The sequence below is a fragment of the Podarcis vaucheri genome, assembly GCF_965113315.1.
Source record: "Podarcis vaucheri genome assembly, chromosome: 16".
NCBI lineage: Eukaryota > Metazoa > Chordata > Lepidosauria > Squamata > Lacertidae > Podarcis > Podarcis vaucheri.
The window spans coordinates 32,527,095-32,636,626 of record NC_138754.1 but is presented as its reverse complement, the minus strand read 5'-3'; the positions used below and the strand labels follow the sequence as shown (position 1 = coordinate 32,636,626).

Here is a 109,532-nt window from a genome sequence, read left to right as displayed (position 1 = left end):
ACAGAAGTTGTAAACTTTGAATTGAAGCAAAATGATTGTATTTGCTTTTGCTATGCCCAAACTTGTGAGTTGTTTTAGGCTTCAATTTGGGGTTAGTTTTGTTTTTGCCTCTGAAATGCATCTCTGGCTCGAAGCAGTCTTCTAACTTGAAGAAAGGTCCTCTGGAAAACAGGGGTGGGGTTTGTAGCCTCCCCCTGCTCCTGGACACCACACTTCAAATATTTCCATTCCTACAGCAGGAAATATAAAATCAAAACTACTTTTAAATCGTGAGTCATAGGAAAAGAGGAAGCTGCCTTATACTCAAGTCAGATTACTGGTTCATCTACCTCAGTGTTACGTAAACTGACTGGAAGCAGCTCTCCAGGATTTCAGAAACATAAAAATACAAACTGAGAACTCAAAATACAGTGATACCTCGGATTAAGAATTTAATTCGTTCTGGAGGTCCGTTCTTAACCTGAAACTGTTCTTAATCTGAGGTACCACTTTAGCTAATGGGGCCTGTAACCTGAAGCGTCTGTAATCTCTTTTTCTTTGGGGGTGTCCTTCGCAGTTAAGCATTGATCTGAAGCAAACACATATGCAGAAATTTCTTAATCCCATTGCACATCTGCGTACACCATGGCTCCTCACTCCACAAATAATAATGGGAACTGTAGTTTACCCCTCACAGAGCTTCAATTCTCAGCAACCTCAAAGAACCAGTACTCAAAACTGGAACATTTGCAGCTATCACAGTGGAAACAGAAAACGCAGACACTGGAAGTCTCTGAAAAACTAAAGACAAAGCATTAGCTGGAAAAGGATAAAAGGATAACTTTGACAGGACATCATTTTTTATTGCACACACAACGGATTATCATTCACAGTTGCACCCACCAACCTCACTTGCACCTGACAACTTTGGGACAATGTTTTCTACAAGGACCCTGTGTTTAGAGGGTATGGAGTGGGAAGTGCTGGATGGGGAGGGGGGGTAGTTATTATTTAGAAAAATCAATAAAAGATATTTAAAAAGAACAACACAAAGCAATGCATGACCACTGAATAGGGGAATCCAGGCGCTCCAGCACATTTAAGCAGCTGCACAGAAAAGCGAATTGCTGCCCTTCCAACCGCACCTTCTGAAATTCCCTTTTGTACGCCACTGCTAAAAGCCCTGTCCTCTTATGCATCTGGCTCCCTAAACACTGAATCGCTCCTATTCCGCGATTCCCCCACCCGTGCCAAAAAACAAAACAAAACAAAAAGTTTTAGACCAGTTATTTGGCACCAGGCGGGGTAGCAGAAAGTCAAACGTCACAAAACCACCCAGAGCAACTTCCCTCCCGGCAGGTCCGACCACATAAACCGTCCGCCGCCGTGTGCGTAGCGGTAGCGGGGAAACACCGATTCCCTTTCCTGGTTCCGCCCTCGGGACGGCCCCACCCTTGTTTTGACTCCTAACCTTCCCACCCCCACCCCCGTCTTTTCCTCCGAGCTTTGGCGCACTGTGACGGGGGCGGGATCCGGGAGGTGCTTTTTTTTGCCGGCGGAAGGGGAGATAACCACACACCTAGCCCCGCGCCGACGGTTCTCGGCCCAACAACCCGGGCGGTTGTTTCCGGGGGGACGGGAAAAAACGTCGCGCCGCTTTGGCTGGGCTGGAGATGCTGTAGCAGCGCCACGTCTCGGGCAGGAGGGAGGGAGAGAAAACATGGGAGTCCAGCTCGGGCAGGTCAGTGGGGAGGGAATGGGGCCTGGCTCGGGGTGGGTGGGTGGAGGGAGGGGGGATTGGCTTGACTCCCGCCCCTCCACAGCAGCTTGGGTGTCTCGGGGCTGGTGGGTGCTGCCAGGGGGGAGGGCAGTGGTGGCTGGAGGTGGCAGGCAGATGTTTGTTTTGAGGAGGAGGGTGGAGGAGATCAGCTGAGCTGGAGAGGGAGGGGAGCCTCTGTGTCTTTCTCTCTGTGTGTGTATGTGTGTGTGAGAGGGAACATATTAGTGCATATAATGTATTTTGGGAAATATTTGGAATGGTCTGTGTTTAGAATTCCAGGGCTGACCAATCCTATTTTTGTGTGTGTTTCTATGTGCATTACATATGAAAGAGAGGATGCAATAGTGTTGTGCATTTTAAGGAAACATTCGAATGCTCAGTGGCATAAATATGTTTAAAGATCTAAGATATTGATTCCCAAGCTTATGCATGCTTAGACAGAAATAAGCCCTACTTAATTCAGTGAGACTTAACCCTCAGGAAGGTAGGCATAGGATTGCAGCCTAAGAGCTATGTATCCTGAAATGAAAATAATAATAATAATAGTAATAGTAATATGCTTTGAAGTTCTTCTTAGATCTCTACACAAAAACAATCTAATGTAGTGTGTGTTCTGTGTGTGAGAGAGAGGCATCCAGCTGTGTAAAAGGAAGAGGATGGAGACTTGAGCAATGGAGCTGTATTTATGCCCTTATATGTGATTTTTCCTGCCTTCTGAATAGGAGTTCAGGGCACTGTACATGGCCCCTCCCTTTTTTTATATGCACTGCAACCCTGAGAGGTTGAAACAGAGTGACTGGCCCAAGGCTGCTCCATGAGAAGATTTTGGCCGAGTTCTGCGCCTGGCTGGAACAAATTATTAACTTTTAGGATGGAAAGGAACTCGGTGTTTGGAAGTCTGAGTGTATAGGAGCTGAATGTATGTTGTTGGTTTTTCATTGCATTTCTACCTCAAGTATCTTCATTCATGAACCCTGAGGCAATGTTCATCAGGGTTCTTGGGCAATCCAGGAAAAATGATCTTTTTCCAACAGATCCAAACTTGTTGAGATTCAGACCATACCCTTAGGTCTGAGTGAATTATTGGGAGTCAGCAGCTGAGTAAAATGCTAAATTTAGATCACCCTAGAGCACCAGAAAACATTTTGATGCAAGTTACTCTATGAAAATTACCTTAAATTCCTGAAAACCTACTTTAGTTTAATGATACAAAGCCTGTGTTTTTCTGCTTTGTTTAGTACCCTCACCTCAATTGTATGTGTGTATATCTTAGTAGGCAACAGTAACTGCTTTAGTCCCAAAGACTTAAAATATTTGTAAATGGCAGTGATCTTTTAATTCTTGGTGAAAAGTATGAGTATGCAAGGCTTTTGATCACACAAACCATATCTAAACAACAAAGCAACATAATAGTGTTCTATTATTTTCAACAGGGATTGCTATTTTCGGTGCATTATCTATCTACTCATTCAATTTGATCTCTCTAAAACAGAGTTGGAGAACATGTGGTCTGCCAACTGTTGTTCTCATTGGCCTCAGCCAGCATGGCCAGTGTTCAGGGATGCTGGGAATTGTAGTCCAACAACAGCGGGAGGGCCACAGGTTCTTTGGTATCCCAGAGGTTCCTTAGAGGACTAGTTGATGAGGAAAGGCTCCCTTTAAAGTAGGATGCTTAAACTCTGCTGGTCTAAAGGTTGCATTTGATTTCCGTGGTTCTTCTTTCCTCTCCAATGCAACTTTTGCTGTCATGTCTCTCTTTTCAATCTGACCATCCTTGCACGGCAGTGAACCCTCCTCACAGCCCACTCTTGTCCTAATTCATTCGTCTGCAATATGATATGTGTGTTGGTTGCTCTGCCAGATGTACAAGACTTCAATAAACAAGTGCTTAGTCCTGCAAGTGAAACTGTCTGGGCACGGAAAGATAAAATAGTCTAGCTGTCAGTGGGAATGGTGAAAATAAAAGGCAACTGGTGGTACAAATTGCAAATGAAAATAGTTTATGCCTATTGCAAGGGGCAGCCTCATCATTGCTCCGATCCAGCTAGTGCCGTCAGTGTACAGATATGTTTCATGCACAGTAACCTCATAATTCTTGTGTGGGTGGGTTACTTGGGACTTGCACCTGTCTGGTGCTTTGTTTCTTGCATCTTCATTTCACCATCTACACTCCAGATACAGCTCTGTGCTGCCGTTTCCAATCTGGTTGTTTAGTGCAGTCCTATGATAGCTGCACATTTGACACTCTGGTTGTGCTTTAAAGAGCTACTGGAGGCACCTTATGTTGGCTGCTTCTGTACCTTGTTTGTTCATTCTTGGTATGCGTTTAGTTTTAGGTGCTTCATATATGTTACCATGTAAACCTCACAATAACCTTGTAATGCAAGTAACTATTATTTCCTTATTGCATCTAAGGAACGGAGAGCAGGGAAGCTGAGTTTGTGAGGAAGTGGGTCATATCAAGCCACCTGGTCACTTAGAATGATTTTGTTTATTTCTCTAGCTGTTTCTTTACATAGTGTAATGCTGGTATGCTCTGAATACTACACGTGGGCTAAGCAAACCTTGCTTTCTAGGGAGTGCCCTTTTATCAGAAGCTTATTTGTTTAAGTATTGGGAGTGTTGTGCTACTACGCAAGCTGAGCGGTTATAAACACCTGCAAAAATCAGAGCTGGTTCTGTTTCCTCCTGGGCAACTGTAGCTCAGTGGTAGTGCCTACCTGTTTGGCATGCAGAACATCCCAAGTTTGATCCCTGCCATCTCTACTTTAAAAGGTCAGGTGGCATATAATAGGCAAGATTTCACCCGGAAGCGCCACTACCAGTCAAGCTAGACCAGTGTTTCCCAAACCTTTTCCACCGTGGACCTCTTGAAGGTTGCGCAAACCCTTAAAATGTTTCTTCTGCCTGCTTCAGCAATTGTAATGTGCTGTGCCAGAAGCTGTACATTTGCAAATTGCATTTTTATTGCTTCTTTCATTTTCTGTATTGTATTATTTTATATTGCATTTTGAATGCTGTATAGTACAATATAAAATACAATACAATAATAAACCATAAAACATAATACAGTGGTGCCTCGCAAGACGAAAAGAATCCGTTCTGTGATTCTCTTCGTCTAGCGGTTTTTTTGTCTTGCGAAGCAAGCCCATTGACGGATTAGAGGATTAGCGCTATTAGCGGCTTTTAGCAGCTTTTAGCGGCTTATCAGCTTATCGGATCAGCTGATAAGCGGCTTAGCGGCTTAGAAAAAGGGGGGGAGGGGAAAAACCCGCAGGAACTCGCAAGACATTTTCGTCTTGCGAAGCAAGCCCATAGGAGATTCGTTTTGCAAAGCACCTCCAAAACGGAAAACTCTTTCGTCTAGCGAGTTTTCCGTCTTGCGAGGCATTCGTCTTGCGGAGCACCACTGTAGAAGAAAAAGAGAGAGCAATAAGAATACAATTTAAAATCTGATATTTAATGCACTGTGCTCACCTTCCACAATTGCTGCTCCCACTGTTCTTCACAGACCCAGAACTGTCTGAATGAAGCTTGCCATGGACCACCGTTTGAGATCCCCTGATTGAGTTCTGTGGTACCAGTTTCAGTTGATGGTGCCTAAGACTGTGGACACAACACTTGTAGCTATTTGCTGTATCCTGTGTCCTCCCAGTTCTTCCCCATCATTCAGGTTAGGCAGGTGGGTCAAGCGAGTGGTAGATGCATTATTACTCCAGCCACCCTTAAAGAGGAGGTTGTGCGACAACATCTCAAGAAGCTAGAGGTCTATGATAATGATCACCCAGTCATTAATACCATTCTTGGGCTGGGATAGTCTAAGCTGTTGTGACTCACGCTTAGGAACCTTGAGGGTAACCTCACAACTGGATTCCTGTGATGTGCTCTGTGAAGAGCTACCCTTGAGATTGGCTCAGAAGCTGCAGCTAGGTTGCTCAGTGGGGCATCTGCTGCACAACCCCTGTACTGCCAATTAGCCACCGAGTCAAGTTCAAGGAGGGTGTTTTGTTATTGTTGATTCTGGCTGCTGCAGTTGCTGCAACTATGTTCTATGATTATCTGGGTTGTTTGCTTATTTTAATGATTTTTGTTTGGATGGTGCAGCACTTTGAGATTTTGGAATTGGAAAATTTGTATGTGTATGTATAAGTAGATAGAGAGATATATATGAAATAAACAGATAAACAAATAGTCAGCCATAGGATCCCTGTCTATGATGGACCTGCCATCCAGAAGAGAGGGCAGATTTCCCCTTTAAGTTCAGTGCTTTTTTTTACTCTTTCTCCATAGGAGTGAATTCACACCAACAAGCTGATGGCCACCCACTTGGATGGCTTTAAAAGAGTAGACAAATTCATGGAGGCTAAGCTCTGCTTCTTGCCTCTGAATACCAGTTAATGGGATCACCACTGGGGAGAGGTGCTGCTGAGCTTTGTTTCTGCTAGTGGGCTTCCTGTAGGCATCTTGGTGGCCGCCTACATATCTTGTGGCAGTGGATCCCATGTAAGGCATTTCCTGCCCCTTCATCTGCATGTAGTTCTGCCAAGGGTTCTGTGTCTGGGACATGCTAGAGCGCAACAAGAATGTTTGGATCTGGGTTTTCGATGGACACAAGTGCGATCTAGAACAGAATGTGTGGAGTTGCAGCTAGCCAGCCATAACCTTTCCCAAGATAAAGTGTTACCTCGGTTTAAGAAAGCCCTGTTTATGTACTATTCGGCTTACGAACTCCGCAAAACCGGAAGTAGTGTCCCAGTATGCGAACTTTACCTCAGTCTAAGAACGGAAGCCAAACGGTGGAAGGGCACCGGCAGCGGGAGGCCTCATTAGGGAAAGCGTGCCTCGGTTAAATAACGGTTTCGGTTTAAGAACGGACTTCCAGAACAGATTAAGTTTGTAAACCGAGGTACCACTGTACTCCATTCCATTCTCCTTCCCTTTCTCCATTTTCTGTTCTCCCTCCCAACACAAACACCAACCCCTCCCCAACATGTTATGGGGCTGCTGAGTATGTGCATTCCCTCACTAGACTGTTTTGGGGTTCCCTCTTCCCCATGGTCCCCCCTCCCCCCAAAAATTCTTCCTACTTCCAGAAACCTTTGGGTTCTGTCAAACCAGCTATTATTTCCCTCTTGTGTATGGATGATGCCTTTTTCCCTATATAGAGAGTCCAAATAAAGAGAATCAGTTAGCTATTGGTTTAAATACTGCATGTGATTGTTCCCCTGTAACAGAATGGGTTGGGTTTTTGTGTGTGTTTTTTTTACAAAAAATAAAATGCCCTTTTGTCTCTAGAGCAGGCTTCCTCAACCTCGACCCTCCAGATATTTTGAGACTACAATTCCCATCATCCCTGATCACTGGTCCTGCTAGCTAGGGATCATGGGAGTTGTAGGCCAAAAACATCTGGAGGGTCGAGACTGAGGAAGCCTGCTTTAGAGAGTGACGCAACTTAGTAATTGCTTTCACCCCCTTCAGGCTACAGTAATGATCTCGTGGAAATCCTGAGCTGCCTGCTGACCGGACTTGGACTGAGTTGAGTTGCCTGCTGTAAAACTACAGATGAGAAGCTTGGTATTGTGTCCTCTTGCGCAGCCTCCTTGCTGGCAGTTCTTCTGATGGATAGAACCAGGACTCGGCAGTTCTCTTGAAAAGCGAGTTTTGTTCAGCTGGGGAAATATTTCCCCTGCATCTTAATAGCATCTGCCATGGACTCTTCGGTGATCCTGCTGGAGAAGCAAGCCAGCAACGGGGGGCCCTACAGCTCTGAGCAGCCTGTGGAGATGGAGGCCAAATTGGAGCGGCCAGCAGAAGGAGATGGCCTTCATGGTAAGCTGTTTCTGCAGATCAGATTTGTGTTGCTGTGAGGAATGTGTTTCTGAAGGTAGCGCAGTCAGGCTAAGGACATAAGGGGGGCAGTGGACAACCTGAGGAAGTGCCACCCCACTTTGGGCCTGCCAAGAGACACAGGTGATGTCCACTCTTTCCAGGATCTCTCCTCGTTTTGAGATTTTAGTGCAGTGGTTCCCAAAGGGCATGGCGTGCCACACTGGTGTGACAGGAGAGGATGACGAGGGTGGCAGGAAGATAAAAGGACCATAAAAAAACATTCAAATGTTTCAGTGTAGTATAGTATACTATAGTATCCGTTTTTTATATTCAAAATGAGAGCAAGAGCATCAAGTGATAAATTTGATGCCTTGCGAGCAAATTTTCATTCTGAAAGGGTGGCACAGAGAAAAAAGTTTGAGAACCACTGCTGTGGTTGGTGAGCTGAGAGTTGGTTTAGACCCTGGGTGAGAATCCAGAGGCTGAGGGTAGTGGTGTGTCAGAAGGAAACTGAATATATATTTAATTTTTAATGTACATTTTTTGTAGCTGTGTATTTTTGTAATATTTTGTTTAAGTTGCCCGTTGTTGCTTTAGTTTTTTGTACATCGCTGAGAGATATTTTTAATATATTAAGTGGTGTAGAAATTAAATAACCCAATCGAATCAAATAAGGTGAGCCCTGCTGGATAGGACCAGATGGCCATCTGCGTTAGGCCCCTGTGCCTGAATTCCCCCATCCTTGTCGTAGCAGGTCTGGTTGAAGGGTCAGGAGCAGGCAATTTGACAGAGCTCTGCTTGAGGACCCAGAGAGCTGCAGCCAGTCAGGGTAGATAATGCCCAGATTTCATATAATGCAGCTTCCTGTGTTCCCAGTGCTTTTCTTCTGAACAGCCAAAGGTTCCGGGCTAGTCAAACCAGGTGGGCCTTTGCCAAGGTATTTCTTATAGCAGGGATGCTTTAAAGACCTAGGATATCCTCTCTTTATAGGAAGGGGAAACAGACTGGAGACCCATCCTTCCACCCCTAAGTTTGTAAGGGATGTGAACCTAGTGCAACCCAATATTCTGCTCTTTTCCAGTGACTAGTGTAAATGACAGCAAAGCACCAGCTGAAGGGGAATGCCTGGTTCCAAACAGCAGCGAGGTGCCATGTGTGAATGGACCAGCATCTCGCTACCCTGTCTCTTCTGACCCCAACGGCAGCCCACGTGGGGAAGTTCCAGCTCCAGGTGTGCCCGGTTTCCATGACAACCTAAAGTCGTCTCAGGGAGCTAGTGCTGAGGGCATAGTGCTTAGGAAGGAAGCGTTGCAGTCCCTCAAACTAAGCCTTCCCATGCAAGAAACCAAATTGTGTAAGCATCTGTTTATGGCAGAGCCCCCTGTTTTTTTCTCTTGCTCCAAGACAAAAAAAAAAGCTCCCTCCCCCCACTTTCCATTACTCTCCTGGCCTCTGCAGACTCTTTCTCCAAATATCACTTCAAAAAAGCTTGATCTGATACTGTAATTTTGCTCTGTGGCAATTGGTGCTTGTGACTCTGTGTTTAACACACTTACTTTACTTAACATTGTTGGGCTGAATAAATGTTGCCATTAAAACACTGTTAAAAACAAAGGACCCTTATTGCTTTCCTTTTTTTTTCTTTTTGCATTCCAGTTAGACAAGTGCAAATTCAGAATAATTATATTGTATAAAGCCAGGCTTGTATTTTAACAGCTTGCCATGGGTGACCAGGAAATCCATGCAGGTGAATAAAAGTGCTGGCAGAGGAGAGATGAATTGCCTACTTGGTAGAAAGCTATATTTTTTTCTACTGGAATCTTCTCCTTGGCCAGCATGAGAACATAGACTACATATATTAGTACATATATATGTTTTTGCAGGCTGATAACTGTTTGTTGCACTTACTTACAAGCCTGTAACCCTGCACAACATCACCTGTTTAGATAAAAGCCCAAAACACCTGAGGTTTAGCTAGTTACTTATTTGTGGGCATTTATATCTCACCTTTTAAAATGGTCCATAATATTAAAAGTTAATGTAATGAAACAAATATGAAACAAGCAGCATTTTTTAAAAAATCAATTGGCAGGGAAGAAAAGCACATAATTAAAATACTTGGGGGTGAAACTTTTGCTAAGGTCAGACAAACCTTCCTTGTGGAGAGCTTTCTACAAGTGGGATGTCACCACTGAGAGTGACTGTAATAATCCGTTTTCAAATCTAACCGCGAGACCACAGTTCAGTCAACTTGTCCTGTGGCTACCCACCCCTTCCCTCAACCCAATAAAAACATGGCAATTAGGGTTCCGCAACAGGCAGTATTCTTAATCTGGAGGGAGCTGTGAACAAGTTGCTTGAAGAGCTGTGGATCCTAAACTGTGCACTCTTAATACCAGTGCTTACACAAGGCGTTGGGGTTTGGGGCACTTTTTTCAGCTGCACGCTCACCTGGCTAAAACCGCATGCTTTGCTTATCTGCATGAATATTGCAGTAAGTCTTGAGATAGGGGTAGTCAACATAATGCCCTCCCCCAGATGTTGCAGGATTCCCAACACCCATCATCCTGACTGTTGGCCACAATGGCTGGGGCTGATGGGAATTGGAATCCAGCAACATCTGGAGGCCACCATGTTGGTTAGCCCTTGAGTTACGGAAACAAGTTTGGCATCGCCCAGCTCAGTCCTTCCACGCAATTCACATATAAGCGGGACTGAAGCCAGCTTTTTATGAACAACTTATATCGGGAGATGATGCATTTCAGTGGATAGCCAGTTGGAGGAGAAGCCTGGGAATCTGGATCCAAGCCTCTGCTCAGCTCACAGTGACCTGAGGTTGTCACAGTGCCTCAGTTCCTCCTTTGTAAGAGGAGACTCTACTGACCTGACCCTTGTGGGGATGTAAAAATGGAGGATTCTGAATTTGCTTTGCGTCCAATTTGCTTTGCTTTGCGTCCAATTTAAAGCAAGCGGAATCTTCAGATGTAACCAAATTATACATTGAGGTGGGTCTTGCTGACTAGTCAAACCCAAGAGCTGGAATTGATGTCTTTGTTCCCTTGAGCTGCATCTTCTCCATGACCAATTGTTAACAATCTCATGGTGCATCCCAAAATGTCTTTGTTTGTTGGTGTCTTTGAGGTACTGGGTCCCATTCTGGGCAGGGTACAGAATGGGTACTGTTAAGCCGTGGTAGATAGAAGCCTCATTGGATGCTCACTAAATTAACTTCATTTCCCCCCCAAAAGCATGTAACCTTTCAGTCTAGTAATTGAAATGAAAGAACTGTCACTTTTCTGTCTCTCTTGCTGTTTTTACTTCTTCCCTAATTTTTGCTAAGAAACATACATTTCTACCCAGCCTAGTAATAGACACACACACATCTAATTACATAAAACCTGTCTTTCATCCTGTAGGTTCAGCTGATTCTTCTCTCCCTTTAGAGAAGGAAGAACAAATCAGACTTCAGGCAAGAAGGCGCCTTGAAGAACAGCTCAAACAGTATCGTGTAAAAAGGCACCAGGAGAGAGTAAGAGCCTAGCAAGGGGTTTCTCTGGTGTTTGTGAATTCTAATGACTTGGGAAATCCTGTAAACTGCTCCTTGGTGCTGCAAAGCTGTGGGATGGACTCCATTTGTGGAGGGGGTCATTGCAGCAGTGTGATCCACATATCTCCATTCAGCCCTTTTAAAGGCCAAGAGCCGTAGCAGCTTTCACAGACAACGGGCCCCATTCAGAAGTAACAGATAGCCATGTCATGTTCTCTTGCTATATGAACAAGCTGTGGTGATCATTGGGCTTATGCACCCATCACTCCCCTATCTTCTTCAGAAGCTCTTGCCTATGGTTTTACACAAACCACAGTTCCTTGTGACATCTAAATCTGAGGAACTGTTGTTTGTTTAAAGCCTTTCTTGGTCATTAAGCCAGGATCCGATACCTTGGAAGCTGAACGCCTTGCAAGTCAAACATTTTGGCTCCTGAATGCCGCAAACCCGGAAGTGAGTGTTCCGGTTTGCGAACGTTCTTTGGAAGCCGAACGTCCGACGCAGCTTCCGTGGCTTCCAGTTGCGTGCAGGAAGCTCCTGCAGCCAATCGGAAGCTGTACCTTGGTTGTCGAACGTTTTGGAAGTCGAACAGATTCTGTTTGGCTTCCAAGGTACGAGTATACTATGGTTTGATCCTGGCTTGTTTTCACTAATTCTAGTTATAATTAACTGCAGTACCCTGAGTTTGGAAGTGCTGTGGCTAGCCCCAGCCATAACTCTGTGTTGGGTGGCAGATGACACTACCATATCACATGGACATGCCAGTAGTGTGCTAAGTAGTGAGCATGCATTCACCCTCTTTATTCTCTGAGCATATACAGTGTGCATGCCCTAGAAGGTTACTTTCCCCTCCCATCTATATTAAAAGCTAGCAGACAATTTGCCATTGAGGCTGATGCTTTTTTGACTTTCACTCTGGTGTGCCAATAGAGAACCTGTTGCTGGACTCTCAAGCCCTGCCGTCGTTGATCATTTGCCATGCTGGCTGGAGCTGATGGGAGTTGCAGTCCAGCAACATCTCAAGGGCCACAGGCTCCCTATTTCCGTTACATACAATCACAGATAACTGAAAACAACAGTATTTGTCTCATCAATGACCTGGTTCCATGGCTTAACTTGAATGGGTGGCCTCCTTGTGTGTCCACCTGCTGCACTCAACCAAGCCATTGTTTGGTGTAGCATGTTGTTCAAACAACACACCAAGTCATGCCATGGCTCATCTCAGCTCAGTGCAGCTCATAGCAGAATGACTGAGGAGGAGCAGAGTAGCTGAGATTCACCCTCTCAGAGCCCACGTTCTTAGCTATGGTTTGACTTCGTGTGATGTGCAAACCAGACTGATGTCCACCCATGGATCTTTCACAAAACCGATGGGCCTGACACTTGATTGTTCAGGTAGAGCCATTTTGATGTGTTAACCATGCTGATGTGACGGGGGTGTTTGCCATCCCTAAATCTGGTGGTGAAGGAAGAATAAGCTGGTACTTTAAATATTAAATTTAAATATAAACTTGAAGTATTACATTTAAAGTTCTCGCACTGAAAGGAGGAGACCGACTCTTGCATTCAGGAACCTCAAAAAGAAACCTTGGTTGCCGTTCTATGATGATTTCCATTTGTTTACATGGCGGGCAGTTGATTGGTTTAAAATAAAAGACTTTGGTGATCAGAAATTGCATTCCATTTATACTGCTGCTTGTCATCTTCTTTTTCTTGTCCAAGCAGTCTACAGCTAAAAGCCGTCCCTCCAGTACCCTCGATCCTGAGCTGATGTTACATCCAGAGACTTTGCCAAGGGCCAGCACTGTGTCTATGACAAAAGAATACTCATTCTTGCGAACCAGCGTCCCGCGGGGACCAAAACTGGGAAGCCTGGGGCTTCCGACACAATCAAAAGAAAGGAAAAGTTCTAAATCTAACAGGTCAAGTAGAATCCGGTCTCTGGCAGACTATAGAACTGAAGATGCAGAAGGGCATGTTCCGCTTGATTCACCAAGTGGCTCCCTGAAGCAGAATCGAAGCAGCCTGACATCCGTTGTGTCTGAGATCAGGCTAACTCCTGATCCAGATGACCGGCTGGAGAATTCCTCCCTGGCCGGAGATAGCATCTCTGATATTGACGGAAGTGAAGTAGGATTGAGGCTGGACGGCAATGAGAGTGACAGTTCTACATACAGTAGTTTATCGGGAAGGGGGCCCTATGGCGCTTTGCTCAATTCCGAAAGCAGGCAGGGCACTTCGCTGACTGTCAATGGCCAGGAGGTCCCTTTGGATGCAGTCGGACAGTTTCCTTCCATCAGGGAAGTGTTGCAGGCTGCTGCTGCGACAGAGCACCATCCCGACGATCAGGAAGTCAATGGGGAAGTGAGAAGCAGGAGGGACAGTATTTCCAGCAGGTAAGTGCATTGCAATGGCTTTCAAACTTTTGAACCTCCAGGGAATATTTTTCTGCCTTGACTTGTCTGCAAAGGAATACCTCTGTCTCTGCTGTGAAAGGTGCTGTGGCGTCTTCTGCAGTGTGCAGTCAGCTTGTGAAGAGCATTAGCTTGGACTGTTATATGAAGGCGCTTTGTGCTGACTTGGTTGGCAAGTCCATCAAGCTCAGTGCTGCCCACTCCAGGGGTGGGGAGCTTGTTGCCCTCCAAATGTTGTTGGACTACAGCTTCCATCACACTTGACCACTGGCCATGCTGGTTGGGGCTGGTGGAAGTTGGTGTCCAGCAACATCAGGACGGCCTCTGATCTCCCCATCCCTGGCCTACCTTGACTCACAGCAGCTCTCAAGAAGTGTCCGGATAGGTCCGACCAAAAGGCCCCTCTAGTCCCCACAGCAGCCAGCCAGGTGCCTCCTGGGGAGTCCACAACCTGGGCATGATCACAGCTACCATTCCCCAGAGACTGGTATTCAGAGGCATATGCTGCCTTTGATTCCTGGAGCCAGCGTTGAGCCATCATGGCTAGTAGGCAGCAGCTTGGGTGGGAGACTCCCTGGCAAGGTAGGAAGCAGCCTTATACCAAGTCAGACCATTGGCCCTCGTTCATCCTGCATTGTCTGCTTTGACCAGCATCATCTCTCCAGGGTTTCAGGCAGGAGCTTTTCCCTGCCCTACCTGGGAACACCAGGAGTTGAACCTGCGACCTTCATCGTGCAAGGTGTTACACTCTGCTACTGAGCTTGCAGTTCTTCCCAAAGCTACAGATCCCTAGTGTACGCTGCCATGAGATCCATCATGAAACAAAGGTGGGATATGCATGGAGTAAGTGTAGTTGCAGTGCATTGGGGAAGGGCAATAGCTTAGTGGCAGAATGACCGCTTTGCCATGCGGAAGGTTGCCAGTTCAATCCCCAGTATCTCCAGGTAGGACTGGGAGAGCCTTCTTTTCTGAAACCTGGGAGAGCTGCTGCCAATCAGTGTAGATAAGCCAGAATGACCAATGATGTGACTCAGTATGAAGCTACTCTGAGTGCCTTTTTGCCTAAAGGGCTGGCTATAAATGCCTCAAGTAATAAGTGAACAATATGCACCCAGACTGCCCCTGTGGGTTGACCTCTTTCTGTGTCAGGTGGTTGACTGAATCGCATTCAGCATTTTGTCATAGAAGAGGACCTTCAGTGTGTCCCCCTGTTTATGAACCTTACAGCATCCTTCTCACACAACCCATTAAGTATTTAATCCATGCACAGATCTTTCCAGCTTTTAGCACTTAACGAGACGCAAGGGTTCCTGCCCTAGATGCACTTATCCACTTTAGCCCTTTTAAGAATGGGATTACTTGTTGGTTCTCAGAAGCTTAATCACCCATGATACTATAATGAGTTTCTCAGTGCCCATCTCTTTCAGGTCAAGTATAGAATTAGCAAGTGGTCAATATTGCAGTGTCGATTGTGGTTGCTGTTCTTTCCCTTCCATCTTTCTTATAAATGGATGGCCAGTTTTTAGGTATCCTTTTTGGCTCCAAAGTTATCTGAATGAAATAAAAATATTAAACACCCCATAGTTTTTTTTAAATGTCCATTTGCAGGGCTCAGAAAATCTACTCTCCATCATGCTCAAAAGGAACTAATTTTTTCTGAGCAAGTGTAGGTTGGCTGTAAAGAGTTCCCAAGGGCATGTAGCAATGGCCCACATTGCATCGTTGTCATCATCCTGTGCCATCATCCCGCTTCAGGCTCATGATGCAGTGTCACTTTGATGTTTTCAAATGGCGGCCGCACTCATGGGGTGTGGTGGCAGCAGCAGCAGCAGCGGCATGTCAGCAAGAAGGGTTGGAATACAATCAGATTGCCTTAGTATCTCATGGAGATTCTCTATGGAGAATCTATTGGGAAACAAAGCCCATCCATTCAGCTCTGCTGAAAAACCAGCTCCATCATGTTGCTCCTGCCTTTGTACTCTTTCGATCCTGGTGGTATTTCAGTAAGGGGCAATCACTTAATTTAAGAATTGGTCCCTGCTTTTGCTTTTTCTCCCCTCTCCCGTCCTCCTTTTCCTTTTGTGTCAAATCTTTTCGATTGTAAACCAGTGGGCAGGGACTGTTTTGTTTTAATTCATTGTATGTAAGCCACTCTGGGAGCCTTTTTGTTGTTGTTGAAAGAACAGCCAGGTACAGATGCTCCAAATAAGAAAATAACAGGGACGATATCATGAGCTGCGAAATAACCATGTATGCCAGTGGCACAACGTGTACATTGATAAAGTGTGCGCACGCTTTTGTCTCTCCCCAGTATATCGATGGAGAGTTCTATCGCAGGCACGCATGACGAAATGTTGCAGGTCCTCAAAGAGAAGATGCGTCTCGAAGGGCAGCTTGAAGCGCTGTCATTGGAAGCCAATGAGGTACAAATGACGTCACCCCTTCTGTACAGGATGTTACTGAGGCTACTTAAAGCAGGAATGGGCACCCTTCATATGAAACTGCTGGGAGAGGATGTCCAGAGTTTTGGGGTTCGGTGCCACCAATATGCTGATGACACCAATCTGTCTCTTTTTCATCTACATGTGAGAATGCTATTTCAGGGCTTAAATCAGTGTCTGGTGTCAGTAACGGGCTGGCTGAGGGTGAACAAATTGAAGTTTAAGCGAGAAAGAGGTGCTCCTAGTTGGTGGAAAGGCAGATCAGAGAATTGGGATTCAACCTGTATTGGGTGGGTTGACATTCCTCTGACAACTCAGGTTCGCAGCTTGGATGTACTCCTAGATTCAACCCTGAGTGTAGATGCCCAGGTTTTGGCAGCAGCTGGAAGTCTGCTTGCATATTTAATACCCATGCACAATGCACCCGTTCCTGGAGATGTCGGATCTGGGAACAGGGACACATGCCTTAGTCACAAGGCAGCCCTGTATAGGGAAGTTTTTAATGCTTGATGTTTTACTGTGCTTAATGTTTTAATTTGTTGGAAGCCGCCCAAAGTGGCTGGGGCAACCCAGTCAGATGGGTGGCATATAAATTAATTATTATTGTTATGGTTGTTGTTGTTGCTGTTGTGGTTGTTATTTGGTACAGTGGTGCCTCGCAAGACGAAAAGAATCCGTTCTGTGATTCTCTTCGTCTAGCGGTTTTTTCGTCTTGCGAAGCAAGCCCATTGACAGATTAGCGGATTAGCACTATTAGCGGCTTTTAGTGGCTTAATCTGCTGATCGGATCAGCTGATAAGCGGCTTAGCGGCTTAGAAAAGGGGGGGAGGGGAAAAACCAGCAGGAACTCGCAAGACATTGTCGTCTTGCGAAGCAAGCCCTTAGGAAATTCGTTTTGCGAAGCACCTCCAAAACGGAAAACTCTTTCGTCTAGCGAGTTTCCGTCTTGCAAGGCATTTGTCTTGCGGGGCACCACTGTATACTCTAAAACACTATGTGTGTGTCTGCCTTTGGAAAGTGTTCAGGAACTTCAGTGGTCCAAGATGCTGCAGGCAGATTATTGCAGAACCTTACTGCAGTACCTTATTGCAACATCTCCACTGGCTGCATGTCTGTGTCTGGGCACAATTCAGAATGCTGGTTATTCCCTACAAAGGCTTATACAGCTTGATTCCAGGCTGTCTGAAGGACAGCATCTCCCTCTGTGAGCCTGTCGGCTTTTGAGATCTTCAAGAGAGGCCTTTTTCTCAGTTCCGCCAGCTTCATAGGCACATTTAGGAGGACATGAGAGTTGGCCTTTTCCATCGCTGCTCCCAGATTGTGACACTCCCTTCCACCGGAGGCTCCTCTGGCCTCCTCTTTGTTTTCCTTTTGCCATCAGGCAAATACTGTTTTGTTCCCACAGGCCTTTGGCCACTAACTGGCTTTTGCGGCAGGGTCTTCTAAGGGTGAAGGGACGCGGGTGGCGCTGTGGGTTAAAACACAGAGCCTAGGACTTGCCGATCAGAAGGTCGGTGGTTCGAATCCCCGCGATGGGGTGAGCTCGGTCCCTGCTCCTGCCAACCTAGCAGTTTGAAAGCACGTCAAAGTGCAAGTAGATAAATAGGTACCGCTCTGGCGGGAAGGTAAACAGCGTTTCCGTGTGCTGCTCTGATTCACCAGAAGCGGCTTCGTCATGCTGGCCACATGACCCGGAAGTTGTACGCTGGCTCCCTCGGCCAATAAAGCAAGATGAGTGCCTCAACCCCAGAGTCCGCCGCAACTGGACCTAATGGTCAGGGGTCCCTTTACCTTTTACTTCTAAGGGTGGGTGGCGTAAATGGTTCTAAGTTGTTTTGATTTGGTGTTGGTTTTTTTATATGATAGCTTATTTAATTGTTCTTCAATATTTATAACGGATTGGTGTGCAATTCTGTGGCATCTTGTGAGCCACCTTAGGTTCCGTACTGGGAGAAAGGCAGGCTATAAATAAAATAAATAGTTTGTGGGGTTGCAAGCTGTAGTTTTACACTGAGGAGAAAAGAGATTGTAGAGGAGTTAGGGTGGGGTGGGGTTTTCTTTTTCAGTTGGGGGTGACATTTGTAGAAGATTATGCAAAAGCTGGATTTTAAGGAGGTACTGAAGAATCCTATGAACCTCATTTGATTTTCCAGTTCCTTGTGAAACCATCATTTTAAAATTATTATTTTTTAATCATTGTTTTTTGTTCAGGCTCTCAAAGAAAAGACGGAACTGCAAACCCAGCTTGCTGCGTTGAACATGAAGCTTCAGTCCCAGATGGAGCACAGTCAGAACAGCCAGCAGAAGCAAGACTCGCTGAACTCGGAGGTGGCCACTCTGAAGCAGTCTTGTTGGGACCTGGAAAGAGCCATGGCGGAACTTCAGACTGCCTTGGAGGCCAAGAATGCCAGCCTGGCTGCCTCCAACAATGACCTGCAGGTGGCAGAAGAGCAGTACCAAAGACTGATGGGGAAGGTGGAAGACATGCAGAAAAGTGTCCTCAGCAGGGATAGCACAGGTGAGTAGGTGCTGCTCTCTTTATTCTTAACAGTCATTATTTATCGAGCAGCACTTTGTAAATTTATTTAAAATATTTATTAAATGGCTTGATCTGAAAGGCCTCCCAGCAGTGTAGTAATAAAATGGCAGAGAAAACAAAGCTAAAATCTACAAATGTATGATAGATAGATAGATAGATAGATAGATAGATAGATAGATAGATGGACCCCTGACCATTAGGTCCAGTCGTGACCGACTCTGGGGTTGCAGCGCTCATCTCGCTTTATTGGCTGAGGGAGCTGGCGTACAGCTTCCGGGTCATGTGGCCAGCATGACTAAGCCGCTTCTGGTGAACCAGAGCAGCGCACGGAAACGCCGTTTACCTTCCTGCTGGAGTAGTACCTATTTATCTAATTGCACTTTGACGTGCTTTCGAACTACTAGGTTGGCAGGAGCAGGGACTGAGCAACGGGAGCTCACCCCGTCGCAGGGATTTGAACCGCTGACCTTCTGATCGGCAAGTCCTAGGCTCTGTGGTTTAACCCACAGCGCCACCTGTGTCCCTCAGATAGATAGATGCAAATAAATCTATAAAACCATCATCATTAAAGCAAAGGTAAGACCGATGAGGAGCTTTAAAAAATAAATATACAAACAGAAAAAATATTTTCAGCAGGTGCCTGAATCACTTTAGCGATCATAGATTTGTGTTGCCCTTTTCTGCAGCTTCTGCAGCTCTCCTGTAATCAGAGAGAGGCCTATATTGCAGTTGACTTAACTGCAACAAAGCATAAAACATGTAATCGAAAAACAGTAATTAAAAAAAGCGCCGCAACCCCAGAGTCGTTCACGACTAGACCTAACTGTCAGGGGTCCTTTACCTTTTAAGAACTACAGTAATTGTTTTTAAAGGTGGGGTGGAAATGTCTATAAAATTAGATGCTTGTTGCTTGATCGTTGCTGCTGATCGACCTTCATAACCTTTCAAATGATTTCCCTTGGCTTCTTAGTTCATGATCTCCGACAGCAGCTTTCCTCGTTGCAAAGTCAGCTCCAGCAAGTGCAACTGGACCGCACCACGTTGACCAATAAGCTGAAGTCGTCTCAAACAGAGATTGCGTCCCTGCAGAAAGTGCGGCACTGGTACCAGCAGCAGCTGGTTGTGGCCCAGGAGGCGAGGGTCAGGCTGCAGAGTGAGATGGCAAACATACAGGTAAGGGGGACTCTCCCTCGTTAGGCTCTGTGGCACTTCTCGGTGCACTTCAAGTTAGAAGAAGGGAGATTCTGACTAAACACACGGAAAAAACTTCTGGCAGTAAGAACTGTTCAGCAGTGGAACAGTCTCCCTCGGGAGGTTGTGGGCTCTCCTTCCTTGGAGGTTTTTAAGCGGAGGTTGGATGGCCATCTGTCACGGATGCTTTAGTTGAGATTCCTGCATTCATGGCCATCTTACCCATAGGCGCTAGGGGTGCGGGGCACCCGGGCGCCAGGCTCTCAGGAGCACCAGGCTGAGAGTCCGAGGCCCGAAGAATGGCAGATGAAGGTGATGGACTACATGGAATTGGCAGAAATGACTGGCAGAATCCGAGACCAGGGAGAAGAGTCGGTGAAAGAAGACTGGAAGAAATTCAAAGACTATTTGCAGAAATATTGTAAAATTAATGAATGTTAGAATGATGTTGGATAGAAATTAAGTGGTTTCCAGCAGCAATGCTTTAAGAGACATGAAGAAAAGGTTTATAAATGGGTAAAAGCTTAATGGCAAGGATTTGCTGAACTAACAAATTGAAGTGGAATACAAAAAAGGGAGGTATAGGAGGTCCGGGGAAATAAGTGTAAGAAAAATATGCAACGGAAAATTAAGGTGTTTTTAACTGTTTTTGTTTTGTATTTTTTCTTGTATTTTTTCATTTTTAGTGTAATATCTTAAAATTTTTAATAAATATCTTATATATAAAAAAAGAGAGAGTCCGAGTCTGAGGCGGCAGGCTCTTCTGCTGCGGCGGGCTCTTTGCCATGAGTTTGGGAGCGACCGGGCCAGCAAGACGCTGAGGTGGTCAGCTGGCTCCACCCTCCTGCGTGCCTGGGACTGGGCATCCTGGCAAGGGGGGGGCACCGTGCGGATCTTTGCACCCCGGTGCTTCATATGCTTAAGAGAGCCCTGCCTGCATTGCAGGGGATTGGGCCAGTTGACACTCAAGGTCCCTTCCAACTCTACAATTCTGTGATTCTATTTATTTGACACTTGGGGCCAAATTAGGCCACTGTGGAATTAGACAATTGGAGCCTTGCCGTCTAGAAACCTAAGATGTGGTGCAACCCTAGTTGGACACCCTGAAGATTATTTAATTAAGATGAGAGCCCCTTTACTCCTTCCTTTGTCAGGAGCCATGATTAGACAGGGAAGCCTCTGATTATCCATAGTTACCTGTTTTGTGTGGCCCAGCTTTGGAACAAGTTGGGCATTAAAATCATCACTAACCCATGGTTTAATATTGTGGCTTCTTCCGAAGCTGGTAACACATTTCCAAGATTGGACAAAATGAGGAACTATAGGCTTCATGGTTTAATCATGGCTTTAGGTGAAGAGAGGAGCAGAGAAGCTGTGCTGGCAGGGAAAAGATTCATGCATATCCGAGCTTCTTAAGAAGGTGAGAGATGGTTGTCCAGATTCAGTCAATTGGGAGCGGTGGTATCTGGCATTGGTCCTGATGTCATTCAAACATTTGGCAGCTAAAATCATGTGTTGAAAGGCCCACTGGAAAGGAATGTCTTCAGTTTCTGGCAGAAGACACTCAGAGAGGGAGCCTTGATCATGATGTTATTCCAAGTCCATGGAACCACCACAAAGAAAGCCCTGTCCATTGTTCCCGTCTCTCAAATATCGTGAGATGGCTCTGAGAGCAGGGCCTCTGAAGCACGTCCAATGAAATGAAATATTTGTATATTTCTTTGGAACAGAGGACATGAATCCTAACCCGACTGGTTCAGTTCCCTTCCCCTTTGAACTGCTGTTAACCAACATCTAGTATGGCTTTTTTTCTTTCCCCTTACTGTCTTCCACAGGCTGGTCAAATGACCCAGGTGGGCATGTTGGAACATCTCAAGTTGGAGAACGTAACACTCTCCCATCAGTTAACAGAGACTCAGCACAGGTCCATCAAAGAGAAGGAGCGTATAGCTACGCAGTTGCAAAATATTGAGGTAAACTTCATAGGAATTTTCTTTCAACTCTGTTAGTACTTCCTGGAATATGGGGATTACCGAAACTTCTGAATTGTAATAGCTTAAAATACGACAGTCAGCTTAGAATACTGCAGGAATGCTGCAGTCAGAAGCAGTGTCTGGGTGGAAATTGCTAAAATGTCCATTTTTTTGATGATTTTCCTTAAAAATAGCTGGGGGGCGGCGTGGTTGTTAAAACTCAACTTTGTCCAAAAAAGTTCAACAACTTTTATGTCTGGATTTTCACTTTTTGAAATACGGCAACCCTATCATAGCTACCTAAATATTTGTACCTATAATCTGAAAATTTCCTTTACTTGGAAGAAAGATATGCTTTAACCTTTTATTTTATTTTTAAAAAAAGTGCATTAGCCTAAAACACAAGCACGTAACAAGTGCTTGTTTGCATTCATTATAAGAGGCTGTACAGTTATGTATCAGTTGATGACATTTTGCATCTAAGGATGTCATTAGGGGGCTCTGAATACGAGTTGTGCTGGGAATTGCAAGTGGAGAGAGCGCTGTTGCATTCAGGCATTTGGTTGGCCGCTGTTGCAACAGAATCCTGGACTAGATGGGCCTTTGGCCTGATCCAACAGAATTCTTCTTATATCCTTATGGATTGCTGTGTCTTTGGGGCTCAAATCCGGGTCTGCCAGCAGCTGCTGTGGTGGTGCTGGGAGCCAAGTGCTAGTGCAGCTCACCAACTATATGGTGAAGGCACCTCAGTAACTCCTGCATGAAACCAAGTGGGCAGTTTTCCTGAGAAGATGCTGTCATTTCTTTGTGCTGAACTGCATACGGAAATTGCAAGTGTGTCTGGGAATATTAGAAGCAACACCAAATCAAACCATTTATTACGTTCATAGACCAGCATAAGTAGGGTGGGGAACAATCCTCTAAAATCTGTAAAACGTTTTGGAAAGCTAAATTGATTAAAACAGAAGGTATATATAAAAGACTATAAGAATCTAAAAGAAGCTAAAAGAATCTAAAAGAAGGGTTAGGAGCATTAAACGGACGTGGAAGAGCATAAAAGGATAGTATATAAAAGGCAATGGCTGTCAATTTACAAAGCGCTCTGATATGGGTGTTCATTAAATCTAGTTTGTGGCGCAAGTCATCATCCGACGAATTTTGAATGCTGCTACACAGAACCTGGCAACATTGTATGTTGTAGCAGGGTTGGTATCTGAAAGCAGCAGGGAGGTATAGAATTGTTCTGTGTGTCCTGGGTACTTATGGAGTACAGTGGTACCTTGGTTTAAGAACAGCTTAGTTTATGAACAACTTGGATTAAGAACGCTGCAAACCCGGAAGCAGGTGTTTTGGTTTGTGAACTTTGCCTTGGAAGCAGAACATGTTCCACTTTCTGTTGAGTGTGTTCCATTTGTAAATTGAGTCCTGTGCTGCTATGGGAAAGCATGCCTTGGTTTAAGAATGTTTTGGTTTAAGAACGGATTTCCGGAATGGATTAAGTTCATAGTGAGGAGCTGAGGCTAATACAAATGTCTCTGTAATATAGGCACTGGAGAAGCACATGCTCTATTGTTTCTATTTGTCCAGAATCGGAGGGGTCTTGTCTCACTGAGTAAGCAATCTTCCTGTATCGACCTTCAATGACAGACTAGGGGAGGGCATGACATCGTGCCAGGGTAAAGGCCCTCTGGTGCTTAGGGACTTCGAGATTAGTTAGATACGCCACACGGGAGGCAGAGTACCTGATGGATTCATTGGCCATAAAAGTTGGGGTCCTGGCTAGATCCAGTTGGCACTCTGTGTCTGCTACACATTGCTTAATGAGTGCTTTGGCTTGATCGTATCCCATACAGCCATGGATCACTGCCCTGTCGTGGCGAAGGGGCTTGAATAACTCAGAGAAGCTATGAGCTATGCTCTGCAGGGCCACCCAAGACAGACAGGTCATAGCCGAGAGTTTAGACTAAATGCGATCCACCTGGAGAAGGAACTGGCAGTCCACTCCAGTATTTTGCCAAGAAAACTCCATGGACATAAAAAAGGAGCAGCTTTGGGAAGAAAGTGAGAGTTTCCAAGGCATGCTCTGGTTCATGGGGTCACAGAGAGTCGAAGACGACTAAACAAAACAACAAAAATCCCTTACAGAGTAGAAGACTTGGAGAGAAGTCAGGTCTCTGAGATTTCAGTTGCCACTGCCTGCTTCTGTGTGGTTTGAAAATCATCATTCATAGTTAGTGGGGCAAGGCCAAGGGGAAATAAAGAAGCAACACCATTTTTCTGCCTCCCTGGGGCATTTGCAGTCTCAGTTTGCAGTACAGCATGTGGTGCAGTACAACACGTGGTTGTTCAGTTGCTAGCTTGCCCTCTGGTCTGAATATTTGTTAAATGAATAATAGGACAACCTTTTTGTAAAATACTTCCCCTGCCCCCCTGTACCACCCAAAAGAAATCAGAATGCACATTATTTATTGAATTTGGAGGGGGTAATGTGGTAAGTGAGTGATTTTTTTTGGAGCAGGTTCTGGATCATCTGAGTGGGAAATTAATTTGGGGTAACTTGGGGTTTAGTAATTGGACTGATTTGGGGTATCTGGGGTGGGGTTTAATTTAATGTTAAAAATATTTGGGGTGATGAATAAGTGGAAGATCAACCATATGTATAGCCTAACATCAACACTGGCCTGAAGAGTCATTTCTTCAGATCTCAGCAATCTTGATTAAGGTTACATAACTTATTAAGAGAATGACGGACTGGATTGTTTGATTCCCAAAACTCCTGCCTGTATTGTGTTGGCCACTTCCTCTTTCACTCATTAGATTTGTCTGCTTCTTCCTGACAGGCTGACATGTTAGACCAGGAAGCAGCCTTCTTGCAGATCCAAGAGGCTAAGACCATGGTGGAAGAGGACTTGCAGAGAAAACTGGAGGAGTTTGAGGATGAGAAGGAGCAGCTTCAGAAAATGGCGGATTCTGCAGCAATATTGGAGCAGGAGCTAGAGCAGGTATATGCAGCTGGTAGAGCAGAGCTTTTCACAGAAAGCTTAGCAAAAGCCTATTCCTAGTTTGCATCTTACGACTGGAGAGACACAAAACTGGAAGCAGGAGATGCAATCCAGCAAACAGGAGTTCTTTTTAAAGTGCTTTTGAAAATTCTGTTGAAAGGCAAATGCTGATCATGACGAGCCAGCTGTGAGGATAAGGTAGCTGCCTCCACCCGTCAACCAGCCATTTGGTAGTAGCAACAAAGGGCATTTTTATTTGAATACAGTTCTTCTCTCACTTTCCAATTCCCACCACTGCTGCTTCCTAGAGTCCCCCATCTATTAAAAGGTAAAGGACCCCTGACAGTTAAGTCCAGTTGTAGACACCTCTGGGGTTGCGGCGCTCATCTCGCTTTACTGGCTGAGGGAGCCAGCGTTTGTCTGCAGACAGTTTTTCCAGGTCATGTGGCCAGCATGACTAAGTCGCTTCTGGCGCAACAGAACACTGAAACCAGAGCAGCGCACGGAAACGCTGTTTACCTTCCTGCCGGAGTGGTACCTATTTATCTACTGGCACTTTTTTTTGTGTGGCGTGCTTTTGAACTGCAAGGTTGGCAGGAGCTGAGACCAAGAAATGGGAGCTCACCCCGTCACAGAGATTTGAACCGCCGACCTTCTGATCAGCAAGCCCAAGAGGCTCAGTGGTTTAGACCACAGCGCCACCTGTGTCCCCACAGCACCACCTGTGTCCCCCATCTATTACATGTCTACATTCCACATCATCCTTGTTTGCCTACCACACTGGTTTCAAATTCCAACCCCCTACTCCAAGCCGCATGAAAATTGCTGCAGATCTTGGGGGACCACTTATTTTTTTTGGGTCTGTTGTAGCAATTGCAATGCACTGTGCTAGATGCTGTAGGATTTTTAACTGTATTTTTTGTTACTTCTTTTGTTTCTTATATACAGTAACGTATTACACCTTATTTATTTATTTATGTATTGAATGTATATACCATCCTATACCCAGGGGTCTCAGGGCAGTTCACAGAATAAAATCAAGATATAAAACCACAAAATACATAATAAAAATAAAAACAACCCAATAGCGCCCCCCCCAAAAAAAACACATTTTGAACTGGCATAGGATGTAAACCAGATCAACCAAAGGTCTGGTTAAAAAGGAACATTTTTGCCTGGCGCCTAAAGGTGTATAATGAAGGCGCCAGGCAGATTTCCCTGGGAAGAGCATTTCACAGATGGGGAGCCACTGCAAAGAAGGCCTGTTCTTGTGTTGCCACCCTCCAGATCTCTCAAAGAGGAGGCACACGAAGGAGGGCCTCAGAAGATGATGTCAGGGTCCGGGTAGGTTCATATGGAAAGAGGTGGTCCTTGACGTATTTTGGTCCTGAGCCATTTAAGGCTCTATAGGCCCAGAAACTAATTGGTAGCCAGTGCAGTCGGACCAGGATCAGTGTAATATGCTCAAACTATTTTGCTCTGGTGAGTATCCTGGCCGCTGAATTCTATACCTTGACTTCCATAGAATGCAACACCAGGAAATGCTCTTTTCCTTCCTGCCGCTGACCTAATTCCTTGGATTGGGATAGCTAACTTGTTGGGAAACTGCCAGGGAGATATAGTCCATCATGGCCCCAAGCCGGCTGCTGGACGTCCATCGATCTCCCGTAGACAGGCAGATCCAGCAGTTAGCGACACGAAGCCTCAGAAATAGATTGCCACATTCCAGGCTTGTGCACACTGTTTATCAGCAGAAACACAGGCAGAAAGCTGCACCGCAGAAGAGCATATTTAGCATATTTACAGACTTTATTTAGCGTAGAACAGAACAAAGAAAAACATGACCGTTCTGAGTCAGTGTCTCCGACCGATTGCGAAAACGAAAGGAATAGCAAACATAAACATCCTGTGAACAGGACATGCGCAGACTCTGTGACTCACAAAGCCTGCTCCCTTTTAAGGTGGAACGGAAATATCCTAACAGTTCCCTCCAGATGGTTTTGGGTTACAACTCGCACCAGCCCTTGTCAGCATGGCCAGTAGCCATAGATGATGGGAGTTGTAGTCCAACAACGTCTCGGGGTACCATGCTAGCTACCTTTGCCATAGGTGATAGTACTCTAGGCTCAGGGATGAGGAACCTGTGCCTGCCTGGATGTTGTTGGTCTCCAGTTCCGTTCAGCCCCAGCCAGCATGGCAAACAGTCAAGGATGATGGGAGCTGTAGTCAGGCAACATCCAGAGGGTTCATGGGTTCCTCACTCCCACTCTATAGACCTTAAGTGCTGGGTATGTGATGTGTGCATTCGTAATGGGAGAAGACCCTAACACATTTTCCCTTCTATTCAGCTGAAATTGACGTTGCATCAACGAGATCTTCAGGTCGCGGCTTTGCAGCAGGAGCAGCTGGACCTCATGAAGCAGCTGACCGCCACCCAGGAGACTCTGCAGACCCGAGAGCAGTCACTGGGTGACCTCCAGGCACGTTACGATGAGCTGGAGGCCAGGCTGACGGAGTTGCAGGGGGAAGCCACCTCAAAAGACGACACTATCCAGTATTTGCAGAACGAGAAGATTGTCCTAGAGGTGGCTTTGCAGGTAGCAAAAGCCGGCAAAGAAGGACTCAAGGAAGGAGTCCAACATTTAGGAGAGAGCACTGAGGCGGCATCAGATGTCCTGGAGCAGCTGAGACAAGAAATAGTTGTAAAGTCAAGCCAGGTAATACACACTTCTTAATTGCGTTTCTGCTCTTTTATGCACTTATAATCATCAACACACCTGTAAGCCAGGGCAACGTGCACAGCAAGTGTTCACAAACCTTTTATATATATATTAAATATTTTTACTGGTTTTTAACATACAAAATTATAAAACATACCACACAATTTATCACAAATACATTCTTATTGGACTTCCATCAGCACCTCTGATAATCCTCCGTCTTAATCACTTCTTACGCATTTCCTAACTTAATATTGCCTTTACATCTCTTAACATACCATGTCTCCTTCTCCATTTTTGCAATATTTCTAATATCATTCCTCACAGAGCTTCTTGCAAAATTCACAAACCTTTTATAACAGGCATGGCCGATGTGGTGCCCTGCAGGTGTTATTGGACCACAATTCCCATTATAAAAAAACCTATTAATTAATTTATATGCCACTTATGTTCCAGAGTGGCTTTTAAGGAACTTTTCCCTTCTTTTCCCTGTTCTGGCTGTTGCTATTAAACAGCAGGTGCACTTTGGGATCATGTGCTGTAGAAATTACACCTGGGAAAATTCTTACTCTGGATGCCACAAAACTAGTTCACTTCTCTAGTCCTCGTCCAGAGCCCAAGTAATATTGCTATTATTATTCCACCCCGATAGGTAGAAAATCTCCAGCTTGAGAGTGCCAGTCTCAAGAAGCAAACCCAGAAGGTCAAGGAGCAGTTCCTTCAGCAAAAGGTGTGTGTCTATATAAGTGTTTTAAAATACCATATTTTTCTGTGTATATTTCCCATCTATTTTTGGGAACTCAATTTTAATAAAATGGGGGGAGATTGCACAGGGTTGTTCAGCTTTTTTTAGGGGGGATTGCCGAAAATCACTCGCACGCAATGCAAAATCCGCCTATCGCCTGTCCCCTCACCAGCAAAAGCTGCCAATCCCCCACCCAATTGCCGGAGCGTCAGCCAATCCACACCAGCCCTTGACGCAACAACCAATAACATGCCCAATAGCCACTGACAGACATGGCAGCAACCAATCAAACGTTCACCCTATTCACTACCCATGTATAAGACAACCCCCACTTTTAAGCATGATTTTAAAAGAAAATAACGTAGCCTTATACATGGAAAAGTATGGTAATAAAAATAAATAAATGACTCATAAGGATGTCAGCTTATGACTGGGGAACTTGGGGGTCGAAATATCACCCTCCAGGCCTTTCTGTCTGGCTCTCAGAACTCTTCACAGACCATACACCTCACCAACCTTACTTCTTTGCCTCCTTGAGTGCTTGAATATGTCCTTGAATCTGGATGGAGAATAGAGGTTTGTGTGTATGTGTGTGTCGAAACTTGCCTCCTTTACAAAGGCAAAAATTTCCAGTGGTTGCTCCACCCACTTTTGCCTGTGGCCACACCCACCAGTGGCATGCGGCCTTTGGAATATTGGCGAGAAGGGAATGTGGCTCTTGAGCTGAAAAGGGGTCAACACTCCTGCTGCAGTTTTATATAGTGGTACCTCGGGTTACATACACTTCAGGTTACACACTCCACTAAGCCAGAAATAGTGCTTCAGGTTAAGAGCTTTGCTTCAGGATAAGAACAGAAATCGGGCTCCGGCGGCGCGGCGGCAGCAGGAGGCCCCATTAGCTAAAGTGGTGCTTCAGGTTATGAACAGTTTCAGGTTAAGTACGGACCTCTGGAATGAATTAAGTACTTAACCCGAGGTACCACTGTATAGTGTAATTGCCAGAGTGGTGTAGTGGTTAAGAGCAATAGACTTGTAATCTGGGGAACCAGGTTCGCGTCTCCGCTCCTCCACATGCAGCTGCTGGGTGACCTTGGGCCAGTCACACTTCTCTGAAGTCTCTCAGCCCCACTCACCTCACAGAGTGTTTGTTGTGGGTGAGGAAGGGAAAGGAGATTGTTAGTCACTTTGAGACTCCTTTGGGTAGTGATAAAGCGGGATATCAAATCCAAACTATTCTTCTTCTAAAATGAGGACGCCCGTCTCTTAGTCCTGCCATCCTTACGTGCTCGCTTGGTAGGAACTTGGGAGAGGGCCTTTTCGGTGTCTGCTCCCACATGCAGGCAACTCCCTCCCGAGAGAATCTAGACTGGCTCCCTCCTTCACCGGCAGGTGAACACTTTCTTGTTCCAACAGGCTTTTGGTAACTGACTGCTTTTAACGAAAGGGTTGGTGCCGTGCTGTCTCTATTGTAATTATTGGTTTGGTTTTAATATGTTTTGTATACATATATTTTATCAATTTTTAAAAATGGTTTCCCCCCGTGTTTTTTAGTGGGTCTTATTTTTAACTGTAAGCCTCCTTGAGTCCCATCAGGGGAAAAGGCGGGGTGTAAATAAATATGTGGGGGATGCGGGTGGCGCTGTGGTTTAAACCACAGAGCCTAGGGCTTGCCTATCAGAAGGTCAGCAGTTCGAATCCCTGCGACGGGGTGAGCTCCCGTTGTTCAGTCCCTGCTCCTGCCAACCTAGCAGTTCGAAAGCACGTCAAAGTGCAAGTAGATAAATAGGTACCACTCCAGCGGGAAGATAAATGGCATTTCCGTGCGCTGCTCTGGTTCGCCAGAAGCGGCTTAGTCATGCTGGCCACATGACCTGGAAGCTGTACTCCCTCAGCCAGTAAAGCGAGATGAGCGTCGCAACCCCAGAGTCGGCCACGACTGGACCTAATGGTCAGGGGTCCCTTTACCTTTAAATAAATATGTAATGATATATAATGATAATGATAATAATAAAGCTAAGCATATCAATTTTTTCCCCAGGTGATGGTGGAAGCTTACCGGAGAGATGCAAATTCAAAGGATCAGCTGATCAGTGAACTGAAGTCCACCAAGAAAAGGCTGGACTCTGAAGTGAAAGAGTTAAGACGGGAGCTGCTCCAGCTTCAGGGTGAAAAGAAATCCGTGGAGGTTGAGAACTCGAGGCTGGGCAAGGAAGTGTCTCGAGTTCAGCAGCAGATGGAGGAATTGGAAAGCCAGTTGCAAGCAGTCCAAAGAGAGCGAGATGACATGGAGAGAGAGTTGCAGGTGCAGATGAAGCCTTTGTTGTCCTTCTTAACGTCCGTAATAATGATTTGGATCAGCCTGTTGGACAGTAGCTATGCTGTGGACATTTGTTTGGAGGGCAACAAGCCCTCCATCCCTGGTAAACTGTGATGGGAATGAGCCTAGTCTTTCCCAAAGCTCTCATGATCTCCTGCTTCTCCCTTCAGCATGGCCACAATGGGGATATCATAAGCTTTTACTTCCTTTACAATCATTGTTTAGTGTACTATTTGAAACCTGTTTTATGAGCGATGGTGAACTCTCCTTCCTTGGAGGTCTTTAAGCAGTGGTTGGGGGTCCATCTGTCATATATGATTTCGTTGAGATTGCTGGATTGCAGGGGGTTGGCCTAGATGTCCCTCGGGGTTCCTTCCAACTCTACAAATCTATGATTAATATATTCAACAATGTATTATTTGAAGTCAGCCAAATGTGGCTTGAAGTTGCCTTGTTTCAGGATAAACCATTGTTAAATTTAACCACGGTTCAGCTGGCAAAACAAGCCGTGGTTCATTAAAAAACCACAAGTGAGACCTTCCTAATTCCTCGTGCCTGCAATGGAGTAGGATGGAGGGGAAGGACAGAACTATGAGACTAGGGGAAAGCAAGGCTCATTCCCATCATGATAAACTATGGTTTATAATGACAGTGCTGCCAGAACATTAACCTGCATAGATGTTGGAGTGATCTAGAAAGGCAGTTCATAAATTACCATCCCAGAGTACAGTGGTGCCCCGCAAGACGAATGCCTCGCAAGACGGAAAACTCGCTAGACGAAAGAGTTTTCCGTTTTGGAGGTGCTTCGCAAAATGAATCTCCTATGGGCTTGCTTCGCAAGACGAAAATGTCTTGCGAGTTCCTGCGTTCCCCCCCCCTTACCCCCCTTTTTCTAAGCCGCTAAGCCGCTTATCAGCTGATCCGATAAGCCGCTAATAGCGCTAATCCGCTAATCCATCAGTGGGCTTGCTTCGCAAGACGAAGAAACCGCTAGACTAAGAGAATCACAGAACAGATTCTTTTCGTCTTGCGAGGCACCACTGTAAATTGGATTGTTTGTGGGGCATAAAAGGTCCACGATATAGTTTTGTTTGAGTTCACCCACTGAATGTGTTGCCTTTCCAAGTATATAAAATTAAGACTTTTTTATTAGAGAAGAGCATGTAGCTTATAGTTCTCCTGTCCTGCCTTTCAGACTTTGCAGTTTGACAGAGAACAGATGTCTGCTCTAGCTGAAATGAATGAAGTATTAAAACGGCAGGTTGACGAAATGCAGCAGGAAACCAAAATGTGAGTATGACAGATTATGCCTTGCCTAGAATAGCCACAGCAACTAGTACTCATTGATTTTGTTCATCAAGTGCCTATGGGGGGGAAGGGGGGGTCTACAATCTATTAATGGGGGCATAGTCTTCTTTTTGCCTTTTATCTGGATTTCTGATTCCTATAGCATTGATGTCATTTGTCACTTAATGGTAATCTAAGAACAATGCAGCACAAAATTAGTTTTTGACATGTTGGGATCACAAACATGCACTATTTATATGGGAGTTTCTCTTTTAATTAAAGGTAAATGAGTAGTTTGAAGTAGCTTCAATTGCCTTTAAAATAAGATAAGTTTTTCTTGCCCAGTGAGACTAAATATGTATGTAAGGCAGATTAAAAAGCATTAAAGCCGAAAGAGTGGCTTTGATTCTTACAATATGCCTTTGTCTAATTGTGTGGTATGATTAATTTGCTTGCCTGTGTTAATGCGGTGCATGTTTGTGATCCCATTTGCTACTTAATCCTCTTTAGTACCAAACTACAGTGGAATTATTGTTGGGAACATTGCCAACGTTCTGCTTTTAATGCTGTTTGTTCTTTAGCATATGCTGTGTACCACTGATGTCATATCGGTCTTCTGGGTCAGATTCAGGTTGGATTAAATTTAGAGTGATAGCCAATGTCTTAAGTAGACTCCCCCCCCCCCCGCCCCCCCAGCGGGGGACCAGCTCTGTTGCAACATCCTTGATGCAAAATGTGACAGGCTTTGGATAGTCCTTAAGCTAGCAGTTCGGAATACAGACTGATCTGACTTAAGGGATATAGCCCATTGGAAAGTTCTCCTGTGGGGCTTAATGCAGTCCCGCTTTCAATGAGGCTTGGGCATGAGCTTGTGTAGTAGAGTGGCTAGACTAGGCCCTAGGAGGCCATGGTTCAATTCAACCCTTGGCCATGAAGCTCACTGGGTGACCTTGGGCAAATCACTGCTTCTTGCCCTAACCGTACATCATAGGGTAGTTGTGCGGATTAAATGAAGAGGGACTTTGAGAGAGTAATTCCTATCATTTCCCTAGTTATTGTGCTGTTGGGTTTATTTCAGAGTTTCCTGCCTATTTCCCACTTTGCCCATTTCACTTAATTAACAGTTGAAAGAGAACATGATGCTAGTGAACAATGACTAAGACTGGTAATTTTTGTCTGCCTTCTGTCTCCAACTTATCCCACCGTTATAATAAATAATAATAATAATAATAATAATAATAATAATAATAATAATAATAATAATAATAATTTTGATGGCACTCATTCAGGTGTTAAGTAGATTTTAAGGGTAGCTAGATTTATGCCTGCTGACCTTTATGCAAGGCATGAGAATCTCAGGATGTTTCTAAATGCTCTCCAGGTTACATTTTTTGAGATCAGACTGGTACCAGGGCCAGGAAAGTTTGTAATGGCGGGTCCCCTGTTTATTATGTCAACTTTTTATAAACCATAGAATAAGTTGAGATTGAAACGTGCTTATTTGCATCATGGAAGAGTGTATAGCTGGCTGGAACCTTTAAATGTCCAGAAAGCGAGGTCCTACTTGTTCATCTTAATGTGGAGTTTTTGAGGTAGTTTTTTGATATAACTTTCAAAAAAAATTACTTTCAGGGCCTTTACTGAACAGAAGCAAAAAATGAAAAGACTGGGCTCAGATTTGAGCACAGCACAGAAGGAGATGAAAGCAAAACACAAAGCTTACGAGAATGCAGTTGGGATCCTCAGTCGCCGTCTACAGGAAGCCCTCTCGGCAAAAGAATCGTCTGAAGCAGAACTGGCCAAGTTGAAGGCACAAATCTCTGACAGTGAAAACAGCCAGGCTGGCCTAGTAAGCAAAATTCCTGAGCAGGCCTAACTTCACTCACTTAAAACAGGAATGGGGAACTGGATCTGGCCCAGTGAGTCAGTTGTCTATCCCCTTCCCTCACTGGAGACCACTGGTGGGTGAGGGCACCCACCTGACGTCTGGAAGACATCAGGTGACCCATGGGGGGGGCTGCACAGTTTGAAATCAAACAGTTTGGGCAGATGTGCAGCCCGCAAATGTCTTGAAGCTGTTTGCAAGACCCAGTAATCATTGAGTTTTAGAGAGCTCTTTCAGAGTGCCTTTCCAAGTGCTCTGCAAGTTCTGAGGATCAGCTCATTGCTGGATTTTGCAGAGTGATTTGTGATGGACTCTGCACAACCCAACGATCAACTTATGGTAAGCCTCTGCTGAGTGCTTTGCACAGGGCCTGCAAAACCCCTTTTGGCTGAGCCATATATATCATATATATGATGGCAAGGGGTGTGGCACCGCCGAAATGGCCTTGTGGGGCCTAATGTTGCTTGTGGGGCCAATGTTCCACACCCAAACTTTAAGCAATTGAATTCCTACCCCAACTGAGATGCCTAACTAGACTTACTTTGTCTTTTCGCCTTCAGGAAAGGATTCAGGCTCTGGAGACAGAACTGGAGGTTCTCGGCCACAGTAAGATGGTTCTAGAAAAGGAACTGCAAGAAGTGATCTCGCTCACCAGCCAGGAACTGGAGGAGTACAGAGAGAAAGTCCTTGAACTTGAGGACGAGGTAATTGTGTTGGCTTCTTGTTATCATATATCTCCTTGATGTGGTGCTGCTTCTGTAGGCTGGATGCCTGTAACTAGTTCCTGAGGATCAGCAATGGCCTAGATCTGTCTGGCAGATCTGGCAGACTGGTGCAGAAACTGACCTATGAACTACAGCAGTTATGTGGAATATATCTCAGCCAAAGGGCCACATTCCTTTCTGGGCAACCTTCTGGGCCCTGCATGCCCGTGGTGGGCAGGGCCAGAGGCAAAAGTGGGTGGAGCCATGAATGTACATGTTAGCGTTTGTACAGAAGGCAAATAACAAAAACAACAACAACAACACTATTATTATTTGTACCCCACCCATCGGACTGGGTTGCCCCAGCCACTCGGGGAGGCTTCCAATATATACAGTCATACCTCAGGTTACAGACGCTTCAGGTTGTGGTTTTTTTTTGGGTTACGGACGCACCGAAACCCAGAAGCACCGGAATGAGTTACTTCCGGGTTTCGGCGGTCGCGCATACCCAGAAGCGCTAAATTGCGCTTTGCTCATGCGCAGAAGCGCTGACTGACAACCTGCGCATGCGCAGATGCGGGAGCTGCAGATTGCGAACGTGCCCCTCGCACGGATCACGTTCGCAACCCGAGCGTCCACTGTATATAAAAATAATGAAACATTCAATATGAAAAAACTTCCGTATACAGTATATGCCCCTCTCTATCTAGGCAAAAATGAGGCATTATCAGATTTTAAGGATACCTTCCAGCCAGAAACACTCAAGGCCAGGCCAGTAAGGTGTGTGGCCTTGGGAAAGTACTGAGGGTCAGATGGAGAGACTTGGAAGGCTGCATTTGGTTCCTCTGCCTGAGGTTCTCAACCCCAGAACTATGGAGCTCTGGTTCAAATTTCACCTCTGCCATGAGCTCACTCTGCCATTGCTGGCACAGAAGGTCAACAGCGTTGGGCACCTGCTAAGGCCCATGCAGGGGTGGACTTTGGTAATCTTTTGTAATATGGCGCCCCGTGCGAGGCCAAAATTTGGTGCCCCCAAATGGATCTTCTCAGTTATGGGTTTTCTCAATTTTGCTCCCCCTCGGCTTGGTGCCCTGTGCCACCCACTGCCCATGTTCCACCAGGGCCCTACTGCCGTTTCCCAGCAGCCTCCTTGCTCTTCTGCCACTGCTATTCTTCTTTGCCCGCTATGCACCTGCTCTCTCCAAATGAATATAACCTCTGTGTGCTTTTCCCTGCCCTATCTCTCCCCTGGGAGGCGAGTGCCTGTTCAGGCCAAGAGGAGGAGGAAGGTAAATATGCAGCAGTAACAGCAACCAGCAGGAGGGCCCCCCTGCTAAGAGAGTCTCTTGCCCAAGGGAACTTGCACTGCCTTTGGCAAATCTATGCTTTACAAGTCCCTTCTGCAGTATGGGGGCAATCCTGCTCTGCCTTCCAGCATTGTTACATTACAATAACGTCGTATATGTCAAGCATCTTGAACACTGAAAAAAGCTGTACAAATGCTTGTTGTTGTAATGCCATATGGGTTCAAGGCCTCACAGATTCCTTAGCCCTCTGGTTAATGCACGATAGCCAGTGCAACATGAGGCACTACAATGCTCTAGACTGGGCATTGATTTGTGAGTTTTGCCGTGCGGGAAGCTCAGCTGTGCAGCATAGGACAACATCAAAATGAATGCAGATGATGTAAGGACATCCTCCTTCAGGTCCAGACAGAACCAGATTTGCGGGTGTATCAGCTGAAGTAAACCTGATGCAACAGCTGTACCTTAAATTGTTTTGACCAGGATGCCTCCAGGGTCTGCAGCTACACACAACACTTCTCAACTCTGCAGTTACACAAATATGCTCATTATCTTGCTTTCCTCCTCCAGGGAGAGGTGATTTTCTTATAACGCGTGATAATTTTTGAGTTGAAAACACTGGAAATTTCTACAGCCCATTTAAAAAGTAGGAACTCCACAGCGGACTGTCCCAAACCATCTATTAGATTTGTATTTAAACAACCTGAAAAGCTTGGTTGAAAAAACCAATTAATTCCTCCATGCTGTGCAAGTATGTGGGCAAGTAAGGTGATAGTATTCTAAATGGATACAAGTCTGGAATACAGTTTGATTGTTTTACTTCACTAGCTATATTTCTGTACCACCCTTTAGCCAAAAAAAAGATATCTGGGCAATGCACAGACAAAAGGTGGAACCAAGAAGTGAAGCAAACAAATGAACAAACAAACATAGTCATACCTCAGTTGGTTGGAGCCTGGTGCTGATAACACCAGGGTTACAGGGTTGATTCCCATAAGGGACAACTGCATATTCCTGCATTGCAGAGGTTTGGGCTAGATCAGGCATCCCCAAACTCAGCCCTCCAGATGTTTTGGGACTACAATTCCCATCATCCCTGACCACTGGTCCTGTTGGCTAGGGATGATGGGAGTTGTAGTCCCAAAACATATGGAGGGCCAAGTTTGGGGATGCCTGGGCTAGATAATCCTCTGGGTCCCTTCCAACTCTATGATTCTAGTGTTGTATCCAACTTAGTCCTACTCAGAAAAGACCCATTGACATTACTGGATGTAAGTCATGCCCATTACTTTCAGTGGGTCTCCTGTGAGTAAAGAGCCTGCTGGATCAGACCAATTGCCCATCCAGTCCGGCATCCTGTTTTCCCAGTGGCCTTCCAGATGCCCTTGGGAAGACTGCAAGCAGGACCTGGGTGCAACACCACTCTCTCCTCCTGTGGTTCCTATCAGCTGGTGTTCAGAAGCATCCTGCCTCCAACTATAGTGGTAGCGTTGGGTATAAAACAGCATCTGAATAAAGCCAGCAACAGAAATAAAGCAAAGAACTTTAAAAGCACAAAAAAATGAATGCAGAAAGGTTTTAATCTGTACTAGATCATAGAATCATAGAATCATAGAGTTGGAAGAGACCACAAGGGCCATCGAGTCCAACCCCCTGCCAAGCAGGAAACACCATCAGAGCACTCCTGACATATGGTTGTCAAGCCTCTGCTTAAAGACCTCCAAAAAAGGAGACTCCACCACACTCCTTGGCAGCAAATTCCACTGTTGAACAGCTCTTACTGTCAGGAAGTTCTTCCTAATGTTTAGGTGGAATCTTCTTTCTTGTAGTTTGGATCCATTGCTCCGTGTCCGCTTCTCTGGAGCAGCAGAAAACAACCTTTCTCCCTCCTCTATGTGACATCCTTTTATATATTTGAACATGGCTATCATATCACCCCTTAACCTCCTCTTCTCCAGGCTAAACATGCCCAGCTCCCTTAGCCGTTCCTCATAAGGCATCGTTTCCAGGCCTTTGACCATTTTGGTTGCCCTCCTCTGGACACGTTCCAGTTTGTCAGTGTCCTTCTTGAATTGTGGTGCCCAGAACTGGACACAGTACTCCAGGTGAGGTCTGACCAGAGCAGAATACAGTGGCACTATTACTTCCCTTGATCTAGATGCTATACTCCTATTGATGCAGCCCAGATGAGCCTCTCTGGACAGCACATTCCAAAACTAGGTGCCACTACTGAAAAGACCCTCTCCCTAGAAGCCATCTGACAGGTATTTGAGCAGAAGGGCCTCTGAAGATGACTTTAGGGTCTGGGAACTTCATCGGTTTATAGTGTTTCTTCATTGTTTGCTACTCAGTGACATTCAGTGAGCCTGCAAAGTGATTCCTTGTGGTGGCTGCAGTAATTGTTCCTATTGTTCATTTAGCTTCAGGAAGCCAGGGGCTTCCGGAGAAAGATAAAGCGACTGGAAGAGATGAACAAGAAGCTCTCCCTTGAGCTGGAGCACGAACGCGGGAAGCTCACTGGCCTCGGCCAGTCCAACGCAGCTCTGCGGGAACACAACCGAATCCTCGAAGCAGCGCTGGCAAAGAGAGAGGCGGACCTGGTGCAGCTGAATCTTCAGGTACTCTGAGACGTTTCTGCCTGGGCTGGTGCTGTAAATCGGTTCCAGTTCCTTAGGCTCTCATTCATTTTGGTCTGCAGTCTGTGAATATTACATAGGAGGGATGTATCATATTGGAGGGACACGGGAAAGGGCCTTCTTGGTGGCTGCTCCCAGGCTCTGGAACTCCCTCCCTGGAGAAGTTAGACTGGCTCCCTCCTTGTTGTTCTTCCGCTGACCAGTGAAGACCTTCTTGTTCCAACTTGGGAACTGACTGCTTTCAATGAAGGGCTGGTGCTGTGCTGTTTTTATTGTAATTATTTGTCTGTTTAAAGCAGATTGTATATAGTTTTAATAATTTCAATGTTTAATTCCGTTTTTCTAGTGGTTCTTGTTTTTATCTGTATGCTGCCTTGAGTCCCGTCAGGGAAAAAACAGGGGATAAACACACAAAAACACACATTTGTACACCATTTAATCACTGTCAGCTCTAAGTGGTGCACAAGAGGCTCAATACACCAAGACTAAAAATGAGCTAAAACTCATTATAAAATCAGAGTTTGATTAAAAAGCCTGCTGGAAAGGACTTGAAATCAACCTCAACAGGAAGAGAGTTTCACAAAACTGGTCCCACAGTCCTGAATGCACAGCTCCTTGTCACTATGAACTGTACATCTGAACCATGGGGAATGTAGTTTGTTAAGGTTTCCAAGAGTTGTTCAGAGACCCCTGTTCCCTTCACCGAGCTACAATTCCCAGAGTGGTTTAACAGCCAATCCCTCTTCCCAGGGTGCTGTGGGAACTGTAGCTCTGTGAGGGGAATGGGAGTCTCAGAACAACTCTCGGAAACCTTAACAAACCACACTTCCCATGATTCTTTGGGAGAATCATTGACTTTTCCAAGTGGTATGTTGACTTTTCCAAGGATGATGCTGCTTTGAAGAGCATGTGGTGCCTCAGTTAAGCACACGTGATTTCAGAAATCATCAGCCAATGCAGTGAGCAAGCCCAAGGACACCAGCTTTAAGTCCTTTGTATCGGGAGGGTTCACCTTGTGGGTTTTGTTGATGGCCCAGGTCCAGGCAGTTCTGAAGCGCAAAGAGGAGGAAGACCAGCAAATGAAGCAACTAATCCAAGCCTTGAAGACGGCCTTGGAAAAGGAGAAGACAAAGGTCAACAGCCTTAAAGAACAGGTAACAACTGGTGTGTGGGTGTGGGTGTTACTTTTCACCATGAGCATTTTAAGACTTGCCTGCGCACAGTGGCGTAGCGTGGGGGGTGCAGGGGGGCTGGCCGCACTGGGCACAACATCTGGGGGTTAGGGTTAGGGTGTGCAAATCCACGGGTTAGGGGGCGCAAATCCACAGGTTAGGGGGCGCAAATTACTTGCCTTGCCCCGGGTGCTGACAACCCACGCTACGTCACTGCCTGCAAACTGGGCAGAGGGCCCTGTGTGTGGTATGCATATAAATGAGCAGCAGCCATTAAGGACTGTTGCATGATTATGGTTCAATGGCAATGAGCTGTGAAGCCCTCCATTTCAGATCTTGGCTGAAGCCACAGGCTCAGTGGGTGGCCTCTGATACGCTAAGACCTCCCTAGTCCCTATTTCTATCTGCAGCAGGAGGATGCCAAAATTGTCACATGACAGGTTTTTGCTATGATTGCCATGGTAGTGCATGTAAGTTTTTGGACTACAATTCCCATCAGCCCCAGCCAGTTGTCTGGGATGGGGGGAGTTGTAGTCCAGCAACATCTGGAGGGCCAAAGGCTCCCCAGCCTGGGAGGGGAGAGAGAGAAACCGCAGGTGCCCAGTAATAAAGATGGAGAAGGGGCAATCTTTAGTTGTAGGCTTGTGGTCCTTAAACAGAGATGTAGCACACATGGACGAAAGGGTGAGGGAAATGGATGGGGTAGGATGGCGGAGATAGAATGATCGATACACTGATGCTCTTTGCTGCTATAGGTTGCAACAGTCAAAGTTGAGGCAGCGCATAATCGCCGTCATTATAAAGCAGCTGCCCTTGAACTTGGCGAGGTGAAACGAGAGCTGCAGGCCAAAGAAGTCCTCATCCGGGCCCTTCAGGCTGAAGTGGACAAACTGCAGTGAGTATCACAAGGAAACTGAAACTATATTTCTATTAAAAATATATATAGTTTGTTTTTTTTGGACTATATATATATATATATATATATATATATATGCAGGTTTTGGTGTCTTCGGGTGTCTTCCCGTGTAAGAGTCGGGGTGTCTGTGCGACGTTTCGACGAGGTCTCACTCGTCATCTTCAGGCTGGTGCTTTCGGCTTCTTGTTCCAGTAACAAGAAGCCGAAAGCACCAGCCTGAAGATGACGAGTGAGACCTCGTCGAAACGTCGCACAGACACCCCGACTCTTACACGGGAAGACACCCGAAGACACCAAAACCTGCATTCCTGTACCCGTGAAAATCTACGAAAGCATATATATATATATATATATATATATATATATATATGGAGGAATTGCAAGGCCTCCTCATGGGTTAACCATGAATGAAGGACAAACAGATGAATACAGTGGTACCTCAGGTTACATACGCTTCAGGTTACAGACTCCGCTAACCCAGAAATATTACCTCAGGTTAAGAACTTTGCTTCAGGATGAGAACAGAAATCGTGCTCTGGCGGTGCGGCAGCAGCAGGAGGCCCCATAAGCTAAAGTGGTGCTTCAGGTTAAGAACAGTTTCAGGTTAAGAACGGACCTCCAGAATGAATAAAGTACTTAACCTGAGATACCACTGTAACGGGAGTTGGGGCCAACCCACTGGGCCTGCCCCCCAACATCTCACCTAGTTCTACCCCACCGATTTCCACACATTTGGGAGCCTTTATTATGCGGGGAGGAGCCTGCACAAGTGCAGAAGAACTTCAGAACTTTGCCCAAGAAGTGGAGGTCAAGGGATGGAGTCAGGTGGCCGAGCTGTGTTGGAAGCCAGAATGGAGAGCTGGTAACTGAAGCTGCATGGATGCATCTATCTGCCTTATCCCCAGGAAGCAGCTCTGAAAGAGTTCTATCCGCTGATTGCTCTGTGCCTCCTACTGCAAGAAACTCGGCAGTTCTCCTACTTTGTGGTCCTTTGTTTGCCTGCCTTTGGTGGTTACAGTCCCCCATTTTCATTCTATAATAATTGCAACCTTGGTTGATAATGTATTGAACTAACTTTAACGTGTACAGTTTATTTTATTTCCCCTCAGTGTTCTTGCCGTGACTCTGCAGTCTGAGAGCTGTGTTCTCCTCACAGTGATGTGAATCTGTCTTTTTCTTCTAGAGTTGAAGATGGGAAGCATTCAGCAGAAGTATCCCAGTTCCAGGAAGAGCTGGCAGAAGCTCGTTCCCAGCTTCAGCTCCTCCAGAAGCAGCTGGATGAGCAACTTAGCAAGCAGCCTGCAGAAAACCAAGAGGTGAAGCATCAATATTGCTCATTCACTGCTTCCAGGGGCATTGTTAGTGGTGTGACATTTGACATTATCTTTTTCTGAGTGGGCAATGATTTGATGGGTGAATCTAGGTTATTAAACAGGGCACCAATTGGGTGAAATACGTTTAATTTAAAATTACTTTATCCAGAGATTATGGCGGGGGTGGGGGAATGAATAGGATCAACTGAGGGCAAACTGAATTTATTTGGGAAATTAATTGAGAGTAAATGAATTTTAAAATGACTGATTTGGAGTTGGGAGCAAAATAATTGAAGAATTTACCTGGGGTGGGAATTTGCCGGCCTTCCTCCTGTGGCATTTTAGGTTCTAGGTTTTGCATCAATATGTATAAATTAGCAAATGCACATTTTATGCAAAATTGTGAGCTTTGCAGAGGCATCTGGTTGGGCACAGTGAGAGTAGAGTGCTGGGTTAAATAGACCATTTAGTCTGACCCAACTGGGCTCCTCTTTTGTTTTTATTAAATCTCACTGAACTTCAATGTGATTTAATTGACCTGCAGTATTACAGCTTCTTATGTAATTATATTTTGAAATACTACCCCCCAACCCCCCCCCCCACATTTCTTAGGTTGAAGATCTCAAGTGGGAAGTGGAGCAGAAGGAGCGAGAAATCCAAGCTCTGAAGCAGCAGTTGGACTTGACTGAGCAACGCAACCAGAAGGAGTTGGAAGGCGTACAAGCCGTTTTACAGGTATTTCATTGGACTGTCAGCCAGTTGTCATGGAAGATCTGTTACGAGACATAATAAGATGCTAATGAAAAAAAAGGTTTATGAGTGTTCCAAGCCTCCACCAGAGTTCAGATTATATAAGACTTGTAAGACTACGGCTGCAATCCTATAACTCTATATGGGAGTTACGCACATTGAACTCAGTGGGATTTGCTTCTGAGTAGATAGGTAGAGGCTTGCCATCTAAAAGAAGTGACCTCTTTCCTTTTTTTGGAATGATCTTTGGTTAACGCAGAAGGTCAATGTTTCCAACAATCCTTCTTCATTCTAGAATATCAAGACAGAGTTGGAGATGGTTCGGGATGATTTGTCCTTAACTCAAAAAGATAAAATCACGCTTCAGGCAAAAGTGACTGAACTCAAGAATAGCATGAAGACTCTACTGCAGCAGAACCAGCAACTGAAGCTGGACTTGAAGCATGGAAAGATGAAAAAGGTACTTAAGAAACACAATCCTCATCTGTATTTCATGCTTTTCCTAGAGAACACAATAATCTTAGTTTTATCATAATTAATTTGTAATGGTTCCTTTTTTGCAATAACTCCCCAAGGCTCTTAGCAATCGCCTCAAGCCCACTTTTAGTCAGAGACAAAAATACTACATCTTCTGCATATAATAGAATTGGCAGGGGTTTGTTTGACAGACTAGGATAGTGAGTATGTTCCACTGGTAAGCTTCCTGCCAAATAATTTACCGTATTTTTTGCTCTATAAGACTCACTTTTTCCCTCCTAAAAAGTAAGGGGAAATGTGTGTGCGTCTTACGGTGCGAATGCAGGCTGCACAGCTATCCCAGAAGCCAGAACAGCTGCAGCAGCGATCCCTCTTGTTGTTCTGGCTTCTGAGATTCAGAATATTTTTTTCTTGTTTTCCTCCTCCAAAAACTAGGTGCGTGTTATGGTCTGGTGCATCTTATAGAGCGAAAAATACAGTATATGAAAAGAGTAGGGGCAAAGATGCATCCCTGTTTCATTCCTTTGAGAGCAAGGATGGAGTGGGATAGATAACCGTTGCTATTACTGCCCAAAATAAAAGGGTAAATACATGTAACCTTCCAAATTGTCCTCCAGTAACCATCTCAGAAATTAAGAGTCTTGTCTCTAAGCTCAAAAGAGGCAAGGCCCCAGGAACTGATGGTACTTGAGAAACAACAGCAGAACAAAATGGTCAAAGGCCTGGAAACGATGCCTTATGAGGAACGGCTAAGGGAGCTGGGCATGTTTAGCCTGGAGAAGAGGAGGTTAAGGGGTGATATGATAGCCATGTTCAAATATATAAAAGGATGTCACATAGAGGAGGGAGAAAGGTTGTTTTCTGCTGCTCCAGAGAAGCGGACACGGAGCAATGGATCCAAACTACAAGAAAGAAGATTCATTAGGAAGAACTTCCTGACAGTAAGAGCTGTTCGAGAGTGGAATTTGCTGCCAAGGAGTGTGGTGGAGTCTCCTACTTTGGAGGTCTTTAAGCAGAGGCTTGACAACCATATGTCAGGAGTGCTCTGATGGTGTTTCCTGCTTGGCAGGGGGTTGGATTCGATGGCCCTTGTGGTCTCTTCCAACTCTATGATTCTATGATTCTATGAAAAGGGCTTTTCCCTGAGAACAGTTGAGCTGTAAGAGCAAGACCATTGGTTGTATCTCATCCTAGACCTACTGAAATTAATGGACCTAAGTGAGCAATGTCTATTAATTTCAATGGCTGCTTTTTATTTGAAACAAATACACGGTGGCATTTATGGCTGTTAACTGAAGCTTAAATGCCTGGTGAAGTGTTAGAAGCAGCTGTTGTCTTTTCGGTAAAGAAGAAACAACGTAAATTGAGACGTGCTTCATTTTAGACTGGTCACAGAATCCAGCTTTTATTGGTTCGTAATTGTCGTATATTGAGTGAAGTGGGATTGTGCACACAGGGTAGGAGGCACAGAGAGAGAGTGTGCCCCCCCTGCCCCCCAGTACAAATGCATTGCATTATGAGCTGCTTTGAACCATCTGTCTTGGCTTATTGAACTTTCACAAGCTGCAATTAAAATAGGAAGCTTCTAATGAACTGAAAAACAGTTGTTACCAGCTTCGGAACAAGCCAGGATGTTAAGCTAACTCCCAAACCGTGGATTTATCATTGTGGCTTATTTCAAAGCTGACAGCCCTAAGTTGGAGGAAATGGAAAATGGATAATAAAATAATCTAAACTGCCATTTATACAGTGGCATTCATGGCGGATTAAATGTCTTGACCGTACTTGGGGGTCTAGTGAGAGCGTAGTCATTTAAAAAAATAAATTATTAAAAATATAACACACAATAATTACACAATTACGGAAAATGAAAAATAAAACAACAAACACTGAGAATTGTCTTTGAATGCACCAACAAACTTTTGTCAAAGTGTATATGCTAAAACCATTATAATTTTCACAAGCAGCAAAAATGTAGTGTATCGGCAGCAGTTATGGTCTATAGCAGTTTATATAAAGGCAAGAGGAAAAGAGAAAAATAATTAAAATATGTGCTTCATACATGCCAAACTGTCCTGTAGACCATAGGTCCTGTCCCACAGTATGCCTCACCGTGTAACTACACAAAGGAAACATGACAATTTTTATGCAGTCTGGGGCGACTTTATTAAAGAGCACAGTCAATTGAACAGGATTCCAGCCCTATTTAATTCCAAAATATTTTCTTCTTGTTCTTTTTTATCTATCTATCTATCTATCTATCTATCTATCTATCTATCTATCATCTATCTATCTATCCTCTATCTGTTATTTAATAAAATTTATTTACCACTTGATTGTAAGAAACCTCAAACAGCTTACAAAAAAAGACAGTAATATTATTGGCAAAAACAATTATAACTAATTAAGGTGTTCAAAATTTAAAACCAGCAATAAACTAAATCTGCATTCTAGATATCTGGGTTGGCTTGTCTAAACAGGTGCCGAAAAGAGTACAGTAAATCACTAAGCAGGAGTTCCAGTGCATTAGTTGCTGCCATGGTAAAAGATTGAGTTCTTACAAATGACCTTTTTCTGCTGGTGGAAAGCATGTCTTAAGAACTGTGCTTCAGGTATTCACAATAGAGAGAGCTGCTGCTTATTGCATGTGGAATGATTTGTTTCTTCTTTCAAAAAGAGGAAAACACTGAAGGGAGAGTCAAATCCTTCAAACCCGGTGACTCCAGTGAAGATTCCTGACTGCCCGGTCCCGGCAGCTTTGCTGGAAGAGCTGCTGAAACCTTCAGCAGCTGTGAATAAAGAGCCTTTGAAAAACCTCAACAGCTGCCTCCAGCAACTCAAGTGAGTAAAATCCTGCTGTCTCTCTGGTATTTTTATTTAAACCTGCATATTACTACTTATAAGTATTTTAGCAGCTTCATGAACAGTGACATGGACAGATGGTGTTTGCTTTTTTTGTCTGAAATGCTCAGGTCTTCTGTGTAGGAAATATGTCAATAATTATGTTCTGCTTTTAGGGGTTTTTTCTTTTTCTTTCTTTTTCTTTTAAGATATATTATTATCAAATGACAACTAGTAGGATATTGGGTTAGAGACCAAGGCTGCCATCCTACTCACACTTGCTTTGGAGTTCAGAATTACTTTTCTTGTTTTGTATTTTTTCCCCCAGAGACACAACTATCTTTAATGAGCACATAACTAGTCTCTATTCACTCCCATTTAGTATACAGTTGCTCCTCTAGCAGCGCAATCCTATGCATGCTTGCTCAGAGTTGTAAGTCCTAGAGTGTTCAATGAGGCTTACTTACTCGCAAGAAAGCGCTCCTAGAACTGCAATCCCAGACATATGTACAAAGGGGTAAGTCCCACAATGGGATCCACTTCTGCAGACATGTTTGGTTCAGAATTACTTTTGAGTAGACATGGTTAGGATTGCAGGCTAAGTGCTCCATCTCTGTGATTCTAAATGTAGAAGTCTCTATCTGTACAATTTACAGTGGTGCCTCGCAAGACGAAATTAATTCGTTCCGCAAGTCTCTTCGTCTTGCGAGTTTTTCGTCTTGCGATGCACGGTTTCCCATAGGAATGCATTGAAAATCAATTAATGCGTTCCTAGGGAAACCGCCTTCAGACCAGGTCCGGGGACAGTCTGTCCCCGGACCTCTTCTGAAGGCTGGGGGGGGGAACAAGGGCTTTTCTTCCCACCCCCAGCATTTTAAAAAACCCCGGGACAGCGGAGGACTTCTCCGCTGTCCGGGCGATCTTAAAATGCTGGCGGGTGGCATTTTAAAATCGCCCCGGGACAGAGGAGGACTTCTCCGCTGTCTGGGGCGATTTAAAAGCCCCTGGGAAGGCAGGCAGGGGGGACAAAGACTTTCGCCCCCCGCCCGCCTTCAGAAGGTGTTCCCGCCCCGCCGCCCGGCTTTGGAGCAGCGTTCCGAAGCCCGGCGGCGGCGGGAGGAGGCATTCCCGCCCCACCGCCCGGCTTCGGAGCAGCGTTCCGAAGCCCGGCGGCGGCGGGAGGAGGCGTTCCCGCCCCACCGCCCGGCTTCGGAAGAGGTCCGAGGACAGTGGGGAAGACGCGCTGCGCTTCCCCGTTATTTCCCTATGGGCTGTCGTCTTGCGAAGCAAGCCCATAGGGAAATTCGTCTTGCGAAGCGCCTCCAAAACGGAAAACCCTTTCGTCTAGCGGGTTTTCCGTCTTGCGAGGTACCACTGTAATTGTTTTCCTTGCCATGTACATTGCCCTCTGTCACTATTCAGTTCTACCTCCTTACCTAACACTTTGTTTTCCTCCCAGTTCTGCTTTTTTGATACTGTTCTTTTCGCTTGCTAAATACCAACAAGGCAGGTGCCAAAGGAGTCATCCTGTCCAATCCAAAATAGACAACATGGCAGGGCAAGGGGCATCTTTGCCCTCCAGATGTTGCTAGACTCCAGCTCCCATCATCCCAAACCTTTGGTCACGCTGGCTGGGGTTGATAGGAGCTGGAGTCCAAGAACGCCTGGAGGGCCACAGGTTTATCCCTGCAACACAGTGTCTGTCTTGTATTTATTACATTCCCCATATTTTTCGCTCTATAAGACGCACCAGACCACAAGAGGCACCTAGTTTTTGGAGGAGGAAAACAAGAAAAAAAATATTCTGAATCTCAGAAGCCAGAACAGCAAGAGGGATCACTGCGCAGTGAAAGCAGCGATTCCTCTTGCTGTTCTGGCTTCTGGGATAGCTGTGCAGCCTGCATTCGCTCCATAAGATGCACACACATTTCCCCATACTTTTTAGGAGGGAAAAAGTGAGTCTTATAGAGCAAAAAATACGTTATATCCCACTTTCCTTGCCAAAGAATTCAAGGCAGTGTACCTGGTTCTCTTCAGTTCTTCACCTTTGACCTTGCAACAAATCTGTGAAGTGCATTTGGCTGGCCCAAGCTCACCCAGAGAGCTTCATGACTGAGTAGTCCTAGTTCAGCACTGACCACTACCCCACACTACACCTCTAAAGTTGGTTTCCTGCCCCCTTGTTAACACTACCATTAAAGTGATATAGACTCTTGTACGTTACCATTGTGAAAATGGAAAACCTGTATTTTTTCTTATAATATAGATGTTAATATAGGAGACATGTTTTCTGGCCATCGCAGTGCAGACCTAAGAGAGGTTATAGATGATAAAGATCTGTAATCTCTCTCAAGTCTGCATTATGACAGCCAGAAATGTGTCTTCCTGAAGTCTTGTGAATCCTGTGATATAAACCCATCCCCTTGTGGAAATACTGCTAGCTGCCACTCAGCCTTCAAGTCAGTCTTGCCTTCTGACTTCATTATTTCATCCAATGAAAACTGACTGACACTAGGTTCAAGGGCAACCAAATAACAACCTTCACATAACTTAATTTCTGGAATTTTCTACCGTAAGCATGGCAATGGCCACCAGCTTAGATTGTCTTCTCCTCGTTTTAAACCCAAGTCATGGAAAATAAGTCTGCCGATGCTGATGACTAGAGAGACCTGTAACCAAACGTTGTGGCCTAGGGCTAGAGTACTCCAATGCGCCTGCTAGCCAGCCATAACCTCTCCTGGGGTACTCCATTTCTTTTCCCTCTGTCTCCCCACCCAAACAAGTTAGCCTTCTTAGTAATCATTGGATAGTTTTGGTTCCTCCCCTTCCCCAAGAGGCTTTGTGTTTCCACAAGCCTTAGTGTTCCATGAAGGCTGCTGATACTTCTCTTGTGTGGGTGGTATCATTTTTGCTATGTAAAGAACAGTGGCACTTAGGAGAATTGCAAATGCTATAGATCAGGGGTGGCCAACTCTCAAGAGACTGCGATCTACTTTCAGAATTAAAAACTGGCAGTGATCTACCCCCGTTTTTTAAGGGTTCAGCTCCAAATTGTTGAGCTTTTTTTTAGGGGTTAAAGAAAGCTTTTTGGGGGGGATTAAGTTACAAAGGGACGTGGGTGGCGCTGTGGGTTAAACCACAGAGCCTAGGACTTGCTGATTGGAATGTTGGCGGTTCAAATCCCTGTGAGCTCCCGTTGTTCAGTCCCTGTTCCTGCCAACCTAGCAGTTGGAAAGCACGTCAAAGTGCAAGTAGATAAATAGGTGGGAAGTTAAACGGTGTTTCCGTGCGCTGCTCTGGTTCGCCAGAAGCGGCTTAGTCATGCTGGCCACATGACCCGGAAGCTGTACGCCAGCTCCCTCAGCCAATAAAGCGAGATGAGCGCCGCAACCCCAGAGTCAGCCACGACTGGACCTAATGGTCAGGGATCCCTTTACCTTTTAAGTCACTCACAAAGGAATTGCTTTGGATTAAATCAGCAGCACAGAGAAAGCTTCTTTTCCTCTTCCCTTCCAGAGATCAAACAACAATGGAGGCCAGGGCAAGAGTCAGTTTTAGCGACGCTAAGGAAAGGGAGCCACAGATCGACCGCAATATACCAAAACCTCGCAGGGATCTACCAGTACAGTGGCTCTCAACCTGTGGGTCCCCAGATCATGTTGGACAACAACTCCCACCATCCCTAGCTAGCAAGGCCAGAGTTCAGGGATGATGGGAGTTGTAGTCTAACAACATCTGGGGACCCACAGGTTGAGAACCGCTGCACCAGTACATCACGATCGACCTGTTGGACATCCCTGCGATAGATGATAACAACAAATCAGAATTTCCATGTTCAGCGTCAGTTTGCCACTCAATCCTGATTGCTGAGCAACAGAGAGCGGGGTTGCTGTTTTCATTGTGGGCTTCTTGGAGGCATCTGCTTGGCCACTGTGGAAAACTGGATGCTGGACTAGACGGGACTTTGGTCTGATCCATTAGGGCTCATATTACATTCTTATCCCACCCTTTGCTCCTTTCTGCTTAACAAAGGCAGGAGATGGACAGCCTTCAGCGTCAGATGGAAGAGCATACGATAACAGTCCATGAATCGATGTCTTCATGGACCCAGATAGAAGGGCAACTAACGGACTTTACATCTAACTTTGCTGCAACTACGACGGGCAACCAGAGCCTCTCCGTTGTAGACCTAAAGGATAATAACCTAAGTGCTGGGGGAAATGAAGAGCCGATGCAGTGACTTCTTCGCCTGCTGCTTCACTTCACAGCTGTTCGAAGTATGTAAAACATGTTCATCAGCCCTATTTGAAACCAAGTTTTAGAGATCTCCATCTGTTCTTCCTTTTGAGTAGGGGGGGGAAATGTCAGAGGCAAAACATTTGAGGATAATGCTATATTAAAATACATTTTAATCTGTCTTGGAGGAAAAAAAAATGTGATGTTTGGTCTCCAGTAAGACATTTTCATCTGTTCAGAAGTGGTTAAAGTGACTTTTGTTGCAGAGGAATGTGGGCTTCATTACACCACTTCCAACCTTTTTTTGTTGTTAGTAAAAAAAATCATATAGAAGGCTGAGGATTTTGCTGATATGCAAAGCTATGCGAGCAGGGTTGGGCACACTAAGCTCCTTCCCCCGCCCCACCCCCAGACTCATGTAGGGCAAAGGTTTGAAACAATGAGCCTTTTCTATTTGTGGATTGCATAATCAGGGCCAGAGACTGAGGTTCTAAATTGAGCTCTCTGCATCAGGGCTTCACCCTCCATAAGTGGAAGGATGACAGGGGTGGGTGGAGCTGAGTGCATTTCTCCCCCGCCCCCTTGCTCACATGGTACATTTTATATGAATTCAGAATGGCCAAATAAGGCTAATGACTTGGTCTGCTGTAGACATGAGAATATGAACCAGAACTTTCACACACCTTAGGCTGGTAATTGAATCCCTTTTGTTTTGTTTTGTTTTGTTTTAGAGACACACCCTTGATTGATAGAGACGACCAGTTCTAACCAATAACTTATTGGTGGCCATGAATCTCAAAACCACCAACTCTGAAGTAGTTCCGTTGCATCAACTGGGACTACTTCAAAGGAAATAGATTGAGGATCCACAACCAAAGGCCAGTGGAGAGCTTTGATTTCACTTTGGCAGATGCATTTTGCACCTTTTTTGTTGTTGTTGTTCCAGTCTTTTGAGGACTCCTCCAGCGCAGGGTGTATATAAATACTTCAACTCTGTTCTTGTCCTGGAGTATCTGTTTTTAAGTGGACTTACTCTGTAGGTTACAAATCACCAGGGGTTGGGTTTTATTTTTGCTTTGTTATATTATTTTTTTGCATCTTATATTTTGGTTGGAAAATTTATATATATATATATATATATATATATATGTATGTATTGGGGCCTAAGGAAAGCCAACCCCTAAAATACGGAGTTTTAGAAATTTACTTACTGTATATTTCAAACATGAATGTCATACTTCCTGCAAACCCTTGTTTGTTGGCTTTAACCCCCCCTCTCCTTATGCAGGGATCCAGACCCTGCAGTCCTTCAGAAGTCATTAGACTCCCACACCCACCATCCCTAACCATTGGCCATGCTGGCTGTGGCTGATGGGAGTTGGAGTCCAACGTCATCTGGTCTAATAACTAGTTAGGAGACTAGTGCTCATGTAGCTGCCTTTACAGATAGACCCTGCTGAGCTATAATTAGCAGGCTGAAACAACATGCCTTAGGTTTTCTCTTTTTATCTAACCCCCCCCCCCACACACACACATTACTGACAACAGAAAGCCACCTTTGCTGTGTTTTGAAGCACATTGACTTGGCTTGATTTACTTTCTGTTTTGAATATTGCCCCAGGATGCTTTAGAGAAAAAATACTGCTAGAGAATGAACAGATTGTCAGCAGTCTTGACTGAAAGATACAGAAATCTGGGATGTAACAATTGCAGAGTCCGGAACTAGAAGTTAAGGTGCAGACAAAGCTGGTTTAAAAATGATAGCTACTTGTCTTACCGCCACTGCCACCCTGCCCTGGTCTTCTGTGACATCACATTATGGTGTACACCTAGCTACTACCAAAAATGGTGGCAACCTCTGATTTCCTGCCATATTAAATGCAGCTTATCAGTGATGTTGGTGTGTTTTACTGACTGATGATCTTCAGTGGGTGGGCCAGGAGCCACAGCTGATCATGCCCCACCCTAAGGTGGGTCACACCAGTGACAACATTTAGCAGTAGTTGACTTAAAGGGGGAGAAACAGGGAAGGCAAAATGGAAAGCAAGATAGACACGTATGGTGGGGTTCTTTTAAGCGTCCCATGTCACAAGCTGGGGTTAGGTGGACCCCAGCTTTGAAAAAAATTAAGATTTCTATATTAGATATTACAGTGGGGAAACAGGGTACTAGATGCATGATTGCCATAGTATTTAGTTCTGACCTGACTTTCAGCGTAGATTGATAGCAAAAACAAAAACTCTGGGGTAAGTGGCTTTGAGGGTCTTGGCCTCTGCATCATTCTCAAACTGCATACTGTATTAGACTCAAATTTAAACAAACTTATTGAGGGGAAGGAATGTCTTTGGATAAGGATAGTTTTCTTGTGGGTTTCCTTCCAGATAACATACAGAGACCATCTTCCCATCAGAGACAGAGTATGGTATTCCCATGTTGCTTTTAAGAAAAGAAAAACCTCCCTCACCACAACCCTGGCTTCATATTGAAGATTTGATTTTTCTACGGTTTGCATCCAATGTTTATCATATTCAGAGCAGATGTATTGAAATTAATGGACATAAATAACTTAGGTCCATTAATTTCAATGGATCCACTCCGATTATAATTTATTGGAAACATCCCATCGTCTTTTTTTTAATACTATGAACCATAATTTTGAAACTGCAGTAAAACATTTTAATATTTGCATATAGTATATGAAGGAAAGGTACTTTTAAAATGTAAATGTTTTTTGTTTCTGTTAATGTGACAATGACTATTTTATAAGACTAATCAAACTGTTATCGAGACGAAACATTGAAAGCTTTATTGATTAACCCGGATATGCTAATAGCTTTTACCAGTAAGTCTATTTTGCAGAGTAAATAGTAATGAGTGATTTCTTTTTGCTGCTGTTCACAATCTTGAAGCTTATGTACTTGCTAACTTAAAGAGGAAGAAATTCTATAGTATTTAAACACCAAAGGTAATACTATGTAATGATTAATATATATTCAGCTCCCCAATTTGCACCAGTGGGATTTTCATGTTGCTGTTCTACTTAGCACACGGTATTATTTACAGGAATGATTCTCGTATTTATAAATCTTGGCAACTTCTGTTCATGTGTTAAATACTAAATTAGGTAACACACCTCTTTCAGGCCTTTACCAATTCCTGACCAGCTCTTTAAAAGAAACCAGATTGTATATTCATAAAGCAGTATGTAGCCTTGTATGTCTTTCTCCTTTGGGAAAGGAAATCTTATTTCTCTTCTTATTTCCCAGCTGAAAATGCTTCCTTCCTTTCTTTTAAGACATCTCCCCTCCCTTCTTTATATCTACTATTAACATGCCATTTTGACCAGGAAGGAAATAGGTCTAAACTTGAGAGAGCAAAAGAGAGCACATTTAATTAGCAACAAACCTAATTACAGAACTTTTATTGTTCTCACCCTCTGTCTTCAGAGACTGTGCCCTTTTTAAAAGGTGCTGTCTTTTAAATCCATAATTCAAGGAAAAGCTTCCAGAGAAACCACAGATTAGCCAAGTGGACAGGTGCCTCAGTTAACACTGGCATGTTTTTAGAGATCAGAAGTATCATCTTGAAGGGATCCAGTGTATAAGAGTATTGGAATGTGCTGCTTTTGTTGGCTTCTTCATCCCTAGAGGTCAATACCTATTAAGGTATATTTTTCATTGCAAAATGGGGAAGAAGCCAAAAAATGCTCTGTCTGAATATTGCAGAGGTTTGTTTGTTGTTTTTTTTTTAAAAAAAGCTTCAGCATTCCTTTTCGAGCATTGTTTGAGGGATTTTCTGCAGTCTTTCAGTGTTACAGTAAAAAAGAAAAAGGCACATTTTATGGTTCTCTAAATTGAGTGTCTGCATTATTGCAGAATGTCACATGTTAATTCCACTGTCTTCCAAGTTGTTTGGAAACTTGGGTACTCTGTTAACACACTTCTTCCTTTTCCTTGTGGAGGACAATGTTCTTTTTTTCCTATCAGGAAAATGTTGTTGTTATTTCGGTAAAGACAAGCAGTTTTCTAGAATGACATATGCATGTTGGATGTATTGCGCATTACTGCTTCTTCAGTATGTACAATTCAGTACTTGTGGGAGTATCTATAAGCAGGTGTGCTGATCAGCATGAGAGCATTAAAGGTAGATAACTCTGATCTTTATAAACCAAAATGTATCAAATCCTCCTTCGATGTGATAGACACGCAATTAAAAACAGTTAATCCCTGTCACTCTATTTATAAGAGGGCTCTCACTGTACTGATCTGTTTACTCTTCCTCCTGAAAACTCAGAGTTAATGTTAATGCTAACCTGCTGGAACTAGATGGTTTATGTCCCAGTGGCGCATATCATTCTAGCCACTAGGAAATTATCTATGAAAACCTGCCTTGCCTTGAATGGACCTGCACAGAGTTATTTGAAGAAATAATACCGGAATTTTCTCATACATATTCTGTCACATCTTAAAGGTTTCAATCAGTTGCTGTGTTGATAAGGAAAAGCATCACCTCCATAACAATGTTCAATTTGGAGTTCCAAACAAGGGTGGAGTTATGAAGTTTTTGACTTAAGGATTCATGACTGTGACCTTTTTAAAAAGCATGTTAATGAAAAACATAATTAGGATGTGCATAAAAGTTCTTGAACAGGTTTTGTGCAATAAACTATTTTTCATAAAAAGTGTCTCCATTGTTTTTTATGGTAAAATGGGGAGGGGGTGATTCAAGATAACAGCAAATTTCGAAGAACTAGAAGCACATTTTAAAGGATAGGAAACAGGGAAGATGACCCACAAGCTGATGAAGGTCAGTATACCAAGACAACAGAAGAATGGAGAGCTGTCCAAGATCAAGTTAGGGATTGAAATTCTACCAGTTCCCTGTTTTAAACAAGGAAAGTTAGAAGGATGTTAAGAGTATCTATCCAAGCTTTATAAGCTACAGTATATGTATTTTAAAAATAGGGTGGCATAGCAACTTTTTTTAGGAAGTTCAAAAAAATTTTTAGACAGCGTCTGCCCTCAAGCTCCCCCTGCTGCCCAGAATCCCAACCCCTGACACACAGCAGCCAATATGCTGCAGTACAGACCCCCTACGCTGCCACCTCCCACCTGGTGCTGACTGTACACACACACACCACCCTGGGTTACCTACGCTACTGGGTGGGCTATAATTGAATTCTCAATTCAAAGGTTCTTGCATCAGTAGGATCATATCACTGTGAGGATGAGACGTGGCACCAGAACCTCTGTTCCTCTCACTGAACTGGTTTATGATGACATCCTGCAGAACAGCAAAAGCAATAATGAAGTGGCAACTTCAAAGAAGGGGCTTTAAATGGAACCTTATCAAAGTTCTTTTGGTAACTGGCTAGAGGTGAATTTCCCAGCTATGATACACTAGAACTAGATCAACTGCCAGAAATGGCTAATTTAACAAGTAGATTAAGAGACCAGGATGAAAGAACCTGTAAGGAAGATTGGAAAAGATTTGTAGATAATTGGAAAAATCATTGTAAAGATATTAAAACATTGACAGGATTAGAATAAATTGAGCAGTGTGAAGTATACTAAAACCAAACTGAAAAAGAAAATATGGAAAAATTAGAATATGTGTTCTAAACGGAGGGAAGTGGGGAGGGTTGACCTTCTGGAATTTTATATGGTAATGTTCAGTTATGCCATTGGAAGAACAGCTGCACTATGGTCCAAGTCCTAGTTTATTGCAGGGAATCAAAACTATAGATTCTAAAGTGTTCTGTAGCCATGCTTGTACTCCTTTGTTTCTGTGAAAAGGGTTACATAAGCAAGACAAAATAACTACCCGCAGAACAGTGATAAGGAAAAACACACATTCACAACTGCTATCAGCAAGGATGTGGGCTCAAGCCTGAGAGAAATGGTTATGCCAAACACTAGGATGTGCCCAGACTTGTTCTGAACAGGAAAAACAATTAGTGCCTCTAGCAATGTCACACCTGTGGGGAGGAAGCAGACAGAAAACTACAGTATTAGCACTCTGTAACCCCATCCAGGCTTTACACACACAAGGAAACCACGAGTTGCCTCATAACATGCTTGTTATGAACACTTACCTGCTATTACCCTAAGGTAAGGCTAACATTGGCACATAGGTGGCGCTGTGGGTTAAACCACAGAGCCTAGGACTTGCCGATCAGAAGATCGGCGGTTCAAATCCCCGTGACGGGGTGAGCTCCCGTTGCTCGGTCGCTGCTGCCAACCTAGCAGTTCAAAAGCACGTCAAAGTGCAGGTAGGTAAATAGGTACTGCTCTGGCGGGAAGGTAAACAGCGTTTCTGTGCGCTGCTCTGGTTCTCCAGAAGCGGCTTAGTCATGCTGGCCACATGACCCGGAAGCTTTATTGGCTCCCTCGGCCAATAAAGTGAGATGAGCGCCGCAACCCCCGAGTCGGCCATGACTGGACCTAATGGTCAGGGGTCCCTTTACCCTTTAGGCTAATATTAATAACTTAGTTATTACACGGCCCCCATACATAAGGGCAGCCGATACTGCCAACTGATCACAGGAGAAGCACCACTGATTCAATAACTTGGGTAGACCTTTGTACAAAACACTGTCAAAATGATCTGTCAAGCTTTGACCAATCAACGTTACCGCACAGCGCCACCTAGGGTACATATCGCTGGTACTACAGCCTTACATTGCACTCCTTCCCATTCAACCCATTCTGTCAAGGGAAAAAATCCTATCAAGCCAGCAAGGCTTCAATGTAGCAACTTTTATTAAGTACTTCCTGTCTAGGTCAAGGCAGTTTGCAGATGGTTACAGACTAAGGTAAACTAAGATAGATAGATAGATAGATAGATAGATAGATAGATAGATAGATAGATAGATAGATAGATAGATATTCCAAAAACTTTTATTAGTTTTCTCTTATAACACATAGACAAAAACACAAAAGAAAATCATTACATTTGACACAACATAAAAACTGGTGTATTTACATTGCTAAAAGACTTATTTGACACCCTCCAATCTGGATTTCATCCTATTACATATTTAGCAGTTCCCAATTTCATATTTATAACATCAGTATCTTCTTTCATTACAAACTTCTTGACCTTACTAATTGTCATCCATGGTAATCTTTATTATTAATCTTTTTTTCTATTCCTTAGCCTAATCTGTTACTTCTAGGGATTTCCTAATTATTTTATAGTATCTCACTAAATATTCTTTAAATTTCTTCCAGTCTTACCTTCCATGGAAGAAGGTAAACTAATATAAATTCACTAGAAATCAACCACCCAACAGATCTTCTCCATTCCACCTTTGTTCCACTCAGAAAAACGATTCGGAAGTATGACACTAGAAGCCATGGCTGTGTTTGTTCTACATCTTCGACCGCAGGGAACTCTCGGACTCCACCGGGCTTTTGAGAGTCCTCTAAGGACCAGGAGCAGTTCAGTTTTTCCCCCTTTTCATATGCAGTGGTAAAGGCTTAATAAAATGAACCACGGAGAAGGGAAGTCGATGATAAATTTATGGTTTGTATTCGGCCAAATATTGTGCAAACTTGTAAAACGATACATAAAATTACAAAGAAATTAAAAGTGGCACTTTGCAATCCGTCTGTCTCTGGGAATGTGTATGGCACATGGCCTCCCTCCCTCCCATCAACGCAGTTCTAGCCTTAGGGTTAAGGGGGCGGCGCCTCGCTCAAGGCCGCAGCCGGACTCCCGATGGAAACTTCATTTCCCATCATGCGCCGCGGCAACATTCCCACCCGTGACGTGGCTCGATGCGATTTGGTATCGCTTCTGATGCTCCCTCGTCCGTTTTCCTTTGGATTGAAATTCCTGTCAGGGAAACTGCGGCGGGGGGAGGGGGAAAAAACCCCACCCTGGCGTCTTGCCAAAACCATTTCCATTTTTATCCTCGCTCAGTCCCTGGCCCTCGCTTCTTTCTCCCCCCTCACACCGAGAACAGGCAGCCTCAAACCTGTGAATGCCATTCTAAGGAAGGGGCTCCGCGTTATAAGAATGTCACCCCATATCTCTATGGAAGGGACCCCAAGCGTCGTCCAACCCCCTTCAAATGCAGGAATCTTGCAGGGGGGGCCGTATAAATAAAACGCTCCCCGTTCAACTAAGCTAAGCGCCACTTGGGAGAAAGACATTTCCTTCTTTCCCCCAGGCGCTAAACTGTTACAAAAATCCCCGACAGGCAGTACACTAGACAGCCCTCTTGCGGGTAGGGAGGGTTTACTGTGGCAAGTGGCCGTTGAAGGAGGTCCTCGCACGCGGGGCGCCTGCGCACTGGGCCGCCTCCGCGAGGAGAGGGAGGGAAGGGAAAAAGCGCGAGGGAAAGAGACGGAAGCCGGGAGGCTTTTCCTGAGGTACTTGGACTTGTCCCTTAAAGGGCGTGGTGTGGTGTGTTTTTTTCCCCTTTTGCGGGAGGGGGTGGGGCGGTGGGAATCGTCCGCGCACGCGCGCGAACTGGCTCCCTCATCCCTCCTTCCCTCGTTCGGTTCCAGAGGGAAGAAGAGGGGAGCGATGGAGCGCTGGGCGGCGGCCGCCGCCGCTGCTGCTGGCTGGCCGGGCTGGGCCGGGTTGTGGGAGGCCTCGTGGGCCCGCTGGCCGACCTGGGAGCTGCTGGCCGCCTGCGCGGTGATCGGCGCCCTAGGCTGGATGCTGCGCTTGCTGGAGAGGAGGCCCGGCGGCCGGCGCCGCTGCCAAGGCCCCGGACCTGCCGCCCAGGGGGCCTCCTCGTCCGCCGCCGCCTCCACTGCTCCGCCGCCTGCTGCCGAGGAGAAGCAGCGCTGCCGCGGGAGCCCCCACCAAGGTGAGAGGGAGAGACGCCCCCCAGACCTCTCTGCTCCTGCGGCTTCTTCTCCTTATAGCATGTGCACATTTGGCATCTGAGAAGCAGGGCTTTCTTGTGGGAAAAGGAAGGAGGGATCTCTGAACGATTATATATATATATATATATATATAGATAGTATGTGTGTGTGTGTGTGTGTATATATATATATATTAGTATCTCGTTTTGGCTCTAGCCAAATAAGTAGCTGATGATCTGATGATCCCTGGTGTGCGTGGGGAGTCCGTGCTTTGCAACAACTGGCAACAAATGCGATGGTGTTTTTTTTCCTTCTCGAAGTACATTTTAATACAGTGGTACCTCGGGTTACATACGCTTCAGGTTACAGACGCTTCAGGTTACAGACGCCGCTAACCCAGAAATAGTACCTCGGGTTAAGAACTTTGCTTCAGGATGAGAACAGAAATCGTGCTCCGGCGGCGCAGCAGCAGGAGGCCCCATTAGCTAAAGTGGTGCTTCAGGTTAAGAACAGTTTCAGGTTAAGAACGGACCTCCAGAACGAATTAAGTACTTAACCTGAGGTCCCATTGTGTTTTGTTTTCCTTCATAGATTTAATAGTCATTTAAGATTGTCCTTATCTCCTGTGACGTGGCTCTGGTTTTATGTTTTCTTTATTTTCCCCCTGGTGGTTTTTCTTAAGTTTGTATGACGCAAAAAAGCCCTAAGCGTTGGTCTTAAGAAATAGGATGGATTATATCAGGCATCCCCAAATTCGGCACCCTCCAGATGTTTTGGGACTGCAATTCCCATCATCCCTGACCTCTGGTCCTGTTAGCTAGGGGGTGATGGGACTTGTAGTCCCAAAACATATTGAGAGCCGAGTTTGGGGGTGCCTGAATTATATGGTGGTTTTGGTTTTGTGTGTGTCCCATTTGTTATTTGTAGGCCTTTGGGCAATAGAGGCCTTCAAGGCGGTGTACTAAACAAATGCAGATACATATTGGGTTAGATCATAGACACATTGAAAATGATGAATTTAAGTTCGCCATGGCTAACAATTGATTTTAGTATGATTACTGGAAGTATGGCCTAGTTAAAACTCGGTAATAATAATAATGACATAAATGTGTATGGTATTTAACAAAGCGCAAGAGTGGAAATCCTTTTAACGTGAGAAGTAAGCAGGAGAAAGAGCAGAGGAAGCTGTGTGGAGACTGGCTAAGCATATACCATGCAGATTATGTGGAAATAACACGCAGTTTTAATTAATCAAGAACATAATGTTGTCTAACCTTACTTTTAATTTGTGTCTAGTATTTAGCATAATTCTCATAGTAGTTGTCATGTTGGAGATGAGTGTCATTATATTGTTACATGCCACTCCAATCTCTGCCCAGTGATAACAAGATTCCAGGGGGTCCCAAGCACCCACTCAGCGTTGTGCGCCAGTGGAAATCAAGGCACATCAGAGTCTGCAGTGTCTAGGAAATATGGTTTATTCACACACATTTACACCTGAAGCCTGCATAACGTTACACCCCAAGTGTGTCTCGTGGCTCCTCTCATAGCTTCAGCAAGACTGGGTCCAGCAGTAAGTCATGGCCCCCTGCTCTCTTGGTGCAGTTTCTCCCAGCCAGTGCACATGGAGTTCTGCCCAGTTTCCTTCTTGTTCCCAGAACACCTTGCCAAAATCCTCTGTGTAAAACCCCTCAGTTACCTGTAGGGTATTTGGCTTTTGCTGTGGGTTAATGTCAGGGTCATCATCTCCCTTTGTCATTCTGTCTGGCAGAAAAACAAGCTCAGCCTGTCTGCTCTGATTAAACCCCAGCGCCCAAGAATCGGGGGGGGGGGGGGGAGGACCTGAGAGAAGTAGTGAGAGAACTAGGGATAGGGAATAGAAAAATACTTTACCCTGCTCATTCAGGTCTAATAACTTGAGATTTCAAGCTGTCAGAAATTTGTCTCACTAAAGTTGATGGGTTTGTACAGCGTAGCCTGTCTTATCACATCCTGTAGTCTCATATTTTCTCTCTTGCACTTCTTTCTTGATGTTCCACTTGATTTCTTTAATATTTCTCAGTTTTCCTACATAAACCTTTAGATTTTTGTTTTTTAGTCTCACCCAGCCAGTTGTTGCAGATTTCCTAATTGCTTTTTTAAAGAATTTTTGTTTAAGCCTGCAGATGTGCTTCACCTTGACCTAGTATATATTTTGGGCACTTTTATAAATAAGTGTGGATGATTCTTCCCCCAAATTGATGTACATCCCTATGTAAAGAGATCTGTATTTATAGTTACACCTCTATTAATATATCTGAACTGTCACTGCAAGCCTGCCTACTCCTGGGAACATTCCACTTGCAGAGTAATTGCCTACTCATCAATACATTTATTAAGATGAATTCCAGCTGCCAGCACTGACACACAGTTTGGGAGTCTTTTCTATCACACATGAAGTTCTTATTGACATGAATACTTTTTTGATACTCTTTAAATGTAAAAACTTTGCCCAGAAAGTTAGCTCAGATCTCAACATGCCCCTCCTTACCATATTTCTTTTCCCTTTGCTCTTAAATAGATTTTTCTTGTATGCAGCATGCCACCTACATTGTTTTACTCAAATATTGTATTTTGAGTTTTCCACAATATTTTTCTACTTTTGTTTTTAGGCAAATAAGAATTGCCTTTATCCTTGAGGTCTTAGGAAAAAGTGCAGTGGAATATTACTCAAGAGTGCTGTACCTTGATTATGTTGTTGGAATATACCTTATATCAACTGGCACAATGTTTGGTAGAACAGAGGTGATGCTTGCTTTTCACCAGGGACTTGGTGGAACGCTCTGTCACAAGAGACTAAGGCCCTAAGGGACTTGACATCTTTCCGCAGGGCCTGCAAGACAGAGCTGTTCTGCCTGGCCTTTGGTTTGGACTCAGTCTGACCCTTATGTTTCCCTTCCCTTATGGTTTTTATTTATGGGCTGCTATTAAAATGAGGCTGCATTTTAAATTGTACTTTAACCCGTATTTTAATAAACTGGTTTCTCCCCCCATTATGTTTTAATGTAATTTTATTGGTGTTGGCCGCCCTGAGCCCAGCTCTGGCTGGGGTGGGTGGCGTATAAATTAATAATAATAATAATAATTCACTCATGATCTATCCTCTTCTTATAGCACCACCAGCCAGCATCCTCACCCACTTACTTTCCCTGACTGCACCCTAGTTTTCCTAAAAAATTCTTAGGAATGCTTCTAACAAGAACTCTTATATAGTGGTACCTCGGTTTACAAACTTAATCCATTCCGGAAGTCTGTTCTTAAACCAAAACCATTCTTAAACCGAGGTGCACTTTCCCTAATGAAGCCTCCTGCTGCTGGTGCCATTCCACTGTTCAGCTTCCGTTCTTAGACTGAGGTAAAATTCGCAAACCAGAACACTACTTTGTTTTGTGGAGTTCGTAAACCGAATAGTTTGTAAACAGGGCTGTTCTTCAACTGAGGTACCACTGTATTTGGTTTTAATTCTTCTAAACTCAGACTAGTATTAGCATGCTTACTGATTTTGTCTAATATTTTCTTAGTAAATTCCCTTTTGAGACAAGTTAATTCCCTCTTGATGGACTAAATTCACATTTGCTTCTCATCTCTTCTCTGTGTGTTAACTCTTGGGGTACCAAACTCTGGAGAGTGACCAGGTCTCAATGCAAAAGACCCCTAGAATTGAGTGTCAGATTGAGAATTGCAGGCTTGTGTACTAACTGCACCCTCCATAACACGATCTTATGCCAGGAGAGTTAGTTTACTTTGAATGTTAATAAGTAGATAATCTGTTTGAAATTATTAACTTCACTGGGAACGTGGGCAGTAAATTTGTTGTGACCTAAAAATAGAGGCAGTAGGTTAAATGGTTGAGAATATTTGATGTTCTTACCCCACTGAAATATTCTATTCTAATCTATTTAAAAACTTCTTCCAGTTTTCCTTTTATGGTTGAATTCTTGCATCTGTTTCATTCTCTTTTTAAGTAGAAGAGCAGACGTGGATCTAAAGCTTCCTGCCAGATGCTTAATGACTAAGTACTGAAGTGGTGCTCAGTATTCTTGCTGCTAGCATTAGTCAGTGTTTCTCAAACATGGGTCTTCAGCTGTTGTTGGAATACAACTCCCATCATCCCTAACCATTTGTCCTGCTAGCTTGGGATAATGGGAGCTGTAGTCCAACAACAGCTGGAGACTCAAGTTTGAGAAACAGTGCGTGTAGTTAGTATACAAGAGGAACAGTCTCCCTTGGGAGGTTGTGGACTCTTTGAGGTTTTTAAGCAGAGGTTGGATGGCCATCTGTCAAGGATGCTTTAGTTGAGATTCCTGCATTGCAGGAGGTTGGACCAGATGACTCTTGGGGTCCCTTCCAACTCTATAATTACAGTGGTACCTCGGGTTAAATACTTAATTCGTTCCGGAAGTCCATACTTAACCTGAAACTGTTCTTAACCTGAAGCACCACTTTAGCTAATGGGGCCTCCTGCTGCCACCGCGCCGCCGGAGCACGATTTCTGTTCTCATCCTGAAGCAAAGTTCTTAACCTGAGGTACTATTTCTAGGTTAGCGGAGTCTGTAACCTGAAGCCTATGTAACCCGAGGTACCACTGTATATGAAGTTACAGAGTAAATTGTTTGAGGCTGGAATTTATATATTTGAATACACAGGTTTCCTAAGAGGCTCTTACTGAATCATAGCTTTGAATTCTGTAAGTTATTGACAGTAGCTATATATGAAAAGGAACGCGGGTGGCGCTGTGGTCTAAACCACAGAGCCTAGGACTTGCCGATCAGAAGGTTGGCGGTTCGAATCCCCACGACGGGGTGAGCTCCCGTTGCTCGGTCCCTGCTCCTGCCAACCTAGCAGTTCGAAAGCACATCAAAGTGCAAGTAGAAAAATAGGTACCACTCTGGCGGGAAGGTAAATGGCGTTTCCGTGTGCTGCTCTGGTTTGCCAGAAGCGGCTTAGTCATGCTGGCCACGTGACCCGGAAGCTGTACGCCGGCTCCCTCGGCCAATAAAGCGAGATGAGCACCGCAACGCCAGAGTCAGCCACGACTGGACCTAATGGTCAGGGGTTCCTTTAACTTTACTGTATATGAAAAAAACCACACTGTTTTAAATATTTCCCTGTAAAATTTTGAAATTATTAGGAAATATTACAAAAATGGGGAAGTGTTAATGCTGGGGTTTCTGTCTTAGTGCTGTACCCCTCTACTGAATTAGAATCATAGCATTGTAGAATTGAAAGGGACTCTTGAGGGTCATCTAGTCCAACTCCTGCAAAGAGAAATCTTTAGCCCAGTGCGGGGCTCGAACCAACAATCCTGAAATTAAGTCTCATGCTTTACCAATGGGAGCCATCCAGCCACATTTGCTAATCACATATTTGCCTTGTTGATAGTAAACATTTGTAAACTTGAGAGCTTACAAAGTTTTAACATTACATAGTGTGTTTAAATTTAGTTGCACAGTGCTATTATCTTCCCACACGATGCACATGGTTGAGATAAGATGTATGTCAAAGTTGTCTTTGTACAGTGGTACCTCGCAAGACGAATGCCTCGCAAGACAAAAAACTCGCAAGACGAAAGGGCTTTTGGTTTTTTGAGTTGCTTCGCAAGACGATTTTCCCTATGGGCTTGCTTCGCAAGACGGAAACATCTTGCAAGTTTGTTTCCTTTTTCTTAACACCGTTAATACAGTTGCGACTTGACTTCGAGGAGCAACTCATAGAACGCGGTGTGGTAGCCTTTTTTGAGGTTTTTAAAGACTTTGGTGATTTTTGAAGCTTTTCCAAAACTTTCCCGACACCATGCTTCGCAAGACGAAAAAAATCGCAAGACGACAAAACTCGCGGAACGAATTAATTTCGTCTTGCAAGGCACCACTGTAATCTGAACCTTGGCATTCAGAACCAAATTGCTAGTGTAATAAACAAAATCTGCCTTTATTATCTTATGGGGGACACAAGAGCCCTTATAGAGTCCTTTGTAGGTTCTCCATCGGTAGGAGAAGATAACAGAGGCCAACCAGAGAATATTGAGAAGCAAAGCAGCGTGTAAGCCTGATTGGCACGAAATATTCTTAAGAGTTGCTTTGAGCAATGCTTGTCATACACCTGGGTTTATTAAGATACTTCAGCTGCAAAGGGGACCAGGCACCCAAAACAGATGCTGGAGTGGTGTGAATTCTCCCCTTGCATTTCTAGTTAGTGTATTGATCTGCCCAGCAAGCACCTTATCAACCCTTCTTCCCAGTTGGTGCAGCTATCCACTAGTGTGAGAACCTAGTATCTAACTTTGGAGACTTTGGTTTTCTGTACACTGTTTCAACCTGCACCATCAGCTAGACTAATCTCAGTGAGAGCCAAGCTAAGCAACCCTTGGGAGAAGATTCGAACGTCATGGGGCCAACCACCTCTGAGGAAGGTATTAATGAATGAACAGGTTCACATGCAAGCAAGTGTTCCTCCTTTAGGGATTTAAAAACTTACCATAGGGTTCACACAGCCCCAATTACCCCTTTACCTTTCACTTGCCTATTCTTTGATAACAATGAGCTGACTTATTAGGAGAAATTGCTCTTCAGTATTTGAGCCCTCAAAACTAATAATCTGTTTGGTTGTCTTTTCATGTGGTGGTGGTTGTTTTTCCTCTCTAGGAACGGTAACAATGGATGCTATTTTATCACGATTAAAGCAGCTAACTTCTGATGAGCTCAGAGAAGAGATCGTTAAAGCTGGACAGAAATGTGGGCCTCTTACACTTACAACGAGATCAATTTTTGAAAAAAGATTGGCCCAGGCACTATTGGAACAGCAAGGAGAATTAGAGGCAGAAACCTCGCTTTTGAATGGTGTACTTGGAACTGCTGCAGCTGATGCCAGCCAACCGCAAACAAAGAAACCTTCAAGGAATCAAAATGGTCACATAGGCTCCTCTGAGGATGGCGATTTTGGGTACAGTATGGGTTTGAACCCCCCAGAAGAGGAAGCCCTAATGCACAAGGCAGACAATGATTCTCTGATCAGTTCTCAGACGCCATCTAAGGAGCCTCTGCTATACTATGGTGTATGTCCGGTTTATGATGATATATTGGCAAGAAATGGTAATTTATTTTTATTTTTACCACTGCAGTGTAGTTAAAGATCAAGTTAAGCAAATGTACCTTTCATGGAGGAAAAAGAGTGCTATTGGAGAATAGTAATTGTGGTTAATTTATTTTACAGATTAGTTATTTAAAATGTATACCCCACTCTTTTATAAAATGTTGAGGGTGGCCAGCATTTAATTTTTTTTAAAGTGCAAAAAAACAGAATCCTGTATTCTTTCATATATCCTTTTCATTTATTTCTAGCTTTAGGTTTTTCCTATATTCATTATTACTGTAGAAGAGTTTGTTGGTAATCTACCATTAAGCATTCCATTGGGAAGTAAATTGAAAGGAAATTCTTGCAATTAAGCAGTTTTCAATAGGTACTGCAAGCCAGTGTTAGAAACTAAGATGAAAGCTAGGAGCTAAATGGCACCTTAAACCTAAGTTATGGGCACAACAAGAGTGTCTAGGCGCGCTTTTTTTGTAACAAGAATACAAAGTTGAAAATTAATGAACTGCAGCTAAAATAGTATGTTCATTTTTCACATGGTCTAGTCCTTCCCCTGCCCACCCCCTAATATTATTAAGAGTGTCTTTTCTCCAGTCTTCAGAGAATACCATATTTTTCGCTCTATAAGACGCACCAGACCATAAGATGCACCTAGTTTTTGGAGGAAGAAAACAAGAAAAAAAATATTCTGAATCCCAGAAGCCAGAATAGCAGGAGGGATCGCTGCACAGCGAAAGCAGTGATCCCTCTTGCTGTTCTGGCTTCTGGGATAGCTGCGCAGCCTGCATTCGCTCCATAAGACGCACCGACATTTCCCCTTATTTTTTAGGAGGGAAAAAGTGAGTCTTATAGAGCAAAAAATACGGTAGCTGGAAGTGGGGAGGCAGAAAGGGTCCTCCTTTCCTTCCACTCTGCAGTTTTAATCTGAAATCATAGGCGCAGTACTACATCCACAGCTCAGAAATTGCTTGCTGTAATGAAATTCCCTGTCGCAAAATGCGCCTAATACAATGGGAGTTTCGAGCACTGCTGCAAGCCTGAAACTAGAGAATCTAATGTTTTCTCTTTGAGGAAGCATAATCCCGAACAACCAAGGATGACATAACAGCTCTTGGGATTCTCAAAACATTTCAAGACTGATCTCGGTTCCACCCTTACTTGGTATGGGATTAGATTTGAGATTAAGTATTTAGGAGACTAATGCTATTTATGGAGTCAGTCCTAGAATATACAGATACTATTTTTAAGCTGCAAGAATACCAGATGTGTACAAATATCAGAACTTCACTGAAGAATTGGCCTAGTTTATCTCAATATATTGTTATTTTTTTATTATAGTAGCAGAGGATATTCTGGATGGGAGTGGGAGAATTCATGCCAGGCAATGTGAACTGTGTTCAATAAAGATTTTTGACAGTGTCACATTGATGTAGTTTGGTAGGGAATTTTTCCAAAGGCTTGTCCTTTCTTTGCTTGCTGATGAAAAAGTGTTTAGAGTTGCATCATAATGATGATGAGAATGATTTGTAATGAGCCAGATTTGCAGCATTAGTGCAATCTTATCACGATTGTTCTCTTTCTCTGTAAGGCCCCCAAAATTTGGCATATTACTACAAATTTGCTATCGAAAATGTATACGAATGTAAGCCTCTTTTCCTGAAAGTAATATTCACCAAGCCAATTTTGAACTCATTTGAGCATTTTCTCCTGCAGACTACCACGATGGAAATAAACTAATTTGATTTGTTTCTGTTCCAGAGAGGGTGCATGTATATGAGGATAAAAAGGAAGCCTTGCAAGCTGTTAAAATGATAAAAGGTTCAAGATTTAAAGCTTTCACAAATAGGGAAGATGCAGAGAAATTTGCCAAAGGCATATGCGACTATTTCCCATCTCCAAACAAGCCCTCCTTATCTTTGTCGCCTGTGAAAGTTTGTTCGGTGTTCAACAGAGGTAAGTGGAGGCTTTTAAATGTTTTCCAATTCTTTAACTACTTAAGTGGCTTTTGGAGTTGGGACTGTAATACTGCCAGTGCTGTTCTTTTTCTGCTTTTAAAATGTAGCTCTGAGAACTTTATTATGATAGGGATCATGTGAATTCCTAAACTGGTTTAAAGCTTATGAATATTCTTTATTTTAAAATTAACGCTGAAGGATCTGTTCTTAACTTACCTGCCTAGAAGTTCTGAATAATAGGTATACAGAGGTTGCTTATAAAATAACCTGACACACTGTCATGAGCAAAGATCACATTATGAGTAGAATACCATTTTTATTTTGATAGACGGCTTATGCTCTCCTGAGATGGAAACAGTTAGTAAAGAGAGAGCCAACAGTTATAAAAGTCCTCGTACGCAGGATCTTACTGCCAAGCTTCGGAAAGCGGTTGAGAAAGGAGATGAAACAGCATTCTTGGAACTTATCTGGAGTAATCCTCGCTATCTCATTGGCTCTGGAGACAACCCGACAATTGTTCAGGTGTGGGAATGGTTTGGCTTTTGCCAAAACGAAGTTTGAATTAAACCCTTTGCATCCTTTCCCCAACTTGCTAACCAAGGGAAATGGCTTCAAAACTCATCTGCACAAGAGATGGACATAGTGTTAGTTCTACAGGTTTTTTTGTGCTGCTTCTGGAGGCTTTCTTTCATGTAGAGAACCTTGGGGCTTCACTTTTTTAAAAAATGATATTGGGAGGGGGATGAGGTTTGAAAACGAAATCAGTAAAAAAAATAATCTAAATTTGCTGGCTGTTTTTGGAAAGTCTGTAACCGAGAGTGACTAGCTTTTGTGGCCCCACCAACACCTTCCATCCCCTTCTGGGTGCTACATGCCAAAAAAGTAGTCATAGCCACCTCACAGCTGACATGCACACACAAATACACATACACGGGACGCAGATCTTCCATCCTTTCAATCAATATTGTGCTAAAAAAAACAGAATCTTATTCCTGTTTGTTACAAACAGGTTTGCTCTACTCTCTCTCTCCCTCTCTCTCCCCCCCCTACACTTTAAGCCAGGCATAGGCAAACTCTGCCCTCCAGAAGCTTTGGGACTACAACTTCCATCATCCCTGACCACTGGTCCTGTTAGCTAGGGATGATGGGAGTTGTAGTCCCAAAACATCTGGAGGGCAGTTTGCCTATGCCTGCTTTAAGCTGTAAAAACTGAACATACAGGCTCAAATGTTAGCAATAACTTGCATAAACATGAGAGCGGCTTGTTCTCTGAACAGATTGTTGTGGCGCTTTACTAGTATCCCCAAATGCTCCATGTTTGCTGTTTTCCAAATACTTAGATTTCCCCTTGAGATCTAACACCATCAGCTTGCTAATATAGAGTTCTCCAGGTAGACTGAAGGCTTTACACTGTATGTTTGTGTTTCCTGAATTTTTGTGTAAGATCAGGGGAAAAACAATAACATTGCTGTAAGGGTATTTCTCTCTAGCAAATCGTTCCGATTTCATATTTAGTGAATGTGTGCCTGTTTCTTTTTAGGAAGGCTGTAGATACAATGTTATGCATGTTGTGGCCAAGGAGAATCAACCTGGTATCTGCCGGTTGCTATTGGACACTTTGGAAAATCCTGAATTTATGCGATTGATGTACCCTGATGATGATGAGATAATGTTACAGAAGCGCATCGGGTACATTGTTGACCTTTATCTTAACACACCAGATAAAGTGGTGAGTTTCAGTGTCTCACTGGTTTCTTTTTCTTTGTGTTGGATACTGAAGAATAACACCACTACCCTGTTATTTTAAGTGAAGAACATATGGGGTTGGATCCAGCCTACCAATGCATATCCACTGGAAATTAAGCCGTTTTGAGTTAGAGGGGACTTAGGCCCGGGTAAGTGAGGACTGGATTGCAGCCTAAAGATAGCTCTGTTAGACTAATCTGAAAAGTTAGTAATGACTTAATTTGTCTCATTGAGACAAATAAAGCGCAATTAATTTAGTCTAGCTCCAGGCAGACTTAATTAAAAGCCAGTGCGACTTAATGCCATATTAGCAGTTGGGGCAGCAGTAGCAACCTCCACATACTGTGACTGTTATACATCACTGCCTCCCCCTGCCTTCCTCAGTCACCACTGCCTTTTAAAGCAATATTTTTTTTATCTCGTTTTTGTAATTATTGATTATCCCATGGAGGCCTGTTGTCAGACAAGATATAGTAATGTTTTTAGATATGTAGTTTTAGAATTGGGGAGTTACGGGTCTGGTTTGCAGCTTAACCCAGCTCAGGTTTGGACGATACAACAAGCTGCAGTATGTGGTTTGTTACACCCTGTGCTGGTGAGGACTGAGATGTGGACATTTAAGCAGTGGGCCACCAATGCATTGCTCATTTGTATTAAACTATAGTTAAACGCTAATTTATGGGTTCATGTGATGGGTGAACACAACCATAATCTATTTTGCAACTTAAATGAGTTATTAAAGAGATTTTAAAAAAAAAATCAACAACCCCAAAATAGCCTGCTTAAAAAGAAAAGTCTTCATTGTTCATCTAAATGGGGCAAGCCTCTGAACGCGGTGGATCTCAAGAGTTAATGAAATTCCAGAAGTCTAATATGGAGTAAGGTTGAGAGTTAAAGGGTAAGGATTTGCTAAACTAAACACCTGAACTGGAATACAAAATGGGAGGTGTGAGGAGGTCGAGAAACTAGTGAAGAAAATATATTTGAAAATATTAATCTATTTTTCAGTTTTGATTTTTGGCTTTTTTCTTTGTTCTTATTCTTTATTTTTGTATTTCATTTCTTTCTATCAACTGTTTTTCTATCGTTTATCTTTGTTCTGTTTTGCTTTTTGAATTTGTTGGAACTTGTCTTTATTGTTTTATTGTTTATGAAATAATAATAAATATCATTTAAAATATCCGTCTATATCTAGACGGATAATAGAGAACACTTTAATGGTTAAAATCAAGAATCGGCACCTTGAAATTAACCCACAAATGGGGCAACCAGTGGACTCCTGCAGTATTGGGGTTAATATGTGATTATGTGCATCCCAACTCTTAATTTATTAATACACATACCTTTCCACATACCTCAAGTGAGCGTCACATGGATCTCGTTCTCCCATGCAAATGGAGAGGCTTCTCCAAATGCACATATATACTTAGATGAAAACAAGGGTCCAGAATAGGAATAATTGTATTTTTTTCTTTTTATAGGGTTTTGATACACCACTACATTTTGCTTGCAAATTTGGGAACCCAGATGTGGTTAGTGTGCTTGCTTCGCATCCAGATATTGTAAAGAACCCAAGGAACAAGTACAACCAAACTCCAGCAGAAGTAAGTTGTCCTTAAAACATGTTATGACCACTTTAGTTTTTGTTTAAATGTGACTGTTCTTTACCTTAGTGCTCTCTGGTAGTCCTCTGCCATGTAAGTTGGCAAAAGCCTCCCCAAATTATTTGTAGCTTGCAGTGAGGTTTTATTAGTTAAACCTATAAATTATTTCCTGCCAGTTTGAAAGCACGTCAAAGTGCAAGTAGATAAATAGGTACCGCTCTGGTGGGAAGGTAAACGGCTTAGTCATGCTAGCCACGACCCAGAAGCTGTATGCCTGCTCCCTCGGCCAATAAAGCGAGATGAGCGCCGCAGCCCCAGAGTCAGCCACGACTGGACCTAATGGTCAGGGGTCCCTTTACCTTTATAAATTATTGGGACAGAAGTGCTGCCTATTGAGCTGTTCCAAATGGATAGATCAGTACAAAATGTGCAACTACTCTGTTCTTTAACCAATACCTTAATGCTTTTTTCTAACAGGTAGTTTGTGAAAGAAGTAAAAATAAAACTGTGGATCTGAAAGAGAAAATCAGGGAATACTTGAAAGGTTTGTATTTAATCTTGCTTGTCTTTAGAGGTTCTGCAGAAGTAATACCAAAAAATTGTATGATCATTTAACTTATTAATGGATGATGCTAGAAGCAAATGGCATGTATTATTTTATGTAACTGGGGTGTTAAATAAAACTTACATGGTCTCTGAAGTAGAAACAGAATGATCCAGTATCAAGTGAGAATTTTATTTTTGAATTGTAGGGAAATTGAAACCACCGACCTGGGTAGTATTTAAGTGTATGATAAACATTCCTAGAAACTTAACACCGTTTTCAATTATTTGTAACCTAGGTCAGTGTTATGTGCCACTCTTCAGAGCAGAGGACAATGCCTCACAACCTGTGATTGGACCACCTGTGATTGGAGCACCTTGGTCACCTGACCAGACAGAGGATAGCCCTCATGCTTCTTTACCCAGATATTTTGGCAGCCCCAAAGATCCTGTGTTGACAGTAAGGGCTTATGGAGGCCCCATGAGCCCTTCTAAGGTAATAGAAACAAAAAAAATATTTGGTCTTGTTCTTCCTTTTTGGTGTTACTTCGGGCTATCATAAATCTGGATTAAAATGAAATCAAGTACACCTGTAGAAGGGCAGAATCAGGTACATTCTGTAGAACAGTCTACAACAGGGGTCAGCAACCTTTTCCAGCAGGGGGCCGGTCCACTGTCCCTCAGACCATGTGGTGGGCTGGACTATATTTTTTTTTGGGGGGGGGGAATGAATGAATTCCTGTGCCCCACAAATAACCCAGAGATGCATTTTAAATAAAAGGACACATTCTATTCATGTAAAAACACCCTGATTCCCGGACCGTCTGCGGGCTGGATTGAGAAGGGGAATGGGCCGCACCTGGCCCCCAGGCCTTAGGTTGCCTACCCCTCGTCTACAAGTTTAGGAGCACAGGTGAGGTTAGTGTGCTTACTTCAAACCCAGATATTGTAAAGACCTTCCTCACATGCAAATTCTTCCCTCCCCCCTCAACCCCCCTCTGTGGGTTTAACATTTCCTGTGACACTTTTCAGTCTGGGCTAAATAAAACCAGCCTTGGTGAACTTGAGAACTTGCTGTGAAGAAAGCTGGGAGACTGCTTGAACGAGAGTGGAGGAAAATTCCAGTCGAATGCAATCAAAGCATAGTGAGGACTCATCACTGAACCTACCTAGTGGCAGTGAAGGCGGCAAAGAAGGCATACTTTGCTGCCTCCATTGCATCCTCATTATGCCGTCCAGCAGACCTTTTGCCAGGTAGTGCAGGTCCTTTTACAGTCTGGCACTTTTTTTTACTTTAACATGGGTTATCTAACAATTTCACTTTGTGGGGAGGGGGAGTTGAGTGTGTGCAGGTGGTGCCAGTAGCGCAGTCTTGCAGCCCAAGCCAATCCTATTAATTCTGGTTATGTTAAAATTGGACTTAGGTTTGTTTGCCATTACATAGACCTGAAAGTACAGCAGAACCTTGTTTATAAAGGACTAAATTTATAAAGTGCCACACTGGGTGCTCTTTGCAACTAACAAAATAATAGCTCCCTAGAGGTCTCCATTTTATCTATATAGCCAAGCACCTTATTGGCTCAGAAATTAATCTCCCTTCAGTGTCATAATCTTAGGCACACATGCAAAAATACAGTACACAGAAAATAACTGCTGTCTTTAGATGTCAGCTATGGAAAAGGTAGTTGGAAAGAATTAGATATTTTCAATTAATTTATTCATTTCAAGCTTATTGAAAAATTACTATTTTATTTCTTGGGAGGGGGGGCATTTATGTCCTGCCCTTGTACTGTAAATATGCCACTCAGACTTATAACATATAGAACTGAAATTTCACAAAAACCAAACTCAAGCAAAATACAAAAGAACAGTATTTGGGGGAAGAGTGCAATGGCTATATTGATGGGGGGGAATGGAACAACCCATTTTTATGCTCTTAATTTCTTAGCATAAGATATGCATGTACTACTTTACATGGTGTTCTAAACCTCTGATAACTAGTGTAAGCTGTAGTTTTTTAAAGTCAATAAAGCTTGCTTTGCTCTTGGTATTTTGTATAATTGAATAAGAACTCATTTTGAATGTAGTTTAATGAGTAGAATCTCATAACAGACAGTAACACTGATAATGTGGACACACTGAAGCAAACTGTGTCCTTTGACGAGGTTATATGGATTGTCACTATTTCACAAAGCAATATAAGAATAGCTGTAACTTGGTAAAGCAAATAAAGTAGGTGTTATGCTGCATTTGTGTAATTGTTCAGATAGAGTCAGTTAAAATGTTGGAAAGAAGAAGTTGTGCTTCTGAAATCCTGTGTTCAGAAGAAGTTGTGCTTCTGAAATCCTGTGTTGCAAAAGTAATGTTTCTTGGGACATTCTGATCTTGCAGCTCCTCTAGTGCTAGCACAACCTCTCTCCAAAACTAGGGCAGTGTTGCTGTTGGAAGTTACACTGTGGGCCTCATCCATGTGGCCCAAGGCTATTTGGTGTTGGGAGCTGTACTATGCTGAAGGGTTACAACCCTTTCTGCATCACAAAGGGTTACATCAGATGGGCCCCTGAGCTATTGGAAGTTTGCATGAAAGCTGGATGGTTCTGGATGACTAAAAGATGCTCATTCCAGATTTTTAGGAAGAGAAGATTAGCATGCTCTAGAACTACAGTAACTGAATGCAATTTTCCTCCCTTAAAGGCAGAAGAGTTCCACAGACTTTGGAAGACTCCACCTCGAGAGCGAGCAGGATTTTTTAACAATCTCAGAAAATCTGATGTGGAAAGAGGCGTTGAAAGAGTTGGAAGGTACTTCAGAATTAATGCATGAAACAATATAGCAACAGGAATAAAAGATATTTCAATTGTATTAAATATCAAAACTTGGTAAAATGCTACAGATGAGAACAAACTGCATCTGGAGAGGCTTAGGAAGTTGTTGAGAAAGCTCCCAGCTTCTATTAAGGTCTATCTGTGCATAAGGACAGAGGGAGAATGGAACTTTGGAGGTGGCAGTGTGTTCTGTTAACTTAATTGACTGTTTATTTATTTTTAAATTTCTATACTGCCCTTTATCTGAGGATTTACAATATAAAAACAAAACAAAAAACCACAATAATAAATAAAGTTAAGTTTTACACAAGCTTTTTAAAAAGTCAATTTTAAAGCATATTCTGGCTCTTAAAATGAATTTATAACAACTCTCTGAGGATCACTTGATGATGACTGTCTGCAAATCTACCTCTAAGATTTGTCATCATCCGTTTTCTGATTTCCATGTCGTCTGTCATTTTGTCTTCTTCGATTGCACCTCCATGACATGTATCCATGGCAGCTTTTCATCTCTCTCACTCCTTAAGGGCCCAGAATGTTTCAAAAGGCAAAAATTCCCAATCATTTTGTTTTGTAACTAAAATGTCCAACCTTTGCTAAAACTCTTAGCCCATGCTCTGATCACAGCATCCAGGATTGTGAACACTCTCTGCTTAAATTGAAATAGCGTCCCAACAAAAGCATACTTCTGCAACCATATGAAAAAGATCTTGATATTCTAAGAATGTTGAATTCTGCACTGTTACTTTTATCCTTTCTGGTCTTGCTCATTCAATACACAGCCTACTTTATTAAAACCTCTTCCTCATTGGCTTATTCTGACTTCACTGCGCTGTTTTGTGCTGAGTCCATGTTTTCCAAATCCATGCCAAGCTTTTGGTTCATTAGCAACTTTGGCTCATTCTCTATCTTATTCTCCTTCCCCCTCTTCCTTCACCTGCATGCTTATGTATTTTGCCATGTTGGAACCTCCTCTACTTTTCAGGCAATCCCCATTTTTCCTGCACCCTGCCTTTCCCGAACCATTTTTTCTACACCTTTCCACTTTTCCTACCACCTGGCCTTATTTGTATCATCTGTGTTTTGTAAGTGCCAAATAAATACATTGCAGAAACAGGAGCAATGCTAGTAGACTTAGCAGTGTAGTGCATACATCTATATGTGCTCTGTTTTTGGAAAGCCTTTGTCTCTTTGTCTCTCATAGAATGCCTAATTCATCTTGTGTTAAGAGTATTTTGTGTGCCTTTAAAGGTTTCATTCAGTAATAGAATTTCTGTTGAGATTGCTCGTATGCTTTGACAGTAGAAAGCAAGATGGGATGGAAATTATTCTGAATTGTTTTTTGAAAATGCGGGAATTATAACAATTAAAAAGAATTTGGTGAAGGCTTATGGTCATGCTTGGTGCAGAATTCACTTGTTAAAAGTTTTTTTACAGTTGATGTACAGACTTGGGGCTGGTTAATTAAACATGTGTTTTAGTAAACTTGTCGAATTAATTTTATGTCTTCACAAATGATTCGTTCTATCTTGTTTATTGCAGGGAGTTAGCTCATGAACTGGGGTTCCCGTGGGTTGAATACTGGGAATTTCTGGGCTGTTTTGTTGATCTGTCTTCCCAGGAGGGGTTACAAAGGCTAGAAGCATACCTGAGTCAACGGGAAATGAGCTATAAGGCTCAGCAAGAGAAAGGGGAGAATGAAACCCATAACAGATACAAAACCCCACAGCTTTCTGGTAAGAGCAAAGCATCTCTTAGTAGCTGAAGGTTAGAAAATGTTTGATTACTGAATAGATCATTTTTCAGACGTTACAAAATAAATCTAATAAAAATTTCTCAAGTTTTGAGATTTACCAGTGTTAGATTAGTTGCTTAGCACAGGACACTTTAGAAGTATAAGTTAGAGCAGTATAAGTTTCTTGGGCCTTTGGGCAAGGCATTCTCTGTGGGGCTCCCGTTAGTGAGACCCCTGCTGGGATGCGAACTCTAGGCAAATGCCTATTCATGCCAATCCTTGAGGCCAGTATTGAACTGGAAGGTTGCTGCTTGTTAGTATATTTGGGAATAATAAAAATGCAGAAATTATGATGTCGGGTTCTTGGGGATGGGCCAAAGAATTAAAAAATCACTTTCATGTTGCTGGGGCTTTCAGAACATGCCTTCCATGCTACAAATTGAACTCCGTAGCCTTACTGACATTCCCCACTGTTACACTTGGAACAATCAGGTCTAAGTGATAGTTGCCCACAGTTGTATCAAACTGTTTTATAGTAGAGGTGCTGAACAAATTAATAGATTGCATTCTAAACAGTGTAAATATTTCTTTTGAAGACTTCAGTCTCTCTTATAAAATCTCTCCTCCCTCCCCCCCAGCTGTGAACTGAGTTTTGTTTGTCAGCTTAAGGGGGGAAACTCCCAAGTTTTATGAAGGCAAGGATTCTTTGGGTTTATGCCATCTACAACAAGGATGGGGCACAGGAATTGCTGTAGCTGTGTAGATGGCAAAATACTGGTGTTGTGTTCAGTCTCTCCCCATACCAGCCCAATAAAGTGGGGTAACTGCTACCCAGAAAACTGTCAAACTTGGAGCATTACGAGATTCTGGCTAGAAATGTTTCCCCAAAACTTTTCCAATCTGTGCAGGTATAGCCCAGCTACCTCATCCCTAGGTACCGTATTTTTCGCTCTATAACACGCACCAGACCATAACACGCACATAGTTTTTAGAGGAGGAAAACAAGAAAAAAAATATTCTAAATGAAACAGTGGATGTATGATTTTTGTGGTTCATGCTGTGGCCACAGACATGTGATCTGACAGTGAGTTTGGAGTAGCCCAATGCAAAAATCCTGAGGATCCATGTGGATCCATGCTTTGTGACCACGTTTTTGCACCACTGCGACCCTAGGCAACAGTGGGTGCGTGATTTTTTTGGTGCAGGCTGTAGCCATGGACATGCTATGTTATCTGATGGTGAATTTGGGGTGACCCAGTGCAAAGATCCTGTGGATCCATGCTTTGTAACCATGTTTTTGCACCATTGCAGCCCCAGGCAACAGTGGGTGCGTGATTTTTTTGGTACAGACTGTAGCCATGGACATGTAATGTGATCTGATGGTGAATTTGGGGTGACCCAATGCAAAAATCCTGAGGATCTATGTGGATCCGTGCTTTGTCACCACGTTTTAAATGGGGAGGGAAGGAAAGCAAAAGCCCCCCCCCCCCAAGCCAGACAGGATATACGAAGTATGATTTCTTTTTTATTTACAGTATTTCTTTTTTGGCCACCTCTGTCACTGCAACCTTTGCTCTGTGCTTGCACAGTTTTGGGCAATAGGGCATGTAACACACTTTTTTTTCATCTGCCAAGATGTAGAAAATCAATTTTAATGTCCCTATATAAAATGCCTAGTGAAGCAGAAGGGTATTACATCAGCCACTGTATTAAGGCTAAACGTTTGAAGAACAGCTCTCTATGGGGGGGGAGACTAAATTCCATTTTCAATCAATTGTTATTGTGGCAGCAATTATCAGTGTATAGCACACAATGAGGAAAAGAACTTTAAAATATATATATATATATAAAACATTCTCACGTTATACTTCTTCAAAGAAGAGTATTAGGCTTTTAATGAAGGGGAGAGGAGATTTCCATGTCTCAGTCTGCAATCTAGCCTGCTGTTACTTACGAGCAGGGAAGCAGGGTTTCTCTTCCAAACAAGCATACTGTCTCCCTCCAGCAGTACATTGCTTGGAGAAGCTGTAATTTGGATGGGGCCTGGGGGCAGGGCTCTCTGCTTTTGGAAAAGAAATGAGAAACCTACCATTGTAAAGCAAAAGTCGTTCCCCCCCCTCTCTCTCTCGCTCTCTCTCCCTCTCCCCCACCTGCATGCTTTTCGGCTGCCTGCGAGTCCCTAGACTAGAGCACAGAGAGGAGGAAGTGGTGGGCTGGAGCCTGCACGCAGTGTGTGTGACTAGGGAAGATTAGAAGGAAGGACGCAATCATTTCCTTAACCCTCTGCTTGCCAGGAGGGCAGGGGATTCCCTGCTCTTTGTTGAGTTTGAGCAAACGCAGCAACAGATGAGGGCGGGCAGTAAGACCCTGAGGCAGAATGCAGGAAAGCTTCCGCCTTCTCTCTTCCCTCCGCCCGCCCGATCTTTTTTGCCTGATTTTTGCCTATTTTGCCCCTGCGCTCCGGCGAATGAGCTCCAGGGACCACACATTCGCTCAATAACACGCACAGACATTTCACCTTACTTTTTAGGAGAAAAAATCTGCGTGTTATAGAGCGAAATTTACGGTAGTTTTCTCAGACCTGCTCTAAGGAGCTGCTTCAGGCTTTGAACAGATACTTGTACAAAGCTTCCTCAATTAGGTTTTCACATCATCTGGCTACTGCTTGATTGCAAGCTATCTTCCATGCCCCTTTAGCCAAGGTTACATCAGTCCAGGCATTATTTTGGTTGGGGATTTCAAGTCAGCAGCCCTTATCTTTCAGGGAACAGTATCTGACAGGTAAAGGGTAGTGGTGCCCCATCTTGCATTCCCAGTTGTGGTATAGAGTGAGGGTAACTAAAATGAAACCAAGACATAGATGTGAGCCAGTAGTTGGAAATCTCCAATTTCCAGTACTGATGAGAGAATGCTATTTGTATTTCAGTGCTGGGTCAGGTAACATGGTTTGTTTGAATCTGACTGAGTCCCTTGAAACAAAGTGGAATATAGAACGTTTGTTATTAAAAAGTGACTAGTCAGGTGGATGAGATGTCACACACTAAAATTCTTTTATTTTGTTTTAAAGGCAAAAGTAAAAAAAGCTGCAATTCTATTTCTGTTGGGGCATTTCTTGATGATGATGATATGAGTTTGGAAGAAGTAAAGAACAGGCAGAATGCTGCCAGAAATTGTAGCCGAACTGTTGCATCCAATGAACCAACCATCACTGACATCAGAAGCTCAGAGTGTGACATCCTGTCCATTGAGCGGACTGAAAGCATAATGCCTGCAGCAGAAACTTCTGATAGGCACTCGGAGAAAGGAGTTCCTGCCAGTAAAAATGGATTTTGTAGCCCTGTGACCAGCGATAGGACAGTAAATCCTCATAGGAGGCACCCAAGTCGAGGAGAAGAGTGCCTTCCGTCTCCAGTCTCCAATTTAATGGAAGAATTTGATAAGCTGTCTTGTCAGGATCAGATGGTGGCAGGAGAATGTTCACCAGAGAAGCCAAGTCAGGCTGCCACAAAAAGCGGGTGTGAGAGTGCTCAGATGGAAAATACAAGGCAGCTTAGAAAACCTAAGGACCATCTCACTAAGACTTATTCACCGCTTCTCAAGGCAGGTGCAGCTGCTGAGGATACAAAAATAAGGACAGAAGAAAAAACACCACTAGAAGTGGGGAGGCTGTCAGCAGAAACTGATGTCCGGGGAGGGGAGACAAAACAGTCTTGCAATTCTGAATTGCAGTCTGAGATGTCCTCGCAATGTCTCCTAAAAGTCTCATCCTCAAACGAAAAAGCCAAGCAGCTGTTTCTCTTAGGGTATGAAATGGACTGTTGTTTAACAAACTGACCTCGTCTTGTGGGCAGTAATCATTGGGGATTGTGGCACTGCCAGATTCTGTTTTCCTAATCTAGCTCCCTTTCTGTCTCTAGGGAACAGCCAACAAAGCTGGACAATGATGTGTTAATAGCATTACATGGGTTAGAGTTGGATCCACAAAAATACCCTGCTATTTACAAGTGGAGTGTGTCCGTTCAGTCCTACTCTCCTTCTGACCGGCAAAGGTATACTTGGTTTCAATAAAAGTTAGCTGATGTGCTCCATGGGTATGGCTTGCTAAAAGGACTAAACCTGGTCTGTGTGGTACAGCTTATAGGTTTACAGTGTGGCCATTGCATAATGCTTGCTAAAGAACTGATTGGCCAGCATGTTCCCCACCTTTCCCCAGTAGCTAGTTCTTACTGGCAGGGTAGGAAATTCGCTCTGCCTTCTCTCCTCAGCTTGAAACATGAGGTAGAGGCAGAGTGCCTTCTTCAGTACCTGACAGGCAGTTGGCAATCCTGTCATGTGCAGATACAAGCAAAAGTGTTTACTTCCAGTTTGGAGGTGGGACAGGGTCAAGTCAAAACTCCGCAGCTACTTTTAAGGGTTCACAGTTCCAAGACTTTCTCACCAGAACCTGGCTGACCTCTAGGCTAGGGGAGGTGTCAAGTCTTGCATAATACTAAGAACTAGTATTATGACAAACTGGAACTAGTATTATGACAAACTGGAACGTGTCCAGAGGAGGGCAACCAAAATGGTCAAAGGCCTGGAAACGATGCCTTATGAGGAACGGCTAAGGGAGCTGGGCATGTTTAGCCTGGAGAAGAGGAGGTTAAGGGGTGATATGATAGCCATGTTCAAATATATAAAAGGATGTCACATAGAGGAGGGAGAAAGGTTGTTTTCTGCTGCTCCAGAGAAGCGGACACGGAGCAATGGATCCAAACTACAAGAAAGAAGATTCCACCTAAACATTAGGAAGAACTTCCTGACAGTAAGAGCTGTTCGACAGTGGAATTTGCTGCCAAGGAGTGTGGTGGAGTCTCCTACTTTGGAGGTCTTTAAGCAGAGGCTTGACAACCATATGTCAGGAGTGCTCTGATGGTGTTTCCTGCTTGGCAGGGGGTTGGACTCGATGGCCCTTGTGGTCTCTTCCAACTCTATGATTCTATGATTCTATGAACTACAGTGGTACCTCTGGATGCGAACGGGATCTGTTCCGGAGCCCCATTCACATCCTGAAGCAAACACAACCTGCGTCCGCGTGTTGCAATCCGCCGCTCCCGCACATGCATGTGACGTCATTTTGAGCATCTGCGCGATGAAACCCAGAAGTAACACGCTCTGTTACTTCTGGGTTGCTGCAGAGTGCAACCAGATCCTTCTATATAGTGACTATTCTATATAGTGACTATATAGTGACTCACTATATAGAAGGATCTGGCAACTTCTGTTTCAGTGTATCTGAAGAAGTGTGCATGCACACGAAAGCTCATACCAAGAACTAACTTAGTTGGTCTTTAAGGTGCTACTGGAAGGAATTTTTTTATTTTGACAGTGGTACCTTGGGTTACAGACGCTTCAGGTTACAGACTCCGCTAACCCAGAAATAGTACCTTGGGTTAAGAACGTTGCTTCAGGATGAGAACAGAAATTGCGCGGCGGTGGCAGTGGGAGGCCCCCTTAGCTAAAGTGGAACCTCAGGTTAAGAACAGTTTCAGGTTAAGAACGGACCTCCGGAACAAATTAAGTTCTTAACCCGAGGTATTTGGGTGCTCAAAGCATAACCACCTGGACAAGGTCTTTCTTAGAAGACAACAGCCAATTTACTTACAAATGATATTCAGTGATAAATGCTCCCATTTAAATATAATGTCTCAACTATATGTGGGTATTAATATTGATATCTAGAACAAAGGTTCTCACAGCAATTCAACTTCTCCACCTTGTTACATTTTCCTGATATATAAAAAGTGTTGTCTTTTCTTCCAGCTGGTCAACTCCATCACTAAGAGGAAGATTCAAGTCTCAAACAGCTTCAAGCCCTTCAAGTGGTCTGGCATGCTGTAGCCCAGGAAAGAGCAGTCCGGTATTTGGTAGTCCTGGGAAATACAATGTAGGTGCTGCCAGCTTCTCCCCCGATTCTGGGAGCCCTGGATGGTACAGCCCAGCATATGTGAACTACGTTATGTTATCTAAGCGCCATCACTTCTAAGCACCCGCTCATCCATTAGAATGTGACTCTTTTTAAAAGTTCAGCTAAGTATTTTTAAAAGGAAGGCGTAAAATAGGGTGTTGAAACACAAATAATGTACCCCAAACTCATTTTATTTATTTCTGTCAGAGAAAGGGCTGCTTGTAGCAAATATTTTTATTCCATTTACCAGATTATTGGTGATTTGCAGATTAGTAAATTAAATTAGAGCACCTGAAGAGTTTAAGCGTTTCCTAGAACCTAGAAGTTACTTTTCTTGGACATTTATCCATGTCCATTTTACTATCTGTACTGTGCTTCTCACTGGGATCCCTTTCACTGTAGCAACTGTAGATTAAAGGGAACTCAAGGCAAGCTGTCAAGTTTTAAGGTCTTCCAGTTGAGCTGAAAGGAGGAAAGCTCTTCTATGTATGTAGACTGCAAATTTATAGTTTGTTAATTTATCTAATTAGAGGTATTTTAAAAGAGCAAAACACTTTAGTGTCCTATGTTCTTAATGATAGAAATTAATATTTTGTATCCAAACAATTTCTCTACCACAATCCCACTTATCATGGGCAGATTTTTCTGTTCTTCGGGGGGGGGGGGGCACATTAACTTTTAAATGAAAGGCCAGTGCTAAAGTTTGTTAGCTACAGGAAAACTAATTCCCTTTTGGAGACTTCTGGAATAGATAATGCAGCTGCCATTAAAATAGTCAAACTTTGGGCAGCTTAAGTTTTGACATTTTGGAATGACTCCTTCAGACTTTGATAAAGTCTGTGTTATTAGTGGCTGTATTCACTGCAAGCCTTTTTAGTAGCCTAGATCTCTACTGCACATAGAGCTGTCGTGGCTTCCTTATACCAAGTGTGAGCATTTTGTATACTGTTTCTGAGTGTGATGTTTTGGTACAAAACTCCAGAACCGCACTTAAGATTCTTCCAGTTTTATTAGTGCCTTTTGTAACATTTTTATCTTGCTTTTTAATAAGTGCTGTTCTCTTATGTAAACAGTAACCATGTTTAACTTTCCAACACTTTTGGATGCAGGTTTTTTTAAGCTGTTCCCTTATAGTTTAAAGACTTGAAGAGATGCTGTAACCATCCATTTATTATTTTGTATATTTAATGTAGGTGGTCTAAATGTAAATTACAGAATAAATATTTCCAGATTGGCTGGGTCTTTATCATTATCCCATTGTTTAAATGGGCATGCAAATATACAGCCTCTCTTGGGCGCACCTCAATTCCCTTACATGACTATTCTTTTCTGTATAATTTTCCATTAGAAATGAGTGCTGTTCAACAGATATACATATTGAAGCTGCCTTCTCATATAGGTTTCTATAACTTTGACAAGAGACTATAGAAGGAATTTCTTGACTTCTGTAGTGGAATATTTAGAGGTGCTTAATTTAGAAGTCAGCTTTTATAAATCTGTCACCATGGTATATGGTTATCTAGGAAGTCCAAACCAACTTAAAATAGCTTGCTGAAAACAGTATCACTCTGAGGTACGAAGCCTTCCACAATATTGAAAATAAGCTCTCAACACTCACTGATCTTTAAGCTAATATATATGCCACTGATCCAAGCCACAGCTGCCCCTTACGTGAAGCTCTCTATGGTGTATAAAGAGCATTCTTGCTTAGAATCTTCAGACTGTTGGTTTTAAAAGAAAACCAACTTTAAAAAATTGAGAGTGTTTTGTTGTAACTTCTTTGCTTTATCCTTGTTATGCATACCTTTTTGTATTTAAGAGTAGGGGTTGCAGTGACCAAGTCATACTTGGAGCAGACCCAATGAAATTAAAGGACCTAAGTTAATCATGCTCATTAATTTCAGTGGGTGTACTCTCAGTATGACTCACATTGGATATAACCCTGTGTTGCAGCAGCACAAGCCGATCAGTTTGTAACACTTGCCAGGGGGGCGTCTAAAGGGTTAGTGTTAGAAACATATTAATGTTTAGAATTCACATTCGAGTCCTTTTTGTCAATGTGTTCAAGTGAATTTTTAACAATCTTATTAAATTTGTTTATTTAAAAAGCTCTTGCCTCTATTTAGTGCTTGTGTGTTGCAAATATATTCTTTTGCAAATTGGACTTCATTCTTGCCCCCAGCCCCTGAGCAATATCGGCAGCAACCTGGTAGAATCAGGCTTCCAAAATAATAAACTTGCACTCAATTCATTGATGATAGGATTCTCAGTGACTACTAGTCGTAATGCCTGTATACCCACCACGTTTGAAGGCAGCTACCGCCAGCTGCTTGTTATGAGTGGAAGAGTGCCATTGCCTTCATGTCCGTCTGCTGTGAAGAAAATGTTGGACTAGTTTGGTCTGATAACAGCAGAGTGCTTACGTTAACTGCTGCTGAACACAAAACAGGAGGAATAAACAAGAACAATGGGGGCCCCAGTACCTGGTGCCGCAGAGTGGAGCAGCCAGGAGCAGCAGCAGCGCCCAGGACAAGAGGATCCACGGAGCCGGGCAGCGCCAGCCATGGGGCTGGGTGTGTGTGCAAGGATCCCCGTGGGTAGGGAAGGGGCTCCACAGTGCCACACCTGCGGTGAGATTGCCATGCAGCTCCCCTTGGGTATGCTCCATCAGTGCCATCACCGCTTCCCGTTCCCACGGCTGCATTGAAAGGGCCTCTAAATTCAGGGCTTGGCACCAGCTCATGAGTTTCACCCCTTCAGATCTCCCACATACACTTAGAACTTACTCCATTAGCAAAATCATGTACATACAGCACCATAAACGGACTAAAAACCAGTCTATAAATGCTAAGAGGTCAATTGTTTACCTGAAGAGAAAATAACCACCGCTATTTTTAGCAACTCTTGATATCAAGGAAGCCTTGTGAAAGTTAATAAAAAACTATATTTGCAGATATTTTACAAAGATAACTTTGTTTGCATTGATTGAAAGACAGACCACCACCTTTTTCCAGGTAGCATTTCACCAACAGCAGATTCCATTTCAAAAAGTAGTTTTGATACATTATAAAATAAGACAAATAAGCATGCTGAAGAAATAGTGCAGGCTATGCTCTTGGGGGTGGTAAGGAGGAGGCTCACTTCTAAATTTAGTTTAGCACCCGTGTCCCCAGGTGTGCTTTGCCTCAACGGGAATAATGACAAATGACATGTAACCATAACTACTGCTAATAAGTCCAGGCCTTGGAGAGTGGTTCAATTCAGACTTTTACACTAATTGTGTGAGAGGGGCATTTGTAAAGCAAATGAGAACACCCATTTTCATATAAGAACAATTGTATGTGATACTGAAGGGCAAGAAGAAAAGAATCAAGTCCAGTCTCCTTCTAGATAGTCTCTTCATCTTGGATACCATCGTGAGAAGGGCTGTTCAAGCAGCCATTGCAGCATCATATTCTACTCTTGTTCCCGCCAACAGGTGTGTATAGCCAGGGGACACCCTCTAATACATGCCCTTTGCACATTTTCAGTTTCCAACCTTTGCTCTAAAGTAACACAGACATGTAAGGGAGCTAAATTATTAAGTTATGAAAACTCAGCCACAATTGTAGTTGCTGAAACCGCTCTGCCCCAATTCTTGCTGATCTAGCAAAAATAATTTTGCCGATTACCAATGCAAAGAATTGCTTTCTAATCCTGTGGTATTTCTGTATCCTCTTTCCACAGAAGAGAGGGGGAAATCATCTCTACACACAGCAATATGCTTTGGTAAGAAGCCTGGGAACCTTTCATGTTGCAGCCAGGCAAGTGGCACCCTTACATGAGTTAAGTATGTAGATTCTCTGGTTTTAGGTTCATTCATTAAGTACTGCTGTAAAGTCTCCATTCATTTTAATGGAGCAGGAGACTGTGCTGCAGAAGTACTTTGTGGAATGTGCCAAAAGCACCATGAACACAGCAATGCTGAACAGCCCTTCTATTTACAGATAAATGAAGTGGGGGAAAGAGTAGGCATTCACTGAGTACACTGTGAAATGCAATTTCCTACCAAGCCATAACCTTGTACACCACAGCGGCACCAGCGGTGCCAGAAAAGGCCCACTCAGCTGCGTGTGATTTTCTCAGGAGGCATAAAGCCTGTGTCACCAAGCAATCGAAGTGCCACTTTGCCACTAGGGCGGATGACCAGGTGGGTGATGCTGCCATTGTTGAGGGATATCCGAAGCCAACCTTCGGGAGGAAATTGTAAAGCTCTGAAAAAGATAAGGAAAGCAGTTACTTCAGCATTTTGAAATGAGTTGTTCTTCTTTTCACTGTTCTTTTTGCATAGAACACATTAGCATTTCAGCTGCAATATGTACACAATAACAAATTCAGAACAGAAACCCTTTGCAAATGAGAAATAAAAAAGGTGTGGTTTGGGTTTTTTTTACTTTTTACAGAAATAAATGACATTGCAAGCACAGTAAAATCCTTCTGATTACAAACCTGAAGTCTCAGTCACAACTTAGTCCTCCTGCCCTCTTGCTTCCACCCCACACACTTGGCATTACAGTAAGCTTAGAGATACTACTTTCACTTTCGGCAAACATCTGCCTGCCGCTTGCTTTTGATGGCTAACTTGCTGACATCCCTGCTACAACATGTGTTGCCTTGTACAGATCCCACCTTACTTTTAACAAGCTGAAAATTCCCTCCAGGGAACCTTGGTTTGCCTCAGGAGTTATCCAAAACTGATTAACATTCCTACAATTCACCATAGCACTTTGCAAGTTGCAGGTACTTTAAGTGGGAATGAGATTCCTATAAGAGGCTGGATTCTACAGTACAGAGCACAAGGCCATCCAAAGCATAAGGCCATCCACTGAACTGCACTTCAGTATCAAGAGTCCCAACTTCAAGCTGAGGTTCCCAGTGGCTATGAGGGGCTTCCTAATCAGCAGCCAGGGCCAACTTGATATTTTTCATTTTCATTTTTAGGCTTACTGAGGGATTTTAAACTTCACCCAGCAAATCCATAGATAGGCTTCCAGAGGCATCACACAAAGAGGTGAAGCCAGCTTACCTATCCCTCATCTCCAAGGTTGGTTCACCCACCCTCACCATCTAGTGACTCAACCCCAATTCAGAAGGCAAATTTATTCCAAGCAAAAGGACCTTTTGGCTCTTGCATTGTATGAGATTATCACTTCCAGGTAGGAAGAAGAGACAGCCGAATAACAAATCACCATGAGCATCAGTGGAATTGATCTCAGAGATAGCCTAAGAGCGTAAGAGTCTGCTAGATCAGGCCAATGGCCCACCTAGACCAGTGTCCTGTTCTCACAGTGACCAACCAGATGCCTGTGGGAAACCAGCAAGCAGGATCTGAGCACAAGACCTCTCCCCTGTCCTGTGGTTTCCAGCAATTAATAAAATCCTACTTGGATTTAGAGGCCCAATACATTCAAGAAAATACCTAGCACACGGGCTAAGCTATTTTGCCTATTAATTGTAAACGTGGAAGAAAAGTATACTCTGGGGAAATAATTTGTGATTTTGCAGTGAAAGGCCAGACGAATGAAGATTTAAAGTTCTCTAGTCTTTTTATAACACAATGGTAAAGTCTGCGTCCATTACATTTATTTAAAAAAACACTGACCAGGTGATACGTTGGGACAAACAAAGTTACAATGTAGTCAGCAAGCTGCCTTATGTGAAACAGTATCAAAAGAGAGAGGTGGTTATGTGCACAGGAGAAAAGTCCCACCAGAGACCAATACGTAATTTCAGAAATGTAAAAAATGGAATTTCATTGTGCCCATGTAACATTTGTTAAAAATTAAAACAAACATTTGGGATTGTATGAACGGTGAAATGTGGGAGGGGGGAAGAAAAAAGGTTCATTGCTTCAAGGGGTACAGGCTATTGTAGCAGGAACCCCCACCCCAATCATTCAGTTTGTACAAACTTCACACACACACACTCACACACTACATATGCCACACTTCTGTTATAAATTCATAGAAAAATCAACCATACATCAGATTTGCACTGTTCCATTTTTGTTTTACTCCATATGACAAGGACTATCAAAGGGGGGTGGCTTGGTTCTGGTCAGCCATAATCCCTTCACCATCCCAGCACATCCACAGGAGCCCTGCCCAGTTGCTATGCCAACCCTGATGGTCCTAGACAGAAGACAATCAAGATCACAAAGAACTTGCATATGGGAGTGGATTCAGCATGGACTGAAACAAAGGACAATGATCAGATCTTCCCTCTGGGGGCAGGAAACTGCCAACTCCCCTTTGTCTCCTGGAAGTTACTCATGGGGAGGGGGAAAGGAGGAACCAGCCAGGTGACAGGACACTCAGGTTACCACCACAACTCCTCCCTCAACCCCTCCTTTCTGTAATGTATGCATGATGTTTCTGGGGGTGGGCTTGACCTAGAGGATGGGAATTTCAAAAGTTTTTATAAGGTCTTGCACACCATCTTTCTGGGTCTTTCCTCTCTCTTGCAAGTGAGGGGAACACCCTGTTGCAACAGTTCAATAAAGGCCAAGCCTACAGGCTGCTGTTTTGCTCCAAGTTATCCTGGTTGGTGTCTTTGTTTTTGTCAAAGGGAGCCCTCGGATTTTTCCGGTAACACTATAAATACTTAAATGAGTGTGCCCAATTTTGAGGAAGGAGGCAGACCTGCATGATCTTTCCTTTGACCTGAATTCCAAATAGATACATTAAGTTGAACAGTAGTCCCAGAAACTAAACTGTTCTTTTAAGTTAGTGTAATACTCAACCACCTTGCCTCAAGTCCAACAACCGTGTCCATCTTTTGCAAGAGTCAATTACTACAAATCACTCTTTCAAAAAATGAACATTTGTTGGCATAGCTTGATAGTTAGAAGTTCAGCAGAAAGACATAAGTACAACTCTGAAACCATACAAAGAGCTTAACGTACCATCTGTTTCTACATACACTGAAATATGGTTCACACATAAACTACTCATTATGACTTGCACTGTTAATCTAGTTAGCCAGCGCAAACACACATGTCACCCTCTATTAGAAATGTAATGTAACAGATGTGTACTAATATAGACAGGATATTAAATATTAAAGGAAAGCTACACAAGAGGTTGTTATGGAGGTTATAATCAAGCAAAAGGTCAGCAGACACCCTAGGTCAGGGGTCTGCAACCTTTAAGGCAAAAAGAGCCACTTGGACCCATTTCCGAAGAAAAAAAACCTGGGAGCCGCGAAATCGGGAAGGTGACGTCGGGACGGTGCGTGACTAACGCATGCACTGCCCCCATGCGACGTCACAGCCAGTACAGCGCCCGCCACAGTGGGGAGTGTCGGGGCGCACAATGCACCTCCTCCCCTCGCTAGTATCTGCCCCGGAGCCGCGGCAAAGGTATAAAAGAGCCACATGCGGCTCCGGAGCCGCGGGTTGCAGACCCCTGCCCTAGGTGTTAATATGCAACTAAGAAGGCTTTTAACCTCTCTATGTGGCAATAGTCACGTTTCAATGTGGAAGGTTGTAGTAACAGGACCAGCCTCTTATCAGGCTTGCACTACATGATATGACATTCCTTAAGGCAGATCCCTATCCAGAAGAAGGTGATCTTATCAACTTTTGAAATTTCAGGTCTCATTTGCTTTTGCAATGTTGACTGCCAGCTCATTTCTTACTTGTTTGCAGTACACTGTTAAACAATGCAGATAGGTGCATAAGGCTTGCAACACGATAGTCCAGCTCAAAACAGCTGAGCTGTGATGGAATATTTTATCTCATACTAGCTATTCCTACCTAATGTTTCTTGCCTGCGCAAACAAAGCAACTCTAAACATACTGAAATTTCTGAGCTCATAATGTTCAATTCGCCTAATATATGGATGGCATACTGGGCTCCAAGTCTCCCAGAAATGTTTAAGCCTCCCAGAAAACTACCACTGCACATATTTTCAACCATTCCTCCTGGATAGCAAATCCATTCTGAGCACACACCACCCCAATGGAACCTGTGAATAGGTAATTAATTCCTTCACAGCATAAAGCCATCAAGGTGGTGTACAAGATAAAAACATAATCTCTAAAAATAAATTCAACAAACTCTAAAAACAATAAAGTCATCCCTACGAAAAAAGCAGCAAAACTACCTTTTCAGATATAGAATATTGGTATTCCACACATAACTGAGTCATAACCTGGGCCAACTCCTTCTTAAACTGAAATTTATTCAGTAGGCACCTAAACATCATGAGTTTGGAGGGTACAGTCGTACCTTGGTTTTTGAACAGCTTAGTTCAAGAACAACTTGGAACTCAAACACCGCAAACCTGGAAGTAGGTGTTCCGGTTTGCGAACTTTGCCTTGGAAGCCAAACTTATGGCGTGGCTTCCACAGCTTCCGATTGGCTGCAGGACACCCCTGCAGCCAATCGGAAACTGTGCCTTGGTTTCCAAATATTTTGGAAGTCGAACAGAGTTCCGGAACGTATTCTGTTTGAAAACCAAGGTACAACTGTAATTGATTCCAGAGAGCTCAAACTTCAGCACTAAAAGCCCAAGTATGCAGTGCAGGCTAAGTGCACTTTAGTTATGGATGCTTAAGCCTGTATGCTCTGTTCTTATGCTGCACTTCCAAAACAGAAGCACTTAACTAAATTCAGCATCTCTTTCAACCCAAGCAGGTCTTCAGCACAGTTCAAAGAAACCAAGGTTATACTGTCTTAGAAGATGCAACCAAAAATGGTAGAGTTGAGCAGGATGTAACATGAGGGACAACTGTACATCTCTCAAAACATTTATTTGATGCCAGAACGGAAATCCAGTTTCACAGCTTGGGGGCAGAAGACCTGCTAGACAGTTACTTTGGATTTAAGTAATAATTTGTTCTGCTAACCCAAACTTTGGTCCAGTATTTGGAGGTTCTGCAAGCAGAGCAATAGATAAGCTGCATTCTCATTTTTCCATTTCTAAATTTCATAATATGTTTAGTATGGAACATCTATTTGTTTTTAAATCCCCTACTCAAAAATAGAGATTAGAGCAAAGCTTCAAGTTAATCTGGCAGTCATATGCTCTCTGGACAGCTGTTCATTTTACTGTGCACACACCCTCTCCAAATAACTCAAATGCATTTGATTGCTTAAGTTAAGGGTTAGCACATTATTGTTTCGGCCATGAAGAGCCAATCTAAAGTATATAAGAAGGTTTCCCATACCCACCAGTTTGTTTCAATGCCATAGTTACCTGCAAACTATGTAACGAATGACATTAGCATGACAGACGTAGATTTCATAGCTATCCTCTTCCTGCTTTACATCAGCCCTATGAATGTAGTTTCGAAAGGCAGCTTCAATCCGAGCTCCATCTTCATAATACTGCTAAAAGGCAGATAATTGGTTATTGATGTATATATTTAAACACGCACAAGCTTTTCATCTTTCACTTATCATTAGTGTTGGCTACAGAAAAGGATTTTGACATTTCTGATCAAGATACAGAGGTCATTATCCAACCTCAATAACCTGCTGGGATTACGGCCCTACTGAAGGCTATTTTTCTCCACCATCTGAAGCCCATCTTATCAAGAGAAATGGACTTCCCAGAACATACCTCTTCTGGACCAAACTCCGTGTGCTGGGTCTTGCCTTTTAAACTCTACGCAGCCTGGACACTGGATATAGGAGGTGCTACTAACTGTGCATCATCCTGTTTATTAGGTCATTAAGCTGGGCTTTGTTCTGTGTTTCCTCATTCACCGAGTTCGGAATGATTAAAGAAAAAAGGCAGGACCTTGCTGCTGTGGCTCCCATTCTTTAGAGTTCTCTCCCTAGTGATATACTGAAATGTTCATTCCTTTTGCTGTTGTTTAATAAAATATTCTGTTAATCAGCTTGTGCCACTTTGGGTGGATTAGCAGACAGAAGAAACCTGAGGAAACTTGTCTACGTTGCTATAAGTAAAGCCAAAGATTACACAACATTAAGGCAATTGCTTATACAAAAATCTTACCACAGCTTCTGGCTTCCAGTGGGAGCTAGGAGGATTTGGTTCAATTGGAGCTCCTTCACGCAGAAGGTCAGTGCTTGATTTCTTCACCCCTGGGGGGAAGAAAAATGAAGACATGCATTTCAGAGCCTTGTCTCCAGGGCCATCTCTGACATTAAACTCTAGATCTGCATCTGTACAAAGTAACTTAGCATATCAAAGGTGCTGCAAATCTTTTAATACCCTGGTTGTAAACTCGTGTTGTGACAAGCAAGGAAGAATAGTGCACAGCCTGAAGGTTTTGTGCTAAAATGTACTCCTTGTACAAGTAACGTGCATCATGTCAGAGACAGAGATTAGGAGAAAGGGTCTTGTTGGTGACTTGAGGAAGTCAGTTGGTAGTTCACGTCTCAACCAGTGTGATGTATCAGCAGAGTATGTGCAGCACTCAGCAGAGTCTTAAGAGATTTCCTGCTTCCAGCAACCAGTTTCTTCTAGATTCCAAGTTAAGGAAAAAACTCCTCCCACTTAGTTCAAAGTAACAAAGAGTTTATTGTCTCCAGCACAAGACAAAGCTAAGCACTACTACCTACTATATACATTTCTTCTGGTCCTTGACGTAAAGATATATCACCATGCTAGCTAACGCTGCTGTGTAAAACCCACAACCTCTTCTCCCAACTCTCACAGATTCAGTCAGACAGCAAACAGGACAATATCAGGACAGGCGCAACATCAGAACAGGACCAGACAAGATGTCACATAATGAAAGCAATGCCCCAGTGGCTATTATACTTGTCTCTACTCATAGGCATATCTCCTGAACCAATGGAAGGGTGAACGACTCAGCAAGTCATACACTTGAGCTTGCTCTGTTGCTATGGTAACCCAGTGCACCTGCGCTCTTATCTCAGAACATCCAGACATGGGGGATCAGAGTGGTTCCCCACCACTAACATAGAGGAAAGAGTTTCGGAAACCTCTGCAGCAACACCTCGGTAGTTCAGTCGGTAGAGCGCAAGACTTAATTTCAGGGCCGTGTGTTCAAGCCCCATGTTGAGCAAAAGATTCCTGCCTTGCATGGTTGCACTAGATGACCCTTGTGGTCCCTTTCAACAGTACAATACAGTTCTATGATTCTATTATTCTATGTACTAATGTTCTCTTAAACATATCACTATGCGTTCTTTCCCACTTTGCAGTCAATATTGGTTCTCACACCATTAAAATTAATAAACAGTAAATATATTAGGAATTCATGGGAGATGTTTATCAAAAACATTTAACAGGCCATCATCAGAATATCCCAGGGCAGGCAAACAATTCACGTAACACACAAATGTAGTGTTTTGTTTTTTTAATGACATAAAGGCAGACTGAAGACATAAAACATAGGAACCAAAAAGAAAGCCCAATTCCAACTAAAATTCCCCATCTAAAATGCCCGTGCAAGGGCTTAATCAGGCACCATATGTCAATGCTTTGATTCAAGAATGCACCCAGCTTAGTCTGCATGGCCCACCCTGTGTTTATTAAAGCCACACTGTTTAGAACAAATTATGTTTCCTGATTGAACAAGAGAATTCACTCACCAGGAAGATGCTTGCTGATGATGTTGGTTGTTTCAGTTGCTCTGGTCATAGAAGAATGGACAATTTTATCAAATTTCAGTCCCAAGCTTGCAAGCCTTTGCCCTGTCAACTCAGCTTGTTCACGACCTGAAAATTAAGGCAATGTATAAATTGCAATGTGTCTCTTTTAACACATTCGGGGGGGGGGGGTAAAATAAGATTTCTACATTATGTAGACCTTTTGTCCCAGCACAATGATACACAAACAGTTATTGCCAATGCTGTTCTTTCTACTTGTATCTTCATCCAAAGAGATACAAGGAATTTTTGAGTATGTGAAATTACAAGCAGAATTCCAAATGGGGCCTCCTTGCTAATCAAGGGTTTGTTTAATCAGGAAGAAGGTTGCATTGTTTGTAGAACTATTTAATAATATTGTTTTGTGTGTGTGTGTGTGTGTGTGTGTGTGTGTGTGTATTATAATATATATATATGTACGATGCTTTATAGCAGTACAAAATTATAATCTAAAATTCAACAGAGGATAAATAAGTAGAAGGGACGGGTAGTGTAGGCAAGTATAAAGAAAATATATGCATTTGTTTCAGTTACATATGCTTAGCCTTGGCGACAGGAATAGTTGCTAGGAGATGAGAACTAGGGTGCTGAGCCAAAGACTATATGGAAAAGGAGGGCTTTGAAAGATTTGAAGAAGCGGGGGATGGGGCAACATACAGGTATTCTGGGAGGCAGTTCAAAGCATACCAATCAGTAAGGGTGGGATCTTCTCAAAGAGTAGGAAACCTTCACATGGATTAGGGTAGTCAAGTACAGGCAATGAGCAAATAAGAGCAAAGGGATGAAAAGCAAGGTAAAGAGGGATTTGAAAGCCACTAGACTTAGGGATTTGATTAACAGGCAAGACCAAGTGAACCTACAGAGAAATGCTGCAATATAAAGTTTTCCTGTGCATCAGAAAAGCCAGTCATGTTGGAGAAGAGGGAAAGAAATCATGTGTCCAGCTGTGCTCCTTACTGCAACAGCAAACTAGGCCAAATATTGCTCTTCCAGCATTGCAGAGAAGGCACCGGGGGCAGAAAAGGCTGGGCAACAGACTTGGGGATGAAATGACACAGCTACTGCAACTATTTATTTACACAGCTGACCAACAAAAGTTTGTAATGCCAAATGCCAATTCACAGTGGAAATAATCTACCTGTTAAGAACAACACTCTGGTCTCTGCCACGAAGTACTAAGGGTGACTGAATAGTTTCCCTACCCCACATTTTAACGAGAGGCAATCAAATCAGTAAATAAACTGGCAAGTTTGCTTTCTCCCCCAGCTCTGAGGTATGAAAGGGCCAGTCATACGTACCAAGCTTGGTCAGAATTCTCTCTTTATCACTGTTCCCATCTGTGTTGTACTGAGAATGGCGTATGAGGAATATGTGCCTGGTAGCTTTTGCTTTGTAGTGGGCTAGACGAGATGAGTCCTCCTCTTCCCCAGTCTCTTCATTTTTCTTTTTCAGGTTCATAAGAGCCAGTGGTTCTCTCCTGAAAATCATTTTGAAGTTTATCTTTCTGTATCAATAAATGATGGGGCAGAGGTAGCCAACATAATGCTCACCAGATGTCTGACTACAGTGCCCATAATTCCTGACCATTGGTCATGCTGGCTGGGGCCAGTGGGAACTGAGGAGTCCAACAACATACATAGAGCTCTAAGTTAAGATACCCCTGTAATAAGATAACTGGACATGCAAATGAAGTGACCCAACAACATCCTTTTCAGTGCCAAGTGTTCGCTTGACAAAATCAACCAGATTTACAGTGGTACCTCTGGTTACGAACTTAATTTGTTCCGGAGATCCATTCTTAAGCTGAAACCGTTCTTATCCTAAGGCGCGCTTTCGCTAATGGGGCCTGCCTCTGGTGTGCAATTTCCATTCACATCCTGGGGCAAAGTTCGCAACCAGGAGCAGCTACTTCTGGGTTAGTGGAGCTCATAACCTGAAGCGTTCATAACCAGAAGTGTTTGGTACAGAAGTACCACTGTAACAATGCTCACATTATATCCCCCACGCAATCCCTCATTAAGAAGTTCAACATCTCAATAATGTCTCATTTCCACCCACTGAAAAAGGCAGTTTGTTAAGCCAGAAAGAAATGGCAGCAATGCAAAGCTTGGGGAGTCTAGTGCAATGAGAGAGGTATGACTGGTGCCCAAAGAAACACTTTTAGACATACTAAAGAACTGAGGCATGAGTCTGCAATGTGTGCGTAAAAATACATACAGCATCTAAGCACAGTGCACTACAACTACTACAGCAGGCAGATAATTTATTAAGTGGTCTGCCAAGATCCTCAGCAGTTTTTAAGTGGTCTGTGGTGGGTAGGGGTTTGGGAACCACTGCATTAGCACATGAACCAGCTCTATACCAAGATGCATCTTCTGAAGCAGCCATTTGAAGTTTCTCAGTTTCACTCCAGTGCCTGAAATTATTAATCACTGTATTTTCACTGGTCCATTGATGCACCAGTTCAGCCAATATCTTTGGATCTTTTCTGCCAACAGGCCACAAGATTGTAGGTTTTCCCATCATCCACCTGGAACATTTTCCCATTCTTTCCCTTCTGTTCTGATTTCTCACAGCTGTTTCAGCTTTTAGCAATGAACTCAAATGTGGTTTTTTTAAAAAATTTTGGAATATTATAGAAGAGTCAGAGTTATTTTAACTTCTGGAAGACAAAGTGGACTAGCACAAAAGAAAGTATATATAAGACAGCCCTATCACACAGAACACATTAAATATTGATACATCTTTTTGATGGTGTTTATGCTATTAATTAGGGGACGCGGGTGGCGCTGTGGGTTAAAGCCTCAGCGCCTAGGGCTTGCCGATCGAAAGGTCGGCGGTTCGAATCCCCGCGGCGGGGTGCGCTCCCGCTGCTCGGTCCCAGCGCCTGCCAACCTAGCAGTTCGAAAGCACCCCCGGGTGCAAGTAGATAAATAGGTACCGCTTACCAGCGGGAAGGTAAACGGCGTTCCGTGTGCTGCGCTGGCTCGCCAGATGCAGCTTTGTCACGCTGGCCACGTGACCCGGAAGTGTCTCCGGACAGCGCTGGCCCCCGGCCTCTTGAGTGAGATGGGCGCACAAACCCCAGAGTCTGTCAAGACTGGCCCGTTCGGGCAGGGGTACCTTTACCTTTACTTTATGCTATTAATACATTTCACATCAGCAATATAGCAGCACCAAGTATTTCTCTTCTCACATACTTTGTAGGGGTGTGCACCAACCACTAGATTTGATTCAGACCCCGATTTGGTGCTTAAGAAACTAACCCAATTTAGCTTGACCCAATTTGAATCAGATTTTTTTGAAGGGAAGAAATTATAAATGCTACTTGATGTAGTTGCTACAATAGGAACAACTTAGTTTCCACAATACCACTAGCACAACTGCAAATACATGCACCACTTAATGCAATTCCGAAGTCTGGATGTTAGAAACAAGCCAGAACTGTACCCACCCCACATATTTTCCTTTAGTTTATTTACAGATAGTCTTATGTCCCATTCACACCCAGAAGTTATCTTAGTACTTAACAGTTTAAGCAGAACAATGAGATAAGAGGTATGAGAGATAGAACAGAAGACAGATATGTATGGCCTTCACAGCTTTGGGGAAGGGCCATAGCTCAGCAGAAAAGCATATAGGAGGTCCCAGGTTCAATCCCCAGTATCTCCAAATAGTGTGGGGGGAGGTAGGTCCAAGCCTGAAACCCTGAAGAGTTGCTGCCTATCAGTGTTGACAATATTGAATTAGATGGACTATTGGCCCAGCTAATTAATTTTGATGAACTCTATTTTTTTTTAATATTAACAAAATTAAGAAAACTTGAAGTTTTAAAATGAAAAATATTGGCCTGGCAAGCAATATAACCAATTGTTCATTGCTATCACACCGATCCAAGGAACTTCTCTGCAAAGTCCTCAGGGACCCAAAAAATATTTATTATATATATTACTTATAAAATTTGTATGCCATCCTTCATCTGAAGATCACAGCATAAAAGTTAAATATGCTAAAAATTGAAACATGCTAGCAAGACAAAATTTTAATACCAAAGTTTAGCATATGAGCTGACACATGATTGTGTGCCTGTTCTGAGTTTACCTATTCACTGCTCTCAGAACGATTTTGAAGAAAAGCTAGATAGTATAGACTTTGAAGTGAGAGAGAAAAGTGGTTTCTCCCATGGTGGGTACAGTTGAGAAGCTGCAGTGTTGTGCCATAGAAGGGAATAAGCCAAGTCTGAACAGATGTCACCAAATGACATATCCGTAATAAGCCTCTCATTTATTTGTGCACACATCTGCAATGTGTAGTGGTGCCAAGCCATTATAAAATTAGGAGGTGGGAGGACTTTTGCTCAGATTTAGTGTTATTAAACCAGAGATAGAACCATCTGGGAAGGAATTAAATAAAAATATAAGCTTAGCACTTCCCTCTAGCTCAGCCTTCCCTACCCTGGTACTCTCCGGATGTTTTAGACTACATCTACCATCAGCCCCATGGGGCGTGGGTGGCACTGTGGTCTAAACCACTGAGCCGTGGGCTTGCCGACTGGAAGGTCGGCAGTTCAAATCCCCGCAATGGGGTGAGCTCCCATTGGTCGGTCCCAACTCCTGCCAACCTAGCAGTTCAAAAGCATGTCAGAGTGCAAGTAGATAAATTGGTACTACTCCGGCGGGAAGGTAAATGGCATTTCCGTGCACTGCTCTGGTTTTGCCAGAAGTGGCTTAGTCATGCTGGCCACATGACCTGGAAAACTGTCTGCGGACAAAAGTCGGCTCCCTCGGCCAGTAAAACAAGATGAGCGCCGCAACCTCAGAGTCATTCGCAACTGGACTTAACTGTCAGGGGTACCTTTACCGTTACCTTTTTTACCATCAGCCCCAGCAATGGTCATGAAGGGAGCTGTAGTTCAAAGCATCTGGTTGCACCAGGCTGGAAAGGATTACTCCAACTGAAGATGACTAACAGCAAAAATGAATTGCAACTCTGTTCTAAGTATAATTAGGAAACAGGTCTCAAATCTTGTGCCCGGGCAACACTACCATATTGTTATCAGAATAAAAATGGCTTCTCAAGAAATATGGCAACCCAGTCTTGTAAAGACTTCACAAAAAATTGCTAGCCTTCAAAAATGTTTACTAGCCTGCACATCCATGCTGGCTACACATGAAGGAAGCCTTCTCTTCCACAGCCACTATGGAAACACAGGATACTAGCCTCTTAGCAGACAAGGGAAAACTGCCCTCTGCAAAACAGGCTGGTGAAGGAGCAACAGAAGGGAAAGATGAGCATCCCTTCCTCTGCAACCAGTGCTGAAAGCAAACCACTTACTTGCCTACATGGAATTCTTAGTCACCTATGCTAATAGGTGAGTTACATGGTTTAAGTAATACGGATACAGAATAATAGAATCATAAAAGTTGGAAGGGACCACAAGGGTTAACTAATCAGAATGAGAGAAAAGATGCACTCTGACAACTTTTCAAATATATTATTTAATAGATTTCTACCTGATTTCATCAGGAAACTTTCTATTATTTTTAGATTCCCCAAAGGTTCTCTAAAACCAATTATTAAAATGTCCTTTCGCATCCAATACTGGTGTAGAAGACTCTCCTAAACTGCCAGGAGTCAACATAACCACCTAAATATGTTAAGTGGGGAATTATATTTGCATTGTTGTGGCATGGTAAAGAGTCGAGTTTATTAACAACGAGTGCTGAATTCATAATTTTGACTCATCACCAATTTAAATCTCCTTGGATATTAAGAGAATGAATCCACATCCTGCTGAAAATTGCTGGGTATACTCCTCAATTTTCATTTTCCACCCCAGGCACAGCTGTGCTTCAGCAAACAAGGGTGAAGCATAAATACCAGTTCAAGGGCAGACATCCATTAGGGTTTGTTCACATTAAGCTTTCATAAACTCAGCAAACTGAATGCAACTTCTCCTATTAAGTTTCTCAACATTCCTTAAGGTGAACATAGGGAAGTGGCAAGAAGTACAAGTGTGGTTCTCAGATATAGGTTCAGCAACCACATCTCACAAGATTTACCAGAAGTCTGTCTAAATCACATATTCACAGTAACATACATGTGCATTTCAGCACTGCCTGTAGTTAAAAGCTGTGTAAGAAGCCATCCGAGCCATTACAAGCCACAACTAGGGATGAATATTGACCTGTGGCAGAAATAGTTGAAAATATAAAACTGCTTGCTGGACAGAGGTGGGTGGGGTAGCAAGTGCTGAGTACAAGTGACCATCAGGTTTCTGGGCACCCTGAGCATCCATATACAATGGAATAAATGTGTGTATCTGAAGAAGTGTGCATGCACACGAAAGCTTATACCAAGAACTAACTTAGTTGGTCTTTAAGGTGCTACAGAAAGGAATTTTTTTATTTTGACAATGGAATAAATGTTTGGCAATAAATACACTGGATCACGTTTACCTCTTGTCACTCAAGTTGTTAGTATGGGGAAGCTACAGCCAAATTAAATGCAAATTAATGCAAATTAGAATGTACAACCATAACTGAACACTGAAAAGATGGGAGAAAAGCCTGCTTGTAAAAAATACAAGCTTGTTTTTTGAGGTATTTTTAACATTTTGCAATCACTGAATTGATTGGGATTCTCTCCCAGTGAGAATATGGGCCTTAAAATCAATGTTAAGAATGGCAAGCAGGGAGTCAAAAGTGGTAGGAAACAGATTGTGTGTATAGACTGCGTAACTCTCCAGGAAAAACAGGGAGATAATCCATTCTAAGATTGCAATTCAGTAAAGTTACTCAAAGTGTTGGGGTTAAGAATGTGCTTTTGTTTAATTAGGCTGAAGATATTTTAAAAAATGTACTTTTTATTAGAGGTATTGAAGGGAAGGGTTGTATTATATTAGGAGAGACATTTCCCATCTCTCCACAATGAAGACTGCCCGCTGCAACAAATTCAGGCACTTAACTTAAAACATACATCTTTCCTGCAGAATTGCATTTACACACATGCACGTTTCATCAACTAAGCCCCATTCAAAATGGATAAATTCTATTTAAACAAGTTATTTTTATTTGGACTCCTAGCTCATACAAAACAAAGACCCCCACATAGCCTTCATTTGTGCCAGGGCAGAGTCCCTGCATCTGTTTATATTATGCCAGAACTCCATAATAAAGATTACACAACACATCATTAATGAAATACACTGCTACAGGATGTAGAGGTAGTGAGGAACTTAGGTGGCTTTCAACAAGGATTAGACAATGGCTCTTAAGCCACAACTGTTTGTTCCCATATAGCATCCCCAGGAGTTATGCATTACCTTTGGGCTTTGCAGCTTCCTGGAGCCATTTACCTGACTTTTTTTGGGACACGTGAACTAAATGACTTTTTAGAATCCTTATTTCAGCAGATTTATGTTCCACTTTTTGACTAAGTTCTCAAGTTTCAACTCACAAAAGTGTCTCCCTTATCCCCCAAGAGAGATTTCTTGCCATATTTTGTATTAACATCCCTGTACTAAACGACTAAAGTCAATCAAAGTTGTACCACCAACTCTGATTCATCAAAGTATTTCTGTATCACGATGTATTAAAACACCAGAACCTTCAAACACAAAACACCTATTACAAAGCACGTGATCTACCCCCCAAATACATGTAATTAAGAGGCAGCAGCTCCTTAAAGCAAAGGCCGGATAAATCCACCCCCTCACTTTTAGCAACACTGCACTTCAAACCCACGAAATCGTCTGGAGATGCAGCTCTTTCGACAATCGGGAAGAGTCCGCTTTTCATTTTTTTCACTTTCATTTTCTTTTATGGCGAAGGGGAAAGCACTTTATATAAATAATAAAGCAACCGAACGATTAAAATATGACGATGGCGAAGTCCATGGGGGTGGGGGGTGGGATAGCGGGTTGCCAACAGAGAGCAGCCTGGCGTGCTCCTGTGCTTTTGAAGGGTTGCCAACTTACGGCATCTTGGCCTGCTCCTATTACCTTGGAGAGGTGTTTTTTGGGGGGCGGGGGTGGGGAACGGGATTTTCGCCCGCCCGCCCGCCAAGAGGCCTGAAGATGCTTCGCTTTACCTGTCCCAGTTGTCGTCCCAATAGCCGCAGTTGGGCTTCTCCAGCCAGCCAGGCGCCGTGGCGGGGCAGGAGGCGGCGTTGGCCGGCGAAGACAGAAGCAGCAGCCCCGGCGGGGGAGCCGCGGACGGAGGTAGGGGAACCGGGGCGTCGCCGGAGCTTTTACCCACCACCTGCTGCTGCTGCTGCTGCTGCTTCCCGAGAGGCACCGCAGAGAAGAAGACAGAGCCGCCCGCCAACCCGCAAGCGGCGGCCGCGGCCACCGCAACGACCCGCCTGAACGCCATGGAAGGAGCTGAGGGAGGCAGGCAGGCAGCGACGAAAAAGAAAGCGCGCGAGGAAGCGGCGCGGAAAAGGGGCGCCCGAGCCTAAATAAGCGGCGAAGGAAAGGCGGACTGAGGGAGAGGGAGGAGCAGGAGGAAAAGGCAGCAGCCGGCAGCCGGCGTCACACGCCCCCTTCACAGCGCCGCCCTGCCGAGGCGGGCAAGGCAGGCAGGCAAGCTGACTCCCGCCGCCGACGGCGCCCGGCGTGGGACAAGATTGCTCCGTCCCTGAGGAGAAAAGCGTTTCTGAAGGAAACTGGTGAGGAGGGGAGGGGGAGGGGGCGCCAACCTCCTCGCGCACGCGCTCTTTACCTCCCTTGTTTTTGCGCGTTTCCTTTTTTTCATTCTACAGTATTATATTACCCGTTCTCCAATCTTTTTTTTATTTTATTTTAATCGAATAAAGGGAACGAAACAAACGCCTCGCCTGGCGGTACATGATGTGCGCATACAAAATGAAGATGGAGTGGACGGGGCGGGGTGGGGAGAGATCGTAAATACCCGTTTTACCTGAATTTACACTTTGGAAAAGCAAAAGAATAAAAAGAATAAAACACCACGCCCAACGAATCTCGTTGTGAGAAAAATACTAGGGGTGGTGATGGTGGGGAACCGAAGTCAGGAAAATACTAGTTGAAATTACATATTTCTTTTATACGCCGCCTTTTCCCTCGAGGCAGCTGGCAGATAAAAATAACAACTGTTCAAAAACAAAATTGGCGTTCAGCTACTTCCCGAATAATTTATACCAGCGTGTTTGCTTGCTTTGTTATTGGCATCTGCGCTTTCCCCCTCCTAACAGGAGTTTTTTGGGCGACATTTCTCAAGGTTAGGTTTAAAGCAATTACATCAAAACACACTTAACGCATCCACGCTATGCCTTTCAAATGCATGCAATGCACACACAGCATGAAGCATATTTGGGAACTGTAGTTTCTCCCCTCACAGCTGCAGTGCGTAGCATTCCTAAGTACAGTTCACAGATTCTTTGAGAGAAATCCTCTGCTTTAAATGTGTGTCACAAAAAATTACGTGCACTGAATGGGATTGAAATGCTTTGTGTGGATCTGCATGCTTAGGGCAAAACTAATATTTAAAAAATCACACAAAAAGCAAAAAAAAACCTCAAAGCATCAATTCCTCTCTCAAGGCTTTATCAGCACTATACATTTAAGGCAGTATCATACCACTTTAAATTGTCATGGCTTCCCCCAAAGACTTGGGAACCGTAGTTTCTTAAAGGTGCTGCAAGTTGTTGAGAAACCCGTATTCCCCTCAGATACGTGGCTTAAGAGGGTGATGACCACAGCATTTACTCAACAATCCACAGACCTAAAAAAGGTTTCCGTGCCTTATTTGGGTTTTAAAGGTTGACTCCAGTAACGCTAAGACAATTGTGTTGACAATCACTGCTGCTGTGAAAAGTATTTCAATTGTAGGGTCACAGACTGTAATTCTAGCAGTTCATTGCCAATTAACTCCATCCTCACCTGCCATGTTTATATGTATGTGTATATATCACACATAGCCCCAAAATATTATTTTCAAAGTAGGTGAAAGGGCATTAAAACAGCAAATAATATTAAATGTAAACAAGTGTAAAGTAATGCACATTGGGGCAAAATAATCTGAACTTCACATCTTGGAATTTTCATAGCTGAATGCAAATGCTGACCCAATGTGCAGCTGTAGTTTTTTTTATTTAAAAAAAAGATAAATTCTGTGGTAGGGATCCTTACAAAAGTGATTGATAATAAGAGTGTCCATATCATAATGCCCTTACATGAAGTGTGACTGCTCTTGGAATTCAATATTTGTTAGACTTGTAGAAGTCGGTTGACCCATAATCTGTTAAACTTAGGTCCACCATCTGTCATTGCTACTACACCACATTTCGACCAGTGTGATCAGTGGAGCATGCACAACTCCAGCAGAATTTTCCAGCAGAACACCAGAGTTTTCCTGGGCTGGCTCAACACTGATCTGTAAAAATGCTGTAAAAACAACAATGTAATATACAGTAGCTCTCAAAGCAATTTCCCATTGTCGAAGGTTTGCTGCTCTACAGCGCCCTCTGGTGTCACCTTTTTATAACACATGTTTAACGCTATAACCAACCAGTGTAGATTCGCCCTTGCTTTCCAGTAGTCCATCTTTTACGGAGTTATTGGTTAAAGAAACTCCTTACCTGCTCAGTTCATTTCAAAGTATGAAGTGTTTAAGACAAGCTTAAAACACACTAGCAACATAAACTTTAAGATATGCTGGTACATCATGAACTAATCTCCTATAGCACAGTTCTTCTGGTTTTAGCAAGGGTTCCAGCTCTTGGGAGCCAAGCCCTTTGGAGCTCCCTCAATGTTTTTAGGGAGGGGGCCAGCCCTCCCCTGACTCTTCCGACATCACGTGCATGTCATAGCCCCCCCCCCCACAATTGCCTTCGCAAGCTGGTGCCTCTGGGTTTTAGAAATACAGTGGTACCTCTGGTTACATACACTTCAGGTTACATACACTTCAGGTTACAGACTCTGCTAACCCAGAAATAGTGCTTCAGGTTAAGAACTTTGCTTCAGGATGAGAACAGAAATTGTGCTCTGGCGGCACAGCGGATGCAGCAGGAGGCCCCATTAGCTAAAGTGGTGCTTCAGGTTAAGAACAGTTTCAGGTTAAGAACGGACCTCCAGAACGAATTAAGTTCTTAACCCGAGGTACCACTGTAAAGCTTGTAAATGTACTAGAACTTTACCATACCAGCTCACAATTCTCTACCATATAGCATATTACCTTTAGCTTCACTGCTGATACCTTGCACAAAGCAAATACCTTGCTCTCAGTGAAGACCTCACACTCCTGCCGATGATATTGCACATACACAGATTGCTTAAAGAAAGGGTGCGTGGATGATCCATGCTTTAAGCATTAACATTCGACTGTTTCTAACCACCCCATTGCAATGGGGTCTTTCTCTAAGTAGAATCCGGACGTGGGGGTACGGGGGTGGGATGCTAAAGACATGCTCCAAGCACCTGATGCAATTTCACCCATTTCCCCAAATTACACCCACAGTACTGTGCTCAGTTCTGGTCACTGATGTAATATATGTGGCTTTTCGGTGATAGAGGCGCATAAAATTAAGCAAGAAAGTGGTTAGAGAGAAGTTTCTCTCTTTATTTCATAATAGTAGAAACCAGGGTCCTCCAATGAAGCTGAATGGTGGAAGATTCAGGGCAGATGAAAGGACATGTGGTTAGTTCAGCTATGGAACTCCCTGCCACAGGATGCTATGATGCTCATCAAGTTGAATGGCTTTACAAGAAGACTATGTTCCGCCTCCACTGTCAGAGAGTCCCAGCTGCCTGGAATTAAAAGTGGGGAGAGTGCTGTTGCGCTCAGGTCCTACTTGCGAGTTTCCCATAAGCCCCTGGTTCGCCACTGTGAGAATTGCAGGCAGGACTAGAGAAATATCTCTTTGGTCTGATCCAGCCAGCTGTCAAATTAGTTACAGTACTTTGGGCTGGCAAACTCAGTCTGTGCAGTTCATGTCATATACAGTTTAGCCACCAGGTGGCGCCGGGCTTAAAGGTTAATGCCAGCACTTTGAATTGAGTCCAGAAATAAACAGGAAGTCAGTGCAGATGGCAAAAGACTGATGGATCTTCCAGTCTCGGTTAGCAATCTTACTACCCTGCTTTGGACCAGTCTCAAGTCTCCAGATTGTTTTCACAAGCAACTCCAGGTAATCCAACTGGGAGATTTTACGAGAGTGTGGATACACTGTGTCATTTGTTATATTGATTTTAATGGATTACTGTTCCTACCTATTATGAATTACTGATTTTATATTGCAAATTGTTTTGTGAATGAGCATTGCAAAATGGCACGTGAATGCTGTGCATTCCATTCAATATTTTCTCACTCTTTTGCCACAGCTTGACACAACTTCTACACCCTCTCCTTTCTGTTTTGCAAAGGCATTGAATTGTATGCTTGTAATAAAGAGAACTGAAGAGCTTGTGGTTATTTTCAGTTCCTCTTTTCTTCCTTTTGCGGCAAGAGCTACAGTTGCTTGTGAAACCCACAAAAAGTAAGAAAAACAGCTGTAAGGGTGGCCCTTGGGTAATTATGGCTTCTCTGTGTTTATTTATCAGTGAATTTATATACCCAGTGCTTTTTTCTGGGGGAACGCAGGGGTACGCATACCCCTAAACATTTTGTGAATCTTTGTACTTTTGTCCATTTATTGTATTTATTTTTCCCGATTTGACCTATAAAAAGGTGATCTTCTTGCATCAAAATGAGAGTACCCCTAAACATTTTTTTTAGGAAAAAAAGCACTGTATATATATATATATATACCAACTATTACAAATCTGTCTCAATGGATCGTACAAGTTAAAATGATAAAATAGTAAAATTGTAATAATATAAATGCATTTATTTGTTGCATTTATATCCCACCCTCTTCTCCAAGGAGCTCAGTGTGGCATACATTGTTTTCCCCCATCTCATTTAATCACCACTACTACAACAACCCTGTGGGGTAAGTGTTAAGTTGTGGGTGAAGATATCAGACGACACAGCGATTCTTCAAACAGCTCTTGTTTATTCACAGGCCAGAACAGAACTGAACTGAAGGGTTCAGCCAGCCTGCTTATATAGAGTTCCACTACAACGCAACAGTAACCACTTTCTGTAACTATCCAATCACTGAACGTCACTTTCAATCCCTTATTTGCGTATGCAAACCTGAGTGAAAACTATCTACAGTATCCCCCTGCTGGCCCAGGATGAAAACTTCAGTACATAACAGTAGGTTAGGCTGAAAGGCAGTGACTGGCCCAAGGTCACCCAGTGAGCTTCATTGCCAAGTGGGGACTTGAATCCTGGTGTACCAGTTCCTAGTTTGACACTCTAACCACTATATCATAAATAAAATGGAACTGGCAACCCAAGATTGTCATTCTGACACTAAACACCAGAAAAGTCTAGACTACACAGGTAAGGTTTTGGCTGAATAGTGGAATTAGATGAAATTATTATGATTGGCCAATGGTGCCTGTTGACTGCATATACACCAGGCTTCCTCAACCTCGGCCCTCCAGATGTTTTGAGACTACAATTCCCATCATCCCTGACCACTGGTCCTGCTAGCTAGGGATCATGGGAGTTGTAGGCCAAAAACATCTGGAGGGCCGAGGTTGAGGAAGCCTGATACACACCATACATTTAAAGCAATTTTCCTCCCACTCACCCCCAGAAAAATCCTGAGAATAATAACTTACTTGTGACAGAGCTACAGTTCCAAAGCGCCTGCAACAAACTACACTTCTCAAGGGCTCTTTGGGGGTTTGTGATTTGAATCTGTGGTGTGTGTGCAGTCAACAAGCTCTAATAATAATAATAATAATAATAATAATAATAATAATAATAATAATAATTTTATTATTTATACCCCACCCATCTGACTGGGTTTCCCCAGCCACTCTGGGCAGCCAATCATAAATCATTTCAATAAATCCCAATATTCAGGTGCCATTGGTCGTGAAGCCAAAACAGCACCACCCACACACAAGAGGAAGATACAGCGGTACCTCGGGATGCGAATGGGATCCATTCCGGAGTCCCATTCACTTCCTGAATAGAACGTAAGACGCAATGGCGCGTCTGTGCGAGTTGCGTTTTGACACTTCCGCACATGCGTGTGGCATCATTTTGAGCGTCTGCGCATGCGTGAGCGGCGAAACCCGGAAGTAACGTGCTCCGTTACTTCTGGGTTGCCACGGAGCGCAACCTGAAAGCGCTCAGCCTGAAGCACATTCAACCTGAGGTATGACTGTACCAGCAACCTTGGCAGAAGGCCTCCGGTTTGCAGAAGTGCTCTATGGAAGGATAAGAGAGGTTGACAACCCAAGAACAGCCCAATGAGGACTCAGTGAGAACAGGCCACAGACTTACTCTAGAGCAGGTGTGGTGGGGAGTAGAAAGGATCAAGAATCAGTAGCCTTAGTGGAAGAACCTGAACAGGAGTGCTCTGCACTGCAACATTTTGCTGCAGTACTTGTGAAAGAACAAATAGTATATTACAGGTGTGATGATAACATGCCACATCACACCATACATTTAAAGCACTCTTATACAATCTCGCTTCCCCCAATGAATATTGGGAACTGTAGTTTTTTTAAAGGATGCAGATAGATGTCATGGGAAATATTAACAAATAAAGTTCCCTGGGTACCTTTGGGGAAGCCTTGATATAAGATAGCTTTAAATATATGGTGCAGATGTGGCCAACTCTCTCTCCCCACCCCTCCATTTCTGAGTGTGTTTTTGTGGTTGCTCCACCTTTCCTCCATTCTCTTTCTTAATGTTCTTTTTTTATATCTTTGCTGGATTTGGGACTCACGAATATGATATAGGATTCCCAGAGAGGGTGGTTGTTGCTGCAGGCTCTCTTGTTTGGTATTCTAATGTCAACCTTCCTTAAATGAAGAATGTGAAACAAAACGCAGGGTTTGGAGAAGGAGCCTGTACCAGAGTTGATGACAGGACACTGCTGATGCAAGAGGAGTGGTTTTCTAAAATCAAACCATTTCGTAGACCTTCTTCATTCAGGAGTGTTGCCTTGGATTAAAAAGCAGTACAGTGGTACCTCGGGTTACATACACTTCAGGTTACAGATTCCGCTGACCCAGAAATAGTACCTCAGGTTAAGAACTTTGCTTCAGGATGAGAACAGAAATCGTGCTCCGGCGGCGTGGCAGCAGCAGGAGGCCCCATTAGCTAAAGTGGTGCTTCAGGTGAAGTACAGTTTCAGGTTAAGAATGGACCTCTGGAACGAATTAAGTACTTAACCCGAGGTACCACTGTATATAAATAAACCATAGCAGGAGGCTAGCTTAATTCAGCTGAAATTATAGAATTCCTTTCGCTTGTTTCTTTTCAAAAACGACAGTGACCCCTAGAGGTTTGATATTTAACAGCCACATAAACAATTTTAATTTACTGTGGCGTAAACTCCCGTAAGCCTACTTGAAGTGGCCTCTAATCCACGAGAGTTTAGGCCACAATAAATGTAAATTTATGATGTGACTGTTAAATATCAAACCCCCGTACACACACCCAAAACGCTTGGTTTGAGTAAGTTGCCATTTTCTGCAGCATATATATGCATAGCCAGTGCTTTTTTCCCTG

At 43.5% G+C, this 109,532-nt stretch overlaps 3 protein-coding genes and 2 long non-coding RNA genes across 12 annotated transcripts; 3 read left to right on the top strand and 2 right to left on the bottom strand.

Moving 5' to 3' along the window:
* Positions 1-1,370: 1,370 nt before the first annotated feature.
* On the top strand, positions 1,371-54,679 carry GOLGA3 (golgin A3). 7 transcript variants are annotated; one of them, XM_082203005.1, is made up of 25 exons: positions 1,371-1,720; positions 7,238-7,588; positions 8,670-8,942; positions 11,005-11,117; positions 12,858-13,531; positions 15,861-15,972; positions 18,202-18,508; positions 19,500-19,702; positions 21,556-21,693; positions 24,534-24,695; positions 27,044-27,412; positions 28,068-28,145; positions 30,199-30,462; positions 31,673-31,767; positions 33,397-33,613; positions 34,210-34,353; positions 38,078-38,275; positions 39,331-39,447; positions 40,221-40,360; positions 41,565-41,697; positions 42,307-42,429; positions 42,740-42,904; positions 45,599-45,762; positions 49,795-50,039; positions 50,730-54,679. In XM_082203005.1, exons 2-24 carry the CDS (start codon positions 7,468-7,470, stop codon positions 50,000-50,002), a joined length of 4,518 nt encoding a protein of 1,505 aa, XP_082059131.1. In that variant the 5' UTR covers positions 1,371-1,720; positions 7,238-7,467; the 3' UTR covers positions 50,003-50,039; positions 50,730-54,679. The 7 variants fall into 7 exon arrangements, with proteins under 7 accessions (XP_082059131.1, XP_082059130.1, XP_082059134.1 ...); XM_082203004.1 differs by having other exon boundaries at positions 49,795-54,679; XM_082203008.1 differs by having other exon boundaries at positions 1,372-1,720; positions 8,670-8,819; positions 12,861-13,531; positions 49,795-54,679.
* LOC309521223 lies at positions 50,705-57,731 on the bottom strand. The gene is made up of 2 exons (XR_014214580.1): positions 57,237-57,731; positions 50,705-55,281 (listed from the first exon to the last, which is right to left on the bottom strand). It is a non-coding gene; the product is annotated as an uncharacterized lncRNA (long non-coding RNA).
* Positions 57,732-58,451: 720 nt separating this feature from the next.
* ANKLE2 (ankyrin repeat and LEM domain containing 2) lies at positions 58,452-84,408 on the top strand. Its single transcript, XM_082203056.1, has 13 exons — positions 58,452-58,822; positions 65,501-65,947; positions 67,704-67,898; positions 68,229-68,422; positions 69,441-69,629; positions 71,128-71,250; positions 71,728-71,794; positions 72,093-72,289; positions 74,488-74,594; positions 76,161-76,354; positions 79,421-80,156; positions 80,271-80,402; positions 82,156-84,408. The coding sequence occupies exons 1-13, from the start codon at positions 58,534-58,536 to the stop codon at positions 82,376-82,378; spliced, it is 3,093 nt and encodes a 1,030-aa protein (XP_082059182.1). The 5' UTR covers positions 58,452-58,533; the 3' UTR covers positions 82,379-84,408.
* Positions 77,291-78,196, top strand: LOC309521232. The gene is made up of 2 exons (XR_014214589.1): positions 77,291-77,646; positions 77,832-78,196. It is a non-coding gene; the product is annotated as an uncharacterized lncRNA (long non-coding RNA).
* An 813-nt stretch (positions 84,409-85,221) lies between the features above and the next one.
* Positions 85,222-102,525, bottom strand: PGAM5 (PGAM family member 5, mitochondrial serine/threonine protein phosphatase). Of its 2 annotated transcripts, none has more exons than XM_082203410.1 (6): positions 102,022-102,525; positions 95,229-95,407; positions 93,874-93,999; positions 92,306-92,394; positions 91,541-91,674; positions 85,222-86,553 (listed from the first exon to the last, which is right to left on the bottom strand). In XM_082203410.1, the coding sequence occupies exons 1-6, from the start codon at positions 102,303-102,305 to the stop codon at positions 86,403-86,405; spliced, it is 963 nt and encodes a 320-aa protein (XP_082059536.1). In that variant the 5' UTR covers positions 102,306-102,525; the 3' UTR covers positions 85,222-86,402. The 2 variants fall into 2 exon arrangements, with proteins under 2 accessions (XP_082059536.1, XP_082059537.1); XM_082203411.1 differs by having other exon boundaries at positions 91,541-91,671; positions 102,022-102,524.
* Between the last annotated feature and the right edge of the window lie 7,007 nt (positions 102,526-109,532).

Excerpts from the sequence above, each read along its gene's own strand:
- ANKLE2 (XM_082203056.1), top strand. The coding sequence starts at position 58,534 with ATGGAGCGCTGGGCGGCGGCCGCCGCCGCTGCTGCTGGCTGGCCGGGC. Across the intron at positions 71,251-71,727 it reads ACAACCAAACTCCAGCAGAA|GTAGTTTGTGAAAGAAGTAA; the intron begins GTAAGTTGTCCT and ends TTTTTCTAACAG. Across the intron at positions 74,595-76,160 it reads GGCGTTGAAAGAGTTGGAAG|GGAGTTAGCTCATGAACTGG; the intron begins GTACTTCAGAAT and ends TGTTTATTGCAG.
- PGAM5 (XM_082203410.1), bottom strand. The coding sequence starts at position 102,305 with ATGGCGTTCAGGCGGGTCGTTGCGGTGGCCGCGGCCGCCGCTTGCGGG. Across the intron at positions 95,408-102,021 it reads TGGGACGACAACTGGGACAG|GAGAGAACCACTGGCTCTTA; the intron begins GTAAAGCGAAGC and ends AATGATTTTCAG. Across the intron at positions 92,395-93,873 it reads CATCAGCAAGCATCTTCCTG|GGGTGAAGAAATCAAGCACT; the intron begins GTGAGTGAATTC and ends TCTTCCCCCCAG.
- GOLGA3 (XM_082203005.1), top strand. The coding sequence starts at position 7,468 with ATGGACTCTTCGGTGATCCTGCTGGAGAAGCAAGCCAGCAACGGGGGG. Across the intron at positions 31,768-33,396 it reads ATGCAGCAGGAAACCAAAAT|GGCCTTTACTGAACAGAAGC; the intron begins GTGAGTATGACA and ends AATTACTTTCAG. Across the intron at positions 42,905-45,598 it reads AGCATGGAAAGATGAAAAAG|AGGAAAACACTGAAGGGAGA; the intron begins GTACTTAAGAAA and ends TCTTTCAAAAAG.